General features: G+C 44.3%; 2 protein-coding genes across 3 annotated transcripts; both read left to right on the forward strand.

Annotated features, from left to right (window-relative positions):
- Positions 1-19,569: 19,569 nt before the first annotated feature.
- On the forward strand, positions 19,570-91,012 carry LOC138642515 (enoyl-CoA delta isomerase 2-like). Of its 2 annotated transcripts, none has more exons than XM_069730718.1 (10): positions 19,570-19,698; positions 25,311-25,473; positions 26,441-26,539; positions 40,494-40,676; positions 48,243-48,312; positions 72,438-72,540; positions 73,062-73,182; positions 74,830-74,919; positions 79,367-79,510; positions 90,539-91,012. In XM_069730718.1, exons 1-10 carry the CDS (start codon positions 19,637-19,639, stop codon positions 90,692-90,694), a joined length of 1,191 nt encoding a protein of 396 aa, XP_069586819.1. In that variant the 5' UTR covers positions 19,570-19,636; the 3' UTR covers positions 90,695-91,012. The 2 variants fall into 2 exon arrangements, with proteins under 2 accessions (XP_069586819.1, XP_069586820.1); XM_069730719.1 differs by lacking the exon at positions 90,539-91,012 and adding an exon at positions 89,656-89,742.
- A 22,296-nt stretch (positions 91,013-113,308) lies between these two features.
- LOC138642516 (enoyl-CoA delta isomerase 2-like) lies at positions 113,309-139,868 on the forward strand. Its single transcript, XM_069730720.1, has 10 exons — positions 113,309-113,416; positions 117,631-117,721; positions 119,022-119,177; positions 122,143-122,212; positions 123,881-123,983; positions 124,931-125,051; positions 125,880-125,969; positions 135,263-135,406; positions 138,388-138,656; positions 139,038-139,868. The coding sequence occupies exons 2-9, from the start codon at positions 117,671-117,673 to the stop codon at positions 138,541-138,543; spliced, it is 891 nt and encodes a 296-aa protein (XP_069586821.1). The 5' UTR covers positions 113,309-113,416; positions 117,631-117,670; the 3' UTR covers positions 138,544-138,656; positions 139,038-139,868.
- Positions 139,869-144,179: the final 4,311 nt, after the last annotated feature.

Below are 144,179 nucleotides of genomic sequence, written 5' to 3' on the forward strand. Positions count from 1 at the left end.
CGTGTTCAGCTGACTCACTCCCAAGCCACTTAACCAGTAGATCTAACTCTTCACTACTGGAAAGATGCAAGTCTCTGATGGCGTTCTGGAAGGAGGCTCGCCAAGCTCTGTAGCTTTCAGCTCGATCGGTGAACTTTACAAGTCCCTTGGTCACCAGCTCCCGGCGGGTAAAGAACCTTGCAAAGTTCATAGTGGCCGAGTCAGTGTCAACATGAGCTGGTGTGCTGTTGTCATTCAGTGTGTGTGGTGCATCCTCATACCTGGTAGGAGCTTCTGGCTTAGGAAAGTCTGTATAACACCGTTCTGAAGCGAAGGGTGTCCCTGTCAGTCTGGGAGGAGGCCATACCTTCTGTTCTGTAAGACGGTAGTGGTGGTCGACATCGTTTCGCAGTATACCTTCCTGCTTCCAGTACGGTGTTTGGAGGAAGGATCTCTGGTAATCTGTATAGGCTGGTTGGTGTAACGGATCAGAGTTGTCTTCTATTCCGGGATGTTGGTGGACATATTCTGAGACGCGTTGAGCAGGGTCCTGACGATCAAGGTCTGGTCCACGTACGTCGCTGTCACGCTCAGATTCGGGAAACTCCACGGCTTCTAAGAACTCAGCTTTGGCTATTGCGGCTGCTGCTTCTTTTTCAGCGGAAAGCCTTTCTAAGGTCGCTCGCAGGTGTGCTGTATCTGCGTCTCTATCGTCTTGCAGGCGGGCTTTTTCTGCTTCTTGCTCGGCTTGCAGGCGGGCTCTTTCTGCTTCTTGCTCTGCTTGTCTTAACTTTAACTGCATCTCTTGTGCAGCGAAGGAGGATCTTACCTTCGCCGCCTCAGCTTCTGCTCGGGCGAGGGTGACAGACCTTTTCGAGGAAGACTTGCTAGAGCGGCTTGTATGGGACCTCGTCCTGAGTGAGGATGCTCGACTTGCAGACATTGTGTGTCCGTTTGCAGGCTGTAGGACGTCTCAGAGCGGGTAGGAATGACTTCAGCGTAGACTGAGACGTGTAGCGCTTGGCGGGCAATATGGCGGCTGCTGCGGTATCTGCAGGCTGTGCGGTGTGGTACAAGCGGCTGTGTAAGTGGTCTTGTTATTGCTGGCGTCTAGCCTGGTTTTGCTAGCCTCCGCTGGTATTTATCTTCTGTTTTACTGCTTGCTGGTATCTAGCCTGCGTTTTACTGGCCTCCGCTGGTATCTAGAATCCGTTTTACTGGCCAAGCTGGCGTCAAGGATCCGTTTTACTGTTCTGTCTTCATACACGTTGATACGGTGTGTGATCCGACATACGGCATAAACCACTTCTGTCTCCCAAATAAGCAGACTGTTCTCTGTAGTCTAACTTGTTTATTGGTAAACATGAGCGCGGTAAAATGGATAAACTTAACCGGAATGGGAAGTAAGTGAGGTAGTTCAACCCAGCAGATTAACACGTGTGTCCAGGGAAATACACAGAGAGAAAATGGAGTTTCCCCTTCCCATGATACCTTGGTGAATCCCAGAATGCAACACTCTAATAATTACTGAAAAACACAGGTAGTAAATTTAACAACCACTGGGTGGTGCTATAACACAGCAAAACCAAACTATGGTATTAAACCTTTTTAAAGCTAGATACGAAGCCCTGACCTTCGTTAGAATGGGCAGAACATGAGTAGTACCGTATGTAGTGCAGGCAACCAGCTCCTGTTCCTCCTCCTCATGATCACCTAATCCGTGTTGAGAAGATGAGATAAGGCTGGGCTGTGCAGCATCATCCAGTATAGTTTCTTGCTCCATCTCAACTTGCTACACCTGAAAAGCCTCCTCTTTAATTGTGAGCAGTGAGCATTTCAGTAGACAGAGAAGCCGAATGATGATGCTGATTATGGCGTCACTGCCGCTCACCATCTTGGTCGAGTCCTCAAAGTTTTAGAGAACCACACAGATGTCAGACATCCATGCCCACTCATCAGCTCTTATGTGCAGAAGCTGACCAGAATACTGACGGGCATTGTGTAGCTGGTACTCAACTGTTGCCGACATATGTAACGTTGAGTTCCAACACATGGACATCTCACACTAGTCTGTGAACTCAAAATTGCAAATGCTGCTGCAGCAGTGCTAGAGCAGTGGCAGCTGTATTTGATTTGCGGAAATGGGTAGACACACGGCATACTTTAACAAGTAGCTCAGACAGATCTGGGTAGATTTTGAGAAACTGATGAACCACTAAGTTGACCACATGGGCCAGGCATAGTACATGTGCAAGGTTACCAAGCTTCAGAGCTGCCTCCAGGCTACGGCCATTGTCACACATGACTATGGCTGGTTTTAGGTTCAGGGGTAAGAGATCAGTCTGGTCTGCTAGACCTTTCAGCAACACAGCAGTGTGTGGTTTGTCACCTAAGCAGATTAGCTTCAGCAGAGATAGTTGCCGCTTGACCAAGGCAGTGCTGCAGTGCTTCCAGCTTGCGACGGATGTTAACGTTTAGGAGATGAGGAGGAGGTGCAGGAACTGCTGTAAAAGTTGGGGGAAACCCTCATTGAACCAGTGCCCGCAATCCTCAGTGTTGGCAGCACATGTTTCATCACAGGGCCCAACTGGGTCCCAGCTTCCACAATGTTGACCCAGTGTAACGTCAGGGAAATGAAGCGTCCCTGGCCACAGGCATTAGTTAACGTGTCTGTGGCTAGGTGGACCTTAACAGTAACAGCATTGGTCAGGGCACGGCTGATGTTATGGGACACGTGCTTGTGTAAGCGACGGTCACACCGGTAAAATTAGTGGGGGCTGAGGACCAAGAGACGGCTGCCGCCATGAGGTTGCGGAAATCTTCCATCTCCACAGACCAAAATGGCAACATTTCCAGGGCAAGCAGTCTAGAAATGTGACTGTTTAGTGTTGTGGACTGTGGGTGGGTGGCTGCATATCTATGCTTGTGTTTCAAAGACTGGAGTAGGGACAACTGAACACTGCGCTGAGAGAAGGACATGGACGTGGTTGCTGACGGTGGTTGCAAGTGTGCAACCACAGGTCTAGGGTGGGAGGCATCTTCGCCTGTGTCATGCAGATTGGCGTACATGTAACACCCCAGGTAACCAGTGGTTACAGTGGTATTGCCTTTCTCACGGGGGAGGGTGATGCCATGCTTGGAAGCAAGGAAGGATCCCTTGAACAGGTAACACATACTGTACATGCAACATGTTCTGACTCCAGGCCAGAAGGAGGAGCTTTGATCCAGCGGCTGACTTCCCTTTATATTCTAGCTGGAGGAGGAGTTAAACAGGTAGTCTGGAAAAGAGCTGGAGCCCTGCAGATGTGAGTTGCTGCAGATCATGCGAGGAAAGCTGGGGCCGTGCAGACCTGTGGTTCTGCATCTCCTGGGAAAGGAAAGAGAAAGTCAGAACAGTTTGTAGAGAGTGTGAAGGAGGAAGGAGCAAAGGAGAAGTGAAGAGCTGGAGAGAAGCTGCGACTGAGCTTCCTCCACGCTGCAGCGCAGAAAAAGGTGGCCGTAAGACCGAGGTTCTGGGGGTAACCGTATGCCCCACAGCAGAAACTGGCGGACAGGAGATTGCAGGTCACCTGTCCACCATTAACACCCAAAGGAACAGTAACACATAGAGCCCGGAGTCTTCACGAGAGACACCTGTAAAAAGGCTCGTTACCTGCCATGCAGGTAGTGCCCTACCTAAAAGGGGCAGAGAGAGAAAATGAGGACCTTGTGTTAGACCTAAGGCAGCAAGGGACTAAAACACAGCGCAAAGAGGAAGGTTTCCAACCCCACCTGTTTAGGGGGATTCCAGAATCGCTTCCAAGCCGGCCGGACCACACCAGCACCTGTGATCCATACCCTGGACTGTGACTACCTTATACCAGTAAAAAGGTAAAGAGACTGCAACTTTGTGTCCTCTGATTCTTTCTACACCATCTACCATCTGTCCCTACTACACCAGGAGCCCTGGGGACCCAGCTTCACCTGTGGGAAGCAATACCATCCCTGCTGCAGTACCATCACCCCAGTGGACCCCTTTAAGCAGCGTCGGTTAATCCTGACTGAATACCACAGGTGGCATCACGAACAAACTTTATTCCTTATTCAACAACCCCTTTACAGTCCTTCCCTTTAATTTGGATGCCCAGAGCCATGGACCGGGTCAATGCCGCCGTGACCACCCCTTTAATGAACACCAGACCCGGCCCGAGTATTCTCTAGGCCCTGGCGGGCACTCCAATTTGGCGTCACAAACAGGATGGAGTGACCCACTAAAGTGGATCTTGTGCATCTTAGAGACTGTGCTTTATTGAGAGACTATTGAATTGCTAATTGCCGCCATTATTGCCTCCATTAAAGCACCATGTGGCGTGCAGGAGGAGTGGGGCTTGTTATCGTGGGCGGAGCTTGGAGGAACGGCGCAAAAGTTATGGCCGCCCCTCATCGATACTATTATGTTCGAGAGATCTGTCTGTCTACAAGAGAAGTCCGCCTCTTGGTCTAGGATGGCGGGAATCAGAGAAGAAGGGACCGCCCACGAAAGAGAAAGTGGGAAGAACGGCAGGAAGGTGCGGCTGAGAACCCAGCTGGCAAGATGGCGAGCGGAGGTCACCCGGAGGATAGGGAGGAAGCAGGAAGCTGCCCCAGCCAATGGGAGAAGAAAGAAGACCTGCCATCAGCAATGAACCTGGAGGTTCTTGAAGCAGAGGTGGAGGAGATATGCTGTCAGCTCCAGTGGTTGTGGTTCCACGCAGCAGAGAAAGTATGGGAGCAGTGGAGGAGCGAGCTTCCGGTAACCCAGCCCGCAATGGAGGAGTCCGGCATCGGAGACACAGCAGCGGCAGGTAAGGAGACCGACTCTGCTCCGGTAGCCAAGGACACCCTCATATGGCCCTTTGGTGCTCTGACGCCCCCACCACCCTGCCGGGTAGATAGACACGTTGATTGGGAGCAGTCCTAAGGTATCGTACACACCTCCACAGCCCCACTGAAGCCGCAAAGAGAGCTCCAGGAAGTGAGTGGAGAATGAATGACGTTCCGGTGGGAGCACTCCGGCACCGACCTGATGAGGTTCCCTGAGAGGCCCAGGCTGAGGGAGAATACCTGGAGGTCATCAGCCAGGAGGAATATCGCTGCCAGCAAACGCTCAAATGGGAGCAGGAGGATAGGGAGTGGGACCTCCGGGGGAGGGCCATAGAAGAGATGAACCTGCGAACTAAGTATCCGGCCCGAAAGATTAACCCCTTTACCCCCAAGGGTGGTTTGCACGTTAACGACCGGGCCAATTTTTACAATTCTGACCACTGTCCCTTTATGAGGTTATAACTCTGGAACGCTTCAACGGAACCCAGTGATTCTGACATTGTTTTCTCGTGACATATTGTACTTCATGACAATGGTAAAAATTCTTTGATAGTACCTGCGTTTATTTGTGAAAAAAACGGAAATTTGGCGAAAATTATGAAACTTTCGCAATTTTCCAACTTTGAATTTTTATGCAATTAAATCACAGAGATATGTCACACAAAATACTTATGTTAGGGCTAGCGGAACGCACCAAATACTAAGACAGATAGAGTATGGTGCGTTCGCAGCCCGGAGTCCACCGTGCAGAGATGGAACCTGCTGCCAAGTAATGACGGACTATATGGCGGTACTCATAAGTATACACACGTGGGTTAAACTTCACCCAGCGCGAAGGAAGCGATCCTGTTGCGTCACAGGATCGCGGTACCGCACATAGAGCGCGAGCAAGTAGTCAGCGAACTCAACCCCAACTAGGATTGAAGTCCGATTAGACCCTTGCTGGCACAACACCGCAACTGGGTGGGTAAGGAAGCTCAATAACAATATTAGGGCACAAGAGTGCATGCGGTGCCGCAGTGACGAACGCCACTAACCACCCAGGCTTGGGTAAGGAAAGCACAGAGGAAGTGCACGGCGCCGTACTGGCGGTCACAGCAACTGGACGCTGTAATGTGTGATTCGTGCTGTAGGATAAGTCGGGCGCTAGAAAGCAACCATACACCTTCCGCGAACAGACATTCAATAGGGAAGGGGTATCCAAGGACGACTTGCACTCACAACAAACACACGTATGCAAATGTACACTAGCGCATGGCCGTGCGGTCATGCGCAGTTTATATAGTTGCAGCACAGGAAGTGGCCACAGAAACTTTGCCCTTCCAAGACCTGCCAAGAGGACCAATGGAATGTGCTGCAGGGCCTGAGCACATGACCCTCGATCTCCAACGGGAGATCTTGCCCTGGGCATGCTCAGTGTGTGCAGACAAGGACTTAGTCCCAGAGAAGTCTGCTCGCTGCTGACCAGCACTGGCAGAAGCTGAAGAAGCAGCAGTAACTCTCTGTACAGAGTGAGGCTGAGCAAGACGCTGGGACCGACGTCCCTGCTGAGCAGACTCCACTGCGGCTGGATAAGAATGGGAGACCGCAGCGGAGATGGCTTGAGATTCCCCCTGTGCAGAAGCGGGAACTCGAGACCTAACATTACCCCCCCTTCCTAGGGCCCCCCCCCTCCTTGGGCCGTGCTACGCTCGAAGGCAGCAATGAGCTGTGGGGCCCGAATGTTTTCAGCAGGCTCCCATGACCTGTCCTCTGGGCCATAACCCTTCCAATCCACCAGATAGAACTTTTTGCCGCGTACCACCTTGCACCCCAAAATAGCGTTCACCTCGTAATCGTCCGTAGACGAACCCGATGTCCCGGCAGATGACTCGAAAAACCAGGACATGTATACGGGTTTCAAGAGGGACACATGAAAGGTGTCGGTGATACCCAAGCGTGGAGGAAGAGCCAAACGGTAGACCACAGGATTAACCTGTTCGAGAACCTTGAAGGGACCCAAGTAGCGAGGAGCAAACTTAGTGGACTCAACTCGCAGCCTGATGTTACGGGCGGAGAGCCACACCAAGTCGCCAGGAGCAAAAGTCGGAGCGGGGCGCCGATGAATATCGGCGGAGGACCTCATTCTCTCCTTGGAAGCCCGAATGGCATCCTGCGTGCGGTCTCAAATGTCCCGTGCCTCCACAGCCCAGTCTGCCACCCTGGAGTCAGCAGAAGACACAGGCATGGGCACAGGAACACGCGGATGCTGGCCGTAATTTAGGAGGAATGGAGTCTGACCGGTGGAGTCGGCTACGGCATTGTTAAGTGCAAACTCTGCCCACGGTAGCAAGGATGCCCAGTCATCCTGCCTGGCAGAAACAAAATGTCGTAAATATGTGACCAAGGTCTGGTTGGCCCTCTCTACCAACCCATTCGTCTCGGGATGATATGCCGAAGAGAGATTCAACTCAATACTGAGTAGACGACAAAGCTCTCTCCAGAATCGAGACGCAAACTGGGGACCCCGGTCACTAACAATTTTGTCTGGCATACCGTGTAGGCGAAAGATATGCTTGACGAACAAGACAGCCAACGCCCGTGCAGAAGGTAGCCGTGGAAGAGGCACCAAGTGCACCATTTTGGAAAAATGGTCGGTGATCACCTAGATAATGGTGCAGTTACGAGACTTGGGTAAGCCCACCACAAAGTCCATCCCGACCATCTCCCAGGGCTTGTCCGCCACCGGCAGAGGATAAAGCAAACCAGCTGGCCGTTGCCGAGGAGTCTTGTTCTTGGCGCAAGAGACACACGCCCGAACATACTCCGCGACATCACGAGCCATATGCGGCCACCAGTATGTCCTCGCCAGTAACTCAGATGTCCTTTTGGTACCAAAATGTCCACCCACCCTGGACGAGTGTGCCCAAGAGAGAACCTCCGGTCGCAAACTGGATGGTACAAAAGTCTTGCCCGGAGGCACAGACTCTAGCGAAACCGGGGCCACAGTTCTCAAGCTCTCGGTGGGGACAATAAGCCGAGGCTCCTCCTCCTCCTCCGCAGATGACACAACGGAGCGAGAGAGAGCGTCGGCCCGAATGTTCTTCTCCCCAGAAAGAAAATGGAGGGTGAAATGAAACCGGGAGAAGAATAAGGACCATCTGGCCTGGCGAGAATTCAGCCGCTGGGCTGTCTGCAGGTACACCAAATTTTTATGGTCTGTGAAGACTTGGAAGGGAAAACGTGCTCCCTCCAAGAGATGTCTCCACTCCGAGAAAGCCAACTTCATGGCTAGCAACTCCCTGTCCCCGATGGAATAATTCCTCTCTGCTGGTGAGAAGGTCTTGGAGAAAAAGAAGCAAGGATGCTTCCGACCTTGAGCATCCTATTGGAAGAGGACTGCTCCAGCACCAACAGAAGAGGCATCCACCTCCATGATAAATGGCTTATCAACATCGGTGCGAAGTCGGATGGGAGCGCTAGCGAAGTGTGACTTTATAGAGTTAAAGGCCTTGGAGACCTCCTCAGACCACAATTTGGGATTCGCCCCCTTCTTGGTGAGGGCAACCAAGGGAGCTACCAAAGTTGAGAAGTGCGGAATGAACTGGCGATAATAATTAATGAACCCCATAAAGCGCTGCACCGCTTTAAGAGAATGGGGTTCCTGCCAGTCCATCACAGCCTGTAGTTTGGCAGGATCCATAGCCAATCCCTGGGCAGAGATGATGTAGCCTAGGAAAGGTAAGGACTCCTGCTCAAACATACACTTCTCCAACTTGGCATAGAGGGAGTTTGCCCGTAGGAGGTCGAAGACTTTGCAAACATCTCTCCGGTGGGAGTCAATATCTGGAGAGTAGATGAGAATATGATCCAGATAGACTACGGCCGAGGTGGAAAGCATATCCCGGAAGATATCGTTCACAAAGTCTTGGAAAATGGCTGGGGCATTACAGAGCCCGAAGGGCATCACCAGATATTCATAGTGCCCATCCCTGGTGTTAAAAGCCGTCTTCCATTCGTCCCCCTCACGGATGCGAATCAGGTTGTAAGCACCCCGCAGATCTAGTTTAGTAAATACCCTTGCTCCCCAAAGCCTATCGAAGGATACTTATTTTTAACGGTGATGGCGTTAAGACCCCTGTAGTCTATGCATGGACGTAGTTCCCCATTCTTCTTCTGCACGAAGAAGAACCCTGCCCCAGCAGGTGACACTGACTTCCTAATGAATCCTCTTGCCAGATTTTCCTGGATGTACTGTGACATGGCCTCCGTCTCCCGGAGAGATAGCGGATAGACTCGACCCCGAGGAGGCTCAGCACCAGGCAAGAGATCAATAGGACAGTCATAGGGGCGATGGGGCGGAAGGATCTCCGCCGCCTTTTTGGAGAACACGTCTGCATAAGACCAATACTGCTTGGGGAGAAAGGAAAGATCTGCGGGTACCTCTGTAGTAGCAACCTGAACGCACTCCCTCTGACACCTACCCCCACAAGATTCGCCCCATCCCAGGATTCTGCCAGAGGACCACTCAATATGAGGAGAGTGGTACCGTAGCCAAGGTATTCCCAACAGGACCTCATCAATTCCCTCAGGAATGACGAGCAGAGATATAATCTCCTGATGAGATGGCGACATGGACAGAGTAAAAGGGATGGTCTGGTGTGTTATCTGTGAGGGCAGTGTCGACCCATTCACCACTCGTACCGTTACTGGCTGAGCTAGCATATCCAGGGGTATTGCGTGACGTTGGGCGAAGGCAGAAGACATAAAATTGCCCTCCGCCCCAGAATCCACGCAGAGCTCTACCGAGTGGGAGAATGAGCCTATAGTAATTGTCCCCTTAAAGGACAATTTAGAGGCAAACGTCGCCGTGTCTAGTGTACCTCCACCTACTACCACTAGACGCTGACGTTTCCTCGACCGCTGAGAACATCTGGTGGCTAGATGTCCTGACTGCTGGCAAACATGACAGACCTTGAGTGCACAGGCGGTCCGGGACTTAGATCCCGCTTGTGACACTTCCCTGGCCTCATATGACTCAGGAACCAGGACCGGAGATTCCAGAGGTTTGGCGAAGGTAGGAGCCAGCCGAAACCTCTGCCTACACTGGGCTCGCTCTAACCTCCGCTCGTTAAAACGGAGGTCAATTCAAGTGGAGACAGTTATTAACTCCTCCAGTGTGGCAGGAATCTCCCTAGTGGCCAGAGCGTCCTTAACGTGGTCAGCCAGGCCCCTCCAAAATATGGGGATAAGAGCTTTATCCGACCAATCCAGCTCAGAAGCTAAAGTGCGGAATTGGACGGCAAAATGACTCACCAAGGACTCACCCTGAGTTAATGCCAGCAGTTGGAGCGCAGTATCATGGGTGACTTGAGGTCCTAAAAAGACCTGTTTCAGAGTGCTCAGAAACAGCGGAGCACTCTGCACCACATGATCGCCACGCTCCCACAGCGGCGTAGCCCATTCCAACGCCCTGTCCGACAAGAGAGACACTATAAATCCCACCTTAGCCAGCTCTGTGGGAAAACGTGCAGCCAGGAGCTCGAGGTGAATAGAGCACTGACTCACAAATCCCCTACAAAATTTTTCTGGCAGCGGGAGGCGAGAAATGTCGGAGCAGGGGTGGCAATGGACAGGGTTGCTGCAGCCACGCTAGCAGCCTGTACAGCAACTGTGGTAACATCCACAGCTGAGGTTGCGCTCTCAAGAGCCGCCAACCTACCCTCCAGCTGCTGGATATACCGCAAGGATTGCTGTTTGTCCGTCATTACTAGCCAGACCCTGGCGCTAGTGTAATGTTAGGGCTAGCGGAACGCACCAAATACTAAGACAGATAGAGTATGGTGCGTTCGCAGCCCGGGGTCCACCGTGCAGAGATGGAACCTGCTGCCAAGTAATGACGGACTATATGGCGGTACTCATAAGTATACACACGTGGGTTAAACTTCACCCAGCGCGAAGGAAGCGATCCTGTTGCGTCACAGGATCGCGGTACCGCACATAGAGCGCGAGCAAGTAGTCAGCGAACTCAACCCCAACTAGGATTGAAGTCCGATTAGACCCTTGCAGGCACAACACCGCAACTGGGTGTGTAAGGAAGCTCAATAACAATATTAGGGCACAAGAGTGCATGCGGTGCCGCAGTGACGAACGCCACTAACCACCCAGGCTTGGGTAAGGAAAGCACAGAGGAAGTGCACGGCGCCGTACTGGCGGTCACAGCAACTGGACGCTGTAATGTGTGATTCGTGCTGTAGGATAAGTCGGGCGCTAGAAAGCAACCATACACCTTCCGCGAACAGACATTCAATAGGGAAGGGGTATCCAAGGACGACTTGCACTCACAACAAACACACGTATGCAAATGTACACTAGCGCATGGCCGTGCGGTCATGCGCAGTTTATATAGTTGCAGCACAGGAAGTGGCCACAGAAACTTTGCCCTTCCAAGACCTGCCAAGAGTACCAATGGAATGTGCTGCAGGGCCTGAGCACATGACCCTCGATCTCCAACGGGAGATCTTGCCCTGGGCATGCTCAGTGTGTGCAGACAAGGACTTAGTCCCAGAGAAGTCTGCTCGCTGCTGACCAGCACTGGCTTTAATGGCAGAAGCTGAAGGAGCAGCAGTAACTCTCTGTACAGAGTGAGACTGAGCAAGACGCTGGGACCGACGTCCCTGCTGAGCAGACTCCAGAGTGGCTGGATAAGAATGGGAGACCGCAGCGGAGATGGCTCGAGATTCCCCCTGTGCAGAAGCGGGAACTCGAGACCTAACAACTTAATAAGTATTATTTCCCACATGTCTACTTTACATCAGCACAATTTTGGAACCAAAATGTTTTTTTGTTAGGGAGTTATAAGGGTTAAAAGTTGACCAGCAATTTCTCATTTTTACAACACCATTTTTTTTTAGGGACCACATCTCATTTGAAGTCATTTTGAGGGGTCTATATGATAGAAAATACCCAAGTGTGACACCATTCTAAAAACTACACCCCTCAAGGTGCTCAAAACCATATTCAAGAAGTTTATTAACCCTTCTGGTGCTTCACAGGAATTTTTTGAATGTTTAAATAAAAATGAACATTTAACTTTTTTTCACAAAAAATTTACTTCAGCTCCAATTTGTTTTATTTTACCGAGGGTAACAGGAGAAAATGGACCCCAAACATTGTTGTACAATTTGTCCTGAGTACGCCGATACCCCACATGTGGGGGTAAACCACTATTTGGGCGCATGGCAGAGCTCGGAAGCGAAGGAGCGCCATTTGACTTTTCAATGCAAAATTGACTGGAATTGAGATGGGACGCCATGTTTCGTTTGGAGAGCCCCTGATGTGCCTAAACATTGAAACCCCCCACAAGTGACACCATTTTGGAAAGTAGACCCCCTAAGGAACTTATCTAGAGGTGTGGTGAGCACTTTGACCCACCAAGTGCTTCACAGAAGTTTATAATGTAGAACTGTAAAAATAAAAAATCATATTTTTTCACAAAAATTATCATTTCGCCCCCAATTTTTTATTTTCCCAAGGGTAAGAGAAGAAATTGGACCCCAAAAGGTGTTGTACAATTTGTCCTGAGTACGCTGATACCCCATATGTGGGGGTAAACCACTGTTTGGGCGGATGGGAGAGCTCGGAAGGGAAGGAGCGCCGTTTGACTTTTCAATGCAAAATTGACAGGAATTGAGATGGGACGCCATGTTGCGTTTGGAGAGCCCCTGATGTGCCTAAACATTGAAACCCCCCACAAGTGACACCATTTTGGAAAGTAGACCCCCTAAGGAACTTATCTAGAGGTGTGGTGAGCACTTTGATCCACCAAGTGCTTCACAGAAGTTTATAATGTAGAACCGTAAAAATAAAAAATCATATTTTTTCACAAAAATTATCTTTTCGCCCCCAATTTTTTATTTTCCCAAGGGTAAGAGAAGAAATTGGACCCCATAAGTTGTTGTACAATTTGTCCTGAGTACGCTGATACCCTATATGTGGGGGTAAACCACTGTTTGGGTGGATGGGAGAGCTCGGAAGGGAACGAGCGCCGTTTGACTTTTCAATGCAAAATTAACAGGAATTGAGATGGGACGCCATGTTGCGTTTGGAGAGCCACTGATGTGCCTAAACATTGAAACCCCCCACAAAAATTATTTTTTTAGCCCCCAGTTTTGTATTTTCCCGAGGGTAACAGGAGAAATTGGACCCCAAAATTTGTTGCCCAATTTGTCCTGAGTGCGATGATACACCATATGTGGGGGGAACCACTGTTTGGGCGCATGGGAGGGCTCGGAAGGGAAGGAGTGCCATTTGAATGCAGACTTAGATGAAATGGTCTGCAGGTGTCACATTGCGTTTGCAGAGCCCCTAATGTACCTAAACAGTAGAAACCCCCCACAAGTGACACCATTTTGGAAAGTAGACCCCCTAAAGAACTTATCTAGATGTGTGGTGAGCGCTTTGACCCACCAAGGGCTTCACAGAAGTTTATAATGGAGAGCCGTAAAAATAAAACAAAATTTTTTTCCCACAAAAAAAAACTCATCTAGATATGTTGTGAGAGCTTTGAACCCCCAAGTGTTTCACTACAGTTTGTAACGCAGAGCCGTGAAAATTAAAAAAAAAAAAAAAACTTTCCCCCAAAAATTATTTTTTAGCCCCCAGTTTTGTATTTTCCTGAGGGTAAGAGGAGAAATTCGACCCCAAAAGTTGTTGTCCAATTTGTCCTGAGTACGCTGATACCCCATATGTGGGGGGGAACCACCGTTTGGGCGCATGGGAGGGCTCGGAAGGGAAGGAATGCCATTTGGAATGCAGACTTAGATGGAATGGTCTGCAGGCGTCACATTGCGTTTGCAGAACCCCTAATGTACCTAAACAGTAGAAACCCCCCACAAGTGACCCCATATTGGAAACTAGACCCCCTAGGGAACTTATCTAGATGTGTTGTGAGAACTTTGAACCCCCAAGTGTTTCACTACAGTTTATAACGCAGAGCCGTGAAAATAAAAAATCTTTTTTTTCCCCCAAAAAATAATTTTTTAGCCCCCAGTTTTGTATTTTCCCAAGGGTAACAGGAGAAATTGGACCCCAAAAGTTGTTGTCCTATTTGTCCTGAGTACGCTGATACCCCATATGTTGGGGTAAACCCCTGTTTGGGCACACGGGAGAGCTCGGAAGGGGAGAAGCACTGTTTTACTTTTTCAACGCAGAATTGGCTGGAATTGAGATCGGACGCCATGTCGCGTTTGGAGAGCCCCTGATGTGCCTAAACAGTGGAAACCCCCCAATTATAACTGAAACCCTAATCCAAACACACCCCTAACCCTAATCCCAACAGTAACCCTAACCACACCTCTAACCCTGACACACCCCTAACCCTAATCCCAACCCTATTCCCAACTGTAAATGTAATCTAAACCCTAACTTTAACTTTAGCCCCAACCCTAACTTTAGCCCCAACCCAAACTGTAGCCCTAACCCTAACCCTAGCCCTAACCTTAGCCCTAACCCTAGCCCTAGCCCTAACCCTAACCCTAGCCCTAACCCTAGCCCTAACCCTAGCCCTAACCCTAACCCTAGCCCTAACCCTAACCCTAACCCTAACCCTAGCCCTAACCCTAATGGGAAAATGGAAATAAATACATTTTTTTAATTTTTCCCTAACTAACGGGGTGATGAAGGGGGGTTTGATTTTCTTTTATAGCGGGTTTTTTAGCGGATTTTTATGATTGGCAGCCGTCACACACTGAAAGACGCTTTTTATTGCAAAAAATATTTTGAGAGCTATAATTTTTCCATATTTTGGTCCACAGAGTCATGTGAAGTCTTGTATTTTGCGGGACGAGTTGATGTTTTTATTGGTAACATTTTCGGGCACATGACATTTTTTGATCGCTTTTTATTCCGATTTTTGTGAGGCAGAATGACCAAAAACCAGCTATTCATGAATTTCTTTTGGGGGAGGAGTTTATACCGTTCCGCGTTTGATAAAATTGATAAAGCAGTTTTATTCTTCGGGTCAGTACGATTACAGCGACACCTCATTTATATCTTTTTTTATGTTTTGGCGCTTTTATACGATAAAAACTATTTTATAGAAAAAATAATTATTTTTGCATCGCTTTATTCTCAGGACTATAACTTTTTTATTTTTTTGCTGATGATGCTGTATAGCGGCTCGTTTTTTGCGGGACAAGATGATGGCTTCAGCGGTATCATGGTTATTTATATCTGTCTTTTTGATCGCGTGTTATTCCACTTTTTGTTCGGCGGTATGATAATAAAGCGTTGTTTTTTGCCTCGTTTTTTTTTTTTTCTTACGGTGTTTACTGAAGGGGTTAACTAGTGGGCCAGTTTTATAGGTCGTGCCGTTACGGACGCGGCGATACTACATACGTTTACTTTTATTGTTTTTTTTTATTTAGATAAAGAAATGTATTTATGGGAATAATATTTTTTTTTCTTTATTTAGGAATATTTTTTTTAATTTTTTTTTACACATTTGGAAAAATGTTTTTTTTACTTTTTTACTTTGCCCCAGGGGGGGACATCACAGATCGGTGATCTGACAGTTTGCACAGCACTCTGTCAGATCACTGATCTTACTTACAGGGCTGCAGGCTTCACAGTGCCTGCTCTGAGCAGGCTCTGTGAAGCCACCTCCCTCCCTGCAGGACCCGGATCCGTGGCCATCTTGGATCCGGGCCTGGAGCAGGGAGGGAGGTGAGCAGACCCTTGCAGCAACGCGATCACATCGCGTTGCTGCGGGGGGCTCAGGGAAGCCCGCAGGGAGCCTCCTCCCTGCGCGATGCTTCCCTGCACCGCCGGCACATCGCGATCATGTTTGATCGCGGTGTGCCAGGGGTTAATGTGCCGGGAGCGGTCCGTGCGATAGGCAGCTGATAACCGGCCGCGATCGGCCGCGCTCCCCCCGTGAGCGCCGCCGATCGCGCTGGACGTACTATCCCGTTGGTGGTCATAGGGGCCCACCCCACCTCGACGGGATAGTACGTCCGATGTCAGAAAGGGGTTAAACATGAAGAACGGGCCCACAGAGACAAGGAACAGTAGTGGGATTTTGCATAAAGGCAGGCTGGGGATTCATTAAAGAACCCGGGGTGAAGCTAGAGGTTTTTGTCACCCAACGTGATGTAGAATCCCACCTTCTAGAGGGACACCCGGATAGGGACCTCTACCCAGGAGACCATGTCACCTACACCCGACACTGGGGAGAAAAGGGGTGGTATGCACTGCACGTCCACAAATGTGCCCCAAAAGGAACAGCACCTAGGTCACCCGCAAGTGATCCTGAGCCATCAGCTCCATTACCTGGTAAGGTAATCTCTGCACCTGCAAATGTAAGCTAACCAACCAAAGTGTGTTCCAGGCCTACGCAGGCCACAGTGGAACTACATTCTAAGAGCAACCAAACGCCCATAGTGGGTACTGACCAACTGTTTGTTGTACCTGGTATAAGACTGAACTCCCGGCAAGGAGACTGCAATGCCCAGGTATATCCTCGGAAGCAGCAAGATTAGTACAGATATGGAAGTATGACTGTAAAAAGTTCAATTAACCTGGCAAGGTTTCTGATGAAAAAGTTAAATTGCTTAAAGGGACATTGAGGCCATGGACAGTGAATTGTCCACAAACTTTCAATTGTAAATAGCACTTCTTAAGGTGCTTTCTATTGGTTTTACGGTGAACCAATAAAGATACTGTTCATTGTTTGCACTAAAGTGCATTTGTCTTAAAGTGACCGAGAACAAAAACCTGTTTGGCGTAGCCAAAGAAGTGGTCCAGCGAGGAGACCACTTAAGCCTTGCAGCACTCCCAAAACCTACGTTGGGGGTTTAGAACGGGTCCCCCGAATCACTGCTGTTGTTGGTGAGAGAAATCTCACAATTTGCTGAATGAAACTTTTATTGATATAATGTTGGAATACTTGAATGTTTGCACCTTCAAATGCTGCACTAACTCAGTTTAGAAAATGTTGACCTTGTCGCACTTTGTTTAAGAAAGTGATAGTATTTGATATTGCTAGAAATGTTTACTTGTAAAAAGGAAAAGAATCATACTTTATATGTCAGAATATATGCACAAGTAATATTTGATATTACAGAAAATTTCTTATTTTTGGTAAAGCTAATGTTTTGCACTTGTTGTATATAGTTATTGTAAAGGAAACAACCTCCCATAAAGGGAAGCAAAGTTTACATAACCTGTTGTATGCACTTCAAAAATCTTGTATGTCTTTAACCTGCTGTTGTTTCTGTTTTCCCAGTCCAGCCAGGAGTACTGGATTTAATGGGGGGGGTGTAACACCCCAGGTAACAGATTGTTACATTGGTATTGCCTTCCTCACGAGGGGGGGGGGGATGATGCCATGCTTGGAAGCGAGGAAAGATACCTTTAACAGGTAAGACATACATGCAACATGTTCTGACTCCAGGCCAGAAGGGGGAGCTCTGATCCAGTTTGTGGGTGGCTTCCCTACATATTCTAGCTGGAGGAGGAGTTAGACAGGTAGTCCTGAAGAGAGCTGGAGCCATGCTGATGTGAGGTGCTGCAGCTCCTGTAAGGAAAGCTGGGGCCGTGCAGACCCGTGGTTCTGCAACTCCTGGGAAAGGAAAAAGAAAGACAGAACAGTTTGTAGAGAGTGTGAAGGAGCAAGGAGCAAAGGAGAAGTGAAGAGCTGGAGAGAAGCTGCGACTGAGCTTCCTCCACGATGAAGCGCAGAAACCGGTGGCCAGAAGACCGAGTTTCTGGGGGTAACTGAATGCCCCACAGCCGAAACTGGCGGACAAGAGATTGCAGGTCGCCTGTCCACCATTAACACCCAAAGGCACAGTAACACATAGAGCCTGAAGTCATCACGAGAGACACCTGCAAAAAGGCACAAGTTACCTGCTATGCGGGTAGTGTTCTACCTAAAAGAGACAGAGAGAGAAAATGAGGACCTTGTGTGAGGCCTAAGGCAGCAAGGGACTGCAACACAGTGCAGAGCGGAAGGCTTCCAACCCCTCTCTGCACCTGTGATCCATACCCTAGACTGTGGCTACCTTACGACAGTTAAAAGGTAAAGAGACTGCAACCTTGTGTCCTCTGATTCTTTCTACACCATCTACCATCTGTCCCTACTACACCGGGAGCCCTGGGGGACCAGCTTCACCTGTGGGAAGCCATACCATCCATGCTGCAGTGCCATCACCCCAGTGGACCCCTTTAAGCAGGGTAATCCTAACCGAATACCATAGGTGGTGTCACGAACAAACTTTATTCAACAACCCCTTTAAAGTCCTGTCCTTTAATTTGGACGCCCAGGGCCACGGAACGGGTCGCTGCCGCCATGACCACCCCTTTAATGACCACCTGACCCGGCCTGAGTATCACCTAGGCCCTGGCGTGCACTCCATACATGTAGAACAGGGGAAGAGGAAGTGGTGTCACCCACAGACACTGTTTCTGTACACTGGTGTTCAGCCCAACTATTCAGGTGCTTTGCTGTCATGTGCCTGAGCATGCTTTTGATGATCAGGCTGGTAGTTGTGCTGCCCTTGCTGATGCTGGCATGACAGATGTTACAAATGGCCTTTTTGGGTTAACTGGGCTGTCTTTAAATAAGCGCTACACTCGGGAACACCTAAATCTTGGCCTGGCAAGTTCACTTGTGTTGGTGCTCTGGGGAACGCTAGCCCGCATTGCGTCTCTGGCCACCTCACTGCCTCTTCCTGATTGTTGCGGTGCTGCTGTCCTCGCTCTGCATGTCACCTACTCAGGATGGGTCAGTGACTTCATTGTCCGCCATCTCGTCTTCCACTTTCGCACCCTGATCCTCCTCCTGACCTGCTCACGTAACAACACCACTTGATGACGATTGTCTCATCATCATCCACCTCTTGTGACAGTAATGGCATTTTCTCACCGTCGCCTTCTTGTGACCATGGCTGCTCAAATCTTTGAGCATCGTTTCATGTGATCTTCTCATATGCTGCTTGAAACGGGCAGGGCAAGAGGCAGAATGGAAATGTGAACAGGTTCTTCAGGGTGTCCACGCGTGGGATCACTTGTCTCCGAGCACTCGGCATGGTGGGAGGAAGGAGGATCAGGGTGAGGATTATGTGGTCCAGAATCACGGCTACTGAGACGACTGGACCGTGTGGTAGACAGGAGGGTGCTACCAAAGTGACCATAAAAATAAGCCTTCAAACAGCTCAGTTTACCGAAAAATGAAAACACTTAGGGTCTTGGAAAGTCATGCCTCAATCAAAGAAAACATGTATTTGTTTTTTTGTTTTCTAATACAAATTTTCATTTTTTAGCCACTAAAATAATTTTAATCTGGAAACTTTGGAAAAAAATAAAAATAATCTTGCTCTTGGAGGAAAAAAAAACTGATATTGGCCATGTTAGGAAGGGGTTAAAGGTTTTCCACTGGAGTCTAACATTCCTTTTGTTGTGTGTCTTAGGTCTGCAAAGCATAATATAGGGGCATGTGTTACTTTCACTATAACATGGGCGTGCACACATTTCCCTTTTTCATTTTTATCTTCTCTTTTTTATAGTATAATATTACCATGGGAATAAATCATTTCGGTTTATTTTTTATTATTTGCAAACAAAGAAAAGCGGTCATGGGAAGCAAAATTGTACCAGTAATACCAGATTTTCACCAGCAGATGGTGCAGATGCGCTGTTATGTGCGGCCTTTACAGGACTTTGAACGCCAGAGAGCGCTGACCAATCAGGCCTGGCGTTACATGTGAGCCGCCGCAGGAGGAAGAGGAGGGTTCGCACTCTGTCACTACTAGCAGAGGTGCTCGCTGTGTTTGCTATGGCTACGTCCTTACTCCTGGCTCAGAGCTCCCTGCGGCTCCCATTTCCTAGAGCAGTCAGGTGAGAGCGGACCTGTGTGCAGCAGATATTGTGTGCGACATTTATAAAGTGCTGCACATCTATAGGACGAGCGCTGATGTGGTGGTCTGCGCCCATTATGGGGTCCTGCTGCCGGTGACTTATCATGAAGGACTCTGGACATCACTGTCACCTGCTTCCTTACCTCTCCACTTCCATGTTCCTGTTCTGCCCCCCTCCCTCGGTATATTTCCCACCTTTTCTAACCTTTCTCTATACGTCTTTTTCTCTACCTCTCTGTTGTGTTGCCCGGCGTATAGCAGCACATATACTGTAGCGCTGTACATCGATTGTCATTGGATTCCTCATTATTAGCGTATGTTCACACGTTCAGTATGTGCAGCGGACATTCCTGCACTAAAAATGTGTCTTAGCAGAAAGAATGCTGCGAAAATCCACACGTTTTTGATGCATTATTTTTTCCTTGTGTCTTTTTCCCTTCGTTGGAATGTTCGAAAAGCGCTGACATGCTGCAGGTCAGAAACGTCTGCAAGGAGAAAATAAGCCGCATATGCATGAGATCTCCAAAATTTTACTCATCTTCCTGGTACAAAATGCTACACTGGGTACTTACAATTGCTCATTTTGCCTTTCTACTCAGTTAATTCTTCTCTTTTCCACTAGGTCCACGTGATACAGAAAAAAAAACTGACTAGCTGAATCCTTCAAAGCTTTGTATAGATACAGGAGGTCAATTTTCTCTGCACAAGTCATGAGTCACTGCAAAAGTCTATTGCATGAGGGAGCACCTGAGTCAGGAGATGAAGAAGGGAATGATAAATGCAGGGACAAGAGACTTCCTGTTTCTGAATAAAGCAGAGAAAATTTAAAGGGATTGTTCAGTCCAAATGGATAAGCCTGCAGTCACTCTGACTTCAAACTTATGAATTCCCCCCAGCATACGCACTGTGCATTGCGGGGATTTGCCAGTTTCTGAGCCTGGATTGAAGGCTATATCTGAGTTATACATACCAGTGGTCATCGCCTCGCTCTCCATACATTTGTATTGAGCAAGGGTGCGCCCCGTGTAGAGACACAGCCGACTAGAGAGCGCAGCCTCGTTCAATGCAAGTGTATGGAGAGTGAGGCCATGACAACTGGCCAACGGTATGTATAAGGGCTCATACTAGTCTGCTTGAGAAATGGGCGATACAGCAAAATCACAGCCCAAAACATCATAATAGAATATAGAAAGACTAGATGGCAGCCCGATTCTAAAGAATCGGGAGTCTAGAATCCATATATACTTTATTTATTCAAATGTAAGAATAATACAATTAATAAATAATAGTAAGAAAGAACAAAAATAATAGGCAGTATATGGAGAAAACACCAAACAAAAGTTCAAAATTGGTGTGAAAATGTCACTGAACCACTTCACAACTAAATATATATAGTTTTGGTAAATGGTATTATCATTTTTTTGACGAAATTCGGCAGGAGCTTGAAGAGCAACGTCACTGGGCCCGCCTCCACGCAGTAGAAACTTGCTGTGAGGTAAAAATTCAAAAATCACACCAAAATGGCGGGCGGAGTGTGTCACAGTACGGCACGTTTCTGATTGGTCGCTCGCAGCAGGTGGCAACCAATCAGACACTGGACACTGTTGACGTCACTTATCTCCGGACATTAGCTCCGGACATTAGCTCCGGACATTAGCTCCGGACAAAGCCACGGAAGTTGGCACAAATTGCAGGAAGTAGTATTCTAGGCAATTATATATTAGATGTCAGTGACATATATGGGTGTATAGTTTAATGTTAATGTATTTAGCTAATAATTTGATATCTTAAAGAAAAAAAATGTTGGGGGAACCCCTGAAATGTAAATAACCAGCAGAGGGAAAGCAGGCTTCTGGGGGCTGATGTTTATAGCCTTGGAAGGGGGTAATAAGCATGGAGCTTCCCAGGCTATTAATATCCACTCCCAACTGCATACTTAGCCTTTTACTGGTTATTAAAACCGGAGTCCAATCCCTCTCCCCACCCAAAAAAAAAAAAAAAATGATGTGGTGTCCCTCTATAATTAATAACCAGCAAAGGCTATGCCAGGGGTCTCAAACAAACAAGAGGCTGCTTCATGTGGCCCTCAGGCACTGTAGACCTCTTGACGATACCGGTCAATGGACTGCAGCCATGACCTAGCTATGGAAATAACCATATACAGTGGGGTAAGTAAGTAATACACTGCCAATTTAGCAAATTTTTTCCACCTATAAAGAATGGAGAGGTCTAATTTTTACCATAGTTAACGTCAACTGTGAGAGACAGAATCTAAACCGGTGGTTCAAGGTGCTCACCACACATCTAGATCTCGTAAGTTCCCTGAGGGTTCTAGTTTCCAAACTGGTGTCACTTGTGGGGGCTTTCCACTCTTAGGTACCTCAGGGGCTCTCCAAACACAAATGGCGTCCACTAAATATTCCAGCAAGTTTTTCATTCAAAAAGTCAAAAGTGCCCCTTCTGTTCCGAGCCCTGCCGTGTGCCCAATCAGTGGTTTCCTCCCACATATGGAGTATCGGTATGCTCAGGAGAAATTAGACAACACATTTTGAAGTCCATTTTTTTTCCTGATACCCTTGTAAAAATAAAAAATTGGCGTCTAAAATACACTTTTCATGAAAAAAGTGAAATGTTCATTTTTTTTCCCTTCCACATTCTAAAAATTCCTGTGGAGCACCTGAAGGGTTAATAAACTTCTTGAATGTGGTTTTGAGCACCCTGAGGGGTGCAGTTTTCAGAATGGTGTCACTTTTGGGTATTTTCCATCATATAAATGATAGAAATCACTGTTCAACTTTTAACCCTTATAACGTCCTAGCAAAAAAAGTTACAAAATTGTGCTGATGTAAAGTAGACATGTGGGAAATAATATTTATTAAGTATTTTGTGTGACATAACTCTGATTTAAGGGATTAAAAGTTTGAAAATTGCAAAATTTTTGCCAAATTTTCTTTTTTTTCCCCCACACAAAAATACAAGTCTTAATTGAAGAAATTTTATCCCTGACATGAAGTATAATAGGTCACGAGGAAACAGTCTCAGAATCACTGGGATCCATTGACGTGTTCCAGGGTTATTACCACATAAAGTGACGGTGGTCAGAATTGTAAAATTTGGCTTGGTCATGAAGGTGCCAACAGGCTCAGTGGGGTAAAGGTGTTAATAGCTGCTGCTGTAAATATGCACTGCACACAGAAAACATGAGAAAAAATAGTTATCTGTCTGATTATAGGATTATACACTCGTGCGAACTGGGCCAAAGAGTGTTATAAAAAGTGAGTCAAATTGACCCCAATATAAACTACAACTTATCTATAAAAAAAAAATGCCCTTAACGCGATTTCGCTAATGGAAAATTCTAAAACTTTTGGTTCATAATATGGCAGCCCAAAAATAAATTATTTTTTCAAAAAATGTACAAAAGTAATAAAATTAAAAAAAAATCTATAAAAATTTATCGTCATATCATTTGTTACCCGCAGAATAAAGTTAATACTTTATGCATGCAATTTACGGCGTCAACTTGAAATCACAAAACAATAGTCACAGAATTGCTGTATTATATATTCCATCACATAAAGAGTTAATAAAAGTTTGCTAAGTTGTGTTCCCCAAAATGATACCACTAACAAATCCACCTCATCAACACACACACACACACACACACACACACACACACACACACACACACACACACACACACACACACACACACACACACAGCAGCCCTCATGAGGCTTTGTCGCCAAATGATTAAAAAGGTTATGGCTCCTGGAACTCGACAGTAGAAAGGTTAAGAATAAAAAGTCTGTCCAAAACTAGCCTTTAATATGTATATATTAATTTATATTGTTAATATATATATTGGCCATTGACATCAATGGTAAAATGTATACCTGATGTGAAAGGAGTGTTTGTATTGACTTCTCTCTCCCTTTATCTCCTCTTACTTTTGTCTCTCAGTTTTTCTTTATTTTGCTCATTTTCCTGATATTATCTCAATTATGCCCATTAGTCTAGGCTCCTAGACTGTTTTCATTCTGTGTGTCTTAATTTTATCAAAGCTAAGTAACAGGTAGTGTACACAATAAAGCTGCTATGTTTCAACCATGGCGGCCCAAAAGGGGACAACAACTGCAGTACAAAAAAATGCTATAAAAACGAACTAAAAAATGCAACTATCTTAAAGGGGATATCTGGGACTTTACAAAAAAAAATGTACCTAAGCACTAAAGGCAGGTAATTGCAGCCTACCTGCCTGTTGTGCACGGCACCATTCTTCCCCAGCACAGAGCGGTCACAGACGACTCCTGCCAGGGATTCAGAAGCCTTCACTGATGTCACATCGACAGAGCGGAGGCTTCTTTTCTGGTCTGCTCAGTCAATGAGACAGGACTATTGCCATCATTGTGATTAATAGCCAGATCCCCACTGCCTAAACGTTGAGAGCTGGCTGCCAATCAGAATGACCTCGGAAGTCCCTCGCCAAGAGACAGCTGAATCCCTGGCCGGAGCGACTGTTACCGCTCTGTGCCTGGGAAGACCGGCGCCATGCACCACAGGCAAGTAAGTTGCATTTATTGCCTGTTGGTGCTTATGTACATTCTTTGTTTTTTGTAAAGCCCCGGATATACCCTTTAATTTAGCTAAAAGATGCAGAAATGCTACAATATTGAAAATGTGGCAAATACGCATCATGGGAGCGTAGCCTTAGGCTAGTTTCACACTAGCGTCGGGCTCGGCTCGTCGCAGTGCGTCGGGCCGAGGTTACCGATGGTAGCGTTGTTTGCGCCGCACAACGGGTGCAGCGGATGCAGATTTTCATCGCATCCGCTGCCCCATTGTGAGGTGCGGGGAGGTGGGGGAGGAGTTCCGGCCGCGCATGCGCTGTTGGAAAAAGCGGTCCGTCGGCAGCAAAAAACGTTACATGTAGCGTTTTTTGCTCCCGACGGTCCGCCAGCACGACAGATGCGACGTGTGGCAATCCGTCGCAATGCGTCGTCAATACAAGTGTATGGGGAAAAAACGCATCCTGCAAGCACTTTTGCAGGATGCGTTTTTTCTGCAAAACGACGCATTGTGACGGATTGCAGTTAACGCTAGTGTGAAAGTAGCCTTAGACCGAATTCTGACATCATTGATTTTTGACACTTGCAAAGGACAGACCAGTTTTGTATCAGTGTGATCTGTCCCTTTTTCTGCCATCCGTATAAATCCTACAGGATTGGAAATCTAAATAAATCTGCCCCGGTTTTCTAATTCTAATGTGCTTGAAAAACAATAAGTACTGTACATTGATGTGAGCCCACAGTGATTTGTGGATCTACCAGTCTCAGCAAAAAGGGCCAAACGGAGAGAAGCTGTTGCCCGGCCGTAGCGCAGCCTGAAGCAGGGGCCTGCCGTGTGTTTGGGCACTGAAAGGGCAGTGTGATATTAATATGTGGTTGGATATGCTCATTGTACACTATAGTCTTTTTTTACGATCTGATACATCACAATGAACTGTACTTTGTTCTCCATTCAATCGTCATAAAGTGAAAGCAAAGATATAATTACCCCTAACTCGGTATCTTATTGATGTCTTCACCATAGGACCGGTAATTGGGGTCGTGTTGCGGCCCTTGGAATACACAAAACGGCACGACATATGCAAGCCACTCAGCAAGACTTTGAGAAAGCACAGAATGACTTGAAGACCCTGAAAAAGGACCCTGGCAATGACATAAAATTGAAATTGTATGCACTGTTTAAACAGGTAACAGAGCAGTAACCCAATAAATATACTTGTACATTAAATGCAAGCTTAAGTCTTTAGTACATATATGGTAAAGGAAGATCTATTTCTGCCCATGAATGAGGATTGTGCTTTAAAATAAAATGCCATCTTGCGCACCATTGACCCTCATTTGATTTCCATTGCTGTATGGCAGCTACTGTTAAAATAGAATTTTTAATTTATTTTCTAATTAAATATGCTTCTACGATCTATATGGGAAATAAATGTTTATTATAGTCCATGGGACGTCCTGATTTTCCCAGAGAGTTGAAAAGCCGCTCGATAACAATCTATTAAACCCTTAGTACATATGCACTTACCGGTACATTCCCGCTGATGTCCATAAGTGTGGAGAGTGCTACCCCACACAGAGTAGATGCCGACTGTCACACAGCCATCATCTGTCTAATACAGCGGCCAGACTGAGCTCAGATCGCTGCTGTTAAATGTCTACATGCCATAGTTAATCGCTTTATGCGGCATTCAAGTGGAATGCTCACCAGCGCGCACATGTGCCTCCCATCGGTGCAACACAACCCAATTGTGAGGTACCCTTGGCTGCCATCTTGGTACGCTTGTGAAGCCCAGTTTATACAACTTTGGTATTGGTATTAAGTCCTTAAGAAGTTACAGGAATTGTATTTTGACAACCGTACTTTTAGGGCATACAGACATCACGGAGGGAGTTTTTCCATATGGTACCCCCCTTCTATGTGCTCTATGTACCATAGTTAACCTTTTCTGTCAGTGCAATACTCAGATGTCTTCTGCAGCAGAGAAGTTGGCTTAGACCAGGAGCGATCATCATTTTTATAAGCTATCGCCTATAATTTTGACAATCCCAAATGCTCTTGTTTGCATATATTAAATCAAGATATACCACTTCATATTGTTCAATGCCTTTTCTAAATTTTTACACTTTTTTTTGTTTCCTTTAAATTCTTAGGCAACCCAAGGATCTTGTAATACTCCTAAGCCCGGCTTGTTGGACTTTGTAAATAAAGCAAAGTGGGATGCATGGAAAGCAGTGGGAAGTTTGTCACAGGTAATAAAACTATGCAACGGCTGAGTCCATAGACAGGCCATGTGGAGGTGATCAGTGGAGGTCTGTATTATGGGTCCTGTAATTTGAAAGTCTAAAGGAAATGTAGTTTCTGGAAGCCATTGTCTAAAGGAGTTATCCAGAACTTTCTTTTTTTCCTATGTGGCTAAGCACTTATCTGCAGGTAGTTAACTACTTGCCTGTTCTGCCCTGTCATAATCTCGTTCAGCTCAGAGCGATCATGGGTTTCTACAGCCATCGAATTCTCCTTCTTGTGACGTCAACAGAGCAATTCCTTTTCTGCTCTGTCGACTGTTGTGAATTCTGCTCTTGGGCTCCCTCCGGTGGTTATGAGTGGTAGTGCTGCTGTCTTTGGATCGCAGCATTTATCAGGTGTGTTCACTTTTTGCAATTTGGACTCAGCTATTTAGTCCTGCTTGATCCTTTAGTCAGTGCCAGTTGTCCATTGTTCTTGGAGGATTCACATCCCTTTCTGGTCTCTCCTGTTTGCTGTGCTTTTCAACAAAGATAAGTCCTGGCTTTGTTTTTGCTGTCCACATGCTGTGGACCTTATAGTTCAGTGCATTTTCATGTTTTGTCTTGTCCAGCTTGTCTGTGTAAGGATTTTTTGCAGCCAAGCGGTATCTCTGGAGATGCAGATATACCCTCCATGTCTTTAGTCAGATGTGGAGTTTTGTATTTTCTGTGGTGGATATTTTCTAGTGTTTTAATACTGACCGCATAGTTTTCTGTCCTATTCTTTCTTTTTAGCTAGTAAGGCCTCCTTTGCTAATCCTGATTTCAGTCTGTGTTTGTCATTTCCCTCTCCTCTCACAGTCATTATTTGTGGGGGGCTGTCTATCCTTTAAGGATTTTCCAGTTTCTATCTTTAGGGGAAGTTAGTCCTTAGGCTGTGTCGAGGTGTCTAGGGAGTGTTAGGTACATCCCACGGCTATTTCTAGTTGCGCTGCTAAGTTCAGGGTTTGCGGTCAGTACAGGTACCACCTTCTCCAGAGTACGTCACATGCTGCTCCAAAGCCACCAGATCATAACAGTCGACATGCCTTCACTGACAACGTCATGTTGATTGACACCTGGCTGCATGCTGCTTAACTGCAGAAAACCAGCTGTCAATCAAAATTTTGCCGACAATAACGCCCAATCGACAGAGCCAAGAGAAAAGGCTGCTCTGTCGATGTGATGTCACAGAAAGGAGAATTGTTCTTAACCACTCTGAGCAGGGAAGAGATCCTTCCAGGGCAGAACAGGCAAGTGGTTAGCAGCTACCTGTGGATAAGTAATTCGCCCCATAAGGAGAAAAAAGTCCCGGATAACCCTGCTTAGGATGAGCATTAAATGATCGGTAATAGATTGTTCAGTGCACATAGTCTGTCATTATTTTAGGCAGCGGAGGTCTTTGTAACACAGGGCAAGGTGCCACTGAGAACTTTGATGTTTTTTGTTTTTTTTGGGTGGGGGCGGCAAACCAAAAGATCATTTTACACGACTATAAAGCGCTTTCTTTGTTCATCAGATGATCAGCTGCCTGTTTAGACTGCACGATTATCATGAAACAAGCGTTCTTAGAAATTCTCATTCAAGAAAATCATGCAACGTAAATGGAACTTACCGTATATACTCGAGTATAAGCCGACCCGAGTATAAGCCGACCCCCCTAATTTTGCCACAAAAAACTGGGAAAACTTATTGTCTCGAGTATAAGCCTAGGGTGGAAATGCAGCATTTACCGGTGAATTTCAAAAAATAAAAATAGATCATTCTTGCCCCATAGCTGTGCCCCACATAGTGCTCTGCACCATTCATGATTGTCCCTATAGCCGTGCCCCATATAGTGCTCTGCACCGTTCATGATTGTCCCATAGCTGTGCCCCATATAGTGTTCTGCACCGTTCATTGTTCCCTATAGCTGTGCCCCATATAGTGCTCTGCACCGTTCATTATTTCCCTATAGCTGTGCCCCATATAGTGCTCTGCACCGTTCATTGTTCCCTATAGCTGTGCCCCATATAGTGCTCTGCACTGTTCATTGTTTCCTATAGCTGTGCCCCATATAGTGCTCTGCACCGTTCATTGTTCCCTATAGCTGTGCCCCATATAGTGCTCTGCACCGTTCATTGTTCCCTATAGCTGTGCCCCATATAGTGCTCTGCACCGTTCATTATTTCCCTATAGCTGTGCCCCATATAGTGCTCTGCACCGTTCATTGTTCCCTATAGCTGTGCCCCATACAGTGCTCTGCACCGTTCATTGTTCCCTATAGCTGTGCCCCATATAGTGCTCTGCACCGTTCATTGTTCCCTATAGCTGTGCCCCATATATGCTCTGCACCGTTCATTGTTCCCTATAGCTGTGCCCCATATATGCTCTGCACCGTTCATTGTTCCCTATAGCTGTGCCCCATATATGCTCTGCACCGTTCATAGTTCCCTATATAAAGCTGTGCCCCATATAGTGCTCTGCACCGTTCATAGTTCCCTATATAAAGCTGTGCCATTGTCGCTGCTGCTGCTGCTGCTGCTGCTGCAGTAAAAAAAAAAAAAAAAAAAAAAAAGCCATACCTCTCTTGATTGCAGCTCCCGGCGTCTCGTTCCGGCGTCCGGTCCCGGCGTCTCTGCGCTGACTGATCAGGCAGAGGGCGCCGCGCACACTATATGCGTCATCGCGCCCTCTGACCTGAACAGTCAGAGCGCAGACGCCGGGAAGATGGAGGCGCCGGGAAGATGGAGCGGCGCCCGGCGGCTGGAACGCGGACAGGTGACTATTACATACCTACCTGGTCCCGACGTCCGGCTCCCCCTGCCTGTCACAGCTGGTCTTCGGTGCCGCAGCTTCTTTCTCTAATCAGCGGTCACCGGCAGCGCTGATTAGAGAAATTAATAGGTGGCTCCACCCCTATGGGAGGTGGAGCCGCCTATTCATTTCTGTAATGAGCGGTCCCACGTGACCGATGAAGAGGGGAAGAAGCTGCAGCACAGAAGACCGTGGGACAGCAGGGGGAGCGCCAGGATCGCTGGGACTAGGTAAGTATGCCTCAGCGCCCTCACCCGCCGACCCTGCCACCCACCTTGACTCGAGTATAAGCCGAGAGGGGCACTTTCAGCCCAAAAATTTGGGCTGAAAATCTCGGCTTATACTCGAGTATATACGGTAAGTCCTGAAATCGCTGCGATGATGCTTTATTTGTATTTTCTTAATCTTATAGGGTGCTTCTCAGAAAATTAGAATATCATTAAAAAGTTAATTTATTTCAGTTTTTCAATTAAAAAAAGGGAAACTCGTATGTAGAGTCATTACAAACAGAGTGATCTATTTCAAGTGTTTATTTCTGTTAACGGTGATGATTATGGCTTACAGCCAATGGAAACCCAAAAGTCATTATCTCAGTATATTAGAATATTTAGCAAAAAAACCTGCAAAGGCTTCCTAAGTGTTTAAAAAGGTCCCTTAGTCTGCTTTCAGTAGGCTCCACAATCATGGGGAAGACTGCTGGCTTGACAGATGTCCAGAAGGCAGTCATTGACACACACTCCACAAGGAGGGTAAGCCACAAAAGGTCATTGCTAAAGAAGCTGACTGTTCAGAGTGCAGTATCCAAGCATATTAATGGAAAGTTGAGTGGAAGGAAAAAGTATGGTAGAAAAAGGTGCACAAGCAACTGGGATAACCGAAGCCTTGAAAGGGTTAAGAAAAGACCATTCACAAGAAGTGGACTGCAGCTGGAGTCATTGCTTCAAGAGCCACTACACACAGACGTATCCAGGACATGGGCTACAAGTGTTGCGTGCCTTGTGTCAAACCACTCATGACCAATAGACAATGCCAGAAGTGTCTTACCTAATCCAAAGAGAAAAAGAACCAGACTATTGCGCAGTGGTCAAATGTGTTTTCAGATTAAAGTAAATTTAGCATTTCATTTGGAAATCAAGGTCCCAGAGTCTGGAGGAAGAGTTTAGAGACAGACAATCCAAGCTGCTTGAGGTCTAGTATGAAGTTTCCACAATCAGTGGTGGTTTGGGGAGCCATGCCATCTGCTGGTGTAGCTCCACTGTGCTTTATCAAGAACAAAGTCAGCACTACCAGGAAACTTTAAAGGGACTCTGTCACCTGAATTTGGAGGGAACAATCTTCAGCCATAGGGGCGGGGTTTTCGGGTGTTTGATTCACCCTTTCCTTACCCGCCGGCTGCATGCTGGCTGCAATATTGGATTGAAGTTCATTCTCTGTCCTACATAGTACATGCCTGCGCGCGGCTGGAAGCGCCAGTTAAATGATGCTGTCAGCGTTTGACAGCGGCATTTAACTAGTTAATAGTGGCGGGTGAATCGCGATTTCACCCGCCGCTATTGCGGACACATGTCAGCTGTTCAAAACAGCTGACATGTCCCAGCTTTGAGGTGGGCTCAGCGCCGGAGTCCACATCAAAGCAGGGGACCCGACCTCCACCTTAATAGTACGGCGGAGGTCGGGAAGGGGTTAAAGAGTTAAATAAGATGTCTAGGCAAAACAAAAGTTTGCCCCTAGGAAAATATAGGTTTCCAGCATCTACTAAATAATTGTCTAAGGGTCACTTCCGTCTGTCTGTCCTTCTGTCTGTCACAGTTATTCATTCGCTGATTGGTCTCGGCAGCTGCCTGTCATGGCTGCCGCGACCAATCAGTGACGAGCATAGTCCGGAAGAAAATGTCCGCTCCTTACTCCCCGCAGTCAGTGCCTGTCGCCCGCATACTCCCCTCCGGTCACCGCTAACACAGAGTTAATGCCGGCGGTAACGGACCACGTTATGCCGCGGGTAACGCACTCCGTTACCGCCGCTATTAACCCTGTGTGTCCCCAACTTTTTACTATTGATGCTGCGTATGCAGCATCAATAGTAAAATGATCTAATGTTAAAAATAATAATAATAAAAAGAAAAAACCTTATTCTCACCTTCCGCCTTCGCGTCCTCTCCTCGGCACTGCAAGCGGCAGGTCCCGCTTCCAAAGATGCTATGGGAGAAGGACCTTCCATGACGTCAAGGTCATGTGACCGCGACGTCATGGAAGGTCCTGCGCTCATACCAATCCTGGGACCGGATACCGCACACAAGCGCCGGAACTACAACGGGCTCTTCGGATGGTGAGTATGTTTATTTTTTAACCTGTTACATACGTGACTGGGCAATATACTACGTGACTGGGCAATATACTACCTGGCTGGGCAATATACTACGTGGCTGGGCAATATACTACATCGCTGTGCAATATACTACGTGACTGGGCAATATACTACGTGACTGTGCAATATACTACATCGCTGTGCAATATACTACGTGACTGGGCAATATACTACCTGGCTGGGCAATATACTACGTGACTGGGCAATATACTACGTGACTGGGCAATATACTACGTGACTGTGCAATATACTACATCGCTGTGCAATATACTACGTGACTGGGCAATATACTACGTGACTGGGCAATATACTACGTGACTGGGCAATATACTACGTGACTGGGCAATATACTACGTGACTGGGCAATATACTACGTGACTGGGCAATATACTACGTGACTGGGCAATATACTACGTGACTGGGCAATATACTACATCGCTGTGCAATATACTACGTGACTGGGCAATATACTACGTGACTGGGCAATATACTACGTGACTGGGCAATATACTACGTGACTGGGCAATATACTACGTGACTGGGCAATATACTACGTGGCTGGGCAATATACTACGTGGCTCTGTGCTGTATATTACGTGGCTGCGCAATATTCTACGTGACTGTGCAATATACTACGAGGACATTCATATTCTAGAATACACGATGCGTTAGAATCGGGCCACCATCTAGTGTCATCATAAAACCTCTGATGAAATTCAAGTCACTCGACTGCTGCAGCTCATCAAAGTCTGCAGCCAGCTGTTGGGACAGAGACCTCATCGTTTCCTGTCTGTGGCAGACCAAGAAGCGGCCTGCTCTGTATCTGGTAGGTGTTTTTTGTGGAGTTTGTAATTATTTTTTTTTTGTACATATGCCATTTCCTTGGGCAGTTTTATTTTCGTGTCCATTTAGCAAATAACTAGGGAACCAACGGCTGCAGGAGTGCTCATTCTTAATTATTGGCATATCTAAACAGGCCAGCTACATTAACCCCTCTGTGACCTTAGACGTACTATCCCGTCGAGGTGCCCTGGGCTTATCTGACCCTGGACGGGATCGTACGTCATAGCGATCGGCAGCGCTCACGGGGGGAGCGCCGCCGATCGCGGCCGGGTGTCAGCTGCTTATCGCAGCTGACATCCGGCACTATGTGCCAGGAGCGGTCACGGACCGCCCCCGGCACATTAACCCCTGGCACACCGCGATCAAAGATGATCGCGATGTGCCGGCGGTGCAGGGAAGCACCGCGCAGGGAGGGGGCTCCCTGCGGGCTTCCCTGAGCCCCCCGCAGCAACGCGATGTGATCGCGTTGCTGCGAGGGTCTCCTCACCTCCCTCCCTGCTCGAGCCCCGGATCCAAGATGGCCGCGGATCCGGGTCCTGCAGGGAGGGAGGTGGCTTCACAGAGCCTGCTTAGAGCAGGCACTGTGAAGGCTGCAGCGCTGCATGTCAGATCAGTGATCTGACAGAGTGCTGTGCAAACTGTCAGATCACTGATCTGTGATGTCCCCCCCTGGGACAAAGTAAAAAAGTAAAAAAAAAATTTTCCAAATGTGTAAAAAAAATTAAAAAAAATATTCCAAAATAATGAAAAAAAAAAAAAAAATATTATTCCCATAAATACATTTCTTCATCTAAATAAAAAAAAAAAACCAATAAAAGTACACATATTTAGTATCGCCGCGTCCGTAACGACCCGACCTATAAAACTGTCCCACTAGTTAACCCCTTCAGTAAACACCGTAAGAAAAAAAAAAAAAGCGAGGCAAAAAACAACGCTTTATTATCATACCGCCGAACAAAAAGTGGAATAACACGCGATCAAAAGGACAGATATAAATAACCATGGTACCGCTGAAAGCGTCATATTGTCCCGCAAAAAAAGAGCCGCCATACAGCATCATCAGCAAAAAAATAAAAAAGTTATAGTCCTGAGAATAAAGCGATGCAAAAATAATTATTTTTTCTGTAAAATAGTTTTTATCGTATAAAAGCACCAAACCATAAAAAAATGATATAAATGAGGTATCGCTGTAATCGTACTGACCCGAAGAATAAAACTGATGTATCAATTTTACCAAACGCGGAACGGTATAAACGCCTCCCCCAATAGAAATTCATGAATAGCTGGCTTTTGGTCATTCTTCCTCACAAAAATCGGAATAAAAAGCGATAAAAAAATGTCACGTGCCCGAAAATGTTTTCAATAAAAACGTCAACTCGTCCCGCAAAAAACAAGACCTCACATGACTCTGTGGACCAAAATATGGAAAAATTATAGCTCTCAAAATGTGGTATTGCAAAAAATATTTTTTGCAATAAAAAGGGTCTTTCAGTGTGTGACGGCTGCCAATCATAAAAATCCGCTAAAAAACCCGCTATAAAAGTAAATCAAACCCCCCTTCATCACCCCCTTAGTTAGGGAAAAATAAAAAAAAATGTATTTATTTCCATTTTCCCATTAGGGCTAGGGTTAGGGCTAGGATTAGGGTTAGGGTTAGGGCTAGGGTTAGGGTTAGGGCTAGGGTTAGGGCTAGGGCTAGGGTTAGGGTTAGGGCTAGGGTTAGGGCTAGGGCTAGGGTTAGGGCTAGGGTTAGGGCTAGGGTTAGGGCTAGGGTTAGGGTTGGGGCTACAGTTAGGGTTGGGGCTAAAGTTAGGGTTAGGGTTTAGATTACATTTACAGTTGGGAATAGGGTTGGGATTAGGGTTAGTGGTGTGTCAGGGTTAGAGGTGTGGTTAGGGTTACCGTTGGAATTAGGGTTAGGGGTGTGTTTAGATTAGGGTTTCAGTTATAATTGGGGGGTTTCCACTGTTTCGGCACATCAGGGGCTCTCCAAACACGACATGGCGTCCGATCTCAATTCCAGCCAATTCTGCGTTGAAAAAGTAAAACAGTGCTCCTTCCCTTCCGAGCTCTCCTGTGTGCCCAAACAGGGGTTTACCCCAACATATGGGGTATCAGCGTACTCAGGACAAATTGGACAACAACTTTTGTGGACCAATTTCTCCTGTTACCCTTGGGAAAATACAAAACTGGGGGCTAAAAAATAATTTTTGTGGGAAAACAAAAAGATTTTTTATTTTCACGGCTCTGCGTTATAAACTGTAGTGAAACACTTGGGGGTTCAAAGTTCTCACAACACATCTAGATAAGTTCATTGAGGGGTCTAGTTTCCAATATGGGGTCACTTGTGGGGGGTTTCTACTGTTTAGGTACATTAGGGGCTCTGCAAACGCAATGTGACGCCTGCAGACCAATCCATCTAAGTCTGCATTCCAAATGATGCTCCTTCCCTTCCGAGCCCTCCCATGCGCCCAAACGGTGGTTCCCCCCCACATATCGGGTATCAGCGTACTCAGGACAAATTGGACAACAACATTTGGGGTCCAATTTCTCCTGCTAACCTTGGAAAAATACAAAACTGGGGGCTAAAATATAATTTTTGTGGAAAAAAAAATATTTTTTATTTGCATGGCTCTGCGTTATAAACTGTAGTGAAATACTTGGGGGTTCAAAGCTCTCACAACACATCAAGATGAGTTCCTTAGGGGGTCTACTTTCCAAAATGGTGTCACTTGTGGGGGGTTTCTACTGTTTAGGTACATTAGGGGCTCTGCAAACGCAATGTGACGCCTGCAGACCATTCCATCTAAGTCTGCATTCCAAATGGCGCTCCTTCCCTTCCGAACCCTCCCATGCGCCCAAACGGTGGTTCCCCCCCACATATGGGGTATCAGCGTACTCAGGACAAATTGGACAACAACTTTTGGGGTCCAATTTCTCCTGTTACCCTAGGGAAAATACAAAACTGGGGGCTAAAAAATAATTTTTGTGGGAAAAAAATTTTGTTTTATTTTTATGGCTCTGCATTATAAACTTCTGTGAAGCCCTTGGTGGGTCAAAGTGCTCACCACACATCCAGATAAGTTCCTTAGGGGTCTACTTTCCAAAATGGTGTCACTTGTGGGGGGTTTCAATGTTTAGGCACATCAGTGGCTCTCCAAACGCAACATGGCGTCCCATCTCAATTCCTGTCAATTTTGCATTGAAAAGTCAAACGGCGCTCCTTCCCTTCCGAGCTCTCCCATGCGCCCAAACAGTGGTTTACTGCCACATATGGGGTATCAGCGTACTCGGGACAAATTGGACAACAACTTTTGAGGTCCAATTTCTTCTCTTACCCTTGGAAAAATAAAAAATTGGGGGCAAAAATATAATTTTTGTGAAAAAATATGATTTTTTATTTTTACGGTTCTGCATTATAAACTTCTGTGAAGCACTTGGTGGGTCAAAGTGCTCACCACAACTCTAGATAAGTTCCTTAGGGGGTCTACTTTCCAAAATGGTGTCACTTGTGGGGGGTTTCAATGTTTAGGCACATCAGTGGCTCTCCAAACGCAACATGGCGTCCCATCTCAATTTCTGTCAATTTTGCATTGAAAAGTCAAACTGCGCTCCTTCCCTTCCGAGCTCTCCCATGCGCCCAAACAGTGGTTTACTGCCACATATGGGGTATCAGCGTACTCAGGACAAATTGGACAACAACTTTTGAGGTCCAATTTCTTCTCTTACCCTTGGAAAAATAAAAAATTGGGGGCAAAAATATAATTTTTGTGAAAAAATATGATTTTTTATTTTTACGGTTCTGCATTATAAACTTCTGTGAAGCACTTGGTGGGTCAAAGTGCTCACCACACATCCAGATAAGTTCCTTAGGGGGTCTACTTTCCAAAATGGTGTCACTTGTGGGGGGTTTCAGTGTTTAGGCACATCAGTGGCTCTCCAAACGCAACATGGCGTCCCATCTCAATTCCTGTCAATTTTGCATTGAAAAGTCAAACTGCGCTCCTTCCCTTCCGAGCTCTCCCATGCGCCCAAACAGTGGTTTATTGCCACATATGGGGTATCAGCGTACTCAGGACAAATTGGACAACAACTTTTTGGGTCCAATTTCTCCTGTTACCCTTGGTAAAATAAAACAAATTGGAGCTGAAGTAAATTTTTTGTGTAAAAAAGTTAAATGTTCATTTTTATTTAAACATTCCAAAAATTCCTATTAAACACCTGAAGGGTTAATAAACTTCTTGAATGTGGTTTTGAGCACCTTGAGGGGTGCAGTTTTTAGAATGGTGTCACACTTGGGCATTTTCTATCATATAGACCCCTCAAAATGACTTCAAATGAGACGTGGTCCCTAAAAAAAAATGGTGTTGTAAAAATGAGAAATTGCTGGTCAACTTTTAACCCTTATAACTCCCTAACAAAAAAAAAAATTGGTTCCAAAATTATGCTGATGTAAAGGAGACATGTGGGAAATGTTACTTATTAAGTATTTTGTGTGACATATCTCTGTGATTTAATTGCATAAAAATTCAAAGTTTGAAAATTGCGAAATTTTCAAAATTTTCGCCAAATTTCCGTTTTTTTCACAAATAAACGCAGGTACTATCAAAGAAATTTTACCACTATCATGAAGTACAATATGTCACGAGAAAACAATGTCAGAATCACCAGGATTCGTTGAAGCGTTTCGGAGTTATAACCTCATAAAGGGACAGTGGTCAGAATTGTAAAAATTGGCCTGGTCATTAACGTGCAAACCACCCTTGGGGGTAAAGGGGTTAAAAAGTGGTTTCTGACAACACAACACAATTTAAAACTACAAACAGAACGGTCGTATTAACGATCATTCTGTGCTCCTAAAATTCGTGTCTGACGTCTGTCGGTCCCAGATATAATTAAATATTATTGGCGTCTCACTGAAGGATTCCTTTGTGGGCTATTTGCTAAATGTTTCTGCTAGAGGGATGGGAAGGACTCATCTAAATTATTATTGCATATGTTAACTGCCACTAGGTCTTTGATCACTTTCCAATATTAACAGACCACTCCTCCCTGTTGGCAAAACTTATTACGGTAAATAGAATGGCTCGTATTCATAGAATACATGACAGCTTTAATGAATGCATAGGTGGACAGATTTGATGTTATCTGGGCTCCCTGGGATTATTTCTGGGCTCAGCAAAAGCTAGGACCTTTTTGGACTACTGTACCTTTTTTTCCCATCCCTTAATGTGTTTGTGTCCTGCCTTCTGTTTGTCGATTGTTAATAAGAAATTTGAATTTTAGTAAGTGGATGGGGTTTGGTTTATTATGGCATCGAGTGTAACTAATATATAAAGTGTTTTATTTGGAACTTGAGTCTTTTATTTTAATGTTTTCATGCTACTAGAGGGAAACTTTTCCATCAATTAAAGTTTAATCTATCCTCATGGATTCTTTTTTTTTGGTCTATTTTGCTTGTTAAAATCTGAATACAGTGGCATGTAAAAGTTTGGGCACCCCTAGTCAACATTACTGTTATTGTGAACAGTTAAGCAAGTTGAAGATTAAATCATCTCTAAAAGGCCTAAAGTTTAAGATGACACATTTCCTTTGTATTTTTGTAAAAAAAATATATATATATTTTTCATCTTTACATTTTAAAAACTACAAAAAGGAAAATGGGCTCATGCTAAAGTTTGGGCATCCTGCATGGTTAGTAGTGTAAAAAATGAGAAAATTTACATATTTTTTTCCTAAAATACAAAGGAAATGTGTCCTCTTTATCTTTAGGCCTTTTGGAGATGATTTCATCTTCAACTTGCTTAACTGTTCACAATAACAGTAATTTTGACCAGGGGTGCTCAAACTTTTACATGCCACTGTATTTTGTGCTTATTTTAATTGTAATTTTTATTACCGTATATACTCGAGTATAAGCCGAGATTTTCAGCCCAAATTTTTGGGCTGAAAGTGCCCCTCTCGGCTTATACTCGAGTCAATGTGGGTGGCAGGGTCGGCGGGTGAGGGGGTGAGGGCGCTGAGGTATACTTACCTAGTCCCAGCGATCCTCGTGCTGTCCCTGCCGTCCCACGGGCTTCTGTGCTGCAGCTTCTTCCTCTCTTCAGCGGTCACGTGGGACCGCTCATTACAGAAATGAATAGGCGGCTCCACCTCCCATAGGGGCGGAGCCGCCTATTCATTCCTCTAATCAGCGGTGCCGGTGACCGCTGACAGGAAGAGCTGCGGCACCGAAGACCAGGCAGAGGGACAGCGCGAGGATCGCCAGGACTAGGTAAGTATAGCATATTCACCTGTCCTCGTTCCAGCCGCCGGGCGCCGCTCCATCTTCCCGGCCGGCGCCTCCATCTTCCCGGCGTCTGCGCTCTGACTGTTCAAGCAGGGGGCGCGATGACGCATACAGTGTGCGCGGCGCCCTCTGCCTGATCAGTCAGAGCAGAGACGCCGGGAAGATGGAGGCGCCGGAACGAGATGCCGGGAGCTGCAATCAAGGGAGGTGAGTATGTGGTTTTTTTTTTTATTGCAGCAGCGGCGGCGGCAGAGATTTCTATGGGGCACAATGAACGGTGCAGAGCACCGTATATGGCACAGCAATGGGGCACAATGAACGGTGCAAAGCACCGTATATGGCACAGCAATGGGGCACAATGAACGGTGCAGAGCACCGTATATGTCACAGCAATGGGGCACAATGAACGGTGCAGAGCACCGTATATGGGCACAGATATGGGGCACAATGAACGGTGCAGAGCACCGTATATGGCACAGCAATGGGGCACAATGAACGGAGCAGAGCACCGTATATGGGCACAGATATGGGGCACAATGAACGGTGCAGAGCACTGTATATGGCACAGCAATGGGGCACAATGAACGGTGCAGAGCACCGTATATGGCACAGCAATGGGGCACAATGAACGGTGCAGAGCACCGTATATGGCACAGCAATGGGGCACAATGAACGGTGCAGAGCACTGTATATGGCACAGCAATGGGGCACAATGAACGGTGCAGAGCACCGTATATGGCACAGCAATGGGGCACAATGAACGGTGCAGAGCACCGTATATGGCACAGCAATGGGGCACAATGAACGGTGCAGAGCACTGTATATGGCACAGCAATGGGGCACAATGAACGGTGCAGAGCACCGTATATGGCACAGCAATGGGGCACAATGAACGGTGCAGAGCACCGTATATGGCACAGCAATGGGGCACAATGAACGGTGCAGAGCACCGTATATGGCACAGCAATGGGGCACAATGAACGGTGCAGAGCACTCTATATGGCACAGCAATGGGGCACAATGAACGGTGCAGAGCACCGTATATGGCACAGCAATGGGGCACAATGAACGGTGCAGAGCACTGTATATGGCACAGCAATGGGGCACAATGAACGGTGCAGAGCACCGTATATGGCACAGCTATGGGGCACAATGAACGGTGCAGAGCACTATATGGGGCACAGCTATGGGGAAATAATGAACGGTGTAGAGCACTATATGGCACAGCTATGGGGAAATAATGATCTATTTTTATTTTTTAAATTCACCGGTAAATGCTGCATTTCCACCCTAGGCTTATACTCGAGTCAATAAGTTTTCCCAGTTTTTTGTGGCAAAATTAGGGGGGTCGGCTTATACTCGGGTCGGCTTATACTCGAGTATATACGGTAAGTTTTATACATTTTTAACAGTTATAAGAAAAACAAATTTGGGTCTGACTGTCTCTAAACATGCCATTAAATCACCTCTCATCTGTCAGCATGTAGTGGCGGGGTGGTGAAAATGGGACTTTACTCTCACAGCCTACCCATGCATGTCATCCAGAGATCTCTATGCACAGATATACGTAAAGTAGGTAGATGCTATATACTTCAGTACACTGTCATTATATGCTGACATTATTGTTTTATGTTTGTATATATTTTCAGGATGACGCTAGAAAATCCTACGTAGAACTTGTTAGCAATTTGATCTCTTCTGAAGCACCTGCAAAAGCTTCTGCTTCACCAAGCACTGCTCAAAAATATGATACAGTGCAGGTGGTTAGTGGTGACAATATAACGAAAATATATCTGAACAGACCAGATAAGAAAAATGCCATCACACTACAGGTAAAAATCACTTTACTTTCAATCTTTGTGATCAAAAACGCTGTCCTTTTGCTGTCTGTATAGGAGCTGTGGTTTATCACACACTTCATGGATAAGGGGTCCTTGCAACTTGATGAGATGTTATCGAGGCCTAAGTACTATGTAAATTAATATTTTTCTTACTACTCCCCTGCAGGAAAAATGGAAGTATTACACGGGCCCATTAAAAAATAAAGGAACCAGTCTTGTTAAACTTGAAGTGTTATCTATGGTCACCATTGTTGTAGGGCAGAAGGAGCTGAGCAGATTTATTTTTTCATTAGTATTGCGCAGTTTATTTCATGGCGCTTTACATGTGAAAAGGGGTATACAAAATAAAAGTACACTAATCATGAACATAACAAGCCACCGACTGGTACGAAAGGAGAGAGGACCCTGCCCACAAGTACCACAGTCTACAAGGGATTGGTGAGGATACAATAGGTGAGTGTAGAGCTGGTTGTGCAGCAGTATGGTGGAATGAGGGCTGCTGCAGGTTGTAGGTTTGGCGGAAGAGGTAGGTCTTCAGGTTACTTTTGAAGGTTTCCATGGTAGGCAAGACTCTGATATGTTGAAGTACAGCAGAGGTGGGGAATCTTTTTCTTTTTTTTTTTCTTCTGCAAAGGCCACTTAGATATGTATACCATCCTTCGGGAACTGTACAAATTGCCCGCTAACTCTGCCCCCAATATATGTTCTGACGACAACACTGGTGTCAGGACTTAATTGATCATTGCATGTACCTCAACGTTCAGTAGTGAACACTGTGTATACGTGCTCACAGAGCAAGAAGACGTTAATGGGCTATTGTCAGTGAAAATACAACTGCCGGCCTAAGCACTGCGGTCCCCGGAAATCTGCTCGGAGGTCAGATAAAGGGTCTTTGAGGGCTGTAAACAGCCCACAGGCCTGAAGTTACCCACCACTAGGGTAGAGAGTTCCAGAGTGGGATGCACATGAGAAATCTTGTATGTGATTGTGGAAAGAAGAGAAAAGAGGGAAGGAGATCTTGTGAGGATCGAAGGTTGTGTCCAGGTAAGTACCGGGAGACTAGGTTACAGATGTATGGAGGAGAAAGGTTGTGGATGGCTTTCAATGCCATGGTTTAGGATTTGAACTGTAGTTTCTGAGCAATGGGGAGCCAATGAAGGGATTAACAGAGAGGAGAGTCTGGAGAATAGAGTGGGGACAAGTGGATTAGTCAGGCAGCAGAGCTGAGGTTAGATTGGAGGGCAGTGAGTGTGTTTAAAAGGGAGGCTACAGCGCCGCAGGTTTCAATTGTCGAGGCGGTAGGTGATGAGGGCATGTACTACTGTTTTTGCAGATTCTTGAATTAGAAATTTACGGATCCGGCTATTTTTGACTTGCAGTTGACAGGAAGTGGAAAGAAAGGGCTTTTGAATATGTGGTTTAAAGGGGAGATTAGAGTTCAAGGTTACACTGAGGCAGTGAGCTTGCGGACTGTGTACAGTGAGCAGCCATTGACTTTGATAGATAGGTCTTTTGGGGAGGTTGCGTGAGATGAGGGGGAAGATGATTTCTGTTTTGTCTATATTAAGTTTTAGAAATCGAGCAGAGATGAAGGATGAAATAGCAAACGGATATTGTGGGATTCTGGTTAGTAAGAAGCTGATATCTGGTCCAGAGAGGTAGTTCTGTCTATCATCAGCATAGAAATGATACCGAAAGCTGTGGGACTCTTGAGCTGTCCCAGGCCGAAGGTGTAGAAGGAGAAGAGCAGGAGTCTGGACCTTAGGGGGGGGGGGCACCGACATATGGGGGAGAGGTGAGAAGGTGGTGTGTGAGTTGCAGACGCTGAATGTTTGGTAATGCGGGATCCAAGATAGGGCCACTGTGATACCAAGAAATGAGAGAATCTGTAGTAGAAGAGGATGGTTGACTGTGTCAAAGACAGATGACAGGTCCAGGAGGAGGAGGAATGAGGCAAAGTCTTCAGCTGAGAGGAGAGGGAGAAAGTGCTGGAGGATGGAGGAGAGAATTGAAAGTGTTAAATAGCTGTTTATGATTGTGAGACAGGGCAGATATGAGAAGTATGTTTGTTTTGCTGCAGTGAGTGTGAACTTGAAAGTGGTGAGGTACTGTTTGAATGTGATGAAGTGCTCGTTGGAGTGGGCTCTTTTCCATCTCCACTGAGCAACCCTGGACCCCGCCTCAGTCCTGCAAGTTTGTGGAGTGAGGATTGTTTACCAGAAAAGGAGAGGGAAGAGAATTGTGAGTAGGTTGTGGTCAGAGAGAGAGAGAAGTGAGTTAAGAAGTTAGATGGGGGAAAAAAGTCTGGCGAAGGTGAGGTCCAGTGTGTGGCTGTCTTTGTGAGTGGTGCAGAAGACTTTTGAGCAAGGCCGAATGTGGAAGTGAGTGATGGAAGCTGAGAGACAACAGAGTGGTAAGTGTAAATGGGGATGTTGAAGTCAAACATGATGATAGTGGGGATGAAAGAAAATGAAGTAGTCAGGTGGGGAAGTGGTAAAAAAAATGATGGCTGGCCTGGGGGAGGAGGTGGGGTAAATGACAGCCAGTTGGAGGGGGAGACGATGTGTACAGAGTGCACCTAAAAGGAATTGAGAGAAACAGAGAGTGGTAATGGAATTTGGGTCAAGGAGCAGTTATCTGACAGGATAAAACCAACTCTTCTTCCATTCTTGCTGCTGGGGATGGGGGGTGTGAGGAAAGACAGTCCCCCATAAGACAGTGCAGCTGGACCTGCTGTGTCAGAGGGGTTGAATCCGATTTCTGGAATGTCAAGGAAGGAAGGTTTTATTGATGAAAAGATCATGGATGAATGAAAGTTTGTTGCAGGCAGAGCGAGCATTCCATAGTGCTCCTATTACAGGGACTGGAAAAGCAGGGGCTGGGCGTATGAGTCTTGGGTTAAAAGGTTGTGGAAATTTGTGATAGATCGTGGATGGGAGGTAGAAGTTACTGTGTGAATGTGGTGACGAGGACCAGGATTTGGAGAGATATCGCTGGCAGTGAGAAGGAGCAAAGAAAGTGTTGGTAGGTGGGAGCTGGAGAGGGCATGAAGTGGCTGTATGTGTTTGGAGACACAGGATTTTATGTTGAGGAAGAGATCTGAGGAGAAGGTGAGATGGATGGAGGGAGAGATGGCCAGTTCACTATTAGGTGTAGGGATTAGGGGAGTTAATAATGAAGTTAAGAACTATGGGGGGGAAGAGTGAAAACAAACATTGTTTAGGGTGACTATGTATCCAGTTACCGTCAGTTCCCTTTTGGTTCAGTTCTGGTCTAATTCATTGCAATACACTTAGATGCTGCACTTAAAATATGCACGAGCAGACCGTGGTGGTCTTATCTGTGATTGACCACTATCTCTGTATGGACACTTAGAGAGGAAAGCATACTAAATGTTTTACCATAAAACTTTATATGTCTTTTTAGCATCTCCTTCTCAATACCATGCTGCCTACATATTGCATGTTCAACATGGCAGGTCTCCCTTTAGTGATTAGGCTATACAAATGTAGTACTGACCTTACACAATACTCTTCAGAAACACATTGAGGATATTTTATTGTACCATAATTAGGACTTGTTCACACATAGCATTTTTTACATGTGGGAAAAAATACATCATTTCACATTTTGAATGAATAAGGTTTCTGAACGCTTCTTCAGTGTTTTTTTTTTTTTAAACCTGTGGAATGTGCTTTTTATAAAAAAAACAAAAACAAAAAAAAAACACTGTTCCTAATTCATCAAGACTGGAGATGAGTGAACATTGTCGGCTCCTTCCTTATTCGGCAAGCTATATCGCTTACTGAGGAAGCTGCATCGGGAACCCGGATAATCCAAAGCGCCCACGATGATCAGTTTTTCCGAGCCGCAGCTGCATGTGTCACACAGCTGCAGCACATGCAGCTGCGGCTCGGAACAGCTGATTATCGGGAGCGCTCCGGATTATCCGGGTTCCCTTGCTGAATAAGGAGGGAGCTGACGATATTCACTCATCTCTTATCAAAACTGTCGAGTTTTCTCACCGGTGTTGATAAGGGGCATGATGGAGTTAGATGCTGATTAATGAAGAGGTACACGCCTCTTTATGAATATGGAGCGTCTTACCGAGTGGTGTGTGCCATGCCAGAAATCTTACTCCAGTCCTATTGGACTAAGATTTCTGGCATACAGAATTAAACAAGCTGTGACGTCATGCTCCCAGGGCGCTTGGCACAGGTAGACCAGACAGACGCCTGGGGCCCCCACCAACAAAGGGGGCCCCCTGCATCTGCAACCCCTGTATGAAGTGCCCATAGGGTGTACAGCAGTGAATAATGCTGTGCATTGCTCTGTAGTCCCAGAGCGTCTCTCCCAAACTCCCCTTGAGACCCCCCTCAGTGCAGTGAATTTACTCACTGTGGTTCCGGAGCTCTGTGCTGATTGCTGTAGGATCAGGTTTCACAGTCACATACAGCAGCCATCAGCATTGGCTCTGACCAGTCACTAAATCACTGCTTTTAATCTGACAGGGCGACCTCCTGTCACTACTGTCTGGATGACACAAGACAGGAATATTGTCTGCAGAATCAGGGTATTTATTATATAGAAATAAATGAATTCCCACGTGAAATAATAAGGGTAAACCGTACACATATATAGTACAGGTGTGCATAGGAATCGGCGTTTTTGGTGCATTTTTTTTTTTTTGCAGCCAAAACCTGCTCTCTTGGCAGTAAAAACACTGCTTTCAAAGCACCCATTTTTTTAGGGTATGTGCAGAGGATCCGGAAATGGCAGCCCTTTGGATGCAGCGGATATGTGCTGCGTCCAAAGTGCTGCCATGTTTTGAACACAGGTGATTCCGGATGTGTTCATTGAACCGTGCGGAATCACCGCATCCTATACATTGCACGGGTGAGATTTCTCTTGTGGAGACTCGCGTCTACACCAGATAAATTGGCATGCCGGGGTCTGGAGAGACGTGCCGCATGTCCGTCTCCGCAGGTGAGGTGCAGGAGTCAGTGCACGCATAGTAGAGATGGAAGTTTTTGAAATGCCATCCACTATTCTGTAACATCTGGCCGCTGCGGGTTGGATGCTATACAAGTACACAGCAGCCGACCCGCAGCGTTTACTGATTGTGGGCACACACCCTTAGAGCTTTTGCCGTTTGTTTTTTACAGTATGCATTTTGTCTACAGTACATGTTTAATAAAGTTAGTTTTATTCACCAAAAACGCAGTGAAAAACAACGTTGCAACATTTGCAACATTTTTTAAACTTTTTCATTGCTTTCATTGCTTTCTACGGGTGAAAAAAATTGCTAAAAGGATGTGCAGGAGATTTCTGAAAATCTTCAGTTTTTGCTTGTGCTGTAAAATGCTGTAGACTTCTTATTTGCAGAAGAAAAAGCTGCGAAAATTCTGCATATGAACATGGCGAAAAGCTGATTTTCAAAGTGCCAGCAAAACATAGGAGATTTCCGAAATCTCCTGCAGGCGCTTGTTTGTTTTCTGACTGGATTCCAGACCTGTAGCGCTTTTTAAATCTGTAGCGTGTCACTTCTTTCAGTGTGTTTTCACCTGTAGAAAGCAATGAAAGAATAAAAAAGCTGCAGATATTGCAATGGCATTTTTCACTGCAATTTTTTAAGTGGTTTTGGTGAATTAAACTATTAAGTCTCGTTCACATGTTCAGTATTTCACATCAGTATTTGTAATGCAGAAACAGCAGTGGAACAATGAGGCTATGTGCACACGTTGCGGAATCTGCCGTGGATTTTTCCACGCAGATTCCTAAAAATCTGCAGGTAAAACGCCCTGCGTTTTACCTGCACATTTACGGCGGAATTACCGCGGTTTTTGTGTGGTGTTCAACAGCGTTTTTACACCATTCCTATTATGGAGCAGGTGTAAAACGCTGAGGAATCTGCACAAAGAATTGACATGCTGCAGAAAATACAACGCAGCGTTTCTGCGTGGTATTTTCCGCAGCATCTGTATGGCGGATTTTGTTTTCCATACGTTTACATGATGCTGTACAACGCCTGGAAAACTGCTGCAGATCCGCAGCAAAATCCGCAGCGTGTGCACATACCCTGAGAAACACGTCACCACTTCTGTATTTATCACCCTCCTGGTTTTGGCTTACACATACTGATGTGAAATACTGACCAAATACTGATCGTATGAATGTGGTCTTAAACATACTGTAGACACAGCAAACATCCTCACTCCAAAAAAAAAGCTGAAAAAAGTGAAGAACACCACAAAACAAGCTGGAAAGCAGGTGTTTTGAACATAAGATTTTTACTGCTAATAGAAAAGGTTTTGGCTACTGAAAAAAATGCTGCATGTCAACATAGACATAGCGTTTCAGAATTAAGGTACCGTCACATTTACCGACGCTGCAGCGATATAGACAACGAGCCGATCGCTGCAGCGTCGCTGTTTAGGTCGCTAGGAGACGTCAAACACGGCAACAGCAGAACGATGCAGGAGCGATCCAGTGACGTACTTACCGTTCTCGCTGGTTGTTCGCTCCATGAAGAAACATTGCAGGCATCGTTGCTTTTGCTGTCAAACATGACGAATCACGCCAACCTGACGACCAAATAAAGTTCCAGACTTTCAGCAACGACCAGCGATGTCACAGCGGGATCCTGATCGCTGCTGCGTGTCAAACACAACGAGATCGCTATCCAGGACGCTGCAACGTCACGGATCGCTGTCGTTCTCGTTGTAAAGTTGCTCAGTGTGAAGGTACCTTAAGACTATCTGTGGTGTTACATAGGACTCCAGGTGACATCTACTAAATTATCTGTACTCAGAGAGTTATCACTGTATTATCTGTGGTGTTATTTTTTTTTTTTTTTTAAGAGGGGGTTGGGGGCAACTCTTTGTCTTGGGGCTTGGGCCCTCAATTTTTTCTGACCCTAGCAACGCCCCTGCATACAGCTAATAGTGGCAGACCTGTTGGCCTACATAAGGCCCCTAAATATGGGGGCCACAGTGTGAGCACTGGCTCCAGGCCCCTCCACCAACTGTATCCTCATCCTGCTCATGTAATGTAACATAAATGTTTGTGTGATTTTTACAATGTTAGCATTTGGGGCCCCACTTAAAATTTTTGCCTAGGGCCCCACTTTGTCTAAAACCGGCCCTGCATGCTCCTACTGTGCCCTCAGCCTGTCTCATACTGGTGGAGCTGTGGCTGGGAAGAACTGGCATGAACGCAGTTGTAAAATTTTTGCACAACTTTTCATAGCAGTTTACACCAGTATTGTCGAAATTGTTTTAACGAGTTTTGGCCAGAATGTCCTTTTTTTATATCACTTTTACTACAGTTTTTCCAAATTAAAATGACATTGGTTTATCCTCAAAAAACGCAAGTGATTTATGTTGTTTTTTTTGTCCGTAGCCTGCGTTTTTCATGTGGGAAAAATAGACATAATTGTGTGAACATACCCTTGGTTTTATTTTGGCAATACCCATTTCCATTATCTAATTTAATCTTTCATAATTGCTTTAATATTGTAGCTTTGACATTTTATTGACTTCAGTTTTTCTTTATTAGATGTACAGAGAGATTGGTCTGGCATTAGATGAGGCTGCCAAAGATGACTCCGTTATTACTGTATTGACTGGTATGATCATCCCTGAATATTAATATACTGATTTAACACATTAGTTTGGTAACCTACATTTTATCAATTATCAAAAAGTGTTGATTGTTAGTTCAATCAAGTACACCTATTTCTTTTTTTCATTATGATCTAATCTTTCTTTAAAAAAAATGGCTGGCACCTTGAATAAAAGGTAGAAAAGACAACTGTGTTCTCTTCTCACAGTATGTTAACATATTTAGTCTACAAAGTGATAATGCCTTTGTGATCTCCATAAATCTGTTAAATGTCTTAAGGGGAACCTGTCAGCAGGTTTTTGCTATGTAATCTGAGCACTGCATGAGGTAGAGGTTAGAATACAGATATCAACTATTTGTCACATGTTTGGCTGTGTGCTGTTGTTTACTTATTCAGAAGGTTTTATCACCTTTTGGTTTATTATTCTCTGGGCAACATCAGCTACAGCAGCGCCAGCATTCTAGTCTGACCGCCCCTCCCCCAGGGATCAGCTGCAGCCCAGACTTCCTCTTCATATTCAGTTTGTCCGAATTTGGAGACAGTGATGCCAGCGCTGATTGGGTGTCGGGCATCACATGTCATTCCACCGCATCACATCCCCGGGACTGCAAGTGCCGACACCGCTGGAACTGAGCCGGCACGGGAGGAGAGTGTAGGCTTTATTTTATCGGGGGCCAAACATTTAGTTTAAGAAGGGGTTTGCTAGTAGTGGACAACCACTTTTATGACATGTAGAATGAAGTTAAAGGGATTTTCCACTCCTAGGAAAGTAGACCACAAACCATTCCCAAAATGTGAAATAACAAAGCCAAATAATGCTCTTCTCCCCCCACCCGCTCCTGCATCTGACCAACTACCGCCACTCCAGTCCCTGTATTTTGGCTGAAATGGTGACGTTGTGTTGACAGGATGCACATCACGTCTGCAGTCAATCACTGAACTCAGTGGGTTTGCTGATGTAGATGGAATGAGGGAATGAGCCACTGAGCTCAGTGATTGGCTGCAATGATAAGGTGAGCTATAGCTGTGACAAAAAATGATTTATTTTTTTATTGAATATACCGTATTTTTGAGATGCACCTGATTATAAGACGCACCTAGATTTTAGAGAGGAAAATGAGAACAAAAATATTTTGAGCCAAATAGTGTGCACAAAATTAGTAAACTAAAAAACATGATCTGTGGATGACGCTCTGTTATGGGGGACCTGTGAATTACATTACAGTGCCTGCAGTACCGTGTATTGTGATTACCACCACCCCCATCCTCAGGAATATACCCACTTACTGTATACATGGTTGTATTCTGAAAGATGAAGGAGGTAGTAGTCACATTTGCAATAAACACTTTGAACACCACACTACAGTGTATATTTACATTAAATATGGCTGGAACCCCCATCATTCTTCAGAATATACTCATTGATACAGTATATTCTTAAGGATGATGGAGGTTGTTTGCTCACCTTTCCTAAAAGGATCTCGGACTTGTGAGTTCCGCAGTGTGCAGAGACAGATATGTGATTGGTGGAGGCAGCTCAGCAACAGTTCCCTCCACCGATCACTATCCATCCCTGCAATGGAGGAGGAGGAGGAGAATTGCTCCTCTTTCCCTCCTCAGCTTTAGGCCTCTTTCACACATCCGTACCTTCGTACCGGAGACACTGATACACGTAGACCAATTCAAATGAATGGGTCTGTACACATGTCAGTGTGTTTCAAAGAACCGTGTGCCCCACACGTAGACATGTCCTTTTTTTACCGTCGGCACAGGCAGCAAAACGTCCCGCACGCGTGCACATGGAGAACACACATGATGTCATAACAAGCATCGGCGCCGGAGAATAAGTGCTAAGTAAGTGCCGTTAACCGACGCCAAGTGCTGAAGATGGCTCTCATCATTCTCCCCTGCTCTGCCAGCAATCGACGCGTGCAGAGGAGAATGATGAGTTATATTCAAGTCAGAACAATTACAGCAGGTGGGGGCTTTTTGGACTATTACTCCCATCAACCTACACCTGCTGCCGCTAATAACAGTGACAACAGGAGATGGGGATATTCCTCACCCGCCACCTGCGATATAACTAAATAATTGAAAAACCTGGTGTGGGTTCCCCCGTATTTTCTATAACCAGCCATGCAAAATTTACAGCTGTGGGGCTGCAACTGTCAGCTTCAGCAAGGTTGGTTATCAAGAATAGAGGGGTCCCATGCCTTATTTTTAATTATTTAAATAAATAATTTTTAAAAAAGGTGTGGGGTCCCCCAACCAGCCTTGCTAAAGCTCACAGTTGGGGGCTGGTATTCTCGGGCTGGTAACGAGCCATGGATATTTGTCCCCCCAGCCTAAAAATATCAGCCCGCAGCTGCCCAGAAAAGGCGCATCTGTTTGATGTGCCAACTCTGGTGCTTTGCCCTGTAGCGGCAAGTGAGGTTCATGTTTGTGGGGTTGATGTCACCTTTGTATTGTCAGGCTTAGTAATGGAGAAGTGTCTATAATCCTATAGTTATATGGTAAAGAAAGACACAGCCAGAATAGTCCTTTAATTGAAAAAATGACAGACTCCTTTATTAATCTTAATTAAACCATACTTACGACCTCGCCTAATTCCACCAAAGCCCTCAATCTCCTGTAATAAAAGTAAAATAAAAAACAACAATATACCATACCTGTCCGTCGTTCTGTCCCACGCCGTAATCCATGTCTGGAGGAGAAACCGTTTTCAACCTGGACGGTGCCAAGATGCGACCGTCCAGGCTGAAAACCACTGGTGAATGAACTGCTGCGAGCGCAGCATCATTGACCAGCGGTGACGTCATCGAGGCCGGGCCGAGAGCTCTGCCATTATCCTGGAGACATCGCGTAGAGACAGGCGCTGCTTTCCTCCATCTGCGCCGACTGAGAAACCGAACCCCGGAAGAAGATTGGCGGCCCGCCGTATGCCGCCAACACTGCAGGACTGCCACACCACCACTGCAACACCCTCAGCTTCGGGCCCACCACAGCATCGGTAAGAACAGTGTTCGGTTTAGAAGACGCACCTCCGTTTTCCCCCTAATTTTGGGGATTATAAAAAAAGTGCATCTTATAAAGCGAAAAATACGGTAGTTAAAAAAGTATTTAATAAGGAATAGTAAGACACAGGATATTCAAAGCTGTACAGCATGGCCGTAATGGAATTTGAAAACGTAACTTCCATAGAGAACATAATGTATGAATACCGTAGCAGAGGGAGGACTCGCCAGACAGAACCACACCCGATGTGCGTTTCTTACCTAGCTTGACAAAGCTATATTTTTTGCACTAACTCTGATTTACTTGTTTTACTTCATGCCAATTTGTATCCGGTTGTGAAATTGCGGTCAGGTTTATTTTATATAGTTATGCACCCCTTGTGTTTGATATTCTGACTTTCTGATCACCATACTTGCTTATCACTTTGTACTTGATTTTGTATTATGATATACGCATGCATGGTTCTTGGTAACATAGTAACATAGTTAGTAAGGCCGAAAAAAGACATTTGTCCATCCAGTTCAGCCTATATTCCATCATAATAAATACCCAGATCTACGTCCTTCTACAGAACCTAATAATTGTATGATACAATATTGTTCTGCTCCAGGAAGACATCCAGGCCTCTCTTGAACCCCTCGACTGAGTTCGCCATCACCACCTCCTCAGGCAAGCAATTCCAGATTCTCACTGCCCTAACAGTAAAGAATCCTCTTCTATGTTGGTGGAAAAACCTTCTCTCCTCCAGACGCAAAGAATGCCCCCTTGTGCCCGTCACCTTCCTTGGTATAAACAGATCCTCAGCGAGATATTTGTATTGTCCCCTTATATACTTATACATGGTTATTAGATCGCCCCTCATTCGTCTTTTTTCTAGACTAAATAATCCTAATTTCGCTAATCTATCTGGGTATTGTAGTTCTCCCATCCCCTTTATTAATTTTGTTGCCCTCCTTTGTACTCTCTCTAGTTCCATTATATCCTTCCTGAGCACCGGTGCCCAAAACTGGACACAGTACTCCATGTGCGGTCTAACTAGGGATTTGTACAGAGGCAGTATAATGCTCTCATCATGTGTATCCAGACCTCTTTTAATGCACCCCATGATCCTGTTTGCCTTGGCAGCTGCTGCCTGGCACTGGCTGCTCCAGGTAAGTTTATCATTAACTAGGATCCCCAAGTCCTTCTCCCTGTCAGATTTACCCAGTGGTTTCCCGTTCAGTGTGTAATGGTGATATTGATTCCCTCTTCCCATGTGTATAACCTTACATTTATCATTGTTAAACCTCATCTGCCACCTTTCAGCCCAAGTTTCCAACTTATCCAGATCCATCTGTAGCAGAATACTATCTTCTCTTGTATTAACTGCTTTACATAGTTTTGTATCATCTGCAAATATCGATATTTTACTGTGTAAACCTTCTACCAGATCATTAATGAATATGTTGAAGAGAACAGGTCCCAATACTGACCCCTGCGGTACCCCACTGGTCACAGCGACCCAGTTAGAGACTATACCATTTATAACCACCCTCTGCTTTCTATCACTAAGCCAGTTACTAACCCATTTACACACATTTTCCCCCAGACCAAGCATTCTCATTTTGTGTACCAACCTCTTGTGCGGCACGGTATCAAACGCTTTGGAAAAATCGAGATATACCACGTCCAATGACTCACCGTGGTCCAGCCTATAGCTTACCTCTTCATAAAAACTGATTAGATTGGTTTGACAGGAGCGATTTCTCATAAACCCATGCTGATATGGAGTTAAACAGTTATTCTCATTGAGATAATCCAGAATAACATCCCTCAGAAACCCTTCAAATATTTTACCAACAATAGAGGTTAGACTTACTGGCCTATAATTTCCAGGTTCACTTTTAGAGCCCTTTTTGAATATTGGCACCACATTTGCTATGCGCCAGTCCTGCGGAACAGACCCTGTCGCTATAGAGTCACTAAAAATAAGAAATAATGGTTTATCTATTACATTACTTAGTTCTCTTAGTACTCGTGGGTGTATGCCATCCGGACCCGGAGATTTATCTATTTTAATCTTATTTAGCCGGTTTCGCACCTCTTCTTGGGTTAGATTGGTGACCCTTAATATAGGGTTTTCATTGTTTCTTGGGATTTCACCTAGCATTTCATTTTCCACCGTGAATACCGTGGAGAAGAAGGTGTTTAATATGTTAGCTTTTTCCTCGTCATCTACAACCATTCTTTCCTCACTATTTTTTAAGGGGCCTACATTTTCAGTTTTTATTCTTTTACTATTGATATAGTTGAAGAACAGTTTGGGATTAGTTTTACTCTCCTTAGCAATGTGCTTCTCTGTTTCCTTTTTGGCAGCTTTAATTAGTTTTTTAGATAAAGTATTTTTCTCCCTATAGTTTTTTAGAGCTTCAATGGTGCCATCCTGCTTTAGTAGTGCAAATGCTTTCTTTTTACTGTTAATTGCCTGTCTTACTTCTTTGTTTAGCCACATTGGGTTTTTCCTATTTCTAGTCCTTTTATTCCCACAAGGTATAAACCGCTTACACTGCCTATTTAGGATGTTCTTAAACATTTCCCATTTATTATCTGTATTCTTATTTCTGAGGATATTGTCCCAGTCTACCAGATTAAGGGCATCTCTAAGCTGTTCAAACTTTGCCTTCCTAAAGTTCAATGTTTTTGTGACTCCCTGACAAGTCCCCCTAGTGAAAGACAGGTGAAACTGTACAATATTGTGGTCGCTATTTCCTAGATGCCCGACCACCTGCAGATTTGTTATTCTGTCAGGTCTATTAGATAGTATTAGGTCTAAAAGTGCTGCTCCTCTGGTTGGATTCTGCACCAATTGTGAAAGATAATTTTTCTTGGTTATTAGCAGAAACCTGTTGCCTTTATGGGTTTCACAGGTTTCTGTTTCCCAGTTAATATCCGGGTAGTTAAAGTCCCCCATAACCAGGACCTCATTATGGGTTGCAGCTTCATCTATCTGCTTTAGAAGTAGACTTTCCATGCTTTCTGTTATATTTGGGGGTTTGTAACAGACCCCAATGAGAATTTTGTTACCATTTTTCCCTCCATGAATTTCAACCCATATGGACTCGACATCCTCATTCCCTTTGCTAATATCCTCCCTTAAAGTGGACTTTAGACAAGACTTTACATAGAGACAAACCCCTCCTCCTCTCCGATTTTTACGATCCTTTCTAAACAGACTGTAACCCTGTAAGTTAACTGCCCAGTCATAGCTTTCATCTAACCATGTCTCGGTTATTCCCACTATGTCAAAGTTACCTGTAGATATTTCTGCTTCTAGTTCTTCCATCTTGTTTGTCAGGCTTCTGGCGTTTGCGAGCATGCAGTTTAGAGGATTTTGTTTTGTTCCAATCTCCTCACTGTGGATTGTTTTAGAAATGTTCTTACCTCCCTTCAGAGTATGTTTTCCTGGGTCGTCTTTGTTCGAGTCTAATGTTTTTCTTCCCGTCACCTCTTCTTCTAGTTTAACGCCCTCCTGATGAGTGTAGCGAGTCTTCTGGCGAATGTGTGTTTCCCAGTTTGTTGAGGTGTAGTCCGTCTCTGGCGAGGAGTCCATCATACCAATAATTCACACCGTGGTCCAGGAATCCAAATCCTTGTTGTCTGCACCATCGTCTTAGCCAGTTGTTTGCATCAAGGATCCTGTTCCATCTCCTGGTGCCATGCCCGTCTACTGGAAGGATAGAAGAAAAAACTACCTGTGCATCCAGTTCCTTTACTTTCTTCCCCAACTCTTCAAAGTCCTTGCAGATTGTCGGTAGGTCCTTCCTTGCCGTGTCATTGGTGCCAACATGTATCAGAAGAAATGGGTGGACGTCCTTGGAGCTGAAGAGCTTTGGTATCCTATCGGTCACATCCTTGATCATCGCACCTGGAAGGCAGCATACTTCTCTTGCAGTTATGTCCGGTCTGCAGATGGCTGCTTCTGTGCCTCTCAGTAGTGAGTCTCCCACCACCACCACTCTTCGTTGCTTCTTGGCTGTACTTTTTGCTGTCACTTGTTGCTGTGTGCCCTTTTCTTTTTTGCTTGCTGGTAGTTTATATCAATTGTACACATGTATCATGTTTGTTTTTCCACTGTCCTGCTCTCCATCCTTGAATATCCTGTGTCTTACTATTCCCTTTTAAATACTTTATACATTTTTTAAAAACTTTATAAAAAATGTTTTATCAAGTATATTCATTGATTCCTTGCACTCATTTCTCTGTTTGTCTAAAGACATGCGTGCTGCCTTCTCCCCCCCCCCCAATACAATAATGTCCCCTGTCATGGCTCCTTCCTGTAATAATCTCCGCCGTCGTTTGCCTCTTCTAGGAATAATGTCACCCATCCTGAGGCCCTTACAGGAGTAATGTCCCTCATCCTGTAATAGAGGCTCAATGATGGCCCCTTCCAGTAGTAATGCCCTTTCACCCATTCTATAACAATTCCCCCATTTTGGCCCCTTCCTGGTATAATGTTCCCCATCGTGTAATAATGTCCCCTGTTCTGAACCCTTTATTTAAAAAAGGTCCTCCATCCTGGGCTCCTTCATATATAGTGTCCTCTCTCCTGGGCATCTTCCATTAATAATGCCCCCTTCCGTACTTCTCCATCATATTTTAAAAAGAAACAAATTACCTTCCCCCAATTCCACAGTGTGCGACATACTCCTCTATAGCTGGCGCAGTTAGTAGTTTATTTTGGTGTGACGGCATAGGCGGCACATAACATCATTACCATGTCGCCTGTTACGGGCAAGCCAATGTATGCTGATGTATTGCAGTTGCAGGGAGCTGGTGGACATCCTACCAGGTGAAATTGGCACCAGCTTTGATGTGCCCCATCTTTCTCAGGCCTGGTCACAGTTGCACCCCCTGCGAACACGAACATTACGCCCCTGGCAATAGGTTAAACCCTTCCCAATGTGGCCAATTTATACGTTTTCATAGAATTACACTATTCATTTTACAACGTGGGTTACTGGGAAATGGGAAAGAAATTCCAAGTGCTGGGAACTTTCAGTAAAAAGAAAAAAAAAAATGCAACTCTGATGATTTTTTTTTTTTCGAGGGTGGGGGGTTAGAGGGATTGTTTTTACACAATTGTATAATAAAAATGACCTGGCAATATGATTCTCTTTGTCAGTACAATAAAGGCAATGCCAAACTTTTTTTTTGTTATTCTTTGATATATATATATATATATATATATATATATATATATATATATATATATATATATATATATATATATATATATATATATATATATATATACATACATATACACAATGGTTAAACTCTTAAATATTGTACTGAGTGCCGACTACTTCCCTCGTACCTGGAACCAAGGCCTCATCACACCCATCCACAAGAGTGGGGACAGGTATGACCCAGCCAACTACAGAGGCATATGCGTCAGCAGCAACCTGGGAAAACTGTTCAACAGTATCCTGAACAAGAGGATCCTCACCGAGCACAACGTCCTCAGCAAGAGCCAAGCAGGGTTCATGCCGAACCACCGCACCACTGACCACATCTATACTCTGCACAGCCTCATTCAGAAACACGTCTACAATACAAAGAATGGGAAGATATACGCCTGCTTTGTGGACTTTAAAAAGGCCTTTGATTCAGTGTGGCACCCGGGCTTATTCCTGAAACTGCTGGAGAGTGGAATAGGAGGAAAGACCTACGATGTCATCAAAAGCTCCTACACCGAGAACCGCTGCAGCGTGAGTGTGAACGGCAAAAGAACGGCTTATTTCCAGCAGAGCCGCGGAGTCAGACAAGGCTGCAGCCTAAGTCCAACGCTCTTCAACATCTACATCAACGAGCTGGCTACCGCCCTGGAATCCTCCTCAGCTCCAGGACTCACCCTCCACGACGCCCAGGTGAAATTCCTGCTGTACGCAGATGACCTGCTGCTGCTGTCACCAACCGAGAAAGGCCTCCAGGACAACCTGAAAATCCTAGAGAAATTCAGCTCCACCTGGGCTCTACCGGTCAACCTAAAGAAAACCAACACCATGGTGTTCCAGAGGAGAAAGAGAAGATCAGACCAACACCCACCATTCGTCCTCAACAACTGCGACCTCACAGGAACTGACAAATATACCTACCTGGGCCTAGAGATTCACCGGTCAGGGAGCTTCAAACAAGCCATAGAGACCCTGAAAGACAAGGCCTGCAAAACCTTCTATGGCATCCGAAGGACACTCTACCATCTGAAGCCACCAGTGAGGGTCTGGCTAAAAATCTTCGACTCCATCATCGCCCCAATCATCCTGTATGGCAGCGAAGTCTGGGGTCCTCACACCTACCCAGACTGGTCAAAGTGGGATTCCAGCCCAACAGAAATATTCCACCTGGAATTCTGCAAGCACCTTCTCCAGGTCCATCGGAGCACCTCCAACAGTGCTTGTCGGGCCGAGCTGGGCAGATTCCCTCTACACCTAACAGTTCTAAAGAGGGCACTGTCATTCCGGGCTCACCTGCATAGGAGCAATCCAAGCTCCCATCACCATAAAGCCATGATACATGTAGGTGAAACAGAAAAACCAGAACCCTCGGAACAGCCCAGCCAAACCCAACCGGACCAGAACACCAATCACAACAACCTGACAAAAGCCAGAATTAGGAAGATGGCAGATGAAGGCCAGGAGAGGTATGTCAGTGACTGGAAGAATATCATCAGCTCACAGAAACTGACCATGTACCGGAGCCTACAGAGAGACTACAGACTGGCCCCATATCTGGAGAAACTCCCGGACCCCAGAGACCGCCAGATCCTGAGCCGATATAGACTCAGTGCCCACAGTCTGGCCATCGAATGTGGCCGACACAGGCAGAGCTACAAGCCCAGGGAGGAAAGACTGTGCCAACACTGTGACCAGGAGGCCATAGAGGACGAAACCCACTTCCTGCTACACTGCTCCAAATACTCAGCAATGAGGGACACTCACTTCAGGAGACTCTCACATCTCTTCCCAGACTTCATCACCATGAAGGAGGAAGAGAAAACTTATATCCTGCTGGGAGAAGAAGAGAGAGCAGTGGAGATAGCAGCGCGGTATGTGAGCGAATGTCATAGACTGCGAGAAAGAGAACTATGATGCCATGGACTATAGCCCCCCACAATGGATCTGCCCCATCCACCTCCCCTATGCCATGGACTATAGCCCCCACCCTGGATCTGCCCCCATCCACCTCCCCTATGCCATGGACTATAGCCCCCACAATGGATCTGCCCCATCCACCTCCCCTATGCCATGGACTATAACCCCCACAATGGACCTGCCCCATCCACCTCCCCTATGCCATGGACTATAGCCCCCACAATGGACCTGCCCCATCCACCTCCCCTACAGCTCCTACCCAACATCCCCACAGTCCCTATCCCTATTGCCTTTATACACTTGCTTTGGCAAAACTGATGTGTATTTGGTCCTGCCAATAAAGCTTCTTTGAATTATATATATATATATATATATATATATATATATATATATATATATATATATATATATACATATATACACACACACACGTATACACACACGTATATATATATATATATATGTATGTATATATATATACATATATATATATGTATGTGTGTCTATATGTATGTATATGTGTGTGTATATGTATGTGTGTATATATGTATATATATATATATATATATATATATATATATATATATATATATATATATTTATTAACACACATATACATACAGTGGGGCAAAAAAGTATTTAGTCAGTCAGCAATAGTGCAAGTTCCACCACTTAAAAAGATGAGAGGCGTCTGTAATTTACATCATAGGTAGACCTCAACTATGGGAGACAAACTGAGAAAAAAAATTCCAGAAAATCACATTCTGTTTTTTTAACATTTTATTTGCATATTATGGTGGAAAATAAGTATTTGGTCAGAAACAAACAATCAAGATTTCTGGCTCTCACAGACCTGTAACTTCTTCTTTAAGAGTCTCCTCTTTCCTCCACTCATTACCTGTAGTAATGGCACCTGTTTAAACTTGTTATCAGTATAAAAAGACACCTGTGCACACCCTCAAACAGTCTGACTCCAAACTCCACTATGGTGAAGACCAAAGAGCTGTCAAAGGACACCAGAAACAAAATTGTAGCCCTGCACCAGGCTGGGAAGACTGAATCTGCAATAGCCAACCAGCTTGGAGTGAAGAAATCAACAGTGGGAGCAATAATTAGAAAATGGAAGACATACAAGATCACTGATAATCTCCCTCGATCTGGGGCTCCATGCAAAATCCCACCCCGTGGGGTCAGAATGATCACAAGAACGGTGAGCAAAAATCCCAGAACCACGCGGGGGGACCTAGTGAATGAACTGCAGAGAGATGGGACCAATGTAACAAGGCCTACCATAAGTAACACACTACGCCACCATGGACTCAGATCCTGCAGTGCCAGACGTGTCCCACTGCTTAAGCCAGTACATGTCCGGGCCCGTCTGAAGTTTGCTAGAGAGCATTTGGATGATCCAGAGGAGTTTTGGGAGAATGTCCTATGGTCTGATGAAACCAAACTGGAACTCTTTGGTAGAAACACAACTTGTCGTGTTTGGAGGAAAAAGAATACTGAGTTGCATCCATCAAACACCATACCTACTGTAAAGCATGGTGGTGGAAACATCATGCTTTGGGGCTGTTTCTCTGCAAAGGGGCCAGGACGACTGATCCGGGTACATGAAAGAATGAATGGGGCCATGTATCGTGAGATTTTGAGTGCAAACCTCCTTCCATCAGCAAGGGCATTGAAGATGAAACGTGGCTGGGTCTTCCAACATGACAATGATCCAAAGCACACCGCCAGGGCAACAAAGGAGTGGCTTCGTAAGAAGCATTTCAAGGTCCTGGAGTGGCCTAGCCAGTCTCCAGATCTCAACCCTATAGAAAACCTTTGGAGGGAGTTGAAAGTCCGTGTTGCCAAGCGAAAAGCCAAAAACATCACTGCTCTAGAGGAGATCTGCATGGAGGAATGGGCCAACATACCAACAATAGTGTGTGGCAACCTTGTGAAGACTTACAGAAAACGTTTGACCTCTGTCATTGCCTACAAAGGATATATTACAAAGTATTGAGATTAAATTTTGTTTCTGACCAAATACTTATTTTCCACCATAATATGCAAATAAAATGTTAAAAAAACAGACAATGTGATTTTCTGGATTTTTTTTTTCTCAGTTTGTCTCCCATAGTTGAGGTCTACCTATGATGTAAATTACAGACGCCTCTCATCTTTTTAAGTGGTGCAACTTGCACTATTGCTGACTGACTAAATTCTTTTTTGCCCCACTGTATATATTTACACACATATACATATATATTTACACACACATACATACTAGATGGTGGCCCGATTCTAACGCATCGGGTATTCTAGAATATGTATTCATGTATGTATATAGCAGCCACATAGTATATAGCACAGGCCACGTAGTATATAGGAGCCATGTAGTATATAGCAGATAAATACTACGTGGCCTGTGCTATATACTATGTGGCTGCTATATACATACATATTGTAGAATACCCGATGCGTTAATACAGGCCACGCAGTATATAACAGCCACGTACTATATAACACAGGCCACGCAGTATATATCAGCCACGCAGTATATAACATAGGCGATGTAGTATATAACACAGGCCACACAGTATATAACACTGCCCACGCAGTATATAGAAGCCACGTAGTATATAACATTGCCCACGCAGTATATAGCACAGCCCACGCAGTATAGAACACAGCCCACATAGTATATAACACTGCCCACGCAGTATATAGCAGCCTTGTAGTATATAACACTGCCCACGCAGTATATAGCAGCCTTGTAGAATATAACACTGCCCACGCAGTATATAACACTGGCCACGTAATATATAGCACAGCCCACGGAGTATATAACACTGCCTATGTAGTATATAGCAGCCACGCGGTATCTAACACAGCCCACATAGTATACAGCAGTGTGGGCACCATATCCCTGTTAAAAAAAACAATTAAAATAAAAAAGTTATATACTCACCCGCGGGGATCCAGCGTAGATCCACCAAACATCTGGCGATGTGCGCGCAGCTGCCACCATCTTCCGTTCCCAGGATGCATTGCGAAATTACCCAGATGACTTAGGGTACCGTCACACAGTGGCACTTTTGTCGCTACGACGGTACGATTCGTGACGTTCCAGCGATATCCATACGATATCGCTGTGTCTGACACGCAGCAGCGATCAGGGATCCTGCTGAGAATCGTACGTCGTAGCAGATCGTTTGGAACTTTCTTTCGTCGCTGGATCTCCCGCTGTCATCGCTAGATCGGTGTGTGTGACACCGATCTAGCGATGCGTTCGCTTGTAACCAGGGTAAACATCGGGTTACTAAGCGCAGGACCGCGCTTAGTAACCCGATGTTTACCCTGGTTACCAGCGTAAATGTAAAAAAAAAACAAAAACAGTACATACTTACATTCCAGTGTCCGTCAGGTCCCTTGCCGTCTGCTTCCCGCACTCACTGACTGCCGGCCGTAAAGTGAAAGCAGAGCACAGCGGTGACGTCACCGCTGTGCTGTGCTTTCACTTTACGGCCGGCAGTCAGTGAGTGCGGGAAGCAGACGGCAAGGGACAGACACCGGAATGTAAGTATGTACTGTTTGGTTTTTTTTACGCTGGTAACCAGGGTAAACATCGGGTTACTAAGCGCGGTCCTGCGCTTAGTAACCCGATGTTTACCCTGGTTACCGTCATCGTTGGTCGCTGGAGAGCTGTCTGTGTGACAGCTCTCCAGCGACCACACTACGACTTACCAACGATCACGGCCAGGTCGTATCGCTGGTCGTGATCGTAGGTAAATCATATAGTGTGACGGTACCCTTAGTGATCTTGCGAGACTGCTAAGTGTTCTGGGTAATTTCGCAATGCATCGCCGGGAACGGAAGATGGCGGCAGGAGCGAGCGCATCGTCGGACGACGGAGGGTGAGAATAGCAGGTTTTTTGTTTATTATTTTTAACATTCGATCTTTTTACTATTGATGCCGCATAGGCAGCATCAATAGTAAAAAAAAAGTTGGGGACACACAGGGTTAATTGCAGTGCGGAGTTACGGAGTGCATTACCCGCGGCATAACGCTGTCTGTTACCGCTGGCATTAACCCTGTGTAAGCGGTGACTGGAGGGGAGTATGTGGGCGCTGGGCACTGACTGCGGGGAGTAAGGAGCGGCCATTTTCTTCCGGACTGGGCCCGTCGCTGATTGGTCGTGGCAAATCAGCGACTTGGATTTCCATGACAGACATAGGCCGCGACCAATGAATATCCATGACAGAAAGAAGGAAAGACGGAAATGACCCTTAGACAATTATATAGTAGCTATATATATATATATATATATATATATATATATATATATATAATATAATTTTTTTTTCACATTTTTTTAAATGTGTGGGTTTTATTTTTTCTATACTACATTTTAGTCCCCTTAGGCAGAACTGATCCTGTGATTGTGTGATCACTTGTGCCGTAAACAGCAGTACCACAGTATTGCTTTATATAGCAAAAATCATGGTTTCCGTGGCAGGCACAAAGGGGTCTTCAGATCATGTCACTGGGCACAAAGAACATAAGAACTTGTCCACATTTCTATTTTTCACTTTATTTTTATTTTTTTTAATGACAACAAAGAGCCACTGAAATACGTTTTAAAGTGTGCATTTTTTTTACTAACTGTATTTATTGAAAATGTTCACAGAAATAAAAAAATGTGTATGGATATTGCAATCATTTAACTCTAACCATTATTTTTGATGGAGCGGGGGCTAGAAACAGCAATTTTGATAGACAAGATTTTTTATTTATTATTATATCACTTTTTGCCTATAAGGTCATTAAAGACTTTGTGGTGTTTCAACATTTAAATGGAACCTGTCAGGTCCGCTGTGCCTCTAGAACCACCATCAGTTTTCTGTATATGTAAACACCCGCATAACAGTCCCTTTATTACATTACATACGGTACTTTTCTAAAGATGTTTATGTACTTCTAAAGCCTGTTTATGATATGTAAATGAGGGCTTTTACTAGTCGATGAGGCGTTAGTGTCACCAGACTAGTCAGCCCACTTAGATGTTATCACGCCACTGTGGGTGATGACATCAGCGCTTGTAAGTTACGTTATCACGTCCACAGGGGTGTGATAACATCTAAGGGGGCTGACTAGTCTGGTGGTACTAAATCCCTCTCGACTAGTCAAAGCCATAATTTATGTATCGTAAACGGACTTTAGAAATACAGTTTCTAAAGATCTGTTTGTTTGTGTGTGTGTATAATGTAACACAGGGACTGTTAGGCTGGTTTCACACTTGCGTTTCAAAACGCATGCGTTTAAAAAAAAAACGCATGGTGAAAAAACGCATGTAAACGCGTGCAAACACTGCGGTTTTTTTACGCATGCGTTTTTGCATGTGGTGAAAAAAACGCGGCGTTTTGACGCGTTTACATGCGTTTTTTCATGCGTTTGCATTTTTTAAACGCATGCTGAGAAATGTGTGACAGCTGCCAATCCTCAAAATAAAGTAAAAAAAAAACACTATAAACAGAAATAGTTAGGGGTAGGGATCATAACCCTAACCCTAAAGGGATCCTAACCCTAAAGGGATCCTAACCCTAACCCTAAAGGGATTAGGGGTAGGGTTAGGGTTAGGATCCCTTTAGGGTTAGGATCCCTTTAGGGTTAGGGGTAGTGGTAGGGATAGGGTTAGGATCCCGTTAGGGTTAGGATCCCTTTATCACCTTTATGGTGGGGGGTGGCATATCAGTGTGTTTTCTTTGTTTTTTTTATAAAAACGCATGCGTTTTTAACGCAAACAAACGCATGTGCTTAAAAGCGCATGCGTTTCCATAGACATCAGGTTTTTTTGCCGCGAAAAAACGCAGCAAAAATTACTACATGTTGCATTTCTGCAACACAACGCATGCAGAGAAAAAACGCATCAAAACGCATGCAAAAAAACGCATGCGTTTTTAATGTTAAATATAGGAAAAAACGCATGCTTTTTTTGCGTTTTTTACTGCAAAAACGCAAAAAAAAAACCACAAATGTGAAACCAGCCTTAGGGTATTTACATATGCAGGCACCACTGCTGATGGTTCTGGGGGCACGTGAACCTGACCGGTTTCCTTTAGGCTATGTGCACACGTTCAGGTTTTTTTTCGTGCTATAAAAACTCACTAAAAACGCATACATTATGCATTCTATCATTTAGAATGCATTCTGCATGTTTTGTGCACATGGATGCGTTTTTTTCCGCAAAAAAAAAAGCATTGCGGTAAAAAAAATGAGCATGTTCATTATTTTTTCGGATTTTCTGCGTTTTTTCCGCAATTCTATGCATTTGGGAAAAAAACGCGGGAAACAAACGCACGCGGATTTCTGGCAGAAATGTCTGGTTTTTGTCAGGAAAATTTCTGCAAGAAATCCTGACGTGTGCACATACCCTTAAATACATTTTTATTATTCCTGATTTTCCCTGTAACTAGGGTTGCTATATTAGCAACACTACAGAGCAAGTTCTCTCCTGCTTGAACTGCTGAGTTGATCTGTGTTTCCTATGACCCAGCAGCTCCTGCTCCTTTTTAGCACATGGCAAACGCATGATTCCTTCCACAGGAGGAAGTGCTGTCCGCCTTCACCTGAGTCTCATTGGGTTACATTGGTAAAGCACACAGAAGACGCAGTGTGAGCTTGGTAAACTGAATAGCTGTCACATGGTTCAGAAGCGGACTGTAATGTTATTGCAAACTGTAAAAGAAGAGGATTGGAAAGTATTTAAACACCTCCAGAATACACTACATACACATGGATAAAGGATTAAGAAATAACACTCTTTCTGGGAGTTCTTTTAAATTGAACTGCACAGATAGCAACACATGCACCAACATTATTTCTAGCAAAATGAAACTGATTTCCAATAATCAATCAGTGGGGTCTATTGAGCGCCATTAGAAGTGGTCACATACATATCTGGCACAAGGTTATGCTTTTATTATGAACAGACTCCATTGCACATTAAGAGGCATGTGCCTCTTAGTAATCCAGGTGCATACTACAGCATATTACAACTGCTGTGTGTCTTTGCCAAAAATATTACTCCTGCTAGGGACTGGCACACATTTCTGGTGTAATTTAGTGGTGTAAATTATGTTGAATTTACCAGGCGTGTTTCATCATCAACCTGTCCCATCCCTGCATTGAATTTACCAGGCGTGTTTCATCATCACCTGTCCCATCCCTGCATTGAATTTACCAGGCGTGTTTCATCATCACCTGTCCCATCCCTGCATTGAATTTACCAGGCGTGTTTCATCATCACCTGTCCCACCCCTGCATTGAATTTACCAGGCGTGTTTCATCATCACCTGTCCCACCGCTGCATTGAATTTACCAGGCGTGTTTCATCATCACCTGTCCCACCCCTGCATTGAATTTACCAGGCGTGTTTCATCATCACCTGTCCCACCGCTGCATTGAATTTACCAGGCGTGTTTCATCATCACCTGTCCCACCCCTGCATTGAATTTACCAGGCGTGTTTCATCATCACCTGTCCCACCCCTGCATTGAATTTACCAGGCGTGTTTCATCATCACCTGTCCCACCGCTGCATTGAATTTACCAGGCGTGTTTCATCATCACCTGTCCCACGGCTGCATTGAATTTACCAGGCGTGTTTCATCATCACCTGTCCCACCGCTGCATTGAATTTACCAGGCGTGTTTCATCATCACCTGTCCCACCCCTGCATTGAATTTACCAGGCGTGTTTCATCATCACCTGTCCCACCCCTGCATTGAATTTACCAGGCGTGTTTCATCATCACCTGTCCCACCGCTGCATTGAATTTACCAGGCGTGTTTCATCATCACCTGTCCCACCCCTGCATTGAATTTACCAGGCGTGTTTCATCATCACCTGTCCCACCGCTGCATTGAATTTACCAGGCGTGTTTTACTCTTCGTCACGACAGCACCCCACATGAGAGAGAGGGATCCGCCCATAGGAACAGGAAACCTACAGAATAAAAGGAGGCGGTCCCCTCTCCTCAGTTTAGGTTTCCTGTTCCTATGGGAATCCCAGGACGTACCTACAGAAGATCCTGGGCCATGCACCCGCCTGCGTCGGTCTCTGTAAGGAACGGCAGGGGCTGCGGTTCCAGTAGCAGCGGCGGGGGAGCCACTGTGTACAGCCTCCCCCCTCGTCTGATGGATGGCCATGGTCCGGGTCCGGTCACCGCTGGTCCGCCTGGCTCCATGAGGGCGCGCGCGCTCAAAGCGGCCGGCTAAATAAGCAGCCGCTGCCGCATGGAGGAATGAGCGGCGCGTCTGACCCGGAAGTCGCTGGAGCACTTCCGGGTTCGGGCCGGGGAGGCAGGAGATTCGGCGCCACTTTTAAAAGCTGCAGCGCTACTGTCGGCCGGTGTGTGGATGTGAGTATGGCTTCACCGGCCGACGAAACGCACCTTGTAGTATCAGAGCGCTCTCCTAGTAAGGAGAAAAGCGCCAGGAGCAGCATTAAAGATGGTGGTCGTCAGGAGCGATCTTCCACCAAGCAAAAAGATCCCTCAAAGAATCCGCCTCCAGATCCGGTACATGTCAGCTTCTCTGGGTGAGTTTAAAGACTTCTCTACCTATATGCTGATGTATGTTCCTCCTATGTCCCCTTCCTTTAGTCCAGGAAAAAGGCACACAAGTCCAAGCACAAAGAATGTGCTTTATGTTCACAGCCCCTTCCAGACTCCTATATGAAGAAGTTATGCTCAGATTGCATCATACTGACCTTGCGTCAGGAAAACATTATGACTCCATCTGACGTTAGAGCCATGATTCGAGAAGAGATGCAGGGACTGTCACAGGCTAGTATCTCTAGCTCCCGCCAACCTAGCAGATCCCCATCTCCGGAAAATCCAGAATCGGAGGAGGTGCATAAGTCCTCAGATGAGTCGGAAACTCGGCCGAGTTCATCCGAAGATGAAGGGGGGTTATGTCTACCTAACAGCAGCGTGGACAGCCTGGTAAAAGCAGTCAGAAACACGATGGGGTGCCCTGATGAGAAAGGGAAAAAATCAGCTCAGGACATTATGTTCGCGGGGTTAGGACAAAGGAAGCGCAGATCCTTTCCCGTTGTCGCAACCGTTAAAGAATTAATTAAAAAAGAGTGGGACAAACAGAGCGCCAGAGGTTTTCTACCATCTTCCTCTAAAAGGCGATATCCCTTTAGCGACGAGGAGCTGAATACTTGGTCGAAAGTGCCAAAAGTGGACACAGCTGTAGCCTCAACCTCAAAACAGTCAGTCTTGCCTGTAGAGGATTCAGGGATGCTAACGGATCCGTTGGACCGTAAAGCAGAGGCCCTGCTTAAAAAATCTTGGGAGGCCAATACAGGGGCATTCCGACCAGCCATCTCTGCTACCTGTACGGCGAGATCTCTGCTGGTTTGGATGGAACAACTGGAGGAGCAGATCAGAGGTAGAACTGCAAGAGACTCCATTCTACCAAAGATCCCTCTGATGAAGGAGGCTGTAGCATTCCTGGCAGACGCCTCAGTAGATTCGCTACGCCTAGCAGCCAGGTCAGCCGGCTTAACAAACACAGCCCAGCGAGCACTCTGGTTGAAGAACTGGAAAGGGGACGCACAGGCAAAGGCAAAGCTTTGTGCGCTCCCCTGCCAGGGTGAGTTCCTTTTCGGGAAGACTCTGGTTGAGATCTTAAAGAAAGCAGGAGAACGGAAGAAAGGTTTTCCTAATCAGTATCTTCCGTCTTACAGGAGAGCATTCAGGAGACGACCCTTTTCCAGGAAACCATTTGAGCAAAGGGATCGCTGGGAGGCGAAAGACCCTAAGCAAAAAGGAGCCCTGTTTACCGGGTCTTACAACGCAAAACGTGGCAAGTACCGCTAACCCTGAAGTAGGCGGCAGATTAAAATTTTTTCTATCCAAGTGGGAACATATAACATCCAACCGTTGGATCCTGGACATTATAAAAGATGGTCTTAAATTAGAATTTTTTAGAATCCCTTGGGATTCTTTTATAATAACATCTCCAAAGGGAAAAGAACAACAAGAGGCTCTAGAGTCCGAGATTATTTCTCTCCTATCTAAAAAAGTGTTGGTAGAGGTTCCCCAAGATCAAAGAGGAAGGGGATTTTACTCCCCTTTGTTTTTGATCAAAAAACCAGATGGTTCATTCAGAACCATCATTAATCTCAAGAAATTAAATTCCTTTCTATATAATCGAACTTTTAAAATGGAGTCTATTAGTTCTACCATCAAGCTCTTGTTTCCTAGGTGTGTCATGGCCGGAATCGACCTAAAAGATGCCTATTATCATCTTCCTATACATGCCGAACATCAGCAGTATCTAAGGGTAGCAGTCATCCTGGCAGGACAGGTTCGTCACTTCCAGTATGTAGCAATGCCCTTTGGGCTTTCTATGGCTCCCCGCATCTTTACAAAGGTGATCCTAGAAGTGATGGCTCACTTACGCCAGCAAAACACTCTTATAATACCCTACCTGGATGATTTTCTTGTTATCGGAAATTCCAGATACCAATGTGAAATGCGGTTATCTAATGCGATCTCATCCTTGCAGGGTCTAGGTTGGATCGTGAATTACGAAAAATCCAGGTTGAATCCAGACACCATCCAGATATTTCTGGGAATTCAACTAGATTCTGTAAGTCAGAGGAGTTTTTTGCCACAGTCAAAGAAAATAATTATTCAAACAAAGGTGTCAGAGGCAGTATCAAAGCCCCGTATGACCCTGAGGAAGGCCATGTCCTTACTAGGATCACTGTCCTCATGTATACCAGCCGTACTGTGGGCTCAATATCATACCCGTCAATTGCAGTATGAAATATTATCCATTCAGAAGGAAGTACATTTAGAGGGTAAAATCACTCTCTCCAGTGACGTAATTGAATCCCTGAGCTGGTGGTTAGACATGGATCACCTTTCAGGGGGTGTACCATGGATGATAATTCCCTCCAAAACAATTATCACTGACGCCAGCCCTGTGGGTTGGGGCGCACATATGGAAGATAGTCTGATCCAAGACACCTGGAATCAGGCGGAGCAGGAGTGTTCTTCAAATTGGAAGGAGTTAAAAGCAGTTGAATATGCCCTAAATCATTTTCTTCCACAGGTTCAGGGAAAGCATGTGAGAGTTCTGTCAGACAATTCCACCGCAGTGGCGTACATAAACCGTCAGGGAGGTACACGATCAGGAACCCTGATGAATGTAGCAGCAAACATCCTCCAGTTGGCAGAGGTTCATCTTCCATCCTTAACAGCCCTGCACATCAAAGGAGCAGAAAACACCAAGGCGGACTACCTCAGCCGAAACAGGCTACGACAAGGGGAATGGTCATTAAACAAGGACATATTCAACATGATAACAGAAGCATGGGGCGTACCCCAAATAGATCTGTTCGCCACAAGAGACAACAGACAGGTAAAGACATTCGCTTCCCTGAACCTCATGGATCACCCAGATATGTTGGACTCTCTTCACCATCCTTGGAGCTTCAAACTGGCATACGCCTTTCCTCCAATGTCTCTGATACCTCTAGTGATCAGGAAGATCAGGAGGGACCAAGCCAGAGTAATCCTGATTGCGCCCTTCTGGCCAAAAAGACCATGGTTCTCGTGTCTCCAGAGCATGTCTCTTTGCGATCCATGGATCCTTCCTTCACACAGGGAACTGCTGTCTCAGGGCCCATTTTTCCACCCGCAAGTGAAAGGTCTTCACTTGACGGCGTGGAATTTGAGAGGCAGTTGTTAAGATCTAGAGGGTTCTCGGAACAACTAGTTAACACCCTATTGTTGAGTAGGAAAAGATCTACCACCGTATTGTACAGCAGGGTATGGAAGAAATTCTTAGATTTTCATACAAAACCATTCTCTAAGCAGATTCCGATAGTTCCGATTCTAGAATTCCTACAAAGAGGAAGAGAATTAGGTTTATCGGTGAACACCTTAAGAGTTCAGATCTCAGCTTTAGGAGCCTTGTATGGGGACAACATAGCAGCCAACAAATGGGTCTCCAGGTTTATCAAATCCTGTGAACGTTCCAATCCGGTCCATATTCCCCGTCTACCTCCGTGGGATTTGAATTTAGTCTTAGAGGCCTTAACTGACTCCCCATTTGAGCCACTAGATGCCATACCTCTAAAGGTCCTAACATACAAGGTCGCCTTATTGGTAGCCCTTACCTCAGCTAGAAGGGTTAGTGATATCCAGGCTCTATCAGTAGACCCGCCTTTCTTAGTGGTATTTCAGGATAGAATTGTCCTAAAACCTGATCCCTCATACCTCCCTAAAGTAGCATCCACCTATCACAGATCTCAGGAGATAATTCTGCCTTCCTTTTTTAATACACCTGTAAACCCAGAACAACATAGGTTGCACACCTTAGATGTCAGAAGAGCTATCCTGACGTATATAGAGAGATCTCAAACATGGAGGCAGAGTAGGGCTCTGCTTATCTCCTTTCAGGGCCTGAGGAAAGGATATGGGATCACAAAGGCTACCATTTCTCGATGGATTAGAAAAGCCATCTGTCTAGCCTACACATCAAGGGGCGAAATCCCACCAGTGGGGATTAAAGCGCATTCCACGCGGGCCATGGCTTCTTCTTGGGCGGAACATGCAGATGTACCGATCCATATGATATGTAAGGCCGCAACCTGGTCCTCACCTTCTACCTTTTACAACCATTACAGACTTGACCTTTCTGCTTCCTCTGATTTGACCTTTGGTAGAGCTGTGCTCAGTACAGTAATCCCACCCAAATAATGAATCTCTGAAAATCTCTCATGTGGGGTGCTGTCGTGACGAAGAGTAAAAATCCGGATTACGTACCGGTAATGCTCTTTTAATGAGTCACGACAGCACCCATGTATTACCCTCCCTAAATTATGCACAGCACTTTTCTTTAAGTTCAGAGAAGTAATGGTTGTATAGGGTTAAGAAATTTTTATGTTATTGAATAAGAATGAATACTAACACTTTTGCGGTTCCCTTTTTATACTCTGTAAACTAAACTGAGGAGGAGAGGGGACCGCCTCCTTTTATTCTGTAGGTTTCCTGTTCCTATGGGCGGATCCCTCTCTCTCATGTGGGGTGCTGTCGTGACTCATTAAAAGAGCATTACCGGTACGTAATCCGGATTTTCATCATCACCTGTCCCACCCCTGCATTGAATTTACCAGGCGTGTTTCATCATCACCTGTCCCACCGCTGCATTGAATTTACCTGGCGTGTTTCATCATCACCTGTCCCACCCCTGCATTGAATTTACCAGGCGTGTTTCATCATCACCTGTCCCACCGCTGCATTGAATTTACCAGGCATGTTTCATCATCACCTGTCCCACCGCTGCATTGAATTTACCAGGCGTGTTTCATCATCACCTGTCCCACCCCTGCATTGAATTTACCTGGCGTGTTTCATCATCACCTGTCCCACCCCTGCATTGAATTTACCAGGCGTGTTTCATCATCACCTGTCCCACCCCTGCATTGAATTTACCAGGCGTGTTTCATCATCACCTGTCCCACCCCTGCATTGAATTTACCAGGCGTGTTTCATCATCACCTGTCCCACCCCTGCATTGAATTTACCTGGCGTGTTTCATCATCACCTGTCCCACCCCTGCATTGAATTTACCAGGCGTGTTTCATCATCACCTGTCCCACCCCTGCATTGAATTTACCAGGCGTGTTTCATCATCACCTGTCCCACCCCTGCTTAATGCTGGAATTCTGATGTAAACCGTTGAACTGGGGCCTTAAAGAGCTGTTAAATAAGTGCAGCTCGAGTGGACCCAGCACAGCCATGAATTACATAGTCGCCTCTTGTTTTATTGTATGGCTGCGTGTAACCTCCCTGTGAGTAACAGCTGATTGCAGTAGGTTTCAGGAGCTGAGAGAAAACATAGGTGGTTTTTGTCTTGAGACATCCTCTTATAGTTTAGCTGCTGTTTTTGTTTCGTTTTATTATAGGGTTTGGGGATTACTTTTGCAGCGGCAATGACTTGAATAATTTTACCAATATTCCACCTGAAGGCAAAGAGAAGATGGCAAAGGATTCTGCTGTCGTATTGGAGTGAGTACATCTGCTTTTACATGCACAAAATCTCCTATTCAGAAACTTGTCCAAAGTTTGTTCAAGTGTAAAGTCAATTGCATTTATATCTATTTTTCTATTTATATCAAACTATTCACTTTTTAACCTTATGTGGGTATATGTCTCAATAAAGATTTCAATATAATGGTTATACTTGGCATAAAACTTCCCTTTGTTTATAGGTTTTATTCATTTGATGGAAGTTCCATCAATCTAGCCTGCCAATTTGGTTTTGTTCTAAATTCCCTATCCGTATGTCTTTGGGGTGTGGGAGGAAACCCACGCAAACACAGGGAGAACATGAAAACTCCTTAGAGATGTTGTCCTTGGTGGGATTTGAACCCATGACCCCCAGTGCTACAAGGCTGCAGTGCTGACCACTGAACCATCATATATAAGATGTCTCAACAATTATTAGATTAAATTTGAAGATGTTAAAATATCTCTTCTATCTTTCAATTATTTTTTCTTATTATTAAATTCCATTTCTCCTTTTGTAGGGCTTTTGTCAGCAAATTTATTGATTTTCCTAAGCCTCTAATTGCTGTTGTAAATGGGCCTGCAGTTGGTATTTCAGTGACAATATTAGGACTTTTTGACCTTGTCTACGCCACTGACAGGGTAAGTGTTGTGTTCTGAGATGGTCATAAAGGGGCAAAAGTGTTCAAAAACCTTCATTTAAAATACTTTACTTTTTTCCCCCCTCTACCTTTTGTGGCATTGCGTACTTCCAGTATTTAGGAAATAATTTAGAAACTGCTATTTTTGTGGTGTGCTATGGAGTGTTTGAGAATTCGATACATTAGTGAATTTATAGGGCCACATTCAGCGTTCCCTAAGCGGTGCAGACACACTTCACTTAGTCATATTTTTGTCCTGTTCACCAACCAGAGCTAACGGCTGCACTTTTAAGGTCTGGGTCACACATCCATGTGTCATGGTCAGACTTGTGAATTTTGGGAATTTTCATGCCAATGTGGGTCTGCATGGACTGGTTGGGACATAGCTTCCATAGTCATCAAAAGTTACTCCATTACTTACTCCAGAAATGTTAGACCAGTACTTGACTGGGGTAACATTTCTGACAATGCTTGTGATTCTCGTTTAGTATGGCATCTTTATAGTTGGGGGACGATAATGTCTTAGTGCTTAACGGGTCAATTTTGTGTGTTTTGTGAAAAGGCATTGCATCTGTTTTGCAAGACCAAAAAAAAATATTACGGAAATGATGAGGAATCCAGCTCAACGTGATAGTGATATTTTTGCTGCTATTTTTATGTAACAGGATCTATAATCCAAAAACTACTTAATATTGTGAATAACACATTGTCTATATTGTATTTCTATCCAGCCAAAGTACTTGTTTTTATTTTTTAATTTGTACTCCCTTTCATGCGCTTTCACCTTGCTCAGCAATTATGTTAATTAATTATTGTACCAGTGTGTTCACCGGAGCTCAGTATAAAAATGCAAGACAAGCTACACATTGGATATCATGACTAAGGGTGCTTGGTCACCAGAAACGCGTTGATATCGCATTTTATCCTTTGTAATCGCTGATGTTTTTATCCTCCACTGAACACATTTTCCAAGTGAATAAAGGAAAGGTTTTTTTTTCACTATCTAGTTGAGCTGGATTCCTCATCATTTCCTTGATTCTTCCACACCCTGACACAGTGGTTCCATGCTCCGAGTCTCCAAGGATGTCGACCATGGTGAGCTGGAGAAGCCCCGTTTGATCAGAGCTTCCGTGTCACGGGCTCAGCACCAAGGCCAATGTGCCTATCACTTCAAAGCTAATCTAAGTAGTGTAGAAAAGCATATGGCCACAAGCATTCACTCTTGATGTGGAGAGACGCTGCAGCACGTCATCAGACACCCAGCCAGTATTGTACCTATCAAGTAGAATATGATACCTGATGGGTGTCAGACTGTTGCCCACCTTTGATGGAACATTGCTGAGCTTCCTCACTGTATGGCTCAGCAGCTGCCGTGTCTTAGAGGGAACATTGGCCATGGTGTCACTAGTGAGTACTGGAGTGAATGAAAACCACATTCTAACTGTAGACATTCATGAAACCTCCTACCTCTTTGATACCATTGGGATTGATTGCCGTGTGAGCAGATGTCCTTACAATTTGTCTTTTACTAGAACTGCTACCTCTGCATGGAATATTTGTTTTTTTTCCTATTTCCATCATTTTTGATATGTTCTAATTTAGCTCTCTCTACTTTGATGTGAAATGTATTGTTTGATTCTTTTGGCAGGCCACTTTTCACACTCCCTTCAGCCAGTTAGGACAAAGCCCAGAGGGTTGTTCATCATATACATTCCCACGTATTATGGGTCTAAGTAAGGTGAGTATTATCTGGCTGACTCCATAAAAATTATGGCTCCATCAAAACTTACAGCATGTAAATTAGAAGGTGTTATAGTAACGTGATCACTGGTTATACTCATTTTATGTCTTATTTTTTTCTTTTCCCTGCCTAAAGTTTACTTCAGCGCCTGTGCCAAATGAACAGACACTGGGTAAAGATTGCGGAGATGATAAAACTTGTAAACTGTAAAGAGTTTTTGCTCTTTTTAGTCCCTGTGCTCCCCCGAGGTTTATGTTGTTTGTTTTTAAAAACCCGCCATACAGTTCCAGTGGTATGGATGTCTTTACCTAGTGCTCATTTTTATGGTCTGTACAAGGGGATGTGGCTCAAAGGATTCTCTGGGATGTCTTTAGGCTGCCCTGAATAATTACATTACGAGCAATGGCCCTTGGTGAAGACCAGAAAAATTAGCACCAAATAAAGACCATATGTCTGTAACTGTATGGCAAAGAAAAAGAATATAAAAAACAAAATACTTAGGAGCAGGGGGAATGATAACAAAAACTGACCCCTATTTTTTGAAGGGGTTATTTTGTTTTATCTTAGATATGCCTGCCTGGTGCTGTGCTACTGTAAATGAAGAGGGGTCCCGCACCACCATGGCTTTTTTCATTCACATCTATAGTGATGTGTTTGTGTATGTACAGTGTGTGTGTGTGTATATGTATGTATGTGTGTAATATCTTTTCATATATATACAGTACAGACCAAAAGTTTGGACACACCTTCTCATTTAAAGATTTTTCTGTATTTTCATGACTATGAAAATTGTACATTCACACTGAAAGCATCAAAACTATCAATTCGCACATGTGGAATTATATACTTAACAAAAAAGTTTGAAACAACTGAAATTATGTCTTATATTCTAGGTTCTTCAAAGTAGCCACCTTTTGCTTTGATGACTGCTTTGAACACTCTTGGCATTCTCTTGATGAGCTTCAAGAGGTAGTCACTGGGAATGGTCTTCCAACAATCTTGAAGGAGTTCCCTGAGATGCTTAGCACTTGTTGGTATTTTTGCCTTCACTCTGCGGTCCATCTCACCCCAAACCATCTCAATTAGGTTCAGGTCTGGTGACTGTGGAGGCCAGGTCTTCTGGCGTAGCACCCCATCACTCTCTTTCTTGGTCAAATAGCCCTTACACAGCCTGGAGGTGTGTTTGGGGTCATTGTCCTGTTGAAAAATAAATGATGGTCCAACTAAACGCAAACCGGATGGAATAACATGCCGCTGCAAGATACTGTGGTAGCCATGCTGGTTCAGTATGCCTTCAATTTTGAATAAATCCCCAACAGTGTCACCAGCAAAGCACCCCCACACCATCACACCTCCTCCTCCATGCTTCACGGTGGGAACCAAGCATGTAGAGTCTATCCGTTCACCTTTTCTGCGTCACTCAAAGACACGGTGGTTGGAACAAAAGATTTCAATTTTGGACTCATCAGACCAAATCACAGATTTCCACTAGTCTAATGTCCATTCCATGTGTTCATTAGCCCAGACAAGTCTCTTCTGCTTGTTGCCTGTCCTTAGCAGTGGTTTCCTAGTAGCTATTTTACCATGAAGGCCTGCTGCACAAAGTCTCCTCTTAACAGTTGTAGACATGTGTCTGCTGGTAGAACTCTGTGTGGCATTGACCTGGTCTCTAATCTGAGCTGCTGTTAACCTGCGATTTCTGAGGCTGGTGACTCTGATAAACTTATCCTCAGAAGCAGAGGTGACTCTTGGTCTTCCTTTCCTGGGGCGGTCCTCATGTGAGCCAGTTTCTTTGTTGCGCTTGATGGTTTTTGCCACTGCACTTGGAGACACTTTCAAAAGTTTTCCCAATTTTTCGGACTGACTGACCTTCATGTTTTAAAGTAATGATGGCCACTTGTTTTTCTTTACTTAGAAGTTGTATTATGGCAAGAAAAAAGCAGCTAACAGTCTATTCAGTAGGACTATCAGCTGTGTATCCACCAGACTTCTGCACAACACAACTGATGGTCCCAACCCCATATATAAAGCAAGAAATCCCACTTATTAAACCTGACAACGCACCCCTGTGAAGTGAAAACCATTCCCAGTGACTACCTCTTGAAGCTCATCAAGAGAATGCTAAGAGTGTGCAAAGCAGTCATCAAAGCAAAAGGTGGCTACCTTGAAGAACCTAGAATATAAGACATTTTTTCAGTTGTTTCACACTTTTTTGGTAAGTATATCATTCCACATGTGTTAATTCATAGTTTTGATGCCTTCAGTGTGAATGTACAATTTTCATAGTCACAAATACAGAAAAATCTTTAAATGTGAAGGTGTGTCCAAACTTTTGGTCTGTACTGTGTATGTATGTATGTGTGTGTATATGTATATGTGTATATATATATATATATATATATATGTATATATATATATATATATATATATACTGTATATATTCTTTTCTAAGTGTGAGGATACAATAGAATAGAAAGCAAACACTACAATTCCATCCTGTTTTTCCTTTATTTTTTTTTTGTGCCATTTACTGTTCCGTTACAATGATAAAATCTGAAAACAGCCTATTCATGTTTATTACATTATTAAAAAAATAATAATTTTTTAAGGTGTTACATATTCTGAGCGTTGTAACGTTTGATAGTTTTTGGACAGGGCTTGCTGTTTTATTGCCATGATTTGGGTATTCTGCTTTTTTTTTTATTTTTTTTTTTTGGGGGGGATGATGAGGTGGCAGCAATTATGCCATTATATTTAGTATTTTTTTATTTATGGTATTGTATGGTATGATATGTGGTGACGTACATGGGAAAAGGGTTACGTTCATACATTAAATTACACAAACTGACAGACTGGTACAGAGGGGGAGTGGACCCTGCCCTCACAGGCAGGGATCTAAACATGAATGAGCCAGATCGATCATGTAGCATACAGCAGAGCTCCTTTATTATAGTGTATTATTCCTGGTAAGTGTGGCATCGCCCGACATCCTCTTAGGTGTCTGGAAGATAATTGTTAGGTGCCACAGCAACCCATGATGATCCCGCAAGATTGGCTGGACAATGGGATTGAAAAAAGATTCCCCCCTCCTTCTGTCATCCACTTGGATGCCAGGATCAAAATTATAGCCAACCCTGGTAGTGGTAGCCTGGCTGTCGATCACAGTGGGGTTCCTTTTGGTGATTGTGCAGATACCATAGCTGTGCCATCACAATAATGTGCATAAGCGAAAGAAAGGGGGGTTGGTACCGTGTTAGCCAGTTTAAAAAAAAATAATGCTTTCAGTGAGAAAAACAAGATAATCTCATAGTTATGATACATTTGTTTCTTCAGAAACTTTATTTTACTCTGCCTGAGGAAGGGACCCGAGAAGTCTCAAAGCTTGCTTTGTAACATAATTTATTTTATTTTCGTTAGCCATTGAAAGGTATCAGAACTACTAGATTATCTTGTTTTTTCCACTGAGAATAATGTGCATGTAATGCCTCCTGCAGCAGATATGTTGCTGAAGCTTTGGCTTATTGTGCAAAGTCTTAGTAATACAATAAATAAATAATTGGTACAGATTGTAGGATTGGTGTTCAGATTTAGCCTCATTGTAAAGGTACCTTCACACATAACGATATTGTTAACGATATCGTTGCTTTTTGTGACGTAGCAACGATATCGTTAATAAAATCGTTATGTGTGACAGCGACCAACGATCAGGCCCCTGCTGGGAGATCGTTGGTCGTTGAGGAAAGTCCAGAACTTTATTTTGTCGCTGGATCTCCCGTGGACATCGCTGGATCGGCGTGTGTGACACCGATCCAGCAATGTCTTCACTGGTAACCAGGGTAAACATCGGGTAACTAAGCGCAGGGCCGCGCTTAGTAACCCGATGTTTACCCTGGTTACCATCCTAAAAGTAAAAAAAACAAACAGTACATACTTACCTACCGCTGTCTGTCCCCGGCGCTGTGCTCTGCACTCCTCCTGTACTGGCTGTGAGCGTCGGTCAGCCGGAAAGCAGAGCGGTGACGTCACCGCTCTGCTTTCCGGCCGCTGTGCTCACACAGACAGTACAGGAGGAGTGCAGAGAAGCAGAGCGCCGGGGACAGACAGCGGTAGGTAAGTATGTAGTGTTTGTTTTTTTTACTTTTAGGAAGGTAGCCAGGGTAAACATCGGGTTACTAAGCGCGGCCCTGCGCTTAGTTACCCGATGTTTACCCTGGTTACCGGCATTGTTGGTCGCTGGAGAGCGGTCTGTGTGACAGATCTCCAGCGACCAAACAGCGACGCTGCAGCGATCCGGATCGTTGTCGGTATCGCTGCAGCGTCGCTTAATGTGAAGGGGCCTTTACTTGAGGCAAAAGATGTGTCATTTCTTTCAGTTTTTGCCGTTTGGGGGCTTTTTTAATACCATAGATCAGTGTCTGATTTCTGTGTCCAATGTGTTTTACAGGCTGTAGAAGTACTTCTTTTTAACAAGTTGCTGACAGCACATGAAGCTTGCAAGCTTGGACTTGTCACTGAAGTTTTTCCAGATAGCACTTTCCAGAAGGAGGTTTGGGAGAGACTCAAGGCTTATGGTGAATTACCCAAAGATGTAAGTTTGAGCTCACAAAATGGCAACCTGAGTAGATAAGTAAAGGTACCGTCACATTTAGCGACGCTGCAGCGATCTAGACAACGATCCCGATCGCTGCAGCGTCGCTGTGTGGTCGTTGGAGAGCTGTCACACAGACAGCTCTCCAGCGACCAACTATGCGAAGTCCCCTGGTAACCAGGGTAAACATCGGGTTACTAAGCGCAGGGCCGCGCTTAGTAACCCGATGTTTACCCTGGTTACCAGCGTAAACGTAAAAAAAAAAAAAAAACACTACATACTTACATTCCGGTGTCTGTCCCCCGGCGCTGTGCTTCTCTGCGCTGACTGTGAGCGCCAGCCGGAAAGCACAGCGATGACGTCACCGCTGTGCTCTGCTTTCCGGCCGGCGCTTACACAGTGCAGGAAAGCACAGCGCCGGGGGACAGACATCGGAATGTAAGTATGTAGTGTTTGGATTTTTTACGTTTACGCTGGTAACCAGGGTAAACATCGGGTTACTAAGCGCGGCCCTGCGCTTAGTAACCCGATGTTTACCCTGGTTACCAGTGAAGACATCGCTGAATCGGTGCCACACACGCCGATTCAGCGATGTCTGCAGGGAGTCCAGCGACGAAATAAAGTTCTGGACTTTCTGCTCCGACCAACGATGGCACAGCAGGATCCAGATCGCTGCTGCCTGTCAAACTCAACGATATCGCTAGCCAGGATGCTGCAACGTCACGGATCGCTAGCGATCTCGTTCAGTGTGAAGGTACCTTAAGTGTTAGTATCTCTAGTCTTTTGAGATGACTACATCCGATCCTGCATCAAACATTTACTAGTCTTACTCAGTAAGCAAAAGAAAAACCTTTCCATGTGCAAAAGGATTGTCAAAAAAAGTTTTCGCAAAACAAGTTCAAACACAATTCATGCAAACCAGGTGATTTTTCTTTTTTCTTCCTTGTTCCGACAACCATAACTTTAAAACCTATACAACTGATCCATCAAATCAAAATGTTAAGAAACATATGTATGCTCCTATATAACAGATATCAGGATCAAAATTGAAGATAAATAGTCATAGTAAAAAATAGTATACCGTATATACTCGAGTATAAGCCGAGATTTTCAGCCCATTTTTTTGGGCTGAAAGTCCCCCTCTCGGCTTATACTCGAGTCATATACCCGGGTGTCAGCAGGTGAGGGAGAGCGGGGGCTGTGTAATCATACTTACCTGCTCCCAGCGCGGTCCCTGCAGTCCCTGGCTTCTCCGGCGCTGCAGATTCTTCCTGCACTGAGCGGTCACATGGCACCGCTCATTACAGAAATGAATAGGCAGCTCCACCCCCATAGGGGAGGAGCCGCATATTCATTGCTGTAAATGATCGGTGCCATGTGACCGCTCAATTACAGGAAGAAGCTGCAGCGCCGGAGAAGCCAGGGACTGCAGTGACCGCGCCGCAGCAGGTAAGGGGAGCGCAGCGCTATAATTACCTGCTCCTCGCTCCGGCTCCGTCTGCAGCGTCCTCTAGCAATGACGCTCAGGTTAGAGGGCGCTGTGACGTAGTCAGTGCGCGCCCTCTGCTGAGCGTCCGTGCTGGAGACGGAGCCGCACGAGGAGCAGGTAATTATTGAAAGCGCCGGCGTACTGAGAAGAGAGGTGAGTATGTGATTTTTTTTTTTTTATGGCAGCACCAGCAGCATTCTAAGGAGCACCTATGGGGCCATAAAGGTGCAGAGCATATAAGGGGCACAGCATTATAAGGAGCACCTATGGGGCCATAAAGGTGCAGAGCATATAAGGGGCACAGCATTATAAGGAGCACCTATGGGGCCATAAAGGTGCAGAGCATATAAGGGGCACAGCATTATAAGGAGCACCTATGGGGCCATAAAGGTGCAGAGCATATATGGGGCACAGCATTATAAGGAGCACCTATGGGGCCATAAAGGTGCAGAGCATATATGGCACAGCATTATAAGGAGCACCTATGGGGCCATAAAGGTGCAGAGCATATAAGGGGCACAGCATTATAAGGAGCACCTATGGGGCCATAAAGGTGCAGAGCATATATGGCACAGCATTATAAGGAGCACCTATGGGGCCATAAAGGTGCAGAGCATATAAGGGGCACAGCATTATAAGGAGCATCTATGGGGCCATAAAGGTGCAGAGCATATAAGGGGCACAGCATTATAAGGAGCACCTATGGGGCCATAAAGGTGCAGAGCATATATGGGGCACAGCATTATAAGGAGCACCTATGGGGCCATAAAGGTGCAGAGCATATAAGGGGCACAGCATTATAAGGAGCACCTATGGGGCCATAAAGGTGCAGAGCATATATGGCACAGCATTATAAGGAGCACCTATGGGGCCATAAAGGTGCAGAGCATATATGGGGCACAGCATTATAAGGAGCACCTATGGGGCCATAAAGGTGCAGAGCATATGTGGGGCACAGCATTATAAGGAGCACCTATGGGGCCATAAAGGTGCAGAGCATAAATGGGGCACAGCATTATAAGGAGCACCTATGGGGCCATAAAGGTGCAGAGCATATATGGGGCACAGCATTATAAGGAGCACCTATGGGGCCATAAAGGTGCAGAGCATATATGGGGCACAGCATTATAAGGAGCACCTATGGGGCCATAAAGGTGCAGAGCATAAATGGGGCACAGCATTATAAGGAGCACCTATGGGGCCATAAAGGTGCAGAGCATATATGGGGCACAGCATTATAAGGAGCACCTATGGGGCCATAAAGGTGCAGAGCATAAATGGGGCACAGCATTATAAGGAGCACCTATGGGGCCATAAAGGTGCAGAGCATATATGGCACAGCATTATAAGGAGCATTTATGGGGCCATAATCAAAGGTGCAGAGCATATATGGGGCACAGCATTATAAGGAGCATTTATGGGGCCATAATCAAAGGTGCAGAGCATATATGGGGCACAGCATTATAAGGAGCATCTATGGGGCCATAATCAAAGGTGCAGAGCATATATGGCACAGCATTATAAGGAGCATCTATGGGGCCATAATCAACGGTGCAGAGCATTCTATATAGCACAGTTGTATATGGAGCATCTATGGGGCAATAATGAACGGTATGGAGCATCTATTTTTATTTTTGAAATTCACCGGTAAATGCTGCATTTTCTACCCTAGGCTTATACTCGAGTCAATAAGTTTTCCCAGTTTTTTGTGGCAAAATTAGGGGGGTCGGCTTATACTCGGGTCGGCTTATACTCGAGTATATACAGTAATTGTTTTTCAATTGAACAATAACAAAATACGTGAGATTTACTAAACTGACAAAAAAGAGACATCCAGGGATAGAGCGGCAGTTCACATGGTCTTTTTAAAGAGCCAGTATACAGCAATAAATTTATTCAAAAGTACATATATAATAAAATCAACAAATCTCCACCCTATTCCCCAACCAATAATACAAGCCTGGGAGAAATTGGCCCACCCTAAAAGAGGCGTTAAAAAAATCTTTGAAGAATATACCGTTATCTCTTACATTTTCATTATATAAACAGGAAATTGACCCCTTATGGGCCGCGAAGGGCATAACCAAACTGAAGGACCTTTTAGAGGATTCTAACTGCCACACTTTCAGTTACCTCAAAAATAAATATGAAGTTCCATCCTCCTGCTTCTTCCAATATCTAATACTAAAGGAGGTTATCGGTAAATTCCTGAAAAATTCCTCACGTATTTCAGAACCAATAGTTAATCTGATTAATAATATTGGCCACTGTGTGTTCTGGAGCGTGAAGCATATATAGAATTGGTTCAATACTCGCTCAGAATCCACCAAGACACAAAATTTACTCAAATGGGAATTCGAGTTGCATCTGAATCCTAATAATACTGACTGGGAAAGAGCTTGCTCCATTTCACTTTCCTCTACTATCGCCACTTCACTACAGGAAACACACCATAAAGTCTTAACCAGGTGGTATTCTACACCAGCCAGATTGGCAAGGATCAATCCAACACACTCTCCTGACTGTTGGAGAGGATGCAGGCAGCGAGGAAACCTGGTACATATCTTGTGGCACTGTCCCTATATGAAACCTCTTTGGGCTAATGTTTCCAATCTGATAAAATTCACCAGACAAAAATCCCACTCTCCCCTCAGTTAGCACTTTTATCCCTGTATACTCAGTTAATTTCGCCACCATTAGTGGCAATAATTATACATATTTTACTAATTGTTAAAAATTCCATCATTTACTATTGGAAGAGGCCTGATCCCCCTCCATTTAAAGACATTATGGATAAAATCCATTCCTACAAATCATACGAGAACAAATTGGCCTTGGTAAATAACAATTTTGACAAGTACGCAAGAAAGTGGTCTAGATGGACGGAAATGTTCCCTGAAGTTTAATAATGCCGGGTGTATATTTGCCCAATGTTAAGTTCTTATTACATGTTACAAATTTTGCAACTTATACAAGGACTTGCAGGTCCTTATGATTTCTTTTCCCTCCCTCATATCCCACCCCTATCCCTCCTCCCCACCCATGCCTTTCCTCCCCAGTTTAAATGTTAAAATGACAATAAAACGTTTGGAAAACAAAACAAAACATATATAATATGTAATAGTGTTGTCAAATCTAACATCTAGCAATTTTTGGAATGCCTTTTCCTTTAAAAATTATCATACACCCATTCATGTGATGTACAATATAATATACATATATTGATTAACTTTTTATGGTTATAGCACCATTTGGCAGTATTTAATATAAAAGAATATAAGAAAATATCCACATAATGAACTAAGTAAATTCAACACTGATGGTTTTTATAGAGGAAAAGGGGGTACCTGAGGTCATAGTTGCTGTGTGAGGAGCAGGAAAATGCCGCAGCACCCTGCTAAGCTGCACCTGCGTAAAACCATCAATGTTGAATTAACTTAGTTCACGCCCCCGGAAGAAGCGAGCAGCGAAACTGCGCCCGTCGGGGTGGGAGGGTGAGCACGCACCCTGATCTATTTATTGGCCAGCAACACTTACCTTCAGGTAATGGATGTTTTATATTTGACCTATTTGGGCACATTTATTGGTCATTATTAGTGGCAATTTCTCTATCCCCATGATGGCACCACGGAGAGAGGGGTCCGCCCCCAGGGACAGGAAACCTACAGGTGAAAAAGGGCGTACCTCTCTCCCACATCAGTTGGTTTCCTGTCCCTGACGGGGAACCTACAGCACGTACCTGAAGGATTCGTCGTGGGATTCCAGGGAGGTGGTCCGGTCGGTTCCTGACAGGGGGCGCCCTGTCACGGCTGGATCCAGCAGGTTTTCTCCCCCCTTTTCTCCGGCCCTGAAGCACCACCGCTGGGGTCGGCGGGCCCTATGGGTGTGTGTGGTGGGGGGGAGGCAATGAAGAGGATCGAGCCTGCCTTCCCCAAGGAAAAAAAAAAAAGGGGGAGGAAGGAGGCTGGTGACGGCAGTCACCGATACAGCCTCCATACCGCTATCGGTACATGGAGGTAGCGGCGGCTACGCTACCATAAGGGCCAGACGCAGGAGCGCACTAAAGCGCACATGGGACCGCTGGAAACGCCGGCCGCCTAAACCGGAAGTACGGTGCGGGCAGGGCCGGCAGGCGGAACGCTAGAGCGCGCGCGCGCACCCCCGATTATATCTTCCCTATGGGGCGCCCGTGGTCTGGACCGGAAGTACTGCATGTGCATGCGCAGATCGCCACTTCCGACGGCGGCAAATTTAAAAAAGAGCGCTTTCAAGGGAATATGTGGATTAAACCTCCTCTTCACTTAATGCAGTGTGGAGGCCACTATGAGTGACATGGAGCAGCAAGATGCACAGGAGAGTGTACAATTGTCTCCTGAGCAAGTGCAGGTACAGCGGCACCAGCGTTCACAGCATCAGTGCAAAGGAAACGCTTCCTCTCAGCAGCGCAACAGCAGTGGACGCTCAGGGTCACAACGCAGCCGGGTCTCTGAAAAAACTACGCGACCGGTGACGAATCCAGTGGATATAGTCCCCAGGCCAGAGACGGTATCTCTTTTTCACAAGGGGTGAGTGATCTACGTGAAAGTACTAATGTAATACGGGGTTACTCTTTCTCCTAGGGAAGAAAATGTACAGGCAAATCGAAGCACAAAGTGTGTGCTATATGTTTAGAAGAGCTACCTTCCTCCTGGGAGAAAAAGCTATGCGGCTCTTGCATAGAGAAAACAATTCAGGAGGAATCTCCGACGTTTGCCTCAGACCTAAAATCATTAATAAAAAGTCAGGTGGAAAGTGCCCTCAAAGGCATTAAAACTTCAAAGAAAAAACGCAGATCAAGCCACAAGTCTCCTGAATCTAGTATAGACGAGTCAGAGAGTGAAACATCTGATTCTAGCGACTCTTGAGCATCCGAAACCTCTTCGCTATCCCCAGAGGGGGGACGCAGTTGTTTCCCTATCGAAGAGACAGACGCGCTGATAAAGGCCGTCAGAACGACCATGGGTCTGGTAGATGAACGTCCTAAAAGAACGGCACAGGATATAATGTTCAGTGGATTGGAACAAAAGAAAAGAAGAGTATTCCCGATAAACGAAAAAATTTACTCTTTGATCAAAAAAGAATGGAAAAAAACGGACAAAAAAATTCTCTTGACTCCCAAGAGAAAATACCCATTTGATGACCCAGCCTGCTCATCCTGGAGCAAGGCTCCAAAATTGGATGTGGCCATAGCAAAGGCCTCTAAAAAATTCGCCCTGCCTTTCGAGGACATGGGTACCCTAAAGGACCCGATGGACAAAAAAGCTGACACTTTCTTAAAAAACTCCTGGGAAGCAGCAGGAGGTGGTCTAAAACCAGCCATCGCAGCCACTTGTACGGCCCGCGCCTTAATGGTATGGCTCGAGCACTTGGATTCCCAATTAAAGGGGAAAGTCTCAAGAGAGACAATCCAAAAGTCAGTGTCCGTGATGAAAGGTGCGGCAGCCTTCTTGGCCGACGCATCGGTAGATTCGGCTAGATTAGCAGCCAGGTCGGCCTCCTTCTCAAACGCCGCAAGACGTGCCCTGTGGCTAAAGTGCTGGCCGGGGGACTTGCAAACGAAGACCAAATTATGCTCAATACCTTGCGAAGGTGAATTTCTGTTTGGGTCAACATTGAACGACATCCTTGACAAGGCGGGGGATAAGAAGAAATCTTTCCCCGGGTTTCCCAACCAGTCTTATAGGCGTTCCTTTCGGAACAGAAAATTCATGCGGAGAAGACCCCCAAGAGGGAATAAAGAGGGATGGGAAGACAGAAGGAACAAAAACAGAGGCTTCTTGTTCAACAAACCTCACCCCCCCCTCACCCCCGATAGTAAAAAATCACAATGAAGGTACTCCCCGGGTCGGAGGGAGACTAGCCGGGTTTCTTCCAGCCTGGGAAAAAATTTCAAACAGTCCCTGGATTTTAGGTATAATACGAGAAGGTCTCAGACTCAAATTCCGTATCTCTCCCGGCGACTCCTTCATGATAACACCTCAGAAACAGTCGCACGAACAGTCAGCTCTCCAGGAGGAAATCCTGATTTAATCCAGAAAGGAGTGTTGCAAGAAGTCCCATACCAGGAAAGAGGCACAGGCTTCTATTCTCCCCTCTTCCTCCGCAGGAAACCGGACGGATCGTACAGAGCGATCATAAATCTCAAAAGATTAAACAGTTTCCTAGAGATTCAACATTTCAAAATGGAGACAATAAAATCTTGCGTGAAAATACTCTTTCCCTTGTGTTTCATGACTGTTCTAGACTTACGAGACGCTTATTACCATGTGCCCATCCACAGAGATCATCAAAAATATCTGATTTGCAGTGAATATCCAGGGGGAAGTAAAACACTACCAATTCCGGGCTCTCCCCTTCGGGATAGCCATCGCTCCTCGGGTATTCACGAAAATAATGTCAGAAGTGATGGCCCACATACGGGAACAGAATGTCCTAATAGTTCCCTATCTGGACGACCTCCTCGTGGTAGGGACCTCATTCCAACATTGCAAACAACAGTTGGATTTGGTCATGGCTTCACTGACGAGTCTAGGTTGGCTGCTGAACATACCCAAATCCAAAATAGTGCCATCCCAGGTACAGGAGTACTTAGGGATAGTCCTAGACTCGATCACGCAGAAGTGCTACCTTCCTCAGGGGAAGATTCAAAAAATGACACAGGCAGTGTTACAGTTGACGGTATCCCCAGTCACTACTCTGAGAAAAGCAATGTCCCTGCTGGGCTCTATGACTGCCTGTATCCCGGCCGTGCAGTGGGCACAATGTCATTCCCGGGACCTACAATGGAAGACTTTAGATTCAGGCACATCTCTGCACGGAAATTTAGACGGGCAATTAAGTATCTCATCAAACACGATACACTCCCTAGAATGGTGGGCAAACCCAGGGAATTTAACCAAGGGGGTTTCTTGGGCACTACTGACGGAGAAAATCCTAACGACGGATGCAAGCCCCTGGGGGTGGGGAGCACATATAGACGATCAAGTGGCACAGGGGAATTGGAGCAAAAGTCAAGAGCTAGCTTCTTCAAACATGAAAGAACTGTTGGCGGTAAAATTGGCCCTAACGCACTTTCTAAATCTCCTTCACTCCCATCACGTAAAAGTCTTTTCGGACAACCAAGTAGTGGTTGCATATCTAAACCACCAAGGGGGCACCAGGTGTCGAGCACTGATGGAGGTAACCCAATCCATCTTCCACATAGCAGAACACAGTCTAAAGTCCTTGACAGCTCTCCACTTAAAAGGCTCTTAAAACCAAACTGCAGACTTCCTGAGCAGAACATGCTTAAAGCAGGGGGAGTGGGAGCTAAATCAGTCGGTATTCAACCAAATCGTAAATCTCTGGGGACTGCCAGAAATAGACCTATTCGCGAACAGTCAAAACCACAAAGTAGAAACATTCTACTCAATCGATCCCCGGGGGGGCCCAGTAGCTCTAGACGCCCTAACAATTCTCTGGAACTATCACCTCGTCTACGCGTTCCCTCCAATATCTCTCATCCCCTTAGTGCTGAGGAAAATTCGGGAGGAGGGAGCAACAGTGATCGTAATAGCTCCATTCTGGCCCCGCAGAATATGGTTTTCTTGGCTAAGAAAAATGTCCATATCAAGCCCTTGGGTTCTACCAGACACTCCGAAACTTTTATCCCAGGGTCCGGTATTTCACCCCAATGTAAAGGAACCCCTGGCAGAAGTTCCCTTAAAGATCTTATCTTTAAAAACCACACTCCTAGTGGCCCTAACCTCGGCTCGTCGTGTCAGCGATATACAAGCGTTATCTGCGTGCCCACCCTTTACTCAGATACTCGAGGACAGAGTCATTCTTAAAACTGACCCGGCTTACCTCCCTAAAATAACGTCACAATTTCACAGAACGCAAGAGATTTCCTTGCCCTCCTTTTGTCCCAACCCTAAAAATGAGGGGGAAAAAACACTGCATACCCTAGACGTAAAAAGATGTCTGGTCCAATATCTATCAGCCACTAGGGAGTGCAGGAAGGATAGGGCTCTGTTTGTCTGCTTCCAGGGTCCACGGAAGGGACAAAAAGCATCGAAAGCCACGTTAGCGAGATGGATAAGAGATGCCATCGACCTATCCTACTCATCCTGCGGGATAGCCATCCCGGAGAATATAAAGGCTCATTCGGCCAGAGCAGTGGCATCATCCTGGGCGGAGAGAGCTGGCGCTTCAATACAACAGATATGTAGAGCGGCCACTTGGTCTTCCCAGTCTATATTTTTCAAACATTACCATTTAGACTTGACCTCCTCTGATCCTACCTTTGGGCGAAGGGTTCTAGAGGCAGTGGTCCCTCCCTAAGAGTTCTATCTATGCAAATCTCTCCGTGGTGCCATCATGGGGATAGAGAAAATGGTAGTTACTTACCGATAACGGTATTTCTCTGATCCCATGATGGCACCCGTATATTCCCTCCCTTTTCACACACAGGTGTGCACATTGTAATGTACTAGTAATAAATTTTAGTCACGGTGCCTCTGTTAAGTTAGATTGGTTAAGTTTAATTTGTGCAAATATTGAGTTGCAGCTGAAGTTCTGTATAAGGCTCTGTAATCCAACTGATGTGAGAGAGAGGTACGCCCTTTTTCACCTATAGGTTTCCTGTCCCTGGGGGCGGACCCCTCTCCGTGGTGCCATCATTGGATCAGAGAAATACCGTTATCGGTAAGTAACTACCATTTTTTTTGTTGTTTACTTGGCCTATAGGGTACATTGACATTTTCAGGGGTTTTATTGGTTTACACATTTCCACTCCAATGCTTCTGAATTTTTTCTGTGCTTCCCCCTCCACATTTGGAGATTTTTAGCCCCGTCTGTTTTAATTATTTATTTTAATTATGCATTAATAAAATTGATTTTTTATTTATTATATTTTGTTGGAATCTTTTTGTCTGGTGGCAATCAGGCCACTTACAGACATTTTTTTATGTATAGTAAATTGAAGTGCCTAACCGTTATTTATTTTGGACATATTGGTATTACCTTTTAAATCTTTGTTGGTAAGTTCAGTTAGAACTTTGGTATACTGGTGTAGTTTCCACGGTGAAGAGCATATGCCTCTTTTCAGGCAACTTGCATTCAGGGCTGCGCACTAACTAGTTTTTATAGCTAATACTTGAATGGACACCATTGACAGAGGCAATATTTGGACCTCTATTCACAAGCCGTACAGCCAAATGCTGGTGGTTTAGTGACTACAATGCTAATGACTGGTTCCAGATAGCATTTCTGGTGCAAATCATGTATAGAACATCAACTACGATTCTTCTTTTTATATGTTTGTCTTAAAAAGGCTTGGTATTATTTGTCATACGCCTGGCTACGTACTTGTGTTTTTATAACGTGATCTCGTCAAGTTATAAAAGTACATACAGGTAACTCTGATACTAATAAGTAAGCAAAGTGGGTAATTGTGTGTCAAGATATATCAAGCATCTCCTTTTCCATCCTAATGTAATGTTGTCTGACTTTTTCTTTAGTCCTTGGCTTTCTCCAAACAACTGATTCGAAAGACAGAAAAAGAAAAGCTTCATGCCGTTAATGCTCAGGAGTGTGAACGTCTCATAGAACGCTGGTTGTCAGAGGAGTGCATGAATGCAATTATTAGTTTCTTCCAAAAGAAAGCAAAGTTGTGATTTATGTAATGATTTATAGGTGCTAATAATATATTTTTTTTTTCATAATGTTCTTCATTATTTTTTAAGCTAATGAAATATTCCCAATTTATTAAACATTTCTTTTGGCTCAGTAAGTTTTATTGATATAAAGTAGGAGTATAAGTACAAAAAATGAGGTATGTATCAAATACATTGAAGTACAAAAGATATTTAAATATTCAAGCGCTATTGGAAACACAAGAAACTGTGAGTTTAAGCTGCTGATATTTAGAGATATGTCACTAGGAAAAAAGTTGGTTCTGATCTCTTACCCCAGTATTAAACGAATTAACCACCTTCAGGACTATGGGTTTTTGGTTTTTTTTACTTGAAGGCAAAAATCACTTATTTTGGTTTTTCGGGAACCATTTTGCACGTACAACAAAGGCCCTATATTGTAAACCATGCAAAAAAATACTATGAAACCGAATTGCAAAAAAGGATTTTTAGCCCCAAGTACAAGCATTTAAGTAAAAAAGAATTGTCTCCAAAAGAGCCAAAAAAACAACCACTTTTAAGGAAACATAATTAAACAGTTCATAAAAGGAAAAAAAAACTGAGTGAAAAACCACAAAGAGACAAGTTAAACTCAAAACAGTAGGTCATTGCTGTGTCTCCCAATTTAAAAATTTGAGAAAGAAAGTTGTCATTATGCATAAGAATTACCTGTTTATGAAATTGATTGGGGGACATAGAAAAGTGAGGATGAAGAGATGAGATGGTTGTCCTGCACACCTAAGGGAATCAAATGGCTGGACTCCTGGATGCTTTTTGGGCAGCTTAGTTTGAAGTCTGGCACCCTTGTACATCAACCTTCCAGGACGACGATGGGTGAGACCAAGCGCCGGAAGGAAAAACATTGACTGAAAGATTTGAGTTGAAACTTGACTTACAAGAAAATGCTCAGTGAGCAATACAACTCTCAATGGAGGTGGAAGGTATATGGGATCTGCAGGAAAAATAATACAATCCACTGTTGAATGATCCAGAGAGACTTTGGGGATACAGTATGAACAATTTAACAAAAAGCAATACACTTGAAGAGAAGACAGATTTTTTTTTTTTTGTCCAGATCATGGTCTGATTAACCAAGGCTGAAAAACTACTGGCAAGCAGTATTGTAAGAAGGAAGAGTAGACCTTGAGGGATTAACGATCTATGAGGAAGTTGACAATAACGACATACCAAAAGACAGTCTGGGTTTTGAAAGAACCAGAAACTCTCAAACTTCTTGAGCACACATGGAAGAAGCTGTAAAGTAGTGAAAATGTAGCTAGCAGCTCTGAGGTGATCATCGTAGGATCGTGGTTCTGGAGAGGAACCACTGAACCCTGTATGGTACCTGAGTCTCCGAAGATTGACATTCGGGATGCTCTGAAACTAGCAGAGCTACTTGAAAAATTTTCTGCCAAATCCACTCTTGTTCCTGACTGAGATAATCAGTGATCCAAATATCTGCCTGGGAATGTGGGTGGCAGCTATTGCCTAGACCAGGGTCGTTGACAAGAAAGGGCTGTGAGCTTGCTCTCTTCAAGATAATTGGGCTGATTGTGCAACCAAGTTGGAAGGTGAATGCTACAGTTGTATCATTAACCATCAGAATGAGATTGCGTTCAGCAAAAGATTGCTCTCCAATTTTCTAGAAATACCAACAAATGGGATTTGGAGGTGCAAGTAGATCACGGTGTGAGCCCCCTGTCGCATATAAATTTGAATCATTCATGGCACCCTTCAGTTTAAATTGCAAAGTGTCAGTCAGTTATTGTGGTTCACAGTACACAGGGGCATGGAGAATCTGCAAAATTCATATACTAGCTGACAATTCAGATGCTTTGACCTTCCTACTGACCATTCAGATGTTTTGACCCACCTAGATCTTTGTCAATAAAGTTGCTGTTATACAAATTGAGAAACCATAAGGCAGTAATCATGCACAGACAGGATTTGAAAAGGCACATGTATGCAATCATATCTCTTCCCTACTCACAGCAGTAGTACAGTGTGTTTCTAGTAGTATATGTTAATCTCACCACTACCATTGATGCTTGTACCACATACAGGTAGAATAATTCTGGGATTTCTAAAACTCCCTCCTACTGATTACCCAGATGTCAGGTAGTTTATACCCACCTCACCTTGGAGTGCTGACAATGCTACATATCGTACCCCTTAGCTGTTGCAAATTGTCACTTAGTCTTATTCTTTCTCTCCACCACTCATTTTTCTTGTGGGCTACTATAAGACCTGATACCCTTATGATGACATACTTCATGAATATATGTAAATATTCCTTTATGTAAATATGATTGTACATCATTACTTGACGCACGATATCTTTTCACAGCGACATTATTGAAAAAGACGGAAGGATCAAAATATCTATTATTGTTGACTACCACATGAATGTTATGGAAATCCCAGCACCACACCACTGTGCATTGTGAACCCCAATAAGTTACTGTTTGATAATTTGCAATGTAATGTGGAGTGTGCAGTGAATTCACATCTAGAACGCTGATGGATAGAAGAGTCTCACAAGGATTTTAATGGCAATGGTTGGCGCAATGGAGAAAATGCGGACTTTTGGAGCAGGCACGCCTGGGCGATTGGCACAGACTGTCTTTATCGCTTCGATAAAGAGTTCCCAATTGTAGTCCAGCTTTAGGCAACCAATACATTCATCCCGTGGACCAGTGTTAATGCACTACTAGTTTCTTCATGCTCTAAATGTTTATTAATGTTACAAAAAAAGAATTGAACCACCACAACAATCTAGTATTGGGGACCAAAATCCACACACCAAGCAACAAACAAGTATTGCTTTATTATATATAATATACTTTATACCTTTGATCGGAAACTTTGGTTTCCTTTGGGGAGGTTTGCACCCATTTAGGTAGTGTTATAAAGTGCATAATCATGCAATGCCTACTTTCCAATCATAATTACATATTTATATTTCAGATAATATACCAGAAAAGAGGCAATGAAATAAGGCAAAAGAGGAGGAAGGAAATTTGCATGCTTTCAATTTTGTATATCATAGAAAAAGGGTTCAAGAAGAAAATAAGGTTCTGTCCTTCACAATATATCAATAACTGATTTTATTCTTCACTATATCATTTGTTTTTGTTTTTTTTTTACAAATATTGGTTCCTTAATAAATATACCAATGAACAGACATGGATGTGTAGTACCCCACAGTGACCACTATATAGTTGATGGAGCCATGTAGTTCTTTTTTGCAATTGAGTACATCCGGCTGTAGCAGGGAACAGCTGATCGTCGAGGTGTCAAATGTAACACAAACACCAATCTGATATTGATAACATTATAAGGATAGGCAATGAATATAGAAAGTACTAGACAGCCCCTTAAATATCTTAGATATTTTTATATTCATATAATTTGCAATATATAGTGCATTACCCCATTGGTGACCATGAATTATGTTTCTGACTATTTCTGTTATTCAATTCAAGAGTTTCAAAACTAATTTTCCCAAAGTACAGTCCTAATTTTCTGTTATTAGGGTTCTGCAACTTTTTAGCTTATATTCACACAAAGCAGATATTCAAATTTCTGCATGTTTTACTTTGAAGATCAGTGTCGGCTTTCACACTGTGAATTGTAAAGGAAGAAAACGGTGTTAAAAATCTATGACATAAATCAACAAACTGCAACGTCAATTTTCCCACAGATTTTCTTCAGCCTTTGGATTGGATTTTTGAAAACTTTTTACACTTTCCTGCTATTGTAAAACACTGTATTTTACACTTGCAAATCTGAATTTAACTCCTTAATGACTGAAACTTTTTTCAGTTTTGCGTCTTCATTTTTAGCTCTCCTCCTCCTCAGAGCCATAACTTTTTTATTTTTCCGTCAATATGGCCATGTCAGGGCTTATTTTTTGCGGGACGAGTTGTACTTTTGAACGACACCATTGGTTTTACCATGTTGTGTATTAGAAAATAGGAAAAAAATTCCAAGTGCGGTGAAATTGCTAGAAAAGTACAAGCCCACACTTGTTTTTTGTTTTGGCTTTTTTGCTAGGTTCACTAAATGCTAAAATTGATCTGCTATTATGATTCTCCAGGTCATTGCGAGTTTATAGACCCCAAACATGTCTAGATTATTTTTTATCTAAGTTGTGAAAGAAAATTCTAAACTTTGCTTTAAAAAAATTGCGCAATTTTCCTATACCCGTAGCATCTCCATTTTTCATGATCTTGGGTTGGGGAAGGGCTTATTTTTTGCGTGCCAAGCTGAAGTTTTTAATGATACCATTTTGGTGCAGATACATTCTTTTGATCGTCCATTATTGGATTTTAATGCAATGTTGCGGCAACCAAAAAACGTAATTCTGGCATTTTTAATTTTTTTTCTCGCTACGCCGTTTAGCGATCAGGTTAATCCTTTTTTTTTATTGATAGATCAGGAGATTCTGAACACGGCGATACCAAATATGTGTATGTTTGATTTTTTGTTATTGTTTTATTTTGAATGGGGCAAAAGGAGGATGGAGCTTTTATATAATTTTTTTTATTTTTAAAAACTTTTTTTTACTTTTGCCATGCTTTAATAGCTTCCGTGGGAGGCTAGAAGCTGGCATAGCCTGATAGACTCTTCTACATGGCAAATATATAGCAAAATCACTGCATTGCTATGAGTGCCGACCACTGGGTGGCGCTCACAGCAATCCGGCATCAACAACCATAGAGGTCTGCTGGAGACCTCTGGTTGTTATGCCGACGCACCGATTACCCCCGATCACGTGACGGGTCAGCGGTGCGCGCATTTCTGGCCGGAACCGCTTGTTAAATGCCGCTGTCAGTTTGACAACGGCATTTAACTAGTTAATAGGCATGGGTGGATTGCGATTCTGCTGGCACGTTACCTGTTCAAAACAGCCGGAGCCCGCATCAAAGCGGGGGTTCTACCATCGGACGTACTATTCCATCCGATGGCAGGGGTTAAAATGAATAATGTATCTATCAGGGCTTTGGAGTTGGAGTCAATATTTTGGTGGAGTCAGTATAAAATGGACTGACTCGGACTCCTAAAATAATAAATTGGGTACAGTAGTGCAATGCAGGATGTGCTGTAAATGTTTTCCTAAAAATTTGGGAAAGTTATAAAATGTCCTATAAATATCTGTTCTGTTCCTGATCTAAGGATATCTGCTTTTAGTTGACAGATCATGGGAAACAGGTCCTAATAAGGAATGCCCACAGCCATACACTAATATCAGAATTGATAGAGTAAACAGGAAATAGCTTGATTATTGTATCACTAGATGGTGGCCCGATTCTAACGCATTGGGTATTCTAGAATATGCATGTCCACGTAGTATATTGCACAGCCCATGTAGTATATCGCACAGCCCACATAGTATATTGCCCAGCCATGTAGTATATTGCCCAGCCACGTAGTATACAGTACAGAGCCACGTAGTATATTGCCCAGCGACGTAGTATACAGCACAGAGCCACGTAGTATATTGCCCAGTCACGTAGTATATTGTCCAATCACGTAGTATATAACACTGCCCACACAGTATATAACAGTGGCCACGTAATATCTAGCACAGCTGACGCAGTACATAACACAGCCCACATAGTATGTAACACTGGCCAGGTAGTATATAGCAGCCACGCGGTATATAATATAGCCCACGTAGTATATAGCAGTGTGGGCACCATATCCCTGTTAAAAAAAAATAGTTCTATACTCACCCGCCGGGATCCAATCCAGCGAAGCTGTCCCAATGCGCGTGGCTGCCGCCATCTTCAGTTCCCAGGATGCATTGCAAAATTACCAAGATGACTTAGCGGTCTCGCGAGACCGCTAAGTCTTCTGGGTAATTTCGCAATGCATTGCTGGGAATGGAAGATGGCGGCAGGCGCAAGCGGCTCGGTGGACTACGGAGGGTGAGTATAGCAGGTTTTTTGTTTTTTTTAATTATTTTTAACATTACATTTTTTTACTATTGATGCCGCATAGGCAGCATCAATAGTAAAAAGTTGGGGACACTCAGGGTTAATAGCGGCGGTAACGGAGTGCATTACCCATGGCATAACGTGGTCCGTTACCGCCAGCATTAACCCTGTGTGAGCGGTGATCGGAGGGGAGTATGCAGTCGCCGGGCAGTGACTGCGGGGAGTAAGGAGCGGCCATTTTCTTCCGGACTGTGCCCGTCGCTGATTGGTCGTGGCTGTTTTGCCACGAACAATCAGTGATTTGGATTCCATGACAAACAGAGGCCGCGACCAATGAATATCCGTGACAGACAGAAGGACAGACAGAAAGACGGAAGTGACCCTTAGACAATTATATAGTAGATAATGGTGATGAAAAGCCTCATGTCACCATTTTACTACAGTAAATGTATCACTTAAACATGAGCCATGTATGAGAGAGTTGGAGTCAGGAAAATCGAGGAGTCTAAGTGGGCGGTTTGGCCTACCAACTCCACAGCGCTGGTACCAACCCTGGTGATTGTACATGTGCAGGTGCTTCTCACAAAATTAGAATATCGTCAAAAAGTTAATTTTCAGTTCTTCAATACAAAAAGTAAAACTTATGTAGAGTCATTACAAACAGAGTGATCTATTTCAAGTGTTTATTTAGTTAATGTTGATGATTATGGCTTACAGCCAATGAAAACTCAAAAGTCATTATCTCAGTAAATTAGAATACCTTATAACACCAGCTTGAAAAATGATTTTAAAATCTGAAAAGTTGGCCTACTGAAATGTATGTTCAGTAAATACACGCAATACTTGGTCGGGCTCCTTTTTTTTATCAATTACTGAATCCATGCCATGCTGCATTGATGTAATCAGCCTGTGGCACTGTTGAGGTGTTACTTTGACAGCAGCCTTCAGCTCGTCTGCATTGTTGGGTCTGGTGTCTCTCATCTTCCACTTGACAAGGTTAGATGAGTTTGCTGGCCAATCAAGCACAGTGATACTTTTGTATTTAATAACAGAAAAATTGACGGACACATCAAGAACTAGTCTGAACAGGTGGATACCAAAAAAGCAACATGTATATCAAAATAGGAAAATGGTTGCACTCAATTGTGTTAAAGCATGTCAATGTGAAATAGATGAAGTGGGAATAGCAAAATGGATTTTGAAATTTAGGAAAAATACACATGAGACGTCTAGCGTAAAATTTGGCCAAATAGTGTGAGCCCATCTACCATCGTCAAGGTAATCTCTTAAATCTGATGGGTCCCTGACCTAACTGCCCAGTGCAAACACTTACCTATGGCTAATATCTGAATGCATGGGTGAATATAAACATCTCTCTTGGTAAAGCCTACATTTATGGGATGGTCAGATTAGATGTAGTTAAAATCACCACATGGTGAAGGGCGGAGTGCTCAGACAGAAAGCTTAAATTAAAAGGAGTTATGTGGATATTATCCGCGCTGCTGAAAAAATGCATGTCCAGACGTGTGAAAAAATGGAAAATAGTGGTTTAATCTACGCGTTTCAAAGTCCAAATAACTTCTTCATCAGGAAATTACCACATACAGGTATTGGTACTTTTGGCAGTGCCAAGTCCTGCTGGAGAATGAAATTTCCATCCCCAAAAAGCTTGTCGGCAGAGGGAAGCATGAAGTGCTCTAAAACTTCCGAGTAGATGGCTGCATTGACTTTGGTCTTCATAAAACACAGTGGACCTACACCAGCAGATATGGCTCCCCAAACGATCTCTGATTGTGGAAACTTCACAATAAACCACAAGCAGCTTGGATTGTCTGTGTCTCCACTCTTCCTCCAGACTCTGGGACCATTATTTCCAAATGAAAGGCAAAATCTTTCATCTGAAAACAACACCTTGGATCACTGAACAACAGTCCAGTTCTTTTTCTCCTTGACCCAGGTAAGATGCTTTTTGGCATTATCTATTGGTCATGAGTGGCTTGATGCAAGGAATGCGATACTTGTAGCCCATGTCCTGGATATGTCTGTGTGTGAAGACACAAAAGAGAATAGTAAAACCAAAAACACTCAGTTTGAAAAAATGTTGCAGTAATCCGCAAGTGCTAGTAAAAAATGTAAAAAACAGGGTATTTGGTTGATACGTTTTTTGCAAAAAATGTATACTAAGCTGCTCTACCAATCCTATGTTCCTATGTCTGTGTGTGGTGGCTCTTGAAGCAATGACTCCAGCAGCAGTCCACTCTTTATGATTTTCCCCAAAATTTTTAAATGGCCTTTTCTTAACAATTCTTTCAAGGCTGCCGTTATCCTTGATGCTTGTGCACCTTTTTCTACCACACTTTTTCCTTCTACTGAACTTTCCATTAACAGCCAGCTTCTTTAGCAATGAGCTTTTGTGCCTTACTCTCCTTGTGGAGTGTGTCAATGATTGCCTTCTGGACATCTGCAAAGTCAGCAGTAGTGTTGAGCGATACCTTCCGATATTTGAAAGAATCGGTATCGGATGGTATCAGCCGATATCCAAAAAATATCGGATATCGCCGATACCGATATCCGATACCAATGCAAGTCAATGGGACACAAATATCGGAATGTATCCTGGATGGTTCCCAGGGTCTGGAGGAGAGGAAACTCTCCTTCAGGCCCTGGGATCCATATTCATGTAAAAAATAAAGAATAAAAAAAAATATGGATTTACTCACCCCTCCGAAGGACCCTGGCTGTCACCGCTGCTATCGTCTGCCTCCGTTCCTAAGAATTGCAGAGAGTGAAGGACCTTCGATGACGTCGCGGTCAGGTGACCGGTCACCTGACCGCTCACATGACCGCGACGTCATCGAAGGTCCGTCACTCTCTGCATTCTTAGGAACGGAGGCAGACACAGCGGTGACAGCCAGGGTTCGTCGGAGGGGTGAGTATATCCATATATTTTATTTTTATTCTTTATTTTTTTACATGAATATGGATCCCAGGGCCTGAAGGAGAGTGGGTATTGATTACCCTGTAGAGTTTAGTGTTATCTGCAAATATTGAAATTCTGCTCTGAATTCCCCCTACAAGGTCATTAATAAATATGTTAAAAAGAAGAGGGCCCAATACTGACCCCTGTGGTATCCCACTGCTAACCGCGACCCAGTCCGAGTGTGCTCCATTAATAACCACCTTTTGTTTCCTATCCCTGAGCCAGCTCTTAACCAACTTACACATATTTTCCCCTATCCCCATTATTCTCATTTATGTATTAGCCTTTTGTGTGGCACTGTATCAAAAGCATTATAAAAGTCCATATACACTACGTCCACTGGGTTCCCTTGGTCCAGTCCGGAACTTACCTCTTCATAGAAGCTGATCAGATTAGTCTGACATGAACGGTCCCTAGTAAACCCGTGCTGATACTGGGTCATGAGGTTATTCCTCTTCAGATACTCCAGTATAGCATCCCTTAGAATGCCCTCCAGGATTTTACCCACAGTAGAGGTGAAGCTTACTGGCCTATAATTTCCGAGTTCAGTTTTTGTCCCCTTTTTGAATATTGGCACCACATTTGCTATACGCCAGTCCTGTGGTACAGACCCTGTTATTATGGAGTCTTTAAAGATCTATAATATAAGGCTGGGAGCGTCACTCTGTCCGAAGCCTTTATAGACTGCGCAAGCGCCGGCGCAGTCTGGACCCCACAGAGTGACGCTCCCAGGAGATCGCGGTATGTGTAAGCACTGAACGCACACCGCGATCTCCAACGGAGAGGCAGGGACGTGCCAGGAGGGTAATTATAAGCTATATTCACCTGTCTGTTCCGTTCCAGCGCTGCGTGCCGCTCTCTTCCGGGTCCTCTGCCTGTGACGTTCACAGTTCAGAGGGCGCGATGATGCGCTTAATGCGTGCCGCACTCTGACTGAACAGTCACAGCCAGAGGACCCGGAACACGGAGCGGCACGCAGCGCTGGAACGGGACAGGTGAATATAGCAAGTGTCGGGAGCCTGAGCTAGCGGCGATACCGGCACCTGACCCCCACAGCGCGCCGGTGTCCCCGCCTGCTCAGGCCCCCCAGCACTCGGCGCCCAGCGACGATAGGTGAGTATGTTATTTTTTTATATATATATATCGCAGCAGCATACGGGCATATAATACTATGGAGCATCTTATGGGGCCATCAACATTTATGGAGCAGTATATGGGGCATATAGTATGGAGCATCTTATGGGGGCCATCAACCTTTATGGAGCAGCATACGGGGTATATAGTATGGAGCATCTTATGGGGGCCATAAACCTTTATAGAGGAGCATACGGGGCATATAGTATGGAGCATCTTATGGGGGCCATAAACCTTTATGGAGCAGTGTACGGGGCATATACTATGGAGCATCTTATGGGGGCCATAAACCTTTATGGAGCAGCATACCGGGCATATACTATTGAGCATCTTATGGGGGCCATAAACCTTTATGGAGCAGTGTACGGGGCATATGCTATGGAGCATCTTATGGGGGCCATAAACCTTTATGGAGCAGCATACCGGGCATATACTATTGAGCATCTTATGGGGGCCATAAACCTTTATGGAGCAGTGTACGGGGCATATGCTATGGAGCATCTTATGGGGGCCATTAACCATAATGCAGCAGCATACGGGGCATATACTATGGAGCATCTTATGGGGGCCATCAACCATAATGGAGCAGCATATGAGGCATATACTATGGAGCATCTTATGGGGCCATCAACCTTTTATGGAGCAGCGTATGAGGCATATGGATGGGAGCAGCAAATTACAGAACGGTGGCGCAGGATGGGAGCAGCACATGACAGAACAGAGGTGCAGGATGGGAGCAGCACATGACAGAACAGGGCAGCACATGACAGGATGGGAGCAGCAAATGACAGAATGGAGGCGCAGGATGGGTGCAGCACATGTCAGAATGGAGGCGCAGGATGGGTGCAGCACATGTGAGAATGGAGGTGCAGGATGGGTGCAGCACATGTCAGAATGGAGGCGCAGGATGGGTGCAGCACATGTCAGAATGGGGGCGCAGGATGGGAGCAGCACATGTCAGAATGGGGGCGCAGGATGGGAGCAGCACATGTCAGAATGGGGGCGCAGGATGGGAGCAGCACATGACAGAATGGGGGCGCAGGGTGGAGCAGCACATACCAGGAATGGAGACCATATACCAATATAAATGCTCGCCACCCGGGCATAGAACGGGTTCAATAGCTAGTTAAAAATAATGGTCTATCAATGACTGTACTTAATTCCTGCAGTACTCGGGGGTGTATCCCATCCGGGCCCGGAGATTTGTCAATTTTAGTGATTTTTAGACGCCGATGTACTTCCTGCTGGGTTAAGTAGGTGACATTTAATGGGGAATTTTTTATCACTAGTCATTTTGTCTGCCATGGGATTTTCTTGTGTAAATATTGATGGAAAAAAAGTCATTTAGCATATTGGCTTTTTCCTCATCCACCATTTCACCCAAACTATTTTTAAGGGGGCCAACACTATCATTTTTTAGTTTCTTACTATTTACATAGTTAAAGAATATTTTGGGATTATTTATACTCTCTCTAACAATGAGTCTCTGTGTCGCAATCTTTGCTGTCTTGATTTGCTTTTTACAGAATTTATTTAATTTTTTTGTATTTATTTAATGCATCATCACTACCTACTTCCTTTAATTCTCTAAATGCTTTCTTTTTGTCACTTATTGCGCCCCTTGCAGCTCTATTTAGCCATATTGGTTTCCTCCTATTTCTAGTATGTTTATTCCCATATGGTATATACTGTGCACAGGTCCTATCCAGGATGCTAATAAATGTCTCCCATTTTCTTTATGTATTTTTATGTCTCAGGATATCGTCCCAGTTAATTGCACCAAGATCCTCTCTCATCCATTGGAAATTTGCCCTCCTGAAGTTTAGTGTCCTTGTAACCCCTCTACTACACATTTTATTAAAGGATACATGAAAACGTATTATTTTGTGATCACTATTCCCCAAGTGACCCCCAACCCTTATATTTGATATGCGGGCTGGCATGTTGGTTAATATTAGGTCTAGCAGTGCCCCCCTTCTTGTTGGGTCCTGAACCAGTTGTGAAAGGTAATTGTCTCTCATAGTTCTCAAAAACCGTTTACCTTTGCTGGAACTGCAGGTTTCTGTTGCCCAATCTATTTCAGGGTAGTTGAAGTCCCCCATAATAATGACTTCCCCTTGAGTCGCAGCTTCATCTATTTGCTTTATGAGGATATTCTCCATTGCTTCCGTTATTTTGGGAGATTTATAACAAACCCCTATCAGTAATTTATTATTTTTCCCCCTCCCCTTATCTCCACCCACAGGGACTCTACATTTTCATTAGATTCACCTATATTATCACGCCGGATGGGTTTTAAGGACAATTTTACATATAGACACCCCCCATCCATTCGGTCATTTCTGAACAGACTATACCCTGCAAGTTAACAGCCCAGTCATGGCTCTCATCCAGCCACATTTCAGATATCCCCACCATGTCATAATTATGCTCCAACAACATTAATTCTAATTCATCCATTTTGTTGGCAAGGCTTCTGGCATTAGTATACATGCACTTGATGTTCCTCTCTGTACCTCTATTCTTTCTTAAATTATTAATTGTTCTAACCCCACCCCCCATGCCACCGCCACCCCTAACTTCCTTATTTGTGCCCAGGTCTCTAACAGCACTATCTTCCCCTCCTATAAAATGAATACCCTCCCCCCAATCCCTAGTTTAAACACTCCTCCAACCTTCTAGCCATTTTCTCCCCCAACACAGCTGCACCCTCCCCATTGAGGTGCAGCCCGTCCCTAGCGTAGAGCCTGTAGCCAACTGAGAAGTCGGCCCAGTTCTGCAGCAACCCAAAGCCCTCCTTCCTACACCAATTCTTGAGCCACTTATTAACCTTCCCAATCTCCCGTTGCCTTTCTGGCGTGGCACGTGGTACAGGCAGTATTTCGGAAAATACTATGTTGGAGGTCCTTGCTTTCAGCTTGCAGCCTAATTCCCTGAAATCATCTTTAAGGACCTTCCACCTACCTCTAACTTTGTCACAGTGCCAATGTGCACCATGACCGCTGGGTCCTCACCAGCCCCTCCCAGTAATCTGTCCACCCGATCAGCGATGTGTTGGACTCGAGCGCCAGGTAGACAGCACAACGTTCGACGATCCCTGTCTTTGTTAGCCAGCAAAGGCTATGCAGTACGCTACGGGCTGATATTAATAGCCTAGGAAGGGGCCATGGATACTGGCCACCCCAGGGCTAAAAACCTCAGCTCTCAGCCACCCCAGAAAAGGTTCATCTCTAAGATGCGCCAATTCTAGCACTTAGCCTTGCTTTTACCACTTGCCCTGTAGAGGTGGGAAGTGGGATAATAGTTGGGGTTGATGTCACCATCAAGGCTGGTAACAGTCATATCATCGCCCCACGAACCTGAAGGATTAATTGGTCAGGGCTGATATGGGATCTAACACACTGGTTCCCAGACAAACATTTTTACAGACCCAAAAACGGGGTACATTCCCGTGCCTGAATTGCCTACAGTGTAATAACATTCAAAAGGGCCAGTTCATCTCTCACCCCCACACAGGACAAAATATTCCGATCAAGGCTTACTACACGTGTGAATCCACATACGTGGTATATGCTATTAAGTGTCCCTGTGGACTTGTATATGTGGAGGAGACTACTCAGACGGTTAGGGACAGGGTGTCCCAACACAAATCGAACATCAGGTGCGTAAAAAATCACCTTCTCCTACCATACCACTTTCATAAGATGGGGCACAATGTGGCACAGCTAAGGTTCCAAGTGTTGGAACAAACTGACCCAGGCAGAAGGGGTCAGAACCGGATAAAGATGTTGAAATGATGGGAGGCCTACTGGATCTTTACGCTGCAGACATTAGAAGCCAATGGACTAATAGGGACTATGACAGCTCAAGCTTTTTGTGAGAAGTGACTCATTGAAGGTACGCCCGTAAAAGTTGGGCTGAAGACAGTGACTCCTCAACTTATAATTTGACTATTGCCATTGCTTGATTTGCTGATGCCTTCTCTGATGGATTAATGATTGATATAAGTCATGTCCTTTTTCACCATTAACGATTTTATCTCTTATCTTCTTCCTAGAATGATTGAACTTCACCCCGTTTCACTATACCTACCTCTCCGCTCACTCTGGTACAGTATCAGATCACTACTCCTATAGAACCACTGCTCTATAGATATGGCATAGATAACCACCCTTTTGTCCTTACAGAGCATAGCATTACTTGGCCTACTTTTATTTTCTTATGCTTTATCATTTATATATACTGTAATGGATCAAGAGTGGTATTGTCATGCTCACGCCCTGACTGAAGGGCGTGAGCCAAGGGGGGTTTGTGGCCCCACTGTGCCACGAACCAGACTACTTTGGAAAGGGCGTGACTATGACAGCTGCCTTGGTCTTCACTGGAGCCTGTTTTCATGAGGTCAGGCTTGTGTGGCAGGCAGCTGCCAGGTGCTACTCCAGGGTGGTGTCTCGCTGTGGCTGCTGATCCCACTTGGGAAACAGGAACACCAGGATTGGTGCAGGCATCAGGCGGGACGAGCAGATGAGCACGGATGAAACTCAGATGAGTAGGCTGGCACGGCTGAGACACAGAGCTGGCAGAGACACAGGACTGGCAGGTACGGCAGAGACACAGGCTAGCAGGAATGGCAGAGACACAGGGCTGGCAGGTGTGGTGTAAGAAGGAGCAGGTAGGGACCTGTTCACACAGGAAGTGCAGACATTGGTACTGAAAAGACTTCAACCCAGCGGATTCTGAGCACAGCCAAACATAGTAATTTTCCATGTTTGGGCTGTGCTTATTGCAACAACATGCTTAAAGGTGAGTTCTTTTATCACCCCCACACTGACAAAAAAATCTTTTTGAAAGAAAGGTATACCTGTTTATCAAGCTACGTGGTATATATGATTATATGCCCATGTGGCTTGACTTATGTGGGTGAGACTACCGTGGAGGTAAAAACTCGCATTAGCAAACATAAAAGCACTATAAGGACAGGCCTAACGGATTTACCGATTCCCAAACATTTTCTAGAGAAGAGGCACTCTGTAAATCAATTACGATTCAGGGTTATTGATAGTGTCCCTATGTTGAGGAGAGGGGGTGATAGGGTGCAGATACTCAAGACAAAAGAGATGAGATGGATCTATACATTGGGGTCTTTACAACCTAAGGGTTTAAATTTAGATTTCAACCTACAATTTTGTGCGTAATATGGTCTATACCCCTCAGAGTAGTTGCTTCGTCAGTGGATGCTTGTTTTTATTGACATTGGATTTGAGGACACTTTTTGTTAATGTCTTGATATTATTTTGCAGGATACTCTGGGGCAGTCGGTGGCTGGATGGATTAAGTAGATAGTGGATTATTTTATATCCTACAGTATTCAATAAATGGATTTTTATACACATGATCTTTTTCCTCCTCTGCCGTCCGACTGTCTTAGGTTATATTCACACTTAGCGGTTTTTACCGCGGAACCGCCGCGATTTTGATGCTGTGGGTCCGCAGCAGTTTCCATAGCGTTTACAGTAACATGTAAACCCTATGGAAACCGCAAACCGCTGTGCACATGCTGCGGGAAAAACCGCGCGGGAACGCAGCGGTTTACAACCCGCAGCATGTCACTTCTTTGTGCAGAATCGCTGCGATTCTGCACCCATAGGAATACATTGAACCGCTTACTTCCCGCATGGGGCTGTGCCCACATTGCGGGAAGTAAGCGGATAATGTGCGGGTGGTACCCGGGGTGGAGGAGAGGAGACTCTCCTCCAGGCCCTGGGAACCATATTTGGGGTTAAAAAATAAAAAATCTGGTTATACTCACCCTCTGATGTCCGGAGGTCCTGGGCGCTGCACGCGGCTGTCCGGTCAGAGTTGCTGTGCGACCAGGACCTTCGGTGACGTCGCGGTCACATGACCGTGACGTCACGAAGGGTCCTTCTCGCACAGCATCTCTGGAACCGGACCGCCGGGTGCAGCGCCGAGGGATCGGGACGTCAGAGGGTGAGTATAACCAATTTTTATTATTTTTAACATTACTATTGATGCTGCATATTGCTGCATATGCAGCATCAATAGTATAGGCGGAAACCCGCAGCGGAAAACGCGGAACAAACCGCGATAAATCTGCAGGGAGAACCGCAGTTGTTTTGCCCTGCAGATTTATCAAATCCGCTGCGGGAAAACCCGCAGAGGGACGCCGCAAGGTGTGAACATAGCCTTATTGTACTGCTATTGTGTTTGTTTCACATTTTTTCCTTCTTTTCTCTTTCCTTTTTTATTTTTTGGATAATGGTTGGTTTATTTTGTTTATACTATGATTTACATGATATACTGTATTTTGTTTGGGTTTGAGGTTTTTTTGTATTTGTATATATTTTACTGAGATGGATGTCCCAGGTTTATATGTGCCCTTTCTTTTTATGTGGGTGGCGTGAGCCTGCGTGGTTTGCGCGTGCGCGTTTTGCCTATAGGACAGACCCTTATTGATTGGGTTGTGTCCGGGGCATGGCGCGCCTGCACTTCTGTGTAGTAGCTCCCCTTATACCTACGATGAGGACTGTTTAGTGGTGGCGCTTGCGCGCTGGGTAGTGAGGGCGGGCCAGTGCTGCGGTCACGTGGTGGTGGTTTGTCCCAGGCATCGTGCGTGTGCTCTCTCCTGCGGCGCCTCTGTGTTAGGTGACCAAGGGGTGGCACATGCGCTTGATGCGGTGGAGGCGGACCTTTGCTGCGGTCATGTGGTAGGGGCTCGCCTGATGCTCATTGCACCTGCGCTCCCTTATGACGCTTTGGTTGAACTTCGGTGACCAGGAAATTAAACACAGGTATTGGGATCTTTATCACAATGAATGGTCTTCTGGATTGGGCGAAACCGTGGGGTATTTTGTACCGGACATGGCAATAGGATGTTTCCCTTTTTGGCGCTATGAACCAGGATTGGACAGTGCGATATCTATGACGCTGTGATTACGGCTGTCGGTTGGCTGATTATCCCCATGGAGATGGAGATACAGGAAGTGGTAATTCGCCGATCATGAAGAAATATGTGTAGATCTTTTTGTGTATGGTGAAGAATAGGAGGTTTTATTTGCTATATGGGTAGACGCTAATAGTAAAAATGTATGTGTACTTCTGATGTCTGTTTTTTTTATACAATATTTGTTAATTATGTTATGTGGGCGGTACTTGGTGGTGATTGGTGCACTCTGTGGCATCCACACTACTTAAGACAGCTCTCTATGCTGTAATGTATGCTTGACAAAGACCAAGTTGTGGTCGAAACGTTGCTGCTGTACCATGGCTCAATAAAGCGTGTTTTGAAGATTTCTACACCTGGGTGGAGTGCTGTTCATTATGTATTGGATGGTTTGGTAATATCCGGGACGGTTCCCTTGATGTTGAACGGGCGCCCCAGAACAGTGAGTGCTGTCAGCCTCTGCTTATCTTTGTGGACAGACTCCTTTAATAATCTCAATTAAGCCATACTTATGACCTCGCCTAATTCCACCGAAGCCCATGAGCTCCTGTAATAAACCCAAAAAAATTAAAACAACAATATACCATACCTGTCCGTTGTTCTGTCCCACATCGTAATCCATATCTGGGGAATAATTAGTTTTCAACCTGGACGGTGCCAAGATGATACCGTCCAGGCTGAGAACCACTGGTGAATGAGCTGCTGCGAGCGCAGCCTCAGTGACTAGCGGTGACGTCACTGAGGCTGCGTTCCCAGCCAGGTTGAACTGAGGTGACCTCGGTGTGTTCCCCAGTAGCACCGTGAGAAAGTCGCACGGTGCATAGGTGAGTTCACCGCAGTGAAATTCTCCCAGTGAACTCGCCTCTGCAATATAAATAAATAAAAAATATATATTTGAACGAGGAAAAAAAATGCAAACGCCATAATTAACTTTTTTTGTCACTGCAACATTGCAATAACAGGAGATCAAAAGATTGTATCTACCCCAAAATGGCATCGAAAAAAAAAAACTTCTGATCGGGATCAAAAAAATAAAACCTAACCCCGCCCCAGATCCTAAAAAAAATGGAGACGCTACAGGTCTCGGAAAATGGTGTCTTTTCTTTTAACAAACTTTTAATTCTTTTTACCACTTAAATTTAAAAAAAAAACTATCCATGTTTGGTATCTACGAACTCGTAATGGCCGGGAGAATCATAATCGGAGGTCATTTTCATCATTTAGTGAACATGGTATAAAAATAAAAAACCATTGTTGAATTGCACTTTTTTGCCTATTTCACAGCACTTGGGATTTTTTTCTGTGTTCCAGTACACTACATGGTAAAACTAATGGTGTCATTCAAAAGTACAACTCGTCCCGGAAAAAGCATGCACTCACATGGCCATTCTGATGGAAAAATAAAAAAGTTTGGCTCTGGGAAGCAAAAAACGGAAACTCAAAAACAGAAGTTGGCTGCGGCATGAAGGGTTTAATAAAGTTCTTGTAAAATTAGTTTTTCCATGTGTCATGCTGTGTACCCCCTTCCTGACATGTGTCATATATGTACAGTGCTGCAGGAGATGTGTTCCCGCAAACCGCTGTACATATACTGCTTCGCGATTGCGCGGGCTCATGCTGAGTGCTGCCACAATCAAATGCGGATGTCAGTTCTATATGCAAAAGCATTGCAGAGCATTAGATCAGCAATTAGGACAGGGAAAGTTGATGTCCCATCCTGGGACAATGTAAAAAGGTTAAAAAAAAAAGGTATACAAAAATTGTAAAAATATCTAAAGAAAATCACAAAATAAAGAACAAAAAAGTGAAGAAATATTATTCCAATAAATACATTTATTTATGTAAAAACAAAAATAAATAAAAAAGTGCACATATCTTATATCTCTGTCTGGAACGGGCTGACCTATAAAACTGTCCTACTAGTTAACCCCTTCAGTGAATACACAGATGTCTGAATGAGACTTTAATGCTGCCTAAACTAAAAAAAATATGTAATAAATACATAAAATTCAAATCATCCTCCTCTCTCCCTATTAAACAAATAAAAAAATTAATATATTTCGTATCACCGCATCTGCAAAAGTCTGGTCTATCAAAATATAAAATTAATTAAGTAAAAGCTATAACAAAATAATAATCAAAATGACAAAATTGTGGATTTTGGGTCGCATTATCTCCCTCAATAAATGCAAAGTAAACTGATCAAAACTTCAGATGTACCCCCAAATTGTGTCAATAAAAACATCAGTTCACTGCACAAAAAAGTAAACCTCACAAAGACAGTGGGAAAAAAAAATATTTAGTCAGCCACCAATTGTGCAAGTTCTACCACTTAAAAAGATGAGAGAGGCCTGTAATTGACATCATAGGTAGACCAAAACTATGAGAGTCAAAACTGAGAAAACAAATCGAGAAAATCAACTTGTCTGATTTATTTTGCATGTTATGGTGGAAAATAAGTATTTGGTCACCTAAAAACACGCAAGAGTACTGGCTCTCTCAGACCTGTAACTTCTTCTTTAAGAGGCTCCTCTGTCCTCTACTCATTGCCTGTAGTAATTAATGGCACCTCTTTGAACTTATCAGTATAAAAGTTCTACCTGTCCACAGCCTCAAACAATCACATTCCAAACTCCACTATGGTGAAGACCAAAGAGCTGTTGAAGGACATCAGAAACAAAATTGTAGCCCTGCACCAGGCTGGGAAGACTGAATCAGCAATAGCCAACCAGCTTGGTGTGATAAAATCAACAGTGGGAGCAATAATAAGAAAATGGAAGACATACAATACCACTGATTATATCCCTCGATCTGGGGCTTCACGCAAGATCTCACCCCATGGGGTCAAAATGATCATAAAAATGGTGAGCAGAAATCCTAGAACCACATGGGGGACCTAGTGAATGACCTGCATAGAGCTGAGACCACCGTAACAAAGGCTACCATCAGTAACACACTACACCGCCAGGGACTCAGATCTAGCAGTGCCAGACATGACCCCCTTCTTAAGCCAGTACATGTCTGGGACAGTCTTAAGTTTACTAGAGAGCATTTGGATTATGCAGAAGAGTATTGGAAGAATGTCATATGGTCTGATGAAACCAAAGTAGAACTGTTTGGTAGAAACAAAACTCGTGTTTGGAGGAGACAGTATACTGAGTTGCATTCAAAGAACAGCACACCTAATGTGAAGCATGGGGTTGGCAATATCATGCTTTGATGCTGTTTCTCTGCAAAGGGACCAGGATGACTGATCCGTGTGCATGAAAAAATGAATGGAGCCATGTATTGTGAGATTTTGAGTGCAAAGCTCCTTCCATCAGCAAGGACATTGAAGATGAAACATGGATGGGTCTTTCAGCATGATAATGATCCCAAGAACACCGCCAGGGCAACGAAGGAGTGGCTTCGTAAGAAGTAAATGAAGGTCATGGAGTGGCCTAGCCAGTCTCCAGATCTCAACCCCATAGAAAACCTTTGGAGGGAGTTGAAAGTCCGTGTTGCCCAGTGACAGGCCCAAAACATCACTACGCTAGAGGAGATCTGCATCGAGGAATGGGCCAACATACTCCCAACAGTGTCTGCCAACCTTGTGAAGATTTACATTGTCATTGTCATTGTCCTGTCATTGCCAGGAAAGGATATATAACAAAATTTTGAGATGAACTTTTGTTAATAACCAAATACTTATTTTCCACCATAATTTGCTAAAGAAATCTTGCCAAATCAGACAAGGTGATTTTCTGGATTTGTTTTCTCATTTTGACTCTCGTAGTTGTAGTCTACCTATGATGTCAATTACAGGCCTCTCTCATCTTTTTAAGTGGGAGAACTTGCACAATTGGTGGCTGACTTAATACTTTTTTCCCCACTGTATATCTCTACAGAAAAGTAAACATATCTCAGAAAATGGTACCAAAGAATATATATATATATATATATATTTTTTAACTTTTCATGTTGAACTAGACACACAATGTAATATGCAGAACTGGTTTAACATGTTTGTTTTTTAACCCCTTCAACCCCAGGCCATTTTCCATTTTTTCATTTTGTCATTACCTTCTACCAAGAGCTGTAACTATAGCCGTATGAGGGAATGTTTTTTGCTGGACGAGTTGTAGAAATCTGCATGAAAAAAGTTTTTGCATTTGTCGCCATTTTCCAAAACCTGTAACATTTTCTATTTTCAGGATATGGGGCCGGGTGAGAGCTCATTTATTGCGCCCTGAGCTGATGTCTTTATTGATACCATCTTGGTTTACATATAAATTTTTGATCCCCTCTTATTACATTTTATTGCTAGATCGGACATTTCACAATGCAGCGATAACAAATATGTGCATTTTTTATTGTTTTATTTTCAATGTGTGATTTGAAATTTTTTTTTCATATTTTTTAAACCTTTTTTTTCACTTTTTACTTTAAGGATACTTAAAACTACTATAGTTCGATCACCTGCTCTATTCATCGAAAAATAAATAAAGATGCTTACCACGTCGATATTGTTCGTGATACGCCGGAAAGCTGATGAATGGGCATCAAGTCCTGATGGTTAAGCTTAGTTATTTTTCAACTGAGGAAGAAAAAAGGATTTTCTGGAACTGCCATCCATAAAATTCATATTTTTATTAGAAATTAATTTAAAAACTGGAGGGTCCTTCATAAGGATAAAACCTTACGTGTTTCTGGCATACACTACGCGTCAGCATGAGCCGGCATTCACAGGAGGATCGTAATGACAGACATGGGGATCTTCTGCAGACCCCCAGCTGTCATGAGAACCCATTGGCCCCCCTCAATCAACCCATCAGCTCTCCGTATGTTAAATCCCACTGTCAAAGATTGACAGAGGACTAAGGCAATCTGATTAATAATTGGATTTGTGCCAATTTAATCCAATGATTCTGCTCTCAATGGCAGTTTTCTTCGTCCTCCAATCAAATCGTGATTGGACAGGAAAAAAATTGCAACATGCTGAATTCGGATGTAAGTCTATGGGTGCGTATGAAACATCGCAGACACCGGCAGCAGAGGAGGTGCAAAAATTAATTTTTCCGTCTCCTCCGCAGCTATGCTCTGATCCTGTCATGCGAGAGCATCGGAGCACAGAGCACCGACACTTGGCTCACGCCCGCAACAGAGCAGGAGACGAGGGTCATTAGTGAATGCCCTACCTCAAGAGGCAGTAATGGCAGATATTATAATAGCTTTTAATAAAGGGCTGGATTATTTCCTCGATGCACATAACATTGTGGGTTATAGTTAATTTAGTGACAAAATGTACAATTGGTGGAGAAAGGTTGAGCTTGATGGACCTAGGTCTTTTTTCAACCTATGTAACTGTATAACATATTGCATCCGATGCTCTCACGCCGGAGCCATCAGAGTCAGAGACATGACATGTGGCATAAATATACATCATATGTCATGAATGGTTAATTTTGCCTCTTCGTTATCAAGCTATTAGCAATCTAAGCATTTGGCACCTAATGAGTTAACTTTTGTTGGGCGTGGGCAAACAGTTTTCACTGGGGCGTGTTCTTCACCCTGTATGATGTTGACCAATCATAAGCAAGCAGCAACAAGAAAGGACAGAAGAGCGCACCCACCATAGCCAGAACACAGGGCAGACAGTCCAGGGCGCAGCTGACTGTCCTCTCCTCATACAGCAAAGCAATTGATTGGTAAGGACTACCGAGCGGCTACAGGACCGGATTCTGCTGCTACAAGTGGATGCAGTAATGAGTTGTGTAGACTGTGAGAATGACTGTTGTCTGTCGCCCTCTAGCTACTCTGCGCTGTACAAGGAGCTTTCTTCTGTTCCTTCTCCATAGCTGTAATGTTTATACAGTCAGACAGGAATTGTAATGGAGCAAAGGTCACAATCTGAACTTTAAGTTCTTTTCTGTTGGTTTCATCGCAAGCGCTCCATTGTCTATTAGAAAACAAGACAGGAACATATTAAACAATAATTGTGGAACGGATACATCCAAAGTTTATAAAACAACAAAAAGGAAGTAAAATGCTACAAATGGTTAAAGATAACAATATTTGAGGTTTATACAGTTAGGTCCATATATATTTGGACAGAGACATCATTTTTCTAATTTTGGTTATAGTCCTTACCACAATAAATTTTAAGCAAAACAATTCAGATGCAGTTGAAATTCAGACTTTCAGCTTTCATTTGAGGGTATCCACATTAAAATTAGATGAAGGGTTTAGAAGTTTCAGCTCCTTAACATGTGCCAACCTGTTTTTAAAGGGGCCAAAAGTAATTGGACATATTCAATAATTTTAAATAAAATGTTCATTTTTAGTACTTGGTTGAAAACCCTTTGTTGGCAATAACTGCCTTAAGTCTTGAACTCATGGACATCACCACTGTGTTTCCTCCTTTTTGATGCTCTGCCCGGCCTTCACTGTGGTGGTTTTCAGTTGCTGTTTGTTTGTGGGCCTTCTGTCTGAAGTTTAGTCTTTAACAAGTGAAATGCATGCTCAATTGGGTTGAGATCAGGTGACTGACTTGGCCATTCAAGAATATTCCACTTCTTTGCTTTAATAAACTCCTGGGTTGCTTTGGCTTTCAGTTTTGGGTCATTGGTCGTCGTTTCATACTACAAATGGACAATCAGTTTTGCTGAACTTGGCTGGATCTGAGCACACAGTATGTCTCTGAACACCTCAGAATTCATTCGGCTGTTTCTGTCCTGTGTCACATCATCAATAAACACTAGTGACCCAGTGCCACTGGCAGCCATGGATGTCCAAGCCATCACACTGCCTCCGCCGTGTTTTACAGATGATGTGGTATGCTTTGGATCATGAGCTGTACCACGCCTTCACCATACTTTTCTCTTTCCATCATTCTGGTAGAGGTTGATCTTGGTTTCATCTGTCCAAAGAATGTTCTTCCAGAACTGTGCTGGCTTTTTTAGATGTTTTTTAGCAATGTCCAGTCTAGCCTTTTTATTCTTGATGCTTATGAGTGGCTTGCACCATGCAGTGAACCCTCTGTATTTACTTTCAGGCAGTCTTCTCTTTATGGTAGATTTGGATATTGATACGCCGACCTCCTGGAGAGTGTTGTTCACTTGGTTGGCTGTTGTGAAGGGGATTCTCTTCACCATGGAGATTATTCTGCGATCATCCACCACTGTTATCTTCTGTGGGCGCCCAGGTCTTTTTGCATTGATGAGTTCACCAGTGCTTTCTTTCTTTCTCAGGATGTACCAAACTGTAGATTTTGCCACTCCTAATATTGTAGCAATTTCTCGGATGTGTTTTTTCTGTTTTCGCAGCTTAAGGATGACTTGTTTCACCTGCATGGAGAGCTCCTCTGACTGCATGTTTACTTCACAGCAAAACCTTCCAAATGCATGCACCACACCTCAAATCAACTCCAGGCCTTTTATCTGCTTAATTGAGAATGACATAACAAAGGGATTGGCCACACCTTTCCATGAAATAGCCTTGGAGTCAATTGTCCAATTACTTTTGGTCCCTTTAAAAACAGGGTGGCACGTGTTAAGGAGCTGAAACTCCTAAACCCTTCATCCAATTTTAATGTGGATACCCTCAAATGAAAGCTGAAAGTCTGAACTTCAACTGCATCTGAATTGTTTTGTTTAAAATTCATTGTGGTAATGTCTATAACCAAAATTAGAAAAATGTTGTCTCTGTCCAAATATATATGGACCTAACTGTAGTTAGAGTAGTAACTGGCAATTTCTAATCAATGAAAGATAAACAGCGTTTTCTCCTACATTATGTGGCTGACAGACAGTGATGATCTGTGTGCACCCTGCGGTTTTCTACTTCACCCACTTATGGCTAACGCACTATATTATGTAGCTAAATATGCAAAGTCGGTGATGTATGTAACCTCAGGCAGTCCTGAGATAAGTTCCTGTGCAGCCACTAGACTGATCTGTTTTAATTTTCAATGTTTGTGCATTGTATGTTGGACTCAAATGAAAGGGTTAACGAAATGCTGCAAGGTTGTCCTGATCTATATGGGAATAAAAGACTGTATTGGGTAAAACCGTTTTACAAAGTCAGGATCACAGGTCAAATATGTCCCGTCCCAAAAGAATATTATACAGCTCTGGCAAAAATTAAGAGACCACTGCAAAATGTTCAGTTTGTCTGATTTTTCTCTTTATAGGTATACAGTATTTTTGAGTAAAATGTAAATTGTTCTTTTATTCTATAAACTACTGACAAAATGTCTCCGAAGTTCCAAGCAATAAATTTTGTATCTATTTTCTGAAAATGAGATGTGGTCAAAATAACAAAAAAAATGCATTGTTTGCAGACCTCAAATAATGCAAAAAAAAAAACAAAACAAGTTCATAATCATTTAGAAACAACAATACTAAAGTTTTAACTCCGGAAGAGTTCAGAAATCAATATTTTGTGGAATAACCATGATTTTTAATCACCACTTTCATGCGTTTTGGCATGCTCTCCACCAGTCTTTCACACTGCTTTTGGGTGACCTTATGCCACTCCTGTGGCAAAAATGTAAGCAGTTCTTTGTTTGATGGCTTGTGACTATCCATCTTCCTCTTCATTACATTCCAGAGGTTTTCAATGGGGTTCAGGTCTGGAGATTGGGCTGGCCATGACAGGGATTTGATGTGGTGGTCCTTCATCCACACCTTGATTGACCTGGCTGTGTGGCATGGCACATTGTCCTGCTGGAAAAAAAACAGTCCTTAGAGTTGGGGAACATTACCTGAGCAGAAGGAATTAACTGTTTTTCCAGGATAATCTTCTATGCGGCTTGATTCATACGTCCTTCACAAAGATTAACCTGCCTAATTCCAGCCTTGCTGAAGCATCCCCAGATCATCACCGATCCTCCACCAAATTGTACAGTGGGTGTAAGACATTGTGGCTTGTACACCTCTCCAGGTCTCCGTCTAACCATTAGACGACCAGGTGATGGGCAAAGCTGAAAATTAGACTCATCAGAGAAGATTACCTTACTCCAGTCCTCTATGGTCCAATCCTTAAGTTCGTTGGCAAACTTCAGCCTGGCTTTTTTTCCCAAGCTATATATACAGCTCTGGTAAAAATTAAGAGACCACTGCACAGTTTTATAAAAATCAGCTTCTCTACATGTCTGATAGCCATTCCATTAATAATAATAATCTTTATTTTTATATAGCGCTAACATATTCCGCAGCGCTTTACAGTATTGCACACATTATCGTCGCTGTCCCCGTGGGGGTTCACAATCTAAATTCCCTATCAGTATGTCTTTGGAATGTGGGAGGAAACCGGAGAACCCGGAGGAAACCCACACAAACACAGAGAGAACATACAAACTCTTTGCAGATGTTGTCCAGGGTGGGGCTTGAACCCAGGACTCCAACGCTGCAATGCTAACCACTGAGCCACCGTAACCAAGGTAACATTTTAATCAGTATAACGGTGCCGACCTGACACTGTCTGTAGGTTACTAAGCACAATATGCTGACAGGTTCTCTTCAAGCTGAAAAGTAATACTGCCCAGCCTCACAGATGATGCTAAAGAATTTGAATAAATTATTAAGCAGCCAACTTTTTGTTTTTCACTTGCAGAAACTGCAACGGTCACAATTATTTCATAGGGCTTGAATGAATGTTTGCTATCAGCAGCCATACTCAAAGCCGTGATTTGTTAATTTGCAATGATTTTTTTTGTAACAAATCCACAGCTGAATTTGCCTTTGCTGACATGGAGCTATAACTAGTAATGTCTATATCCAGATTCTAGCATTGTTTATAAGAGAATATTCTTTTTAAGTTGTATATTACATGTATAATCCTTGTAAACCTTGACCTATGATCAGCGTTGGTGAAATCTGAGCTTTGGCCACAACATTTGTTAATATCTGATTTCTCTCAGCTCAGGGAAGTAAAGCCAGCATTGGACACCTCAAGTAAAGATGACAGAATTCAAGCAATCAAAGGAGGAGTCCAGAGACAAAGCTTTAAAGGTAAGATAATTGTTTTCTAAAGAGCCAGTTGCAAATTATTTAAAGTTAGGCTAGGTTCACATTGCGTTAGTGCAATCTGTTTAGCGGATATGCCAATGGATTGCGCTAACGCAATGTCCAAAAAGGGATTGCGTTCAACAATCCCGCTAGCGCAGATGCTTGATCTGCGCTAGCGAGGAACGGACCCTGTACGCTGCAAGCAGCGTTCAAGGTCCGTTCGAAACTAACGGCACATCGCAGACGCATGCCAAAAATGGCACACGTTTGTGATGCGTTAGGGATCCGTTAGCACATTGCAGTCAATGGGTGCGCTAATGGATCCGTTACATAGCGTTAATTGCGACAATTGCACCATGTAACGGAGTCCGTTAGGGGACACCCACTAACGCAATGTGAACCTAGCCTTAATCTGTCACCCAGGTTTTTGCTGTGTGATCTCAGAGCAGCATAATGTTGAAGCCGAGACCATGATTCCAGTGGTTTGTCACTTACTGGGCTCTGTGTGTCTGTTTCAATACAATCAGTGTTTTATCAGCAGGAGATTATCACTACATGACAAGCTGTGTAATCCACCCTGCAAATTTGGGCCAATATCCCTGATTGGCAACTCTTTGTGTATGTAGTATATTGCCAATTAGTGGTGGGGTGGGGATACAGGCAGCTCAGCGTTCTGAGCTTTGCTAGATCTGCTGCAGACAAATCTCTGATTCAATCACAACTGCTGCCCCCAGTAAACTAAGAGTCTGTGCAAACATTCAGAATGAGTAAAAATTCCTGAAATTAATGAAAAATGCCGGAGGGCTGTGTAAGGTTGGGGGCGCTGATCTACAGAGGACTGCTCCAACCGGAGCACATGGGGATGTCAGCAGACCGCTTCCGGATTCCAAAGTCAGGTCAGAGAGGAGCAAGTATAGAAAGTGGTTTTGTTTTTGTTTTTTTCCCCATTCATTAATATTTATAGTATATGTAGTATGATTGAGTTTACTATAAATCTTTGTAACCTTGAACTGTTCTCTAATGTTATTATCTAGTATACAGTTGTTTTCCCTGTTTTTAAAATATCCAGAATATGATCAATAATTTCTTCCCAGTAGTAATGAAGCCTTTGACTCCTTCAAATCCTAGAATTCAATTAGTTTGTTCTTTTACAATTGAATTATTAGTAGTGGCCGCAAGGACTTGCCATTTTTGGGATTCGCATTTCATGTGTATCACACAAAACTGCTGCCTTTCTTTCTGGTTACTTGATAGTGGTACGGTTTTCTAACAACATCTCATTTTTGTTTGTCTTGACTTTTAGGGAAATCAGAATGTCCATACGGTGTCTTCTGAGCCTGCCATACAATTGAGGACATGCAGTCATTCAAAATATGAAACAATTGAAGTCTTCCACCTAGACAACATCACTAAAATAGTACTGAATCGTGCAGAGAAAAAAAATGCTTTTAGTTTTGAGGTAAAATGTTGTTTTTCTGGCTAGTGTCCATGTTCCTAAGGCTGGCGTCACACTCAGCGTATAAAAATACGGTCCGTATTTTACAGCCGTAATATGCCAGAAAAGTAAAAAAATGGTGCTCCGTAGGCAGGGTGTGTCAGCGTATTTTGCACATGGCATCCTCCATATGTAATTTGTATGGCATCCGTACTGCGAGATTTTCTCGCAGGCTTGCAAAACCGACATTCGGACATACAATGGATCCATGTGCTGAAAAAAATCATAAAATCATATATACTTATATATATATATATATATATATATATATATATATATATATATATATATATACAGTATGTATGTGTATATATATATATATATATATATATATATATATAGACAGTATATATGTCAGTGAGACACACACACAATACAGCGCTAGATAGCTTAAAAGCCGGTAATTCAATTGCCGGCTTTTGCTATCTCCTTCCGAAACCCGACATGATATGAGACATGGTTTACATACAGTAAACCATCTCATATCCCTTTTTTTTGCATATTCCACACTACTAATGTTAGTAGTGTGTATGTGCAAAATGTGGGCTCTGTAGCCATTGAATTAAAGGGTTAAATCGCAGAAAAAAATTGGCGTTGGCTCCCGCGCAATTTTCTCCGCCGAATGGTAAAGCCAGTGACTGAGGGCAGATATTAATAGCCTGGAGGGGGTCCATGGTTATTGGCCCCCCCCCTCCCGGCTAAAAACATCTGCCCCCAGCCACCCCAGAAAAGGCACATCTGGAAGATGTGCCTATTCTGGCACTTGGCCACTCTCTTCCCATTCCCGTGTAGCGGTGGGATATGGGGTAATGAAGGGTTAATGTCACCTTGCTATTGTAAGGTGACATTAAGCCAGATTAATAATCGAGAGGCGTCAATTATGACACCTATCCATTATTAATCCAATAGTAGGACATGGTTAAAAAACAACACACACACACATTATTACAAAGTCTTTTAATTAAATAAATAGACAGGTTGTTTGAATATTTTATTATTCTGGTAATCCACCTGAAGACCCTCTTCCTGTAACAAAGTTAAAATAAAAAAAACAACAACATCCCATACTTTCTGTCGTTCTGTAACGTCCCACGATGTAAATCCATCTGAAGGGGTTAACAATTTGTACAAGCAGAAGCTCTGCTAATGCAGCTGTGCTTCTGTCTGTAAAACCCCAGCGAATGAATGGAATGTAGGTCAATGACCTGTATTTACCTTCAGTTGCGGTGAGGCGCCCTCTGCTGGATGTCCTCATATGAACTCGAGCCTGGGAAAATATTCAGAAAAGTTCCCAGGCTCGAGTTCATATGAGGACATCCAGCAGAGGGCGCCTCACCGCAACTGAAGGTAAATACAGGTCATTGACCTACATTCCATTCATTCGCTGGGGTTTTACAGACAGAAGCACAGCTGCATTAGCAGAGCTTCTGCTTGTACAAATTGTTAACCCCTTCAGATGGATTTACATCGTGGGACGTTACAGAACGACAGAAGGTATGGGATAATGTGTTTTTTTTTATTTTAACTTTGTTACAGGACGAGGGTCTTCAGGTGGATTACCAGAATAATAAAATATTCCAACAACCTGTCTATTTATTTCATTAAAAGACTTTGTAATAAAGTGTGTGTGTGTATGTGTTTTTTAACCATTTCCTACTATTGGATTAATAATGGATAGGTGTCATAATTGATGCCTCTCGATTATTAATCTGGCTTAATGTCACCTTACAATAGCAAGGTGACATTAACCCTTCATTACCCCATATCCCACCGCTACACGGGAATGGGAAGCGAGTGGCCAAGTGCCAGAATATGCGCATCTTCCAGATGTGCCTTTTCTGGGGTGGCTGGGGGCAGATGTTTTTAGCCAGGGGGGGCCAATAACCATGGACCCCCTCCAGGCTATTAATATCTGCCCTCAGTCACTGGCTTTACCATTCGGCGGAGAAAATTGCACAGGAGCCCACGCCAATTTTTTCCGCGATTTAACCCTTTAATTCAATAGCTACAGAGCCCAAATTTTGCACATACACACTACTAACATTAGTAGTGTGGAATATGCAAAAAAAAAGGGATATGAGATGGTTTACTGTATTGTAAACCATGTCTCATATCATGTCGGGTTTGGGAAGGAGATAGCAAAAGCCGGCAATTGAATTACTGGCTTTTAAGCTATCTAGCGCTGTATGAAATATTAATATATAAACATAATGTCTCACTGACATATATACCCCTATACTACGTGTAGACATTTATCTTGGCTATTCTATTCTAACCTGTCAGTGTGATATTACTGTACACCGCACTGAATTGCTGGCTTTTCTATAGAACACCGCTGCGTATTTTTCGCAAGTCACACTGCTGGTCCGTGTGTAATCCGTATTTTTTTGGCCCCCATAGACTTTCATTGGCGTATTTTTTGCGCAATATGGTAACAAACGCAGCATGCTGCGATTTTCTACGGCCGAAGAAGACCGTATAATACGGATCAGTAAAATACGGCTGATAGGAGCTGGGGCATAGAGAAGCATTGTACCGTATGCAATCCGTATTTTCAGCACCTCTTACGTCCGTAAAACACGGTAGTGTGACGCCGGCCTAATAGTGAGAGTACTAATAGGTTAATAGTGATGAGGGAATATGCTCGTTACTCGAGGTTTCCTGAGCACGCTCGGGTGTCCTCCAAGTATTTTTTAGTGCTCGGAGATTTAGTTTTCATTGCCGCAGCTGAATGATTTACATCTGTACATGTGGGGGTTGCTAGGAAATCCCCACATGTACTTATGCTGGCTAACAGATTACTGTTGACAATTTTTTCAATTGCCAACAGTATTAAAAGCAAGGTAGATTCGAAAATATCAGGTCAATCTTTTCAGGAATTCTGAACATTGTACAAAGGCCAGAAACTATAAACTGTCTTTAATTGCAGATGTACAAAGAGGTTAATTCTGCACTGAATGAAGCTGGACAAGATGGTTCAGTATTAACAGTAATAACAGGTATTTCACTATATCCTATCCTAATTGGGATAAATTGGCATACATGGATTTCGGAAATTAATCCAAGACAGAGCAGCCTTCTGTTGGAATGGGAAAGGAAAATTGGTGGCCCAGACAAAACTAACACCTACATGAGGCAAATCTACAAATCATCTAGGCAATTTAAAGCCCCTGAGGTGCAAAGCTTGGTGTTAACCATAGAAGCACCACACTGCTACCCAATACCATTGGATAAAAAAATAGTTTGTGGCTCAAGTAATATTATGTATTTCAAATGCTTTTATTTACTGTGAAAATAGATGATGTGATGTGGTTGTGCCCTTAAAGGGGCTGTCCAGTGACAATAAGTAATTACCTATCCTTAAGTCTATTTTTAAATTTCTTCTTGTATTAGTTTGTAAAGTTTAGCTGATAATTCAATTTGGTGTTACCAGAGATTTCTCTTGGGGCATGTACTTCTTTTTCTGCTTACAACTGGTTAACCTCATGCAGGGAGAGTCATGAGGGAAGGGGGGAATAGGGCCTTCTCACCTCACTGATCTCTGCAGCTACTGAGTAGAGATGTAGCAGAGCTGAGTTGTGTATCATTATAAAAACTTCAGATCCCATGGCAATCAGTTTGGAGTAGGGTCAGAGCTGACAGCACTGCGAGATGAGTTCTGGAACTTTTTGTAATGATCATTTTTAAAGTAATTCTACATCTCATCCCCATGCTGTCAGCTCTTGCACTCATCCACACTGACTGCTATAAGATAAAATCTGGAAGTGTTTGTAATGATACGTTACTCTGCAGATATTGTAAAGATACAGTTTAGCTGAGTTATGGATCATTAAAAACTGCCCAACTGTTGTATATTTACTCAGTGGCTGCCGAGAAGTTGGGAGAGGAAGGCATGTTCTTTTCTCCCCTTGCTCCTCATACTGTGTCTTCAAACTTCTACTCCCCATATTGTGTCTGCACCTGTCATCTCCTTGCTCCCCAAACATGTTTTTAAATCTTTCTCCCACTACTGTAAATTTCCCACCATTACATTTAATCTTTGGTGTCTTCAGCTCTGCTAGTGTGGAGCACTTACCAACAATGTTCTGCACCCTGGCGAGTGACATCAGCAGCGTGATAAAAGATGAGTACAATTGTCCACTGGAAGCTGGCGCGCTTCACCTTCTCTGAGCTGGCTGTCAGCTTGACAAGCGGCTCAGAATGGCCGAATCCCAGTGTCGGGCGGCAAAATGCAGCCCCCGGGGGAATCACCTCAGCCTGTTACATTATGCAGCCCAACTGCACCCCCATTCCTCAAATGCTTCACGTCACTTGTCTTATCTATTGCATTATTTTTGTGCCCTGTTGTGTATAAATACGTGAATCTTAGGATTTTTTGTTATACTGAGCCTGATGGCGAGACCTGAGTAGTCTCAAAAGCTATTTCTTACAATCATTTCAGTTAGCCATTAAAAGGTATCAACCACTGAAGACTCACATTGTAACCTAAACTGGACAAGCTAATATCTCTGCAACAGAAAAGAGAAATAAAAAAAATAAGTCGACTCACACTGGCCACATCATGGAATAGTGGCTGCAGAACTAACATGCTTAAACTCCTCTCTTTTTAAGAGTCAAGTCAATTTCAAATTGGATAAATGAAACTACATATGTTTGTGTTTCTACAGGGCAAGGAGACTACTTTAGCAGTGGCAATGACTTAAATAATGCTCTTCGGCCATTCGAAGGAAGTCTGGAACAGGCCATAAGAGGAAACAGCGGACTAGTAAAGTACTTTACTTTCCATACTGACTCTTAAATGGCATATATCCTAGTGTGTATTTCAGGTGCTTTAGCTCAGCACATAGCCAGGACACCGAGTGCATTGGAGTACTACAGGTACAAAACTCCAAGCATCATTGTCTTTTCTTGATTGTGAATAACACAGGAACATATCAGGGCTGTATTAGTCCAGGAATAGCATAGCAGGGATTATTATAAACACAGGTTCAGGGTACTGGATACAGATCAATGGGTAGAAATTCAGGATTTGGGGTACAGCATACAGGTACAGAATTTCAAATCTGGTTTGTACTCTAACTGCTTCTATTATTGTTGTAAGCCAAAAGGGTTTCATGGTAGAACCCCTTACAAACTTAGGTTTTGGGTATCAGAATTCCAGTGGTTTATGATACTGACGTCACATGGAAGGGAATAAGGTGGCTCTAAATCCATGGCAAGCAGCAGGGTCTTGGTGGACTCCTCCCCGGGAAATGGGTTCAGATCCAAGATTTCTTAATATAAGAACAACCAACACAAAGACAACTAGATAATCCATGTTCCACTGCGTTGTTTAAACAGGCTGATGTTGATATTTATTGGTTTGATAGGAGGAAGCAGAACACATTATAGGTACAGGCAGGTTCCAGAGACAACGCGCCGAATTCCCTAGTGCAGTACAAAGTACAATGAGGTGCACCGCATAACATAACTCTCCCACCATGCGGATAGGCGAGCTCCCTGCAGACTATCACACTTGTTGGGATGTGAGGACATGTTGCAACTCCGCTGCATTCATCCAACACCTCAGCCACAACGATGCTCAATAGTCGTATCATGGTGGGTTGAGTTTTCATGTGCGTGCAACAAGCTGCAGCATGGGACACTTACATATAAGTAATTAACTAACATTTGATAGTGTCTGATTCCTGAATATTATGATATTCTATCTATACTAGGACTTTGGTGCATAATGTCATCGATTTTCCAAAACCTCTTGTTGCCATGGTAAATGGTCCTGCAATTGGGATTGCCACAACTATTCTTGGCCTGTTTGATCTTGTGTATGCTTCGGATAAGGTAAGGTGTGTGCGCATGCATTGTGGTTTTTTTTTATTGCTGTTTTTCCCCAAATGGGAATAGTTCTGAGTAATACATTCTGTGTTTGTGAGTAAAAGGTTTGTGTCCTATAAGCCTATATGGACTTCATAGAGACGTTGATAAACAATATGTCATATATCCTTACTTTCCCAAATACCCAGTCAGGCCATGTTCATACAGCAGTGTTTTTGGTCAGTGTTTGTGAACCCAAATCAGGAGGGGTCAAAAATACAAAAATGGTTGCTTCCATTAGATTTCCTGTTTTGTCCCTTTCTGGTTTTGGCTGAGAAATACTGATATATGAATGTGGTCTATTAATGAAGATTTGGACAAAAACACATTGACTGTATTGAATTTTGGGTTGGTACATGATTATCCAAACTTTCTGTTGGCAGCAGATTAATCTCTGTACTGTTCAACACTGAATATATATTATATATTTATTCAGGGACAAAGATAACATAGCTTACAACTGGTATTTCTTATAGTTTAGGATCTTAGCATCTTGCCTGTCAGCTTGAAAAGTGAAAGTAAAACTATTCTCCAGCTACACATCCAGTGAGCAGGAACATCCTGTGTTTTTTTTTTTTTAACAGTGCTTTACTGGCAATATAACACTATCTCTGGAGACAGAAACTCATCCACTATTAAATAGTAGTTGTTGCAATAAGGATAATAATGATAATTAAAACACTTTCCCTTGCTCAAGTGTGTATGTCATCCCTGTACTTCATCTGTAAAAAGAATAAAAAATGTATATTATATAGAAGACTCAGAACATCTGCTTATGTTATGTCTCTGGTGCAGGCCACATTCAATACACCTTTTACCAAACTGGGACAGCATCCTGAAGGATGTTCTTCTTATACATTCCCGAAGATGATGGGATTGGGAAAGGTAAGTGCTAAACTTTAATTGAAAGTGCTGAAACATTGGTTAAAAAGATTTCTGAACATTATTATAAATACTATTAAAATACCACAAGAGTAAATTAGAAAATAATGTTCACTTTAGCTTATTTACAAGACATCTATTGTTTGCTTAATTTCTAATAGATGCAAAAATGATTAAAATTATTTTTTAAATGAAGTCAGAAAACTGATTTTCTGTACCAAAACTCAACATCACATGCTATTGTTTTAGTATAATTTTACCAGTGGTATTTGGTAAGATTCAGGTCGTCACGACCAGAGTGGACTAAGGAACTCGCTGCATTTAAATTTATTATTGCGTTTTAAAGCCATGATGCTACATTATCAGTTCGGTGTTTTTTGTGTGGCTGCATGGGGCTCAAGGAAGCCAAAGTGTCCATATGATGTCTGTAAAGTGCTGAGAAATTAATGGCGCTATATAAGTGACATAAATAATATGAAGCGCCACTACTTGTATAGACAGACATTGCCCCACACTTCCTTACAGAGGCTGTCACCCTAAAATGGCAAGTAAACTGCCTAAACATTTTATATACAGGACCTAGCCACATTTTAGATCTTACTAGGTTTGTATAGTTTAACTTAAAAGTACATTTTAAATAAAATATTATTTGATATGCAAATGAGGGCATTTTGCTGCGTAAGGAGGAAGATCGGGCTGTGGGTACCTGCTTGCTGGGTCCGGAACTGTTGAGGCTGTCTCCCTTGTTGCCAGGGGGAAGAAATGAGGGACCGGACTAACCTCTTGACCTGAGTAGGAGGGGCGCGATGAAAGCAAAAGCGTGCACAGTGAGAGGCAGTTTGGTGTGAACCAGCATCGTGCAGCATGGTAAACAGTGTGCTCCATCCGCTGAGCACCAACGCTGCAACCCGTCGGGCTTGCCAGCTCCCGCCGACTTCAGTGGAACTGTAGGAGAGGCTCCGTGTGCTTTGTGACTGTGAGTACCGCGTATGTGCAGAAGGAAGAAAGCCAGGGGCCGGACAGACACACGCGGCCTGCCCCGCCAGTTGCTAGACTTTAGCCCGTGATTGTTCCTGGAAGTACTGCGGCCTTTCTTACTTTGACCACACAAGTTTATGGACTGGGGGCTCAGTGGAAGGTACCGGAGACCGACCGCTTCCGCCAGAAGGCGGATCATCATTCTAAGGACCCCCTTTTGTGAACATCTTTCCGGTTGTTGCTGGCGCAGCAACCCCTGCGGGATCATCTGCAGTGGAGGAGCATAAAGGACACGATAAGTCTAACAACGGGACCGTTATTGTTCTGCACTTGTTATTCCTATAATCTACCCTTTAATCATGTATCTCTCTGCGAGGAGTTAATACCCTGTTTGATTAAACTGTTAAATCTGTTAACCCTTGCTCTGCCTTCTGTCTGTCACAGCATCCTGCAACCTGCTTACACTTGGCGTATTCGGCAAGATGCATTCCCCCAAGCACAGAGGTGACAGACCAAGAGGCCATGGGTGTCCCAAGGGCCAGCTTGCCGCTGGGGGCCATGCTCAGCAACCTCCCAAAGTTTACAGGGAGCAATTCATTGCTATCGGATTGGTCCAAGCGGGATAAAGGCATGATAAGGATGCACCCCATCACCCCCGCAATGCAGGCAGAGATTGCTGTGATGGCTCTGGACTGGGAAGCTAGATGCTCTATCATGTTTCGGCCCCCGAATGAGTCGAACACTTTTACCAAAGTATTGCAGATCTTGGAAGAGATACATGGGGACCCCACAGATGTCGGTGAATTGCAGATGCGCTTGTTTAGCCGCGTCGAAAGTTAGGGGGAGTCTGTGACCCAATGTATGAACGCGCTGCAGAATATCCATGCCACGATTGCTAAGTGGGATGATGTGGGCATGGGGCCTCCTGATGTAATTCTGAGAGATCAATTAGTGGCAGGCCTCAGGGATGCTCTGCTTAAACAGGCCTTGCGGGACCGCTTGCGGGTCAATCTGCGCATGTCTTTCTTAGAAGTTGGGGCAGAAGCGTGCGAGCAGGAGCAGGGGACGGCAGCCTTGACGGGGAAGGTCAGGAGTGGGGAGGTGCCCGCTTCACCTGTAGCTGAACAAGGATGGGTCTGAGAGATCCAGGAGATACAGGAAATGTGAGAAGAGTCGTCTGACCTCAGAAAAGCCCCCTGCAGCTCCGAATCCATCCCAATGCAGAAACAGCCCTGAGTCTCACTTGCCACTGATACCTCGTCAGGAAATTAGACAACTCCAGACAGGGAGATGGCCGATCTGCTTCAGATGTGGAGACATAGGACATTTTGACCAAGGGTGCACCAAGCGAGGAAGACCGCTCACCCGGCAGGCATTAAACTAGTGGGCTCCGTGGCAGGGGGGATGACGTCCGGAGCCTGAGCAGCCAAGGAGGAGAAAAAGCAGTCCCGCAAGTTTGATTTCCTTGTGGCCTCTTGTATGGGTCAAAATGGATGGCTGAGCCGTCTGCTGTCTCGTTGATACCGGTTCCCAGGTGACCACCATGCCAGAAGCCTACATCAGACATCATTTTTCTGAGGCAACGCGGCCCGAATTGGCCTCTGGTGATTTGATTGACAGCGGCCAATCAGTTGCCCATCCCGGTTGCAGGGGTGGTCTGGATGCAGATTAGTGTGTTGCAAAGATGTGGGCCGAAAAGGAATTGTATTAACCACTGGAGACTCAGGCCCCACTATGACTTTGGGGATTAATGTACTAAAAGTACTAGGAACTCTTCTGATCAGCGAGTCGCCGGATGCTATTCTAGACCAATGGAGCCCCCGAACTCCCCAGAAGAAAGTGTTTCAACAACTGATACGAGTTGCCCAGGTTCAAGAAACGTCAAGTGAAGGGAAGATCTTGGGGAAGGTGGTAGTCCCCGCCCCTGCCAAACTTGTTCTATTGCCTGGCCAGATCGTGCTCACCCTGTCTGAACGTACCTGCACTCCACTTGAAGGAGTGGAGGTCCAGATTGAGTCAACCGTAATGGACTAAACATCCCCGGGACTCCTCATTGCTCGGACCTTAGCCACCGTCCATGACAGCAATGTAGTGTTGCGGTGTGTAAACTTGGGGGAAGACGACCTTACCCTCTCACCAAAGAGTGAAGTGGCACAGTTGCTGGGCATGCCTGAGGAACTGATGCAACCAGAGGCCGTCCAATTAGCAGTGAGGCAAGGGGATCCGTGGACTGTAGCCATTACCCTAGCCCCAGAGAACTCGCCTGGAAGCGTGAAAGAGGGGCGTCAAATTCTGGTACAAATGTGGACTGAACTGTCGAAACTCTCCCCACAACAGGTACAACAAGTGAAAGCTGTGCTAGAGCGTTGACAGGATGTCTTCGCTCATCATAAGGATGACTTCACGTGCACTACAGCTATAACTCACAAGATACCCACAGGAAGTGCCGCACCGATCCGGGAGAGATACCGCCAGATTCCACCTCGGATGTTTCAAGAGGTGAAAGAAACGTTATAACACATGCTGCAGAGTGGAGTCATTTCGGGAGAGTCAAAGCCCTTGGGCAGCTCCCATCATGCTGGTGTGGAAGGATGGGACCCTACATTTTTGTGTCAACTATAGACGACTGAATGCCTGCACGGTGCAAGATTCATATCCCTTACCTCGAATTGAAGAGTCATTGTCTGCATTGGGGAAAGCGAAGTATTTCTCATCCCTGGATCTGGCCAGCAATTATTGGCAGGTGCCTGTGGCTGAACATGATCGACCGAAGACAGCGTTCATCCTACCCATGGGGTTGTTTGAGTTCAATCGGATGACCTTCGGCCTTACCAACACTCCTTGGACCTTTCAACCACTAATGGAAAGTTGTCTGGGAGACCTGAACTTCGAAGCTACCCTTATTTACCTGGATGACTTCATTGTCTATGCCGCTATGTTCGAGAAGCATCTCCGGTGGCTAGAGCAAGTGCTGAGTCGACTGCAGAAACACATCCTGAAAGTGAAGCCCCAAAAGTGTCACCTTTTCGGTGAGCAAATTGAATATCTGTGAAATGTTGTATCTGCTGAGATGGTGCGACCTTCGTGAGAGAAGATAGCAGCAGTGCAAGAGTGTCCCAACCTGAAGACTGTGAAGGATGTCTGGGCCGTTCTGGGACTTAGTGGATACTATCGACGGTTCGTGAAAACTTCACTCGTATTGATAATCCGCTGCGGAAGTTATAGAAGGGAGTGCCATCCGGTGCAAACAATCAGATCATCCAGTGGGGAGATAGCCAGGAAGAGGCCTTCCGAGCCCTAAAGATGGCCCTGACTGAAGCACCCGTGCTGTCCTATGCAGACTTTTCTCAACCTTTCATCCTTCCCACCAATGAAAGATTATATGGACTAGGAGCTATATTGTCACAGATGCAGGACAGAATAGAGTGATTGATTGTCTATGCAAGCTGGTTTCTCCACGACTTAGAACAAGATCCAGATAACTACAGTTCTTTCAAGCTGGAACTAGAGGCGCTAGTGTGGGCGATGACCGAGAAATTGGCCGAGTACCAGTCAGAGTCTGAAGTCTTGGTACGCACCGATAACAATCCTCTGGCCTACCTCGAAAATGCGAAACTGGAGGCCCTGGAGCAGAGATGGGTGGCCCGTATGGCGAAGTACCATTACAAGATAACATATCAAAGAGGAGTTGAGAATACACATGCTTTGTCCAGAGTGACTCTCGACATCCTGGACATAACCGAGACAAAGAGCTGGAGGCAGAAGAGATCCCTGGACTTCGGAACCTTGCCAGGATGTTGGCAGCAACGCAAGGACAGATTGGAGTGGCGTCAGGGAAGCACATGCTAGGATGACCCTATGATGACTGGGTACGGCTCCAGCAGGAAGATAGAGAGCTTGTTCAGTTGAGACAATGGGTGGCTTTGAAACAACTTCCCAGCTGAAGTGAGAGAGACGTTTTATCCCCGGGAAAGCTGCAGAACATCTGGCAGTGGGAGAGGCTCCAATTGGAAGATGGCTTGCTGTATCAGAAAGTGCAGTTGGCATGAGAATTGGGAGTCAGCTGGCAAGTGGTGCTCCCAAAAAAGTTGATTAGCTAGGTGGCCACAGAAGCTCATGAAAGAGGGGCCCACTTTGGCCCGCAGAATTCATTCCAGTGGCTGCAGAAGTTGGTCTATCATCCCCATTTTAAGACCGCAGTGGAGGCCTGTCGACAATGCCAAAGTTGTGAATTAGCCAAACCTCCTGAACAGAGTTCCTACGCAGACCATTGTGACCTCCATGCCTCTGGATCCGTTAATGATTGACTATTTGACCATGGGTCCCACTCATCTCGGAAACAAACATTGCCTTGTGATGACTGACCACTTCATGAAGTTTGCTGTGGTGACTCCGACTCGGGACCAGATGGCCGAGTCAGCTGCACAGGCCATGTGTTATGATTTTATCCAAGTGTACAGCTGCCCATAGAGAATTCATTCCGATCAAGGCGCTTGCATTCAAGGTCGAGTGATGGAGGAGCTCCACTGCCTGTATTAGATTGAAAAGTCCAGGACGACACCCTTTCATCCGAAGAGGATTGGAGCCTGTGAGCATTTCAACCGGAAGCTGATTCAGATGTTGAGAACGTTGGAAGACTGGAAAGTCCGTTGGCCTGAATATCTAGCTGAGTTAGCCTGGGTGTACAACAACCGAGTGCACAGCACAACCGGATACATGCCATACACCCTGCTATTCGGCTGAAAAGGACAAGAGATCACTGAGCTGGAGTTGGACACAGAAAACTACCCACGGACGGGGGTGTCCACCTGGATCCGTGAACATCGATATCGCTTGCAGACTCTGCATCAATTGGTGCAGACCAAGTTTCAGGAACTGGAGCATCATGAGATGATGCCTTTGCAAGGTACAGCTCTCAAGGCTGAAGTATTGGTCCGAAACAAACGACCTCGAGGCAAGCTAGAGCATCGATGGGGAAAAAACTCTGTATCAGGTAAAACGCCGGATTGGATCTGCTGGTCTCGTCTATGAAGTTTAACCCGAAGGGGAAGAAGGAGCCCCTACCAGAGTAGTCCACCGAAGCATGCTCCGTCCTTGCCTGTTGCAAGATCCCGAAAGAAGAGAGAGCACCAAGTGTCTTCTAAATGTCTACTCCTGCCGCCTTCGATTGCGATGAGGAAGAGCTTACTGTTTCATTCTCTGACCCGAACGGTCTGCTACCCACCAATTCAGGGGAAGTGCGAGAACCGGAAACTCCCGAGATGGCTGCTCCATTGAACTTGGACATGTCCCCGTCCCTGGTCGCCCATCCTGACTCGACCATCCAACCTGACTTTCACTGCACCGAGCGAACGACAGCTGGAATTCCGCCCAATCGTTATGAGCAAGACCAGTTTATTTGGCAGCGGGTCATCCAAGAGATGGAGTGTCAACGTCTACTGCACGAACTTTTGCCTGTGGAATGGCGAGCTAAAGGAGAGGAGTGTAAGGGTAAGACAGGCTTCAGAACTGTTGAGGCTGCCTCCCCTGTTGCCGGGAGGAAGAAATGAAGGCCCGGACCAACCTCTTGACCTGTGTAGGAGAAGCGCGATAAAAGCAAAAGCGTGTGCAGTGAGGGGCAGTTTGGCGCGAACCAGCAGCATGCAGCAGGGTGAGCAGTGTGCTCCGTCCCCTGAGAACCAACATTGCAACCCGTCGGGCTTGCCGGCTCCCGTCGACTTCAGCAGGACCGTAAGAGAGAGAGGCTCCATGTGCTCTGACTGTGAGTACCGCGCACGTGCAGAAGGAAGAAAGCCGGCTGCCGGACACACACACGGCCTGCCCTGCCAGTTGCTAGATTTCAGCCCGCGATTGTTCCTGGAAGTACTGTGGCCCTTCTTTCGTTGACTGCACAAGTTTATGGACTGAGGGCTCAGCAGAAGGTACCGGAGACTGACCGCTGCCGCCAGAAGACGGGTCATCATTCTAAGGACCCCATCTGTGGACATCTTTCTAGCCACTGCCGGACTGCATCCCCTGCGGGATCATCTGCGGTGGAGCATAAAGGATACGATAAGTCTAACAAAGGGCCCATTATTGTTATGCACTTGTTATTTAGCTATCCTTTAACCCTGCTGTTCTGTTGGTCAAAAATGACCGACTTTGAACTTCAATATTCTTTAAAATATTCAAGATGCGGCTCTGAAACCCGTGGCCGACCGACCCATCCTCATTTAAGTCAATCAACCACAAGTTTCAGAACCGCATCTTGAACACCCCAAAAAATACCAAAGTTCAAAATAGGTCTCCCCAGACCGAACAGAACAGCAGGGTTAATCATTTATCTCACTGCTAGGAGTTAATACCGTTTGATTAAACTGTTAAATCTGTTAACCCTTACTCTGCCTTCTGTCTGTCACTGCATCCCGCAACCTGCTTACAGCTGCACCCCTGGCATGACCTATGATATGCTGAACATTCATAACCTCTTATTTTCATAATGAAGCCAGTACCTTACGGTGATTGATATGTCTGTGAAGCTGAATCATATTATTTGTGTGTGCGCACGGACACTGGTTGATTGTGGGAGCGCACATAATATGGCTGTGGGCTCGCCTGACTCCTCCCGATCTTTGGCCGCCGCTCGATGCACCCCTGAACTGTAGCGAGAGGCATTAGTGAGGAGATCCCTTGCAATGACGCTGATCACGACACCACACTTACCCGGCGTTAATGTGCAGATGCACAATAGGATATGAGTGTTCACTCATGGGTTCAGAGGCATGTCCATCACCATAAGATCCCAGCTTTACTATCCAAATAGGGGGACATTGACTTTGAACCAAGGCACAGGCCACACCAAGGTTGCATCAAAGCGCCCTTGTTTGCATATCAAGTTATTTTATTGAGGGGGGAGAATTTATGCTATTTATGCCTAGTATGATTGCAGTAGGGGCTTGGTCCTCTATACAAATGTAATTTAAATACCATTTTGGGGGCGACACTCTCTTTAAGACCATGTCTGTGTCATAGAACCCCTACAATTTTTTTTTTCCTCCTGTAGCCTTTCTGCCTCCGCTTTGATCCTTCTCTGGATACTACAGCACAGGCATGTACTGTGCCTGAGATGGCCTCATCCAGGCTTCTTCTATGCTGCATGTCCTCCTGTACAAACCCTAAAGCAGGAGTGGGGAATGTCCGGCCGATATCTGGTGCAGCCTGCAGCCACTTTGCCCTTTTTTGGCCACGGGCCCTTTAATTCTTCAGAGGTGAGCGCGGACTGCCACTATGTGGCCCATCGCTCATTCAACTTATTAGTATCATAGACGCTGATACAGTTGAAATCAGTGATGGAGGATAGAGCATCAGACACTCCCTCTCCCATCATTACCCCCTCTGCTTGTGACTCAGCAGGCGCGATGACGTCACTTCATCGTGCGCCATGCTGTACCAGCAGTGAGGCCGATGAGACAGGAGCAGCAGAGCCTGGAGCAGCGTGGGGAACAAGGAGAGGTGAGTATTGTGGTGTGTGTTTGCATTGTGTGTGAGTACAGAGGCTGTACTATACTGTGTATTGGGGGAGCTGCGCCTGCACTATACTGTGTATTGGGAGAGCTGTGCATGCACTATACTGTGTTGGTGGGGAGCTGCACTATACTGTGTGTGGGGGAGGAGCTGCTCTATACTGTGCATAGGGGAGCTGCACCTGCACTATACTTTGTGTGGGGGGAGCTTCACTATACTGTGTAATGGGAGAGCTGTGCCTGCACTGTACTGGGGAGCTTCACTGTACTGTGTATGTGGGGAGCTGCACTATACTGTATATTGGGGAGCTGCGCCTGCACCATCCTGTGTTGGGGTGAGCTGCACTATACTGTGTTGAGGGGCGCTGCACTATACTGTGTGTGTGGGGCAGCTGCGCCTGCACCATACTGTGTGTTGGGGGTAGTTGCACTAAACTGTGGGGGGGGGGGCAGCTGTGCTATACTGTATATTGGGGGAGCTGCGTCTGCACTATACTGTGAGTTGGGGGGAGCTGTGCCTGCACTATACTGTGTGTCGGGGGAGTTGCACTATACTGTGTGTGGGTGGGAGCTGCACTATGCTGTGTGTGGGGTGAAGCTGCAAGTTATTTAAATGAGTGAATGAATATAGTTGGCTAATGTTTAAGTTAATAATTTTATATGGCCCCTGAATGCTTTTATAAAATTCCAAATTGTCCTTGGCAGAAAAAAGGTTCTCCACCCCTGCCCTAAAGGGAGAAATCTACCTGCAAACTACAATGCTTGTATAGAACCATTTATAGTCTGAGGCACTGACTCTTTGTGTTCACTATCCAGGCAACCGAGGTGCTACTTTTTAACAAGACATTGACTGCTCGGGAAGCTTGTAATGTAGGATTGGTCACTGAAGTCTTTCCTGATGCAACGTTCCAGCAGGAAGTTTGGCCCAGGCTCAGAAATTATGCTACTCTGCCAAAAACTGTAAGTGGCTATCTGTCCCAGTATAGGAAGACCTCATTACAATTGAGTAAATATTCTTTATTTTCGAGATAACAGCCTGATTTGTAGTAAGACATTTATTAGATTTACAAAACCACTTTTTAAATCCATAGCAGATCTATCATGTAGGCATGCACAGGTCTGTGAGGCCCATTGGAGGTCATTCAGATCATTCTGGGCTCAATAGTCAAGTAGGCGGTCTTGTTCCACAACTGACATTTTTCACCAAGTGTGCATACAGAAGTAGTGGTCAGTCATAGATTAAATCCTTCAACTTGACTGCTAAACTCCAGAATGAGCAAGGATTTCAATTTCTTAAAGAAATCTGTCTGATTTTAGTGCTTGGAACAGCCACGAATCTCCTAAAATAAGTTCCACAGGCTCATATGAGGCTTAAAGGGACGGTACGTTTTTGCAAGAGAAAATGTTTTGATGGCAAAGTATTAACTTTTTTTTTTTTTAATATAAAATCTGAAATATAAAGTTTTGATATTTTTCCACTTTTAAACACTAGGGGGAGCAGCTGCTGATATTTGCCATGGAAACTTAGTGAAGTGCTAGCTCGCATTACGACTGCAGTAAATGTGGGCGGAATCTGCTCTCACTTGTGTGATGTCCCCTCCCCTTCTGGGTGTTTGCGGTCACCAACACAATGTCTCCGCACTGATCCTAAACTTCATCCTCTTACCCTTTTGCAAAGTGACACTGACATGTGGAAAATGTCACCCAGGACGGCCGGCAGTGCCAATTCTGTTTAGTTGGTGCTGCTCGCTGTATTATAAGCTGCGGTTAGATACGTGAAGTGTATCACGCCTGTGTTTAGATTCATAGACTGCATCACACGCTGGGGTTAGCTACAGGGATCAGAGTTGTGTCACATATGAAGGGATTAGATGCCTGTGGCTCTGCTCCGACCACTTCTATGTGAGCAGTGGTGTCATACACTCTGCATATCCAGTCCCAGCCTATGTCCTGCTCTGGGCTTGGCTACGTGTCTCGGCAGGCTGTACCACATATGATAGGCATTAGATACGCAGCTCTGTTTGTATCACAGATGATGAGATTAGATTCGCAGCTCTGGGGTATATCACAAATAGAGCCGGTGTCCTGCGGTACACTGAGGACGACTATGGGGCTATGGGGGGCAGTCATCCAACACCCTCATTATGTGTGGAGCATCTGCTTTTATGGCAGATGTATTTTTACCGTCCTGACCAGACACCAGTCATAGGAACTGCTGAACAGTTCGACCTCCTATGAATGTAAATACAAGGGAGCTCATTACTTATAGATCAGACACCAGGAAGCCCTACATAAGCTGTGCCATCTCCTCTGGAGTTTTCAGACTGATACTTGCTCCCTGATTCGTGGATACAATGCCAGACTGCATTGAACACAGACAATGGTATAGGATTGGGGGGGGCACTGAGATGTATAGGAGATGCATGTGCCACCCGAATATAAAGTTTTAAAGTCACTGCTCACTGAAAAATTGAGGTGTGTAAGTGTCATGCTCAAACACACACGTCAAATTACAATGACAGCCCTTAGTGGCTGAAAAAATAAATTTTGCCAGAGGTGGGTGTATGTATGTACAGTATATACATATAATATATATATTATATTATGAGACCACCACATCAAAACCCTGTCATGGGCAGCCCGATCTCCAGACCTGAACCCCATTGAAAACATCTGGAATGTTATCAAGAGGATGATTTATAGTCACAAGTCATCAAAGAACTACTTACATTTTTGTGCCAGAAGCAGTGTGAAAGACAGGTGGAAAGCATGCCAAGATGCATGAAAGCTGTGATTAAAAATCATGGTTATTCCACAAAATATTGATTTCTGAACTCTTCCTGAGTTAAAACATTAGTATTGCTGTTTCTAAATGATTATAAACTTGTTTTCTTTGCATTATTTGAGGTCTGAATGCATTGGGGGTTTTTTTGACCATTTTTCTTTGTCAGGAAAAAAAACCCAAAATGGAAATTCGGAGAAATGTTGTCTAAAGTTTATAGAATAAAATACCAATTTACATTTTACTCTAAGGGTATGTTTCCACATTCAGGAAACGCTGCGTGTTTGATGCTGCATAGAGACGCAGCGTCCAGATGTTACAGCATAGTGGAGGGGATTTAATGAAATCCCGTCTCTACTATGCGTGGTAACACGCATCCGGCGGCCCTGCGATTCTGGACATGCGGTCTTTTTACCTTGCGGCGACGCTGCGCCGCCGCAAGGTATAACACAGGGCCCTATGTGTGGGGTGCGATGATACCGGATGTGTGCAATGAACACATCCGGCATCATCACGTCCCCAGAAGGGGGCGGAGCGATTTTGCAGCTCCATCCAAACCGCCGGCCATCCTGAATGTGGACACGTACCCTTAAATATACCTATAAAGCGAAAAATCAGACAAACTGAACATTTTACAGGGTCTCTGAATTTTTGCCAGAGCTATATATATATCTATCTATCTATGATTATGTAATCATGGCACCTTCCTTTCAGTTCAGATCAGGAGACCTGTAGTTAGCCTGTGCATTGCGGTCCGTAATCTGTGAAATTCGACCTTGGTACTCATTCAAGAATCACTAATTTAATTTACATTTTCCCAGATGAGAAAAATAAACCATTTTCATCCGTGTGATGAAAATCAATTCCAAAACACAATCATTTTTTTTTCCTTTGGTCCATGTGTCCATCATTGTAATTTTTATATCCAAAAAGAAAAATGACTATGTAGCTTCCCTTGCTTACCCATCAAATAATAAAAAAAACTTGTTAGCACATGGATGATTGGTCAGCAAAAAAAAAAAGTACAAATGCATCCGTTTGTAGAAAACATTCGGTATTAGACTTATTCTGAAATCCATTTTTCACGTACGTTTTCAATCTGCTCAATATACGGAAATTAACAAATGTAGTAACTGAAAGATATTGTATATTTCCCTAGTGCTTGGCCCTTTCTAAAGAACTGATCCGTAATGAGGAAAAAGAGAAGCTTCATGCCGTTTGTGAAAAAGAGTTTGAACTTCTTGCTAAAAGAGTAAATTCAGAAGACTCCATCAAAGCTCTACAAGAGTTTTTCCAAAGGAAGGCAAAGCTGTGATGAGTTTTTTTTTTAAAGGGAACCAGTCACCCCGAAAATCGCGGGTGAGGTAAGCCCACCGGCATCAGGGGCTTATCTGCAGCATTCTGTAATGCTGTAGATAAGCCCCTGATGTTACCTGAAAGAGGAGAAAAAGACGTTATATTATACTCACCCAGGGGCGGTCCCGCTGCTGGTCAGGTCAGATGGGCGTCTCCGGTCCGCTGCGGCGCCTCCTATCTTCATTACAAGACGTCATCTTCTGATCTTCAGCCACGGCTCCGGCGCAGGTGTACTTTGCTCTGCCCTGTTGAGGGCAGAGGATAGTACTGCAGTGCGCAGGGCCTCTGACCTTTCCGGCGCCTGCGCACTGCAGTACTATCCTCTGCCCTTAACAGGGCAGAGCAAAGTACGCCTGCGCCGGAGCCGTGGCTGAAGATCAGAAGATGACGTCTTGTAATGAAGATAGGAGGCGCCGCAGCGGACCGGAGACGCCCATCTGACCTGACCAGCAGCGGGACCGCCCCTGGGTGAGTATAACGTCTTTTTCTCCTCTTTCAGGTAACATCAGGGGCTTATCTACAGCATTACAGAATGCTGCAGATAAGCCCCTGATGCCGGTGGGCTTACCTCACCCGCGATTTTCGGGGTGACAGGTTCCCTTTAAATATATATGTGACATAATTGTAGTCCTATTAAAATTCATTATATAAAATACACATTTTGGAAACTCTGCTCTATATAATTGTGTACGGTTTCCTTCACTTCAATGAATGAGCTGATGGTATAATCACAGTTTGCTGTAGTAAGTAAATTGTATCTTATGCCTCTAGGATATGTGCACACGTTGCGGATTTTGCTGCGGATCCGCAGTTTTCCATGAGTTTACAGTACCATGTAAACCTATGAAAAACAGAAACCGCTGTGCCCATGCTGCGGAAAAAAACTCATGGAAACGCAGCGGTTTACATTCTGCAGCATGTCAATTCTTTATGCGGATTCCGCAGCGGTTTACACCTGCTCCTCTATAGGAATCCGCAGGTGTAGAACCGCAGGTGGAATCCGCACAAAATCCGCTGTCAATCCGCAGGTAAAATTCAGTGCCTTTTACCTGCGTATTTCTCAAATCCGCTGCGGAAAAGTCCGCAGACCTCAAGAATACGTGTGCACATAGCCTTATGACTTGAGCTACTGTACATACTTACGGTATGTCATAATGTTCTAGAAAACCATTGTGCAATATACTGGTAAGTGCCTCCTGAAGTCGCCTGTAACAATTAAAGATTTCTTGCTTCATGATTCTGCTTGGAGGCGAATGCATGTGAAATAAATGTTTACTAATTAAATGTATTTTTTTTATTGTCTGAAGAAGAAACCCATAGATGAGACTTCGACAATGTTGGTTTCCAAATGTGATGGGTTCTATGAAGATGTTGGTCTAGGTAGGCCTGCAAACCAGCAAAAAAAAAGACGTGTGCCTAGTCCCATAGTGTATAAAGTACCGTACTCACTACTCAGTAATTCAGTGAGCTCTCCAGAATGAACAACTCTATATACAAATGTTTGTAAAGGAAGACTGCATGGCTAGGAGCTTTATATTCTACACCTATCGCAATGGGACTGAACGAAAACCCTTACCTCTTAGTTTAATGATTATGTCCCAATACTGTTGTCCAGTGTGTTGGTGACTCTACTGCAGTTCCAAAAGTTCACTGCCATTAACATCTGCACAAAACTGTGTCCCGGTAGCATGTCGTGGGTTTCCACGGCTATATTCCCACGATGAGATTTTGATATTGCAGTATTTCTGCACATATTAAAAAAAAAAAAAAAAAAAAAAAATGCAAGTAACTCAATGTTTTTACTAACATTGTTTTAAGTAACTCGGTTTTTGGTGTCATGCTTTAAATAAAGTGGCTTTGGTTTTTATACTTCTTGGTATTTGGATTTGACAAGTCTTTGAATTACTTTTAAGTGCTGATTATACGCGTCTATGTTGCCACTGCTGAAATGTACTCTTTTTTTTTTTTTAACCTGCATATATTCTGCATCTAATGCAAGTCTACGGGGTTAGGGTATGTGCACATGTCCGGATTTTTAGCGGTTTTTTTGCGGAATTTCGCTATAAAAACGCTATAATTCCGCATCAAAAACGCTAAAAATATGCATCATATCATTTAGAATGCATTCCGGATTTTTTGTTCACATGGATGCGTTTTTTTCCGCAAAAAAAACGCATTCCGCAAAAAAAATGGACATGCTCATTCTTTTTGCGGATTTCTAAGCCAAAATGACTTTCAGGAAAAAAAAAAAAAAATCCGCAGAAAATCCACAAAAAATCCGCGCAAAAAACGCGCAAAATCCGCGAGGAAAAAAACGCGAATTTCTGCGAGAATTCTCCGGATTTTGTCAGGATAAAAACCTGACGTGTGCACATACCCTAAATCTGCACATGACTTGCACCACAGGTCAGCTCACGCTGAGTAAACAACAAAAAGCACAGTGGGCGGGAAATTTCTATAAATCCCATCCACTTTGCTGGAACTGTAAGATACTGATTTTTTTTTTTGACCCAACAAAAATATGCAACATCAAAAACTCACCAGAGGCTCATCGTAGGAATGTAGCATTACATCACAAAGCACAATAAATAGTCCAGTGGTCATGTAAATCACGCCAGCACTGAACTCTGGAGCAGTGGGAATGTGTTCTCTGGAGTGACACATACCACTCCTCGTTATAGAAGTCTGGAGGACAAATCGAGGTTTTACAAATGCAATGTGAATTTCGCCTACCTGACTGCATTGTACCACCTGTAAAGTTTGGTGCAGGAGGGGTCATGCTATGGATTCATCTTCAGGGATTGATGTACCCACCTTAGTTCCACTGAAGTGAAATCTCAACATATCAAGACATTTTGGAAACTGGTATGCTTCCAAGTTTAAGGGAAACCTTATGGCAGTTGTCAGGAAAGGTGTTAAAGGGAAGGTACCGCGTTTGTAGATCATTAATTAATCAATGTAATGTAGCATAACATGCTGTTATAACCCAGATTTGAATGCATGTAAAACAGATTCCGTGTGTTATATGAGTAGAAAGAAGGAACTGGGGGCTGACATCTTGGTTTTGCAGCAGTAGCAGGGCACTATGTGTGCTTCCCTCTGCTGTCTCCGCCTCCCCACTTGCACACAGTCTCAGTGATCTCCGGTAAACTGCACTCTCCCCGTGTCGCTCTCCCTCTCTGTGCGGCGTGGGGGGTCTCTGTGTGGGGGGAGGTCTCTGTGCGGCGTGGGGGGGGGTCTGTGCGACATGGGGGGCACTCTCCCTCTCTGTGCGGCGTGGGGGGTCTCTGTGCAGCGTGGGGGGGGGGGGCTCTGTGGCGTGGGGGGGTCTATATGCGTGTGTGCAAGTATCGTCCGATGGGACTACAAGTCCCATCGGACGATGCCTGCTACAATGACAGTGATTGACACATTAGCCAATTATGGGACAGTAATAGTCCCATCATCCGGCTAATGTGTTGAATGAAAAAAAAAAAAAAATACTCCATATATACGTGCTACATACATGCATGCTACATACATGTATGCTACATACATGCTACATGCATGCATGCTACATACATGCTACATGCATGCATGCTACATACATACATGCTACATACATGCTACATACATGCATGCTACATACATGCTGCATACATGCTACATGCATACATGCTACGTACATGCTGCATACATGCTACATACATGCATGCTACGTACATGCTGCATACATGCTACATACATGCATGCTACATACATGCTGCATGCATGCTACATACATACATGCTACATACATGCTGCATACATGCTACATACATACATGCTACATACATGCTACATACATACATGCTACATACATGCTGCATATATATACGAGCTGTCACTCTGATGCAGTAACTGCTGGTGACAGCAGGTCACAGGGCAGTCACACACAAAATGGTGCTGCCCTGTGATGCTGCTCTTCATTCTTACTGTTGGAGCAGTAACTGCTGACATCACCATTTCCCTCCCCTTTTGGGTGGTCTAATATCCCTGGGGCAGAGCTGCTAAATCTTACTATAGCTGCTTGAGGTCTAAAACGGAAAATGCTCCCCCTAGTGGTAAATATGTATATTTGTAGAAAAATATATAATATTTTTCATATAGAAATGTTTGCAAACAGTGCAAACATTGCATTAATACATTTTAATTACTATTTTAAGCTTAATTTCACAAAAAAAAAACAAAATACAAGAAAACTGGTGGCACCTTCCCTTTAAAAGTGGATCTGTCTCCAGGTTGACAATACAAATTGTATACATTATGAAATCTTTGATCTGAAGAGGCTGTTGTACTTGCTTAGAGATTGCTTGTCAAGATGGCCGTTTAATCATTTTGAAAGTTTACAATCACTGCCCACCTGGACTGATTCACAAGTTTCTCACTGTCCCACCTCCATGCTGCTTAACCCCCCTCTTCAGTCAACACTTATCTAGCAACAGGCTAGATGGTCAGTCATATGAAAATCAACCACTCTCAAATGAACACCTTGAAGATTTAGTATTGCTCAAATTTTGATTGTGAAACACAAAAAAGAATAGTGTTTATTAGTATAGCGAGAAATTCGACAGGTAGTGGACATTTTGACCTGTACCGAGTCTTTTTCAACTAGTTGCTGGGCGAAAAGATAAGATACAATGTACAATAAATGTGCTGTATACAGTGAATAAAATATAATTCAGAATATAAGGTGTCATAGAAAATGAAAGAGGTTGTCCACTACTTTCACTGATGACCTATCATGAAGATAGGTTATCAATGTCTGATTGATCGGAGGTCCGACACCCGGGACCTCCACTGATCAGCTGTTCTCGGTGTTGGCAAGTTGGAATTCCTGGATTGCAAAGCTGCTCAGTTTTCTGATAGTGGCTGCTGCAGGGTACATCTGCCTCATTTTCAAATCAATACAGGTAGCAGATACTAAGTGTGGGAAAGAAGCATGGCTGGGGTGCTGGCAAAGGAAGGGGTGAGCGGTGTTGGTGACTAACACTGCTCCCATGGTTATCACTGTGCTGAATGCCTGTGGCCAGAGGAAGGTAACAAGTGGCTGCAAGCTTTCGGCAATGTCAGGTTTTTTTTTTTTTTAAATTTGAAATGTTCTCCACTCAGGAAGGCAGGAGGTATTACACTGAGCAAGTGCCTACCCATCATCCTACATACATTGCCGAACAAGCACATTTAATCCCCCATTTAGACCTTTGGGGGCTAGTTTCTGTACTGTTTGGGCCTCGCTTTCAATAGTTTAAATCAACTTGCCTTGATCTTGGAAATCTGTTCAATGACTTGGAAATCAGTAGTCACTTTCCCACTACGGCTTAAATACTGCCCTCTCAGCCCAACATGGGACGGTACAGCACTTTTCATCTTTTGTTCTCTGCAACCAGGAACCTCCATGAGTGAGTGCTTATACTAGGTTTGTGTTTTATATCCAATATATTGAATTGCCTTACTCTACATGCTCCATGTTTTCCTGTTCTTGTGCCCACCTCTTCCTATATACTCTCTTTTTGCTATTGTCTATTTCTGTGGTTATACCCCACATCTCCGTTTCCTTGCTCCATGTCTGCACACCAC

Source organism: Ranitomeya imitator, chromosome 6, assembly GCF_032444005.1.
Source record: "Ranitomeya imitator isolate aRanImi1 chromosome 6, aRanImi1.pri, whole genome shotgun sequence".
In the NCBI taxonomy this organism is placed as follows: domain Eukaryota; kingdom Metazoa; phylum Chordata; class Amphibia; order Anura; family Dendrobatidae; genus Ranitomeya; species Ranitomeya imitator.

Coding starts and splice junctions, on each gene's coding strand:
- LOC138642515 (XM_069730718.1), top strand. CDS start 19,637: ATGGCTACGTCCTTACTCCTGGCTCAGAGCTCCCTGCGGCTCCCATTT. Junction 26,540..40,493: donor CAGTGGGAAGTTTGTCACAG/GTAATAAAACTA, acceptor ATATATTTTCAG/GATGACGCTAGAAAATCCTA. Junction 48,313..72,437: donor CGTTATTACTGTATTGACTG/GTATGATCATCC, acceptor GTTTTATTATAG/GGTTTGGGGATTACTTTTGC.
- LOC138642516 (XM_069730720.1), top strand. CDS start 117,671: ATGACAGAATTCAAGCAATCAAAGGAGGAGTCCAGAGACAAAGCTTTA. Junction 125,970..135,262: donor AGATGATGGGATTGGGAAAG/GTAAGTGCTAAA, acceptor TTCACTATCCAG/GCAACCGAGGTGCTACTTTT. Junction 135,407..138,387: donor ATGCTACTCTGCCAAAAACT/GTAAGTGGCTAT, acceptor ATATTTCCCTAG/TGCTTGGCCCTTTCTAAAGA.